Source organism: Chinchilla lanigera, unplaced genomic scaffold, assembly GCF_000276665.1.
Source record: "Chinchilla lanigera isolate Chin_1 unplaced genomic scaffold, ChiLan1.0 scaffold00086, whole genome shotgun sequence".
Lineage (NCBI taxonomy): Eukaryota > Metazoa > Chordata > Mammalia > Rodentia > Chinchillidae > Chinchilla > Chinchilla lanigera.
In genome coordinates, this window is record NW_004955487.1 from 9523745 (window position 1) to 9667923 (window position 144179).

Genomic DNA, 144179 nt, shown 5'->3' on the forward strand with positions numbered 1-144179 from the left:
CAGGCAACTTACAAGAACTGTCTCAAAATTTTAGAAATTATTTTGTTTAATTTCTAGATATATATTTTATAAAACAGAGCACTTATTAGTTACTTTGTATTTATTAAGCTTATGTAGTCTTAACTCCATTTAAAATTAACTTTAAAGCTTAGACTCAGCATATCTTGTTTTTTATGTATCTCTAGTTCCAGATATGTAGGTTGAGCCATAAAGTACAATAATAGTTGTTCACTTAATCAATCATAAACTGATTATGAAAACAATTTACAAGCCGTAGGACACTCAGTATTCCTATGTCTCCTTAGATCACTCGGGACTAAACTTAAGATCCTTGGCTAGGCAGGGTCAGTGCCCCTCAGTCTGAAGCAGTTATGTGTAGGGCACCCTGCCTCCCCTTAAGAATTAGGGACTGAAGTCTCAGATGAGGTAGGATAGAAGAAATGGGAACTAGGTGAAAGGGGACAAGGAAATCAAGATTTTAAATGTCATACTTTGAAGAAAAACTGCAGCATCAGAACACAAGCCCAATTTATTTTTCCCCTCCCTTCTTTTCCACCAAACCAGAGTAAACCTGGGCAGCTTCCTTTCACTTACAAATGGGTTTGTCCCTTCACATTTTACTTGCAAATGGCCCTCTCTCCCTCTTGAATGGAGCACCCTCTTGGGACCTTCATCTCACCAGGAGTGGGCCAACCCCCCACCCCACTAGACAAGACTAAGACTACAGATCACTGAGTCCCAGACTCACATCACCCCACACATGAAAGAGCCCAGTTCCCCACTGTTTTATGTCTCATTTCTCTGAGCACCTGCTCTCTGCTCCTGAGTGCACCCTGTATCTACCGCTCATAAATCCCACTCATGTCTCTTTAAAAAGATTCTAAACGGGCTCGGAATGTAGTTCAGGGAGAAGGCCGCGGGGCTCAATCTGCAGTACTAAACAGGAAAGGAAAAGATTTGAAAATGTCACATCTGAACTGAACTGTTCAGACTTTTAAAATCATTTAAAACAATGTAGTATAACAAATATTCACATGGTATTTAAATTGTATTAGGTGTTATTTATAAGCTGGAGATGACTGAGAGTATGCAGGAGAATGTGGATAAGCTCTGTGCAAATCCCAGGCCACTTTTTTATGAGAAATTTGAGTACCAGTGGGGTTTTGGTATCTGTGAGGATACTGAAGTCAGTATCCCAAGCACAATGGAGAAGTACTCTACCTGACCCCATGCCTGTCACATAGTGGGTCTGAGGTAGATTAGGATGTGGCAAAGCTGGCTGGGGAAGTAATTAACAGTATGACTTGTTAATTACAAGATCCCAGAACACATGCACAGAATAGTTCCCAAAGCCCTGCATTGTGGGTTTCTCCTGAGAAGTTGGGCAGGTTCTCAGTAGGATACCCTAGACCTGACCTCATCTCAAGGTGTGGGATTTCAGTACTACCTAGCAGGACCTGGCCCGGTTTCTTGGAGATATGGACAGCATAAGAGGACACGGACCTCAAGCCGAGATTCTGTAGTGGCTTCCTCATGATAGCCTGCCCTGCTTTCCCCAGAGTGTTCATTTTTCTTTTTTCTTTTAAAAATAAAACGGGGAAAACATTAAAAGACAGACAACCTTTTACAAAACAGCAAAAGAACAATACAAACAATACAGAGTTACAAGCAAAGTGGTAGGAAATTAATAATGCTTGTTGTATTACATACTGATATCTTCAAAGTGTTTTCTCATTGAAACAAATAGAGACATGCAATATTGATCAATCAAGGACTCATTAACTGTTTCTTTCAGCAAAGAAATAGAAGACAGTAGGTCAATTATGTTAACTATCCTGTATATACATACATACAAAATTTCTCCTTCTTTCCCTTCTCTTTTCCCATATCCCAGTTGCCCTTTACCCTTGAGCATTTTCCTTTCATTTCACAATGTCCCCAGAGTGTTCTTTTATGTTGCTTTTTCCTGTGTTTCTCTGCCTAAGTTCACTCTGCAGAGCCAATTCCACCCTCACTTTTCACTTTTACTTTTTCAAATAAAACTTTGCCACTACGTTTTGCTCATTTCCTCCAGTTCTTTGAGATGAGAATAACCTGTAAACCAGCTCCAGAAGAAGACGTGACCACCACAAAACCAGGCAGTATTTAATTGATGAGCCATTTTTAGAAAGAGCTACCTGACAACAGGTCTTAAAATATATTGAACTACTAAAATAATCAATGAATTCTCCATTTCTTCTAGTCCTCCTGAGGAAAGGCAGGAAGTTCAGCAGGAAAAATTCATGTGGCACTCAAACATCTCATTTGAACTCCAGATCTGCTTAAGAGCGTTGGGACTGAACAAGTCAACTTTTTGAACCTTATCTCTACATGCTTTAAATGACCTTAGTAATTGGAGGGATTAAATAAGGCAATAAATAAACAGGTGATATAGCAAAAAGTAAAAACTATATAAAAGGTTGTTATAATTAGTACTACTGATAATAGCAATTTATCTCTCCTTAGTGGCAGGTCCTTTTCATACTACCTGCATGGTGGTAATGGAGCAGGATCTTGTAGACTGGTGTCCTTTGCCAGTTTGTGTAATCCCTCGCTCTCTCAGTAGGGGGTGCTGCAGGGGATGCTGGGAGGAAGGGCCTCTCCTCTTGATTCTTGATGCTTTGCTTCTTATTCCTGCCCTGAAACAGTCACCATCGCATCTTAGAGGATGTCCGCAGGTGCTCACGCCTGATATTTGGTGGTCACCGTGAAAACAATGTCATCTGGATTTTCAATAGCACCTTTCAGTGGCCACCTTCCCAGCCTTAGCTGCATACTGGTGTGCTTACAGTTTGCCAGTCTTGGCCGCTGGCTTTGCCCACCAGCTGGTGGCAGTTCCAGCTCTAGTCTGGGCGAGAGGGCTCTGGGGGGCTCTTTCCTTTATCCCACTTCAGCCACAGTTTTCTGCAGATCAGCCTCAGCGTGGTGAGTGTGGCCCAGCTCTGCCTTGAGGAGACCCAGTGAGCTTTCCTGGCATCCAGCAGAGTCCATAGCCTACCTTCTCCAATGCAATGAATCATCTGTGGAGAGGAACCTCTGCCTACTCAAAGTCTGGCTCTTCTTTAGATGCTTTCTGTCAATCTTAGGGGAGTCTTTAGAGTACTTTTTACTCCGTCATAGGTTAGCCATAACTGTTGTAGCTCTTAATACCATCTATGAAATTTTCTCTGTTCAAATAACTGTGTGGTTTTGTCTCCTGATTGGGCCTTGACCTGTGCAGCTCTCAGGAGATGCGTCACACTGGTGTGGTGTGGCATTGGTTCAGCTATGTTTCTGATGCTCAGTTTAATGCCATGCTATTGATGTGATAGGAAGCGAGAGTCTATGGTATATGACAGCACGCGGTATGGTCAAATGTGACAAAATGACAACTGAACATACACAGTGGGAGCTGCTGTGTCCACTGTGCTTGGTCACTCTGAAAGTAATGATGACTGTGGGGACTTGGGACAGTACAGATCCTTCTTAACACACCTGAGCAATTGCAAAGTGAGAATGGCAAGTTTTGGTCCTTTTCCTGTCAGCATGTCATAGATTGGGGATCAGAGAGCCTCCAAAGCAGCCCCCAAAGTGTTCCTACTTCCTGTAGCCACAAGGCCGGTATTGCTAAAAAGCAACACAAAATTTATTGTGCAATTGGCTGACTTACAATGGTGATTGAGCTTAAAATCTTTCCAAGTCTCTCACATGAACATTAGGGCATTTAATGAGAAAGATGAGGGTACGAGAACTTGGAATGAAAGCATCTGGTCAGACCAGACAGAACTGACCATCTTGAATTTCCATGTTCTTCCGAGTTTCCCTTGCCACTGAATTTAGTTTGTCCTTCAGTGCCTTTGAGTAGCCTCCCTTTACCTGACAACTCTCTAGTACCCTTACCTGGGTTAGAGGCCTTCAGAGTGGATGGCAATCTCTTCAAACCCACCACAACCACCCCTTCTTGCCCTGAACCCAGCACTAGGGTTGTGTCTCTAGACATCCCTGAGATAGAGATCCACAGTAAGTTCCAGATAGAAGTGACTTACACGAAAAAAGACTGAAACTGTGCTAAAATACACAGGTAAAAGCCTGGCAAATGTGAGTGGCGGTAGATTTTATGGGTGTTTGATCAAGAAAAGTGTAATGTTAGCCTGGGCCAAATTCACTAATATTACTGAGTGTTCTAGGTAATGTGTCAGCCCATACATCTAAAGGTGGCTCTAATAGCCACCTTGGATAGTTGGCTGAAATTATGTCCAATAGTGGCTTATATTAGAGGCTGGCAAACTCCTGTCTGTGGATCAGTTTCGTGCATTTGTAAATAAAATTTTATTGGAAACAGCCATATTTCATCATTTAAATACTGTCTCTGACTGTTCATTACCCAGGACACCCAGTCATCTAACCTCCCACAAGTATCACACAGGTTCACTTACTGACTACTTTGCGTTGGTTAGATCTTAGGAGAAGAAAACAACAAGTGTTTTGGATGCCTTAGAAGAACATGTGTGAACTAGTGGGTAGAGATACCCCCCATTTTAGACTAAAAAAATTTTTTTAAACTATTATGGACTGTGTGAAAATATCCCCTCTAAGGTAAAAGAAAAGTCAGTGAAGTTTGTACTACCTAGGGAAAAAAGTGGTGAAAAATTTGGTGGACCATTTTGGAGGCCATACAAGACACACTGAAAGTGACCGACCTTCAGTCACCTCAAGCTACCAGATTTGAGAATGAAAAGTAAAGATGAAGACTTGTCAGCAAGTCCAAGGAAGAGTTGCTCTAATATGTGTCCCTCGTGATCCAACAGATGCAAGAATATTTGAAAAACTCATGGAAAACAGAAATTATATGCACCTCTGGAAAGTGCCTATAGCAGAATCAAACCTTAGACTTCTAGAGTTTGGGAGCAAATCTTTGCTGTCCTTTTGAATTACTGTCCTTTTGAAAAATAGCCTTTGGCTTGCTACTGGATGTGGCAGAGACTGAGCATACCCAACCATGGGACAGTTAGTTAGCATGAAACTAAAGCTTGCCAATGAGCTAAGCATACTCTGATATTTCTCCCCATAATGTTGGTCATGCATAGTGGAGACTTAACAACAACTGAAGTGGCATGTGCTGGAAAAGACTTGGATGGGTGCATGATCAGACTCTTCCAACCCTGACTCCTGCTGTCTTGTTTCCTTCTGGTTCCTAGTCTACAGCCATGGCTTCCTGGGGTGTTTTGTATGATTAATTGATCAAAGAAGAGACAATCAAGACTGGTTCAGAGATGTGCCAATTTGTTATTCTGGAACCACACAAAAGCAAGTTGAAGCACCGTGGCCTCTCTGAGGGGTGAGAAGGTGAAGGAAACCTTCCTGGTGGGTAGAGCTGACAGCAACCCATGTGGTTGTCCACCATGGCAGCAGTGAAAATGCCACTGGCTCATGAATAGCTGGGAAGGTTTGCCTGGAAAGGCATAGGATAGAAAGATATGTGGTGAGAAAGTTGGAGGAAGAGCTGTGTGATTGATCTATTTGGAAATGGTTTACTTCCCACCTGACCAATAAATGCCGTCAACAAGGCTGAATTTCCTCCTCTCACTTTGTTCCCCGGTGCCCACACATGGGTGTGTGCTAATCAGTGTGTAGATTGAAGAAAATTAAACTTCTATAGCTACAACTGTTAATTAAACTCTTCCTAATCCATTCTAGCTCTTCGCTGAGGACCTGACCCTTTGTCTGAGGGGACTAGAAGGGGACTTCTGTCCCTTCAAGAGAGATGCTGCTCCTGTCCATGAGGTGTGGACAACATGAACACTGATGGCTTCAGCACACTGTATTTTGACAAGATCTAATTGAGTCTTGACCATAGCTTGGCCCTTGGGCCATCCTTTTCTTGTGAGATCTGGTCCTTCCTGCCTATAGGATGAGGCAATTAAACTGGGCATCCAGCAGCAGCTTTCCAGCTCAGATTGCCTGGGATTCTAGCTGCCACAGCTCTCAGAGCCTGGTCCACACAGTGAGCTCTGGTCCCTGAGGGCCCATGGTGGACCTGTGTCTTGATGGGTACAGTGGCACTGGGCACAGTCTGGCTCTGGGTGTATCCAAGCAAAGCTCAGTACTCTGCAGCTGTGTCAGTAAAGCTCTTGTGGAGAGCAGCTAGGGGACAGATGGAGGACAGAGGGCCAGCTGACTTTCTCCATAAGGAGACTCACTCTTAATTGTTGCCTTGGAAGGTCCAACTTGTGTTTTTAGTAAGGTAGGGAGTTCCACATTGAGGTATGAGGTTTTGGAGACATCAGAATGCAGACAGGGACCCAGGGGCAGCAGTAGTTAAGTCACCATCACACAGTGAAAGAAAGGACTAGGATAACATGCAGCTGGACAGCCTATCACACGAGAGAGGGTAGAAACCACAGGGAACAGAAAAGAAATATGCAGAAGGCCCAGTCGCTGTTCCCAGATCTCTGAGTGCAGAGGTAACTTTTGCTTTGGTTTTGATTTATATCCATTCCAGTGCTTAGAATGTAACAGAGAGTGGGGAAACATTTGATTGGATGAATGAATGAATGTAGGGAGTGGTGAATGTTTGATTGGATGAATGAATGAGGGTAGAGAGCAGGTAGACATTTGATTGATGAATGAATGAGTACAGAGAGTAGGTGCATGTTTGATGAGTGAATGAGTGCAGGGAGCAAGTGAATGTTTGATTGGATGAATGAATGAGTACAGTTAGTAGGTGAATGTTTGATTGGATGAATGAAGGCAGGGAGCATGTGAACATTTGATTGGATGAATGAATAAAGGCAGGGAGTAGGTGAACGTTTGATTGGATGAATGAGTACAGAGAGTAGGTGACTGTTTGATTGATGAATGGATGAGTGCAGAGAGCAGAACATTTGATTGATAAATGAATGAATGAATCCAAAAGACAGATCTAGAATAAAAAACTGCAAGGTAAAAACAAGACATATTTTGGCTGATTACAAACTTATTAAAGATCAATCTCAGTTAATTAATCAGTGTCCCTTTAAAGAAATAGTCTTCCCTCTCTGGGGGTGAACAGAATGACTCCTCCTAGAAACACCACCACGGGCCACTTCTGCCCCGGGACATGTGCCAAGCTGCCACATGGATTGAAGCAGATTAAACTATGATACAAATGGGTGGCAGCCACTTGGGGCAGTGTCAGTCCACATATCAGAGCCGGGAGCTATGCAGTCCTCTGTGGGCAAGTTTCTGAATTCCATGGCTTTCCAACGCTATTCTATCACGTACCTCAAGTACAGATGGGTGGAAAGCAACAAACGAAGCCACAGAGAGCTTGGATGACTGCCGCAAGGCTAAGTGGAGTGTGTCATGGATGGTAAACCAAGAAGGAAACAGCCCTTAGTATTTGTAAGTTCTCTAAATCTATCAGAAGTACTTAATTATAGCTATAAAAGTTGTCATCAAAATGGCCTACCCTAATGTGAACATAAAAAGATGAAGAAAGCCTGTGAAGTTTTCATTAGTTAATTAAGATGTCTTGATTTAATGAAGAGAAGCATCACTCTGATAGATGAAGTAAATACCATATGCCCAGCAGTTTATAGATTAAACTCCTCAAATAAAAATGACTTACAAGAATAAAATGATTTCTTTATTTTGCTCATTCGTTCACCGCCCTCACTGCCGTTTAACAGATCACACACTGTTCGTGCATCGGCGACCAGCACTCCTGTGCATATGCATGGCACACCCAGAGAAGGACGGTTCCGGGCCCAAAGGTGCTTGCATTCTACTCTACCCAGGCATTGCCACAGCAGCGGTGCCAAGGTCTCATCTGACACATCCAGATGAACATTCTGGGAGCTGCCCATGGTTGTGTGCTGCCAGAGCCCGAGGTGTAAGAGTGTGGGGGATTTGCTGCTTTCTCCCCTACTTCTGTGAGGTCCTCATCTCTCACAGACTGCAAAGGAAGTTCAGCAAGGCTACTTCATTCACAATAGAAATCTGTGGAAGTGAGCAAGAAGCACTACTGTGACCCTGGGCAGTGTGCTGTGCTGACTAAACAGTGCATCTAGATGCCCTTGATGAAGGAGGCTTGCTCTCTGCTGTGTGCCAGCCCTGCAAACTCCTAAACTCACAACCTGTCTCCATCGGCTCGATCCACCTGTCCTTGGAGGGAATGAGACTCAGAACTGCTGTGAAGCCCCATGCTCTGGTACAGCCCTTGTCACAACGTGGAGTCCAGGACCTTTGTTTGCTCTTTGTGGTGATGGGGGTGGCGAGTTGGGCCCCCAACCCTATCATCCCACCATTTCACCTCGTTCTGATGCTTTTTTGCTTTAACCACTGGGATTCTAGGTAAAATTTTGTTTGAACAAAGGTGTTTTTAGACAAAACTGTTGAACACCAGAGGCCTAAACCAGCATTTTGCAAAATAATTCAGATGAGTGAATATTAAAAATGCAGATTCTGGGGCTGGGGATTTAGCTCAGCAGCACAGCACCTGCCTGGCAAGCACAAGGTCATGAGTTCGATTCCTGGTACCAGAAAAAAACCAAACCAAACCAAACCAAAACAAAACAAAACAAAAATGCAGATTCTTTTGCTTCCTGAAAAGAAATTGTGATTAGTGGGCCAGGAACAGGACCTAGAAACATGCTTTGTAGATCTGGGCTCTGACACAGGTGTTTCAAGGCCTGGTGACGTGGAGGCCCCTGCAATGGGAATTGATGTCTGTTGGCCACTGGAGCTGCTGTTTGTATAACTACTAGCATTTGAAATGCTACTAGTGTGGTTGGTAAACTAAATTTAAAATTTAATTTCACTTCAACTACCTTAAATTCCAATGACTTCACGTACTTTGTGACTACCGTTGTGGATGGGACAAGATCAATGTGCTCTGAGGGAAGGGGTCTACCCTGCAACACCTTAGCAGGCAGACATACTTCCTTTTCTTGTTCAAAGACCTGTCTGACCTGGCTGGGCTCTTCCCTGGCATGGGGGCATCAATTAAAATGCTTATCCCATGTGTACTATTGTTGGGAGCTGCCTTAGCCGCTCCCCTAAGATGGCGCCTGTTTCCTGCTTCCGGGTTCTTGTTGCCGCATAAACAACCTTGTAAAACGTGTGTCTGCCTGGATACTGATGATTCTGACCTATCAGCTTGTAACCCTTGCTTTGCATTGATTGGCTACTCAGACCTTATATAAGTGTGCGTCTCTGCCCCCAAAGGGAGAGAAGGGAAGGATAGATGAGGGTGGAGGATCTTGTCAGATCCAACAGCGCTGTACATAATAAACATTGAGAGCTGACTCATTTGCGACTAAGTTCTTACTAAAACGGCGCCGGACATACTATATATTTGGAAATATAAACAATTCAGGGGCTCTTTCTTCAAAAGCTCAGACCCTAGCAAGGAAAACTCTAGTCAATGACATTGCCAAGTCCAGTCCCATCAAAGAGAGAACAAAGACTCTGATCATAGCAGGCTTATTTTCATTCACTCTGAATCCTCCAGTCACTGGTCTCCACAGTGGCCAGATGTGAGGGAAGTGAGGAGCAGCAATTACAGCAGTGGACTTTTGACAGACGGTACGGCAAAATGATTCCAAGCACTGGCTCTGGAAAGGGACAGCGGGGCTCCAAATCCCTTATTAGCTGTGCTCCCTTGGGAACTGCATCCATCCCCTCTGTGCTCCCGTTTCCTATGCTGTGAGGTGGATGCTGTGCTATGACCTCCTGACAGCCACTGCAGTGAAGAGCAGCTGTGAGGTGTGTGACACAGGCTCACCGTGTGGTGACTGCCCACGACAGGCAGGCCCCTGGCACAGTGCAGAGAGCATAAACTTGGAGATGCTGCCTCTTTCAGAGTCCCAGGACTGCCTCTTCTAGCTCTGAGAACTTGGAAAACTCAGGCAATATTTTGCACTGTCAAAGACAAACTCAGTGGTGCTTGTTGAAGATGGTGAGTAGACCTCATTGTGGGATAAGGCACTACTGCAGTTGGTGTAAGGACCACTGCCAGAGGGGTTCTAAGTAGCGGAAGAGCTGAAGCTCAAATCTAGACATGGACGGTGTCTCTCATTCATCCCTCACCTTGCTCTGTCTTTGAGATCTGACACTCAGCTCACACTGTTTCTTCTGCTGCCCACACTTTCAATAGAGTTTTTACTCTTTTTTTTTTTTTTTCTTTTTGAGAGAGTATCTCCTTATGTAGTTCTGACTGGCCTGGACTCACTGTGTGGCCAAGGATGGCCTCAAAATCATGGTGATCCTCCTGCCTCAGCCTCCCAAGTTCTGGGATTACAAGTATGCATCATTACACCCAGATTAATAGAGTTTTTAATCTCCTGGAGTTCTACTTGGAATGTTTTATGAACTACAGTTCTTTTCTATGCTGAGCATTCATGGTTTGCTCTAGCTCCTCTAGTTTTGTTTTTTATCAGTGTCTTCTTTAGACTCACTAATCATTCATTTTAGTAGGATTACTATCTCTTTAATTATATCTCCTTTGAATTCACCAAGCATCTTATTGATCTGTTTTGTTGCCTCCGCTGTTACAATTCTTTTTGGCTGTGTGGAGGAGCAGGCAGGGGTGAGGGAGAGACAAAAGGAATGAAGATGTGTTGGGTACACATATAAACTCTTCACCAATAGGTTAATCTTCATGTACTACAAATAATGAAAATATGGGGAAAACCAAGACAATGGCATTCCTAGGAAAACTAAAGGAGTAACAGAAAGACAGAAGGAATTCATTTTTCAAAGAAAAGCAAACAAACTAATTCTATCTGAGGTTAAAAAAACCAGAAAGACCAGACAAGTGGGAGTTTATAGCTGAGGGCAGAATGGGAAGTGGCAGATGGAGAATGATCCAGAGGAATCATGGCAGGAGACTGGGGATTTAGCTCAGTGGCACAGCGCCTGCCCGACAAGCATGAGGTAGTGAGTTCAATTCCCGGTACGGAGAAAAAAAAAAAAAAAAAAAAGGAAACACGGAAAAGGGCAGGTGATGGGTGCACAGATCCAGCAAGTTTCCCTGGGAAGCTTGGAGGAAGAGGAGCCACATTAGAGATAGACGGCGGGCGATCAGACATGGAGGGAGGGCTTCTTGCTAAAATTGGACAACTCATTGACAGATACAACAGTCCAAATGCCAGGCTTGTCACTGAGAATTCCAGAGCCTTGGTTTGACCAGGTGAGAATCTGCCAGTACCTCAGTCTTCCCCTGTGTGAAATGAGATTTCTCAGACAGTGGAGATCACACACATAGGCTCATGTGCATGGTGCCTGTGAAGCCTAATTCCAAGAAAGTGCTAGGAAAGCTTTGTTCCTCCCTCTGCCCTCATCATTAATTGCTGGAATCCTCTCTTTGATCTGTATTTCCCAAGTCACCCAACTCAGCAGCCATAACAGTCACAGGAAGGGACACATTTGGGTGTATCCCTTTTTGTGTGGGAACCTTTCCATATCCTGCCACTCTCATATCCTTTTTCCTCACCATCTGGCAGTTTCTCACTGAGTTCCATTATCTTTTCTCTCATTCCTGAACAAAAATAAAAGAAATAAATAAAACTAAGTCCTCCAGCCACATGATGTCTGTGAGGGTCATGCCTTCCTTTCTGCGCATCTGGCTTCATCTACCTGGAACAGCCCCCCCATATCTGCCATCCCTATCAATAACCAGGGCAAATCCCTTGACTTTCCATAAACCTTGCCCCCACAAGGTTAGCTTTCCAACAGTGTTCATTACTTTCTTCATTGTTGGGACAAAATAGATACCTCACACTCACAATTTAAAGGCAGAGTGGTTTATTTTGGCACATAGTCTGTGGAGGTTTCAGTCCAAAGCAAAACAGCATGATGGAAGGGACTGGGTAGAAGGGTGCTGCTCACCTCATGGCATCCAGGAAGAAGAGAGTATCATGGGAAGAGCCTGGAGGGGAAATGAGCCCTTCCAGGTCACACCCATAGAGACCACCTCTTCCAGCCAGACCCCACCTCCTAATAGCAGTCAGCTCTAAGCCCTCATCATCCAGTCCCCTTCTAAAAGCCCAGCCTATGGGGATATGAGGCCCTTGGGGACATCCAGATTTAAACCATAACACCATCCTTCCTGCTGTGTGACTTCGTGTTTATCTCTATCATAATACTGTAAGACTGATTCTCTATCTTTATGCTCTCCCATGCTACCTGTGAATTCTCTGACTTTCCTAACCATATTCTTGGCCATCAACACATGAGTGTCTAAGATGAGTGAGTCAGTAACTGCCCAACTAACCCATAAGTGACATTGTGCAGGAGGAAACAGGAAAGACTTTTCCACCAAAACATTCCTGCCTTTACCCTGAGTCAGCTGTCACCACTTGCAACTGCAGGAATTCAGAGATGCTCTTTGATAGCCCTCTGCAAGTGTGTACAGAGAACTGTGGTCCCACAGGCAGCACCTCGCTATCTCATGGCTCAGGAATGCGTTAGACCCATGTTGGGTCAATGTGCCACGCATGGCTGCTACTCAAACAACTCAACTCTGTCTGAGGCTAGAATGGGAAATTTATTAAAAACACTGGCAAAGTCTGTCAAAGTGAGACTTTTCATATCCATAATTCCTACCACCTGTAACATCTTATGTTACATAAGATCCCCAATTACCAGTAGCCGTGCTAATCCATCATCTGTCTTAAATATTTTTAGATGTTCTTTATATACTCTGCTTAACTCCCCTTTCTGTTTTTCTAACAGTGTGTTCTCTGCTTGCCACAATTAATTTTGTGCTGGCCTCGTCCTATTATGGGACTATCCAAAAATCTCTGGAGAAGTAGAATAGTATACAACCCAGAGGAAAAAATTACAAGGCTGTTAATCAATGGGAGGCAGTCAAATTTTCTCCTCTCATTATACATTTCAAGTATAATTTTTACAAGGTGGTCATTTCTAGGTAAGAAGTTACTGTATCAGGTCCATGTTGTTATTTATAATACTGTAATGGGAAAAATATAATATATTTTCAGGAAGTTGCTAATGCAGCTGATTTCAAAATGAGTCTATTGCATCTAAATTGATTGTTAGTTATCAAGTTTTAATGCTTAAGGGTTATTTACTTGTCTTCAAGAGCCAGTTGGACGAAAGGAAACTCAGTCAATAGGAAGAGGATCTGGGGGTTGGGGGAGGCAGAAGGAGGAGAGAACAAGGGGGAGTGGTGCATGCCTGTAATCCAGCACTCAGGAGGCTGAGGCACGATTGCTGAGAGTCCAGGGCCAGCCAACCTGCTAGTGCAGGTGAGTTCAAAGCCAGACTGGATTACATAGTGAGACCAAAAGCAAAAACAAACAAACAAAAAACTTAGCATAATACAAGAGAGATTGCTCAACCTGACGTCTACATAACAGCGTCTACATACAACCTGCAGTGAAACCACTTTTAGCAGTGAGAAGCTGCCCGTTAGGGTTGGGAGCTAGGTGAGAAGACTTCTCTCTTCTCCTGAACTCCACACTGACAGTTTCAGTGTTTTGGGTTAAGGTAAATAGAAAGGGAATCACATTGGAATAAAAAGTAAAATTATCATTAGGCAGTGTCACAGATCATTTCTACTGAATTTTTATAAAAACAAAAACCTAAACGAGCACAGCAATTTACTATATTCATGAGTCAGGAGTCAACATTGCTAATATGTTGGCTCCTTATAAACTGATCTATCTATCTATCTATCTATATTTATCTATCTATCTATCTATCTATCTATCTATCTATATGTATAAAGTAATCTCAGTAGAAGTCTATCACGATAAGATAAGATTGTTTGGGTAGAATTGATTGGCTAATTGTAAAATTCATATCAGAACAGAAAGGATCTAAAATGTTAAAACTTTTAGAAGAAGACCTCAGAGAATAAGTGTATGACTTTGAGTTAGATAAAAATTCTTACATGTAATGCCAGCTGTATCATCCCTAGCAGAAAGGGAATCGATAAGTTGGTTGTTTTTTTTTTTTCCTTTTCTTTTTCTGGTACTGGGATTCGAACTTATGACCTTGCTCTTGCCAGGCAGGTGCTGTGCCACTGAGTTAAATCCCCAGCCCTGGAATTGATAAATTGGACTTAATCAAGTTCTATTTTTCTAAAGATGCTGTAAAGGGAAGAAATGACCAACATAAACTAGGAGCAAATGTTTGAATGTCATGTAATTGGTGTCCTAGTCATTGCCTCGTTGCTGAATTAACTACCTAACACTCACAGTTTAAGGAAGGAGAGGTTTATTTTGGCTCACACTTTACATTTATTTATTTAGGATTTTCTGAGATAGGGTCTTGCTTTGTAATTCAAACTGGCCTTAAACTCACTACATTGCCCAGGCTGAGCTCAAACTCCTGGCAATCTGCCTGCCTCAGCCTCCCTAATGCTGGTATTACAGGTGTGCCCTACCATGTCTGGCTTGATTCACATTTTAAAAGTTTTAGTCCTTGTATGGTTGGTACCATGGTGGAAGGGCCTGGGAAGAGGGCATGGGTGCATGCTTACTTCATGGAAGACAGGAGGCAGAGAGATCAAGGAAGGAGTCTGGAGGGAGATGAATCCTTCTGGATCACCAGCCCAATGGCCCATCTCTTTAGACCAGGTTGCCTCCTAACAGGGAGTCAAATATAAGCCCCTAAAACCCAGCCGCCTCCCAATGGGCCTGCCTATGACTGCATGAGGCTTTAAGGAGCCATCTAGATATTAACAATGATGACCAATAAAAGGCTCATATCTGTAACACACAAATATCAAAACTCAATAATAAGAAAATATGAAAGGAAAAGAATGCTGAAGGTCTGAACTCAAGAAATATGGGTAGGAAATAAAAATACTTTAACATACAAATATTTTAACACAATTAGATTTTATAGAAATACAAAATAAAAGCACAGTGAGATGCCTACCATTCTAATCTGTTGGAATGCTTAGGTTTTAAAAAGCTGCTCACACCATTTGTTGGTAAGGATTTTCAGGCATCTGGAGAAATCACACACTGCTGATATAAATTTAAAATGGTACAGTCACTTTGGAAAACAGTTTGATGACTTCTTAGAATGTTAAAATATATAATTCACTCACATTACTCATAGATAAAGTGTAACAGAAAATCCCCCCTCACCAGCATACTTTAGTTTCTTAGTTGTCCAGATAATAGTTCCTGCTCCAGATCTGGTTGCTCCTGCCTTTTAGAAATGGTTGGTTACTCTGATGCATAGCTGGTCACTACGATGCACATCATATAAACCAATTCCCAATTGACAAAACATTCTGCCTCTGTACTTCCTGCTTGCTTATCCCATATAAACCCTAGACCACCAAAGATCAGGGCCTGATATTTTGGGAATGATTCCAATCAGTGACCTTTGGTGTAAATAAATCTGCCTCCAAAACCTGGGTGTTGTTTCGGTGTTTCTGATTGTTGTAGCAAAAGGAAGATTTATGTCCACGCAAAAATTTGCAAATGGATGCTCATGACAGCTTTATTCGTGATAGCAAGGAAAATTATAAGTTCAAAGATCAGATTAACAGACTTGTATAAACAAACAAACAAATATCAAGGTATTTATGGTGAACAAACCAAGTCAATAATAAAAAGAATACACATTATATTATTCTATTTACAGAAATTCTAGGCAACATAACTGAATCTGCAGGCAGACTTTTGTCTGATGGCTAACGGGAGGAGGGGCTTGGGGGGTTATAAAGAGCCTGCAATGGACTTGTCCAACACACTGTGTCTTGGTTACTTTTTTCTTGCTACTGGGACAAAATACCTGACGCCCAAAATTAAGGAAGGAAAGGTTTATTTCGCGTACAGTTTGTGGAAGTTTTAATCCGTACTTGGCATGATTATAAGGCAGAGTGGCACGTGGCAGAGGGCTGCATCTCAGGGCGGCAGCACAGCAAAGCAGCAACTCACTTACACCGGGGCGGAATGGGGGAGGAATGCCCCAAGCACTTCTTCCTCTCCCTTACGTATGCAAACTATCTACTCCCAGGCGGGTGCAGCTCTCACACCCATATTCAAACTCTAATAGCCTGCCCCAGGGCCGCAGGAGGCTTTGGGGGGACACACAGACATAAACCATAACACACTGGCTATGGTGGTGGTTACACAATATGTAACCACTGGCATGTGTGTGTGAATGTCAAACCTAAAAAAAATACTTTAAATAGGTACAGTCTATTGTAAATCAACAAACCTCAATAGAGATGTTTAAAAATTCAACTGAAATAAGCTGGTTAATTACACTGAAAAGTTAATTTTTTGCATTGTGTATGTATGTGTGTAAATACATTCCCTTCCATACACCCTACATCCATGTGCATACACACATCAGCCTAGAAAGACATTCATCATACACTTTGTATGAAAAAAGAGGTGGAATGTATTTATAATATGATCTTATAGTATTTTCACAAAATAAAACCTTATTCTATGGAGACAACAAAAATAACAAATGAAAAGATGCCAAAATATTAAAGGTAATTTTAAGAAAAGTGATACATAATAAGAAATAGCTATCTTTTAGAAAGATGTCTTCCATAGGTCACTTACATCAAGACAAAAGATAGATTTTCCAGGGCAGTGGAGTGGGACCACCTTGAAGCTATCTTTAGCAGTATCTCCCACTGGCCCAGTGACTAACTCTCCATCATCTCATTTTGGGCACTAGTTATTCGTCATTGTTGACTCAGGAACTCTGAAGATGTTTGGGTTTCACAAACTAACAATGAGAACTGTTCTCCAAAGAGGGCTCTTTCCCTCTTTGGGGAAAGCACAGGTCCTTATGCACTGGCCTGTTTCTATTTTTCCCCCTCTTTAGGACCACTTCTTCCACCTTGGGCCGCCATTCCAAATGCCACTACACCTCTGATTTGTCCTTGCCACACAATAATGACTGCACTGGACTGGAACTCTGTGACACACAGTTTATGCAGCACACCAGTCCTGAGAGTCTTAGTGTAACCCAGGTAGCTATCAGCATTTAAGGGTACTCACATTGCCTCCACTTTCCCACCCCTGTACTTCTGTGGGAACAAGGAATTTGGTGATAAACATGTGATTCAGTATCCTTATTCTTTACCCACAAGCATCAATGAGTAAACACCATATCTGAAGCCTGTTTTAGCCTGAACATCATGGAGAATTTCAAGTAGAAGTAGCATTATCCACATACAAATGTGAAAAAATGATTTTATGTTAGAGAACTGAGAACAACTTCTGTAACTGTTAAAATGATAAGAGATGCAGAATTATGCAGGCTTTATCTTGTAGAAGGTCTTTTATCCCAAGCTATTGAGTTTGACTTCATAGTGTTACTATAAAGTGCTAATGCCCATGAGAAATTATAGGTGCTCTGTGAAATATAGAAGAATTTCATAATTTGAGAATTGCAAACTATTATACAGTTAACTGGTGGCAAGCCTATGCCACGTGTGTTGCAGCGGGCACACAGAGACTTCTCTGTTAGCACTTGAGCTAAGTTACCCCAGCTGCTGAGCAATAGATAACAACTGTTTTTTATAGGAGCCCTTCCTGGTCCTCATTGTAGTCTGAGAAGTTTGTATTTGTAATTATTATTGGAATTGTTATTGGAATTCTAGTGAGTTAATTCCAATCTACCACTTCCAGTGCAACCCATGGTGAGAATAAAGACAGTAAGTCATATTTGCAATTGTGGGGAGCCAACGGAGTCCTAAATTCAGCTAGGATGATGGCTAACCAGAACAAAGGCATTATCCCAGGGCTGAAATCGGGTTTTATTAATTCATGAAGAGGGGGGTGGCTCAGGGATGAGTGACTGGGATAATGGCAGGAAGTATGTGAGTGCTATGAGCTGGGCTAAGTAGGTGGTCTGAAATCACCTCTGCAATATGCAGAGAGGGGGATATGCAGAAGGAGTAACCTGCATAACACCATTCAGGGTAGTAGCTCATGTTTTGGAGTCGGTACTTCAGCTCTGATGTGTAATCTTTTATGCCCTGGGAAGTCATAGCCTCTTATCTCAATACTTGATCCAAGCTGACAGCATGGAGAATGGCTCTCCACCCCACCCGGCTCACACATGGTTTTTGGGAACTAGGGGGCAGGGTAACACGGACCTATCACCTTGCTTCAACGACTACATGTTGGCCCCTCAGCTGGACCAATTTGCATTGCTTAAAGCCAATTGAAAGGATAAGGAAAAGTCCTAGCTGACTCTGTACATATCAATACATGAAAATAGGGCCAGGTTTAGCCAAAATGTAGATAACTGCTCTTCTTTCAAGGAGAGTTATCCAGATAGTTGTCCATAGTGTTTTTCTAAACTAAAACCTCAGTGTTCAGGTTTAATTGCAGTGTTGGCATTTTGTATTAAGTGAGTTTGGGTTGCAGGGTGGGCACTCGGTCTCTAAAACATTTGCAATCAATGCAGTTAACTCATCCAAAGAGATTCACAAAGTATTAAGAAAACTATTATAAACAGAATACATAAATGAAACAAGCTTTTACATTTTGTCTCACAAATATTTGAAATTGACAACTCTCCCTCATGGAACAGAATTAACATCTTTGAGAACACATTTTGCCAATCTTTTTAAACGTACAAATACAGTCCAAAGCATGTCACAGAAAAGTGTGTGTGGCTGTGTGGTGAATGGATTGAAGGAGGGGCAAGAAAGGCTGGTGATTTGGGGAAAAGATGAGGGATGCTGGAGTTAATGAAGCAAAATAGGCTGGGGACAAGTTGGTATATTTGAGAGCTCTTTATAAAGCATGTATGTTAAGATTTAATAATCAACTGGAGGTCCGGTGCTTCAAAATGAAGAGACTTTCCTATGAGTTTGGTTTGAGTCTACAAACATGATACTTAAATATAAATACTTAACATGTTTCCCAGGCCTTTCTAAAGCTACTTCCTGCCCTTGTGTGATGTTCAGAAATCCCATAACAAAGAAAAATGCTCTTCCAGTGACTTTATTTTTAGAAGGAACGTATTATCTTTGACAACTAGAGTTCTGGAGACAAAGTTGAACCAACTAATAAAGACTGTGGATTCCAGAATAAATGGCCCTGCACTGGTAGCTCAAGGTTTGCAGGCTGCTATCCAGGGTGCTGAATCAATTTGTCTCATTACTGAAACATTGCTTCTGTTGCCCTTCTGCCTTTGACTGTGTCAAACTCGTCATTCGTGCTATACCTAGCAAGACCTCCTCTGATTAACATGCTGCTGACTGCCCTTTTCAGGACTAGCTGACTCCAAGTTTTGATCGAGAAAAGTCTGATTTCTCATTTGAACTTCTGGTGGATCAGCCACAAACTTGAATCACTCTATATCCACAGAGATTAAAAGCATCCTGACAGGTAAGCAAATATTTCTCCCAGAAATGCAATTAACCATCCAGGGGAGCAGATAATTTGTTCCTGTGGATGGCTGCTGAGCTGGAGAAATTATTTCAGCACAACCAGGTCTCAGGAATGGAAAGTTTCACCTTTTCAGAAAGCTTCTACTGGCCCTCAGCCTAGACTGAGACCAGATCTCTGGCCCTAGGAATTGAAAATCTGGTGGAGAAAGAAAATGTACTTCCAAGGCCAGTACAGTGGCCTATATTTAGTGGAAAATAAATTAAATACATTAGAGACCCAGAAGAGAAAGTTTTACATGTATTAGAGATAGTTAGGGAAATATCTATGGAGAGAATGAGGGAATATTGATCTTGATGAACAGGTAGATTTTAAGTACAGAAGGTGGTGTCCATTGAAGACAGCATTATGGGAGCAGAAATGCCTGTAGTACATTTGGGAGATGGCAAATGTCTGGCTCAGCCTACAGCTACCTGACCTTTCCATGCATGGTCTATCTCATCTCTCCACCCACATTCCCATACAACATCACCCTGTGCATTTCCCATGGTGACTGCTTTATTTCTCTTATACAAAAGAAAGAAATATCTTGTCAAATGTACAGAAACCTCAAAGATAATACTTCACTAGCATCCTTCAAGTCCTTGTGACATTTTCTGGAGACATTCTTCAAGGTAAGGGATGCTCTAAAACTTTTAGTTCTCACATCATAGCGCTGACATCCTTGGCTTTGTTTAGTTTAGAAGTGGTTAATAAAATACAGCCCCAACTCAAAACAAACTTGTTTTGAGAAAACTTTAAAAATAAGCAGAAAGCACAAGCAGAGGGGAGAAGGTACCTGGAACTGTGAGGTTCGATGGGGAAAACTATATGATTTCACAGAGAGCAGGCTTTAAGAAGCTACAAGAACCATCCACACATGAGACCCCCATTTCAGAGGGCATTCTATGGAGGCATTTTGTAGAACACATTTTCAGAACATGAATTTCCACCAGCTATATGATTTTCAAAGTTTGTATAAGACAAACAAGCAGAAGACATACACATCAAGGATTTGTTAAGACAGGGCCAACAAAGCCCTCTCCCCTGGGGGATGACATTTGAGCTGAGACAGGAGCAGTAAGGTCTCCCTCTGTTCACTTAGTAAGGGTTACTGGGTGGGTCACATCAGTGAGGTACTAGACCAGTTCCCACCAGAATTTGGATAGATTAATGTATTTCACTAATATGAACAGTTTAAAGAAACTGATCAAAATTACTTATATTGTGGTAGCCAAATATAACATGGAGGATTCAAAAAGCAAACCCTTAGACATTTTATTTACTCATTGTTAAAGCGAAGACAAAGTTAGGTGTGACTCGAGATTGAAAATACCTACCAGGTTTTATGAGTGTGGCCAGATGATCTTCTTATCCCCATTTTTTCAAGATAATCCTTAATTATAACCATCTCTCCCGCTAGCATGAAAGGTATTTGGACCCACACTCTTCAGTTCTACACATTCTGTTCATTTTGCACGGCTCTTGGCTTGACACCCTTTAATGAGGTGCGCGCGCACACGCGCGCACACACACACACACACACACACACACACACACACTCTTTTCCTCCTCACTCCTTTTAGCTTTTGTCTACTTGTCACCTTACAGGAACTTTCCCACCCCTTCATGCCTCCAAATCATGCTAAGGACTGTGTCTGTCTTTCTACAGGGCACTAGGAAAGACTGCTCTTCGGAACAATCAGTTTCAAGGGATGAGCATTGGAAGTACATGAGTTTAAAATGCTCCAGGAAAGATTTAGGATTGAAGAGTTAATTGTTTTTGTGCTTACACTCTCTGGAAAATGTACTTCAGTGAAATAGGACTTTTGGAGATCTTGCCAAGTCCACAAGGTGCTACTGCCCTCAAAAGAAAGGACAAAAGAGTATTTAGTAGGTCTTGTGTTACTCTAGATATCAATCATGTCTCTGTTTATTTTTTTTTATATATATAATGAAGAATCTATGCTGAAATGAGTAAGAGACAGATGGTAGCAGAGGAACACGTTTTGGAAATTCCATGCGGTATTTGGAGAGAATGAGATGCAGAAAAGTGAAGAGCAGCTGGCGTGATTTCTTGAAGGCAGGTCTAGAAAATATCTAAGAGGGCGAACCACCATGTGCCATTAGCCACTTACCCTTGAACGGCCTATCAAAATACGGGGGTATCTTGAATATGTGCATAAACCAAACTTTAATTCTTCACTTCACACTCAAGAAGTCTGTATAAAAAGCAAGGCAAATCAGGCCAAAGAAATGACCATGACTTCTGAAAAAAACACATGATAGCTTTAAAACAACTTTGGGTGTGCGATAGCCTTTACCTATGCAGGGAGATTGTGTTCTATAGGTTGAGGCTTTTGGAGATAAAACCCCAATGTTAATTATTAACATCCAGAAAAGTCTGTAGGTGTGTAAGATGAGATATTGAATGAGAAGTCCCCGAACCCTACTGTGCAGCTGGAGCCCAAGATTGAGCAGGCTTTATTTTGCTTTTGAGGAAGCATGAAATTATTTTTATTTACCTGGAACAATGTATCAAACATCTGTGTTTACCATTGTCTTGACACACCCATTAGGACTAAGAACAAATGTCAGTGAAGCACGGTATTAACCACAACTAGATAATACCCAAGATCTTTTTGGTTGTTGGTTACTATTCCAGCCCTAATGGGCCAGCACAATTCAAAGCACCCATTTCCACCTGAGTTTTTACCTTTAATGCCTAGTGGCACTGAAAGGCTTCTGAGCAGTGTTAGAGTACCAAAGTAGTTATGTATCTGAGAAACATAATTTTCACCTTGCTGCTTGCCCAAAAATAAATATCTGAGTCATGGAAAACAACTATTTATTTGAAAACTATGAGACATCAAATATGAAATACAGTTAACATCAACACTGACACTGTCGCGAGCACCTTCCCCTAAACCACCCATGACTCTCGGACCCGTGTGCAGGCAGCATGAAAAGCTGATTGTCCGAGGATCCTAGATGCCTGGAGGACAGTGTTAAGAGACAGTGTCTCCCACAGCTGGGAGCAGACGTCCGCCCATTCCCGGCTGGTGATCACAGACACACAACCTGCCCTACCAGGACTCACAGGCAACAGCAGAGACCCTGGGCTCATCAGAATGCACGTCTGGCTGAATCCCAGCTTGGGGACAAGGTAGCTGGCTAAATGGAAGCAGACCTAGCAGCCTCACACATATGTTTGGTCCCATTTGATAGAAAGTCTAATTAAAAATTATAAATGTGCTGAACTATTTATACATTTATATATATCATGTGACAGATAATCCCTAACACTTTCTCACTGAACCAGCTGAGAGGCAGCTGTGATATAGATACATGGCTTGAGTTAAAGTCCCTTGGGCTGTGTTCAAGAGCCCAGTGGTGACTGGCAAGTCCTTTCTTCCCTTTACACCTTTATCTCCTTTTGGAGAGAAAAGAAAATGGACCCAAAGGTGGTAAATAAACATTGTATATTCCATTCTCCCAGGCTGGGCAGTTGTTGGCCAGGCATGGTAAGTGGATGCCAACCAGAACAACTGTTAAGCTGAACACTGAATGAGTCTGCTAACACTGCATCGCCGTACATTCTGGTTTCCTCTACGGTTTCAGAATTCGCAGGTTTGAAAGTGTCCTGGCAGCCATCTAGCATTTTTCTGTTCTGAAGAGTGAACCTCCTTCTAAGCAGCTGTACTCATCCAGCTTTCAACCTCCAAGGAAAGGCCCTTTCCTCTCCCTGTTGGCTGATAATTTGCATCTAGACCAGTGCTCTTTCCTGTCACTTGACAGGAAAACAAAACCAAACAAAAAAGTATTTATTCCCTTCTCCTGGAGGACTCAAGGGAATGCTGGCTGGCAATCTTCCCGCTTACTCCTTGGAATGCCACAAACACGGCCAGACCCAGCCTCCGGAACCATGACAGCGGGGCAACTCTTCCTTTCCAACAGAAATGAGCAAGCAGTCATTAGGTCCATCTTAAGATTTCCCTACAGGGGCTCAGTTCCATCCCATAGTAGTACTTCCAGGCCATATGGTGAAGAAGGAAGCACGTGGATTCAGGAGGGAAGCATCTTGGGTTCTGGTCCCACCTCGTAGCCATCCCGTGTGACCACATCGTGGGGCCTCGTCCTCCCTTGTCAGACAAAACAGTTTCCAAGATCACATTCTAGCTGAACTCAGTCTACACACAGAAATAGCTGAAGGCATCTCGGCAGGTGGGCAGTGTTTCTTAGAATCTACTCACAAAGGCGAATGGGTAGAGTCAGCTTTATTGGCTACCAGCCTTATAGGGCTTTTAGAGATTGTCTGTTTTAGTCGCCCATTTTATAGATGGATAAGGTGCAATGTGGAGAGCCAAGGGGATTTCTCAAGATCACACTGTGAATTGTTATAGGGCAGGGACTACACCCAGATACTTAGATCCTGGCTTTCACACCGTGCCCACCAGCAGCTCTGCAGGGGTAGGGTAGAGTTGCATTTTCACAACAGGGAACCAGGAAATGTGGGTGTTGTTTCTCTAAGCCCAGTTTTCTGGTAACTAATGTATTGCCCTTGACCTTTGTTCCCACAGGCATGGCCCACAGAGGACAGGGACAATGCGGGGCGGGGCAGGTGTCCAGCATTTGCAGGTAGCTAGCTGGAGGTCAGGTCTCAAAGCCAAGCTCCATTCCTCACCTCTGTAGGTGGAGGGTGAAACTGGAAGATGCCTACACTGACACCCTCTCTCTCTCCCTCTCTCTCTCTCAAATGCTCTAAAAAATCCCTGTCCTCAAGTCAGTTCAGCTGCAAGAACCCATCCATCTATCCCTGCTTCTTTCACTAACTGACTAAAACACAGGCGCTTTTCCTCTTGCAGAAGTAAAAGGGTGCCTTGGAGGGACAGAAGAGACTCAGCCAGAAGGAGAGACATTGATTAGTACAACATGCACAGACGGAAAGGTCGCGCTCTCGGTCTGCAGGCGGAGGACAGTGGGGCGTGTGGAACTCGGAGCACTGGTATCCTCCACATGCATTTCCCTTTCTTGCCTTCTGTTTCTGTCAGTTGCATCTCTTGTAGTTGAGCTGACTCAGGAAATCGAGACACTTTGTGTTTCTATGAACTATGCTCCCGGAGGGATAATACGTACAGCCAGAATTAAAACACTACCACAAACTATTAGGGATTTCTGATTGTTACAGGTATCATTGAAGACTCCAGGACAAGGTCAAAGTCTCCAAATCTGGCTTGGGAGAGGGGTTTTCTTTCAGACATTGAAGGTAAAGCTCTCAAGTCAATTTATACTCTGCTGGGCTGAGTCAGTCAGGGTACAAATTAAGGTCCATATATTTCAGGGACGAGAAGGAAACGGTTGTGTAAATACACAAGTATGAACATCAATCTGTATTAAATTATGTAAACATATACATCTTCTGAGGTCAGCACACAGATCCTCTTCTCAAAGCAGGGCTCCTACTGTAGCATTGCTCGAATCTGTTTGGAAGTTGACTCATCATTCAAGTGCTTTGTAGTGAACCTGAATGGGGAGGGAGGGAGGGAGAGAAAGGGAGGTCAGTGGTTCAGCAGACCTGTGCAAAAGCATCCCAAGTGACTGCCACCCATCTGCAAACAAAACTTACAAACCAAACATGAGGGCTTGCTTTAGACAAAGAGCCACACTCAGTACCGGGGACTGAACCCGGGGCCTTCACATCCCCTGTTCTTATTTTTTTATTTTTATTTTGAGATAAGGTCTCATTAAGTCACTAAATTGTCCAGGTTGGGCTCAAGTTGGCAATTCCCCTGCCTTAGTCTTCCATAGTGCTGGACTTACAGGTGTGCACCACCATGCTCAGCTTGAGTGCATAATCTTACCATCAAGGCAAGCCATGCTGAGTCACAAATTTCAGTACATGGATTTCCCAAAACTCAAAAGTTTATGTTCTCTGCTTGTGTGGCAGTACTTATCCTCACTGCATACTTATCCTCACCACTAGTGGGCACAAATGCCGGTGAACAAACCAAAAAACAATGGTGTGATCCACAGGCTCCCATTAACTTGATGTAGAAATTGTGATCCCCTCCCCATCCCAGAAAGGGGGAGATGGTTGGAGGGGTCAGAAAGGGGAAGTAAAAAGGATCAAGATGTGCACCAATTCCCCACCATGAACATATTCATTACACATCACAAACACACACTCATAAGCTAAAAGTAGTCCTTGTGCAAAGGAAAGTGATGATGTAACATGTAATAAACCCATGACCATGCCTAGGCGCCCCCTGGAAGTTTCCACTTGAATCACGAAGGTGAAGTAACTGCCTTGGTTTCACAGGAGAGGAAACAGATTCAGAGAGGTCACATGACCACTCCAGATCCCAAAGCTGACTGACTGAGAAACAACTTGTGCCTTTAGACTTGAATGCAGGGCAACTGCCTGGAAAGCTCTTTCCTTTCATTGTGTGCCCAACACAGCACGGACCCTCAAGCAGGTTCTGCCTGATTGAATGAAACTTTTAGTTTGAGAAATTCAGAAGTCAGTCTTCTTACTGTGTGTGGAAATCCAACCTGATGTGAAAAAGGTTTTTTTTCTAGCAGGAAATACCTTGGATAACTTGTAGAATTTGAGGTGCTCTCAGCTGGCATAGCAGCATACTCTATAATCTCAGCACTCTGGGAGGCTGAGGCAGGAAAATTCTAACATCCAGCCCAGCCTGGGCAGTTCAGTGACTTAAGCATGACTTTGTCTCAAAATTTAAAAAAATGAAAAAGGCCTGGGGATGCAGTTGACTGCGAAGGCCCTGGGTTTAAACGATGATGCTGTCATGGTATTACATTTTGGCAGGATGAACGCTTGGCACCTCAGGCCCCCAGCGCCAACTGCAGTGTCTAGGATTGGAGACAGCTCATGCATCACTGAATGAGACAGGCTAGAACTGAGTGTCCTTATCTTCTGCGAAGACTCACTGGCTGCTTCCTACATGTTAGTGGTAAGGTGGAGGGAAATTTAGGAGTAAGACAGCAGGCACCCCAGCCCTTCCAGAATGCCACCCAGGGTTGGGATGATTTACCCAGAAGCATGAGTCAACAACTTCCTGGAGATGTGTTTACTGCTGAAAACCAAGAACCCTCCGCTCAGGGTGGGAAGAGCAAGCGCATCTGTGCAGGAGTGGAGGCGCTGGGCACCGCCTCCATGTCAGCCCGCCCTCGGCTCACGTGCCGTCTCTGCTCCCTGGTTCAGTGCTGCTCTGTGAGGCAGGTGAGGCCAGGACAGACTGATGGGGCTGGCGTTTTTTAGCTCTAGTTTTCCAGGCTGATTATTTTCCGCACAGGTTTTATTTTCAGGGCAAGAGGGCTGTTAGCAGTGAGGGGCTACAGAAAGCCATAGCCAGCCAGACTTAGATGGCCTGTGGTGCCCAGCAGGCTTCTACATTCTAGTGGCTGCACACAAGAACTACCCAGGAAGCTGGCAGTCAGGCTTGCAAACAAACACAAGCCACGCACCAGCAAACACAAACCAGATGTCTCACCCCGTGATGCACACGGTCTGGGGCGGAGATGAGCTCTAGTGCTTCCTGAAGCTGCCCACATCCTCCCTCTGTGTGTGCAGCTGGGTTTGGGGACCACGCTAGAAGGGTGGAAGAGGGGCTGGGGATTTAGCTCAGTGGCCAAAAGCGCCTGCCTGGCAAGCGCAAGGTTGTGAGTTCAGTTCCCAGTACCGGAGAAAAACCAAAAAAAAAAAAAAAAAAAAAGAGAAGGGTGGAAGAGAAACTTCCATGGAGCCTCAGGCCATGTGGCTGAGGGTCAGTCCTGCTGTAGGTCCTAGCTTGGCCCTCTCCTCTGCATTGTTTAGCTAGTTATTTGACTTCTTTCAACCTCAATTTCTCCCATCTGTAAACAGGGAATGGTAAAAGTGGTGCCGGCCTTGGAGGTCACTGGGAAATCTACAGATATGTTCAAATGTATAAGCAGTCAAGCATGGTGCTCTGGCTCTCGGTTCCTGCCACATGGACATTTGCAACAGATCTGAAGGGAGCCTCACCTGAGGGCGTTCAGCAGTCCCTCCACGCTGTCTGGGGCCTGCTCCTTCAGAACCTTTATGCAGCCCTTCATCTGGAAGAGAAAGAACAGTCTGAATACTGGGGTAGCTCTGTCCCCGTCACTGTCTCTGTCCTAACACCGTCCACAGTGGCACAGCATTTCTGCCCACAGAGATGAACCAGCCTCACCTTCCCTTCAGGCTGAGCAGCTGTAGCTCTGGCTGTGCACCATGACCACCCCGGACTTCCAGGCCATCCCATCATTGTACATGTTCCTTTTGGGGACGAACACTGGAAACTTGGATCTCCTTGTCACTTACTTCAAGCCAAGTGCAAGGATGCGAAGCCCTCTGCTCGGTGCTTAGTTAAGATTCACTAAATGTCTTACAAACCTGATAACTTTATGCTTCCCTCTGCCCACGATGCTTTCCTTCTCCAGATGTTTGGGAAATTCTTACCACTTCTGCTTAGGTCTCAGCTGAAGTCCACCTACTCCAGGGGCTTCTTCTGACCTCTCAGGTAGAGAGTAACCATCACCTCTCTGCTGTCCCAGTGTCACTCTGGTATTTATCAGACCCCTTGCAGAGTCATTGCCCAAATTAAGTTGTCTCCCTCACTAGCCCAGGAGCACTTGGAGGTGCAGATCTGTGCCTTTATCAGTTCCCACAAGACTGGGGAAGAACAGCTGCAAAGATCTGAACCTCACAGAGGCCGAACATCTAGATTTCATCTGTTGGCTTGATTAGTATTTGCATGAATTTAGACAAGTTTCTTAGCTTTCTGTGCCCTTGGAATAGTTGTAATTTGAGCAGTACATGAAAATTAAATTCATAGAGATCACATCACCTTATATATATGCTGTAGTGTTTTTTAGCAAAGCAAGAATCTTTCTTCAAAGAAGATAATCATTCAATTTAAGCTCAGATGTTCATACAGGGTATGTACCAGATTTGCTTAGGGCTAGGGACTCTTTTATAATGGTTGCTTGTAAAGTTTTTCGGTGGCTGTATTTCTGGGATGTCAAAAGTTTGATTATAAAGACCTAACACAATCTATAAATTGTGCAAGCAGTCAAGGCATTTGGTGGGCACTTATAGGCTCATTAAGAAAGAATGTCAAGGTCAGGCAGTACTGTCTGCTGTGTTCCAGGATGGGGGAGACTGAGCAAGCAGCTAGGCACCATTCCAGGCTAGAGATGATATCAGAGAGGCAGAGATGTGGTCCCCCTTCTATTAGAGCTTACAGAGCAGTGAGAGGAAGGAAACAGACAGCTCATTATCATGCTGTGCTAAGTGTGGCTGTAACGCACCCGCGAGGGACCGTAGACATGGATGTGGGAAGAGACTGAATGTCTAGTTCTATTTCAGGGTACTTAAAGCTGTGGGTATGAATATAAGACACTGTCAGAGACATGGTTGGTGCCAGACCCAGCATCAATTTAGAAACACATTAGGAAATTAGGGGCTTTTTCTTCTACAAAACACCCTTGACAGGTGTTAAACATTCCAGAAATGTGGCTGATATGAAAAGGACAGGAAGAAACAGAGGAGGAGGAGGACCAGTAAGACCAGCCAGGGTGAGGGACCTGCAGAATGGGGGTGGGGTAAGGCTCTGGCTGACTCATGACACAGGAGGGTGCAGAAGAGGGAGGACACAGCTCCTAGGACCAAGGATGAGAGCTCTAGGCTTCTGAGCCAGACTCTGTGGGAGAAACACCTGAGCTGGAACTCAGGAGGGGAAACAGGTTTGTTGGTGAAGGAAAACATTTGGTTTGTGGCTGGCCATGTTTCAGGTGTCCAGAGGAAGTAAGTGCTGAAATTATGGGTGAAGCACAAACTGGGACAAGTGTTAAAAATTGGTTCCACATGGGCTCGTTTCATAAAATGTTAAGGAACTCATTTGAAAACAGCACCTCACCTAAACTACCCACCTTTCCGCGCACCCAAGATCTGCTCTCTAGACAGCTGACCCCTGTGGGTGCTTTCTCCCTCTGGGGATTCCTTCTACTGCAGTACTATTCCTTCCCTCTGTCCATTTAGAAAAACCCTACACCTTCTTCAAGGACCTCGTCAAATTTCACACTGTCTCTGCCCTAAGCAGCCTGTCTCTCCCTCACCTGGGTGTGCAGAGCTTGCTGCACATCTATTCTGCAAATCAGGGCACCTCTCTCAGGGCCTCACAGACACATTTTCTTCTTTGCAGCTGATGTTGCAGCCCTTGGGACTTATAAACCCAGTGCCCGTAACTGTGGCTCACAAGCAGACCGTGCCTGGAGGATGCACGTCAAAGAAAATGGCCCATCATCAAAGAAAATGACCCATCTCACACATGCACTGTGCAGTGACCCTGACCCTTTCTTAGAGCCACATGCAAAGCTCAGAGGACAAGCCTTACTATGCACCTCTGCGAGCAGACAGACTTCATCAAGACTGCCTGTGAAGGTTAGCACTGTGCACCTCGATGGAAAGACTATAAATGATACAGAAAGCCAAGCTTTTCAAAAGTTAGGGTATGAGGCATAATCGCACCCAGTGAATTTTTAATTGCTGACTGTGTGAGAAATTAATAAATGGCAATGGAAGGTGAAGATCTCTCGAGTATCGATCTATTTATACTCCACCTATAGTATGGAAAAATTTTAAGCCTCACAAAAACACAGTCACATAAGTTTAGCATGTGAAAGGATGTCCAAAATATACTGCTGTAGAAATGAAATGCTTTTTAAGAGCATGTTGAGCTGGGGCTTAATTTGTGAAGCACACACATTCATACACATACACACACAGATGGGTGGACAGGTATATGCTCACGTGAATACCGGTCACATGGCAGGTGAGATTATTACAGATATATTTAATGTTCTACAATTTGATTTCCTACATTTCAAAAACTTATTACTGAGTATTCACTTTTGTGGCAAATGGATATAATTAAAATAAAAATCACAAAGATTTTATGAAGAATTATGCCAAACTCAGCAGTTTTCTTAGCATTTTGTGCTCAACACCCAGAACTTCAAGGAGTGTAATCCAAGTTACATTTTTCACTGATAAACTTCCTTGCACTCCTCTTTGCACTCTTCAGACCCTTGGCTTCTCTGGGCATGCAGACTTGCTCTTGACAGTACCAGTGCAGGCAGTGTGCTACCCAGCCTTAGCCACGTTAGAGTAAGTTAGGGTCAAGAGGTTCTATTCTGCCATTGCACCGCTTTAAAGTAATGCATGCTATGCACTATGAAGTTGGTGCTGCAGGCAAGTGCTGGGCTAATGGGAGATGTGCTTTATCCCATAGGTCGACAGGATAGCACCTGCACCCAAATCATGGGTTTGCCAATAGTTTCCATCCAGCCATCCATCCATCCATCCATCCATCCATCCATTCAGTAAAACACCACAGAACAACTATTGAGTGTCATGCACTAATTGCCAGATGCTGTGCTACACAGTGAAGGAGACAGCAGACATACAAATTATGTCCTTGTCATTGTCTAAAAAGTTTGACTTTGTTGGAAGGTCAGAAAATGCAAACTTGTGAGTGCTCTGAGGAGCAGAGGAAAAGGAAGTCTGTACCCATGCAGAGCACAGGAAATGCTTTTCTGGATGAGATAACATTGCAGAGTGGATGAAAGAAATCTGCCCATCAGACAGGAGGAGAAAGGGCCCTTTGAGCAGAGGGAAAGGATCACATGCACTTATTTACAGTCATGAGACTGGGTGGGGCAAAGACACGGAGTTATAAGAGAGGAAACTGAATGGTGATGTAACGTTTGCGTATGGTGCTTGTAATCCAGTACCTCCCAACTTTTTTCTTGTTAGGACACATGTGAGAGTGAAATCAGCACAGGACACTGGGTTAATAGAGGGACAGAGAGCTGCTAAGGGACTGGTGATCTGCTCGCTATACTAGGATGAGGGACACATGTTCCAGCTATGCCTTACTGCTGTGTGTTTGAGGCTGTACCTCTGTCCCAAGCACAGGACAAAGGGGGACTGCATCTTGGAGAGGCCACTCCCAGTGGGGGTATGGAGGCCAGAGGAAAAGGACAAGGTCTACAGGGCTCTTATCTAGAAAGGGCATTGCACAGCTGTTCTTACGTCGATCTTGGATGTCTTGCAGAAGGCTCCCACAGGGTGCACGTGGTCGTAGAGGATGATAACCCCCACCATCACCCTCATGCAGAACATGAGCGTCTCTTCACTCGTGAACCTGCTCCGGTACTCCCTGCAAGAGAGAAGACAGTGGCCGTGGCACCTCTTCAGCAGAGCAGCCGACGGGGGCTCTGCTGCTTGAAGGGGCTGCTCTCCGCATCCTCTCTGGAGAGCAACCCTGGGCTGCCAGAGCCGGGCTAATGCGCTCCTGAAGAGACCATGACAGAAATTCCTCTTGAATCTATCGAACCGGCAATTCAGTGTGAAAATGAGGGAAATCAGAGGACAGTAAATTCTTGCTTCTGCCCTTCAGTGCCCAGCTCATCATGCACATCACCCCCGCCCATCAATCTTGAGTATTTTATAGCAGGTCCCTCTGGCTGTCCAAGATTGTAGAGAATAATGGCTTCATCACAGAGACAAAGAATTGGACTTGTTCTTACAGAGAAGCTATAGGGTCTATAGTCAGAGTAACTTCCTTTGTTAAGACCCGAGTGCAGGCTTGATGGGATGGGTGAAGAAATGATATACCATTCACCGAGCAGAGAGCATGTGTAGAGCTTGCATTTTGTTCACTTACCTTATGGGTGTCCATCATGATTTAGATAATTTCAGACAATTCTAGAGATTTCCTTAGCATCTATTTTATGATGAATTTGCCCCATAATGAAGGTGGCTGCTATTTCTGACTTAGTATAGATCTTAACTTTGGTATAGATAAAATATTTGAAATTAATACCCTCTTATACATGAGTAGAAAATGTTTTATAAGATTTTGTGGCTTTCATAAACATTCTGAAAAACAGAAGATGTTTGGGAAACTTTATTAGACAAGGAGATCGAGGAAGGACCAGAGAGGCCAGGACACCTAGTCATTGGGACAGGAGAGGGTACAGATGTGTGCAGACCCCTGGTTTCGACAGGAGACTTCCCCATAATTATGCTGCTTCATCAGCAATAACTCAACCAATTTTTAACCCTAAGAACTAATAACTAGCTTCGGTACAAAGAAATAGTCTTAGGACAGAGAGACAGAGAGAGAGAGAGAGAGAGAGAGAGAGGCAGAGACAGAGACATGGAGAGAGACAGAGAGAGACGCAGAGACAGAGAGCCATTATTCTGCAGCAGTCATACCACTTTTACTCTCCTACTCTGATTCTGAATTTCTTAAATCTTCTCTATAATGTATCTATAGTAATAGTCATCTAACCTTCTCCATTTGGTCTTTGCCTATCTTCATGTGTATATATGTAGGCATGCACATATGTATGTATGTAGGTATGCATGTATATATGCATGTGCTTGCAGGCTTAGGATTGAACCAAGGGCCTTTATACTGAGGTACATTTCCAGTCTTTTTTGTTTGTTTTTGAAATAAGATCTCATTAAGTTCCTTCAACTTGAGATTCTCCTGCCTCAGCCCCCTAGAGTGGTAAGACTATGGACATGTGCCACTACATGTGGTCGTCCTTATATATCATTTAGTGGCATCTTTGCACCCTGGTTCTGCCATCTAACAAGCTCTGAGACCTTTGGGAGCTTAATCAGCCAATTTGAATCTCAGCTTCTTGGACTACAGAAAGAAAGGTAAAGATACCTGCTGCCCAGAGTTCCTTCTGAGCTTGAAGCAGGTAATATAATGGGAACTTTCTGTACTGACCCACTGGTACACAACTTGTCTTAACGGGTCGCAGCTGGGTGAAGTGCCAACTGAAAATGCGCCTTGGGTTCACTTACGGAGTTTCCAGCATGACTTTGCAGACACTGGTCATTGTACTGAGGCAGTCCGTGGTGTTTTCTATCGGCAGGGTTTTGTTCTACATTGGGGACACAAATGCATGTTAGTTCTGCGAGCAGCTTTTACTCACAAATAAGAAAGAAGCAGCTTGCTGCTCAACTCTGCTTACTTCAGAGACAAAGTGCATGGTGGCATTGCTCAGGGTTTTCAGCATTGGCGTGGCTTCTGCGTAGAAGAGGGACATTCGATTGGCCATCTCGTTATTAACTTCATTCTCAATGTCTAGCTGAGGAGAAAGGAAGAGAAAGTGCAATTAGAAACCTGAAGGGCTGGGGCTGGGGATATAGCTCAGTGGCACAAGCGCCTGCCTGGCAAGCACAAGGTTCTGAGTTCGATTCCCGGTACAAAAAAAAAAAAAAAAGAAAGAAACATAAAGGGCTGTCTTCTCCTCATGCTCTGCTTGACCCAGAAAACAAAAAAGCTGCAGGGATCGGGACCCCAGGATCCCAAGACTCACGTGCATGTTGTTGATACGATTGCGACTTATTGTTCTTCGGTAGTAGCTGAAGTCATTCTGAATTGCTGGATTCCTCATCTGAAGTTAGAAGACAGGAGAGAGAAGGTCATTTCCTGGCAGCAGTTGCAGAAATGTGCATTAAGAAGCCAGGTACTGGATTCTGTCAAAATGCCAGGACTTCTCCTGTTTCCCCCAAAATAAGACCTAACTAGAGATCAAAAGTGCCCACCGCAGTCATCCTATCCTTGCCTTACCTGTCATTAGAGTAGCCACCCCCTGAGAAAATAGTGCGGTATAATCTGCTGCAGGACACTGGCCATCACCATGATAACAACCAGTTATTAAGCTGAAGTTTATTTTCTGGTTAGGTCTTATCATTGGGGAAACACGGTCTTTGTTAACACAACAATCAAAGAAACTTCTAGTTAAAACTAAAGACCCATAACTTCACCATTCTAAATCATGCCCTGTGCTTGCTGTAGGCTAGATTTCAGTTAAGTCTATGGGTTCCCAGTGAGGAACAGACCCTTAAAGAAGTTTTCCTCTCATTTCATTTGGCAGATTCTAAATTTCCATACATAAATCATCATCTTACTAAATGCGAATCTCTTGAGCGGAATGGGGCTCTAAGGAAGGAGCTGCCTATGCTCCCACCCCAGCTCCAGTGGAAGGCTTGGGACAGGGCTGGACACCTTCACAGTGCACTGGCTCTGACCTTCAGCTCATCAAACCGAAGCGTAAAGTGCAAGATTTCCGCGAACTCCTTTGCCAGGGCTTGCTCGCGCTCCAGGTGCTGGGTTGGCGTGTAGGGCGGGCACGTCAGGGACTCCAGCAGACTCTGCAGGGCTGTCTCTGGAAGCCAAGGGTGAACACTGTCCTCAGCCCCGCTGACCACCTTAGGGGCCCCTCTGGGGTCCCTGGTCCCCACATGCTGCCCGGGCAGTGGCAGCTGCCATGCAAGCAGACGAGGCCTCCCCCAGCCTGGGCCAGCAGCTCCAGGGCGGGAGCCCTGCGGCTACAGCGTTTGGTCAGCACCCTCTACGCTCAGCCTGCAGGTCTGCCAGTCCCAATTCCTGCCCCAAGAAGAGGACACGAGTTCGCTGGGCTCTCCTAAGAGCCACTTATGGAGAAAGAAGAGGTCCGATTGTGTGTGTGGTCTTTTTTTTTTTTTGGTAACTGGAATTGAACTCATGACCTTGCACTTGCCAGGCAGGCACTCTGCCACTGAGCTACATCCCTGACCCTCTAAAGGGCCAGCTTTGAACACATGGCTTAGGTCTCTGGCTCCACACAGAGTGAGCGCTGCTCCCACTTCTCTTCCTCTATGCTCTGACCTAATCCCAGGAATGCTTTCCTCCAGAACCACCACCATATTACCCCTGCCTGCCGATCGTAACCAGGGCTAATTTTGGAGGTAAGGCTTATACTATGAGAACCCTGAGAAATCATGCTGTGGCTTAGTTCCTGGCTAGGTCTTATTTTGGGGAAAACGGGGTATGAGGACTTGGACTTCGGACACCCACTCCCACTGTGCCCACAGAGAACATGCCAGCAGAAGCACTCTCAGTGTGCCAGGGCCTGCGCGGCAGAAATGTGGGCGACTCAAGAAGGAGAACGGGATAGACGCTGCTGATGGCTGGCCTCCCAGGACACCAGTGGGCACAGGACGTGTCTCAGCGGCTCCTGCTGCCTTCTCAAATGATAAAGCAAAGCCTCCTGCGTGCGAGACAGGGAGACCAGAAGGAGACCCACCGAGCCGGATGGAGAACTCGTAGAAGCGCTTCAGCCTCACCACCAAGGGACACACCGCGTTCCAGGCCTTTTCTTGAAGCTGGATGTCATTGGGGTTTTGAATCGCCTGCAAGGATGCAGCAGAATTGCACGTGACTCCTGCCATTGTTCTTTCGACAACCTCACTCTTCCCTTGCTTGTCTCTAAAGAATCTACAGGTTTTATTTCCCTAGACTTCTAACAGCACAGAGTACCAGGGGTCCTAAGCCCCGGGCCATGGCCTGTGGAACCAGGCCTCACACTACGAGGCAAGAGGCAGACATCGAGCGCTGCTTCCCTGTGCTAGGTGCTCCCAGTACTGCACCACCAGCCCAAGCTCCACCTCGTCTGGATTGGGCCTCAGATGCCCAAATGAACGCAAACCTTACTGTAAATTGTGCATTGTGGGATCTAGAATGTGAGCCCCTCAAATCATCCCTAAACCACTCTCTCATCCAACCTTCCCCACAGGGCAGTGGAAAGCTGCCTCCGTGGAGCTGGTCCTGGGCTGTGTGTGTGTGTGCGTGTGTGTGTGTCTGCATGCGTCTGTCTCTATGCATGTGGGCTGTGTGTGTGTATGTGTGTGTGTCTGCACGCGTCTGTCTCTATGCATGTGCCTCTCCCCTCTGCCCCAGCTCTGGAGCTCTGTGCTGTCTCGTACATCTCGGATCTCTGGCCCGGCGCCCTTGTAGGCCTGAAGATCGGCGAGGATACTCTCGGAGTCCTGCAGCACGGCGCTGATCTGGTTCCAGATCTCCCTCTCCCCTTCTGTGGGCTGGGCATCTGAGCGGGGGAAACCAAACACACAGAGGCAGGTGTCACAAACTGTGGAGGACACTGGCAACAGTCCTGCCCGCCCAACTGCCAGCTCACTCCTGCAGACTGCAAGGCCGCTCTTTCCCTAAAAGCTGCTGGAAAGGAAAAGTACGCAGCACCCCAGGCCTCAGCTGAGGACACCCAGGACTTTGCCGCACACTTGAACCTGGTGTGTTGGGACCACTCGTGCATTTGTTGATGTGAAGTACATTTTTTCACATACCTGTTCTATGTACCAGGTGACTAAAGGCATCAATACTCTCTTTTGGGGTCAACTCTTCCTTCTTGCCCAGGACTTCTTAAATTCAAAGCCTATTTTTAACTGCGGTAAAGCACATGTACTGTAAATGCATCACCTTAACCTTTTTTACATGCAGAGTTCAATGGATTTTTACTGCCATAGCCATGACCACCACCCAGCTGGTCTCAGGGAGCACCCATTTTCCTACAAATGATTCAAGGTTACCCTTTTTATAGTATAGTAGTACTCTGCTGTGTGCAAAATCCACATTTTCTTTCTCTATTCATCTACCGATGGGCACAGAAGCCGCTTCCAAGGTTTGGCTGTTACGAGTTGTGCTGCTATAAACATAGGTAAGTATAGGTTACGTAATGCAAGGTCTTTAACTCTTTTGGGACAAAACCTAGAAGGGGAACAGCTAAGTCAAATGTAATTTCTAGTTGCAGTTTTTTGGAGGAATTCCTGCACTGACTTCCATAGTGGTTGTACTACTTTACATTCCCACCATGACTGGAAGGCGGCTCCTTTCCCCTTCCGCCTCGCCAGCGTTCGGTACTATTTGCTCTCTCCAGGGTGGCCGTGCACGGGCCTCTTCACCTATCTCCTCATCAGGCCTACCCACCACCCAAAATCGCAGTTGCACTTCCTGGGAAGTGAAGGGAGCCGTGAGCCACGCATAGTAATTCTCTCTTAATGCAAAATCCACAGGCTTCCAGAGGGGGGGCGGACACTTTGCAAACTCCTAGCAATGAGATGAGTTCCGTCAGGGGAAGGAAGCCTTCCAGTTTGCACAGGCAGGGGTCAGAGAAGGAGAAGATGAGTGTGGCTGCAGGTCTGGCCTCCTGCAGGGCCGGCGAGGAAGGCCCGGCGAGGAGGGCGCTGGGAGCAGCCAGTGCTGGGTTTGGCAGAGCTGGTGGGGAGGGGCGAGAGACCCGTCTGGCTGTACAAGAGCCGGGAGGAGCTGTGTACACCTTCACCTCTGCGCCCCTCCCGGTACCTGCAAACTCTGGCCGTGTTTGCTTAGATATGATGCTGCTCATAACACAGAACATGTTATACAAACTTTTCTCAAAGTGCTCTCAATCCTTCAACACAAACCTCAAAACCCAGAAGCCAAGAAGCTCATAACAAGAAAGCAGATTCAGAGAAGTGCAGACAGCTTCCAAGTGGGAACAGAGAAAAGTGCCAAGCAGAGAACCTGGAAAACAAATAAGAATGGAACACCCACGCATGCAGATTCTTTTCCCTTTTGATGAGTGTATCAAACAAAATCACATCCTAAACATGACAATCTCCTAAAGAGAAATTTATTTGGATAAGAGCGAGGTATGGTGGTGCACATCTGTAATCTTAGCATTCTGGAGGCTGAGGCAGGAGGATTCCCGTGAGTTATAGGCCAGCCTGGGTGCATACTGAGTGCAAGGTCAGCTTGGACTACACAGCAAGATCCTGTCTAAAAAAGAGGAAAAGCAAAATAGAGCCCTAGGACCAAGATCCTAAGAACTCAGAAAGCTGAATATAATTATAAAACAGTCTGTGAAAGAGGATGGCACCTGGCCGCTAGGAAGGAAAGCTTCCATGCTCGGCTGCCACACAACTCCCTTTCAGAAAGTCACCACTCTAAAGGTTTAGGTGGAACACCACTCTAAAGGTTTAGTGGGATGGAAGAGGAATTCAGAAAGAACCCAATCACATCCTGATGATGGTTACACTTAGATCCAAAAAGACAAATGTTGCACAGCAGTTTTTCCAAATAGAAGATTTTCCTAGGTGCTTTAAGAATAAATGTTTCAAGCCAGAGGAGGTGGTGCACATTTGTAATCTCATTACTGGGTAGGCTGAGGCAAGAGGACTCCAAGTTCAAACTTAGCCTGGGCAATTTAGCAACTCTGTCTCAAAAAATAAATAAAAAAGCAGCTCAGTGTGAAGGCCCTGGGTTCAATCCCCAGTGTTGGAAAAACAAAAGCAGAAAGAAATTTTTCAGTAGACCAGTATAATCCCTCTCACAACTGCAGGGAGTGGCATTTCCTGATGCAGACCGGCAGGGGCGATCTGGATGGGACCGCAGAGCTGGGGGGCGGCTTAGGGATGGAGCTGTGGATCTGGAGGTGGTGTGAACCTTCTTGCAGCCAGCAGTGGCATATGGTTAGCGTCCACCGGGCAGCGGTGAGCTGCGAACAGCAGCCTCCACCCAGCCTGCTCTCCGAAGTGCTTCTCCCTGCGACGTCCCGTACCCTTGGAAATACTCATGTGCGGCCCCTTGTGGAGGTGGGGCTAAGGTGGGAGAAACCTGGCCACCCTCTGCCTTCTTGCCTGCAGGCGCTCTCTCCCACCATGTGTTGGTCTTGTTGGACACATGGTTTCTTCCTCCTCTCCCTCGTGTCACCCCCTCTTTCAGCCAGTATTAAAGCTTCTGTGCCTGCAACACAGCCAGAATGCAGAAAATCCTGTGGGCACTCAGCTCACCAATGGTAGCAGCTCTCCAGGTGTGTGTGTCCCACTGGGACAAGCACTATGCAGCCCTTGGTGACATCTACCCTTGGCCCAGTTCCCCGCAGGGACAAGATTCGTCCCGCTTCACCCCTAGCTAAAGGGTCAGGTCTTTGGAACTGACTCTGGGTGATCTCAGCAGCCAGATGTAGGACTGCAGGCTTCCACTCACATTGTGATTCCAGAGCAGGGCAAGGCACCTGATTCCAGAAACATTTGTTAAGTAAAGAACTGAATGAATGATTCCAATTTTCTTTGCACATTGCGTTCAGTGGCTGTTTCCCTGCTTGTCTCTGAATTGCAGGCTTGCTACCCCCAGGCCCATCTGATGACCCAGCAGCTGGAGGCACTAGGGCGACAGGTGACAGGTGGGTGACTCGAGGGGTGGCTCAGCCAGGTGGCAGAGTGGCAGGCTCTGGGAAGCAGGAGATAAATAAAGGTCCTGTGGTTTCCAGTCCTCTCCCCTCTCTCCTCTTCCCAGGTGACGTTCATGAGATGCAGCGCCCACAGCTGTCACTGATGTATGAGAACCTAACAGCCAAATTTACTGCCCTCCCTTCGGTAGTACTTGTGTTTAGGCATGTGTTACTCATCTGCAGCTGCAGTCCCCTCTGAGTGGCCAACAATACTCACCATCTGTGAAAAGTTGCTCTTGTTTTCATTGCCCAGCCCTGAAACAACCACCACGCTGCCTGCTGGAAAATCTCTGCCAGAGTCTACACTCCTGCCAGTCTCCTTTCTCACCTTCACCTTTTTAAGCTGTGCTATCTCCAGTGTCAAGGGTGGCCGGGTTGAAGGACTCTGAGGGTCAGTAGAGGAAATTGCTGCGTCTAGCCCCCCAGCAGACCCTGAAAGCATTTGCTGAGTGAACTGTGGTCTTTGCTTTTCTATTTTCAACACCAAGATTGACCTTCCATCAAAGAAAGGTATTCACACGCGCCTCACTCACGTGGCCACACACAACGCCCTGCTCTTATGCTAGAAACCAGCCTTAGTTCCAACTGCAGCTGGTGGACTCTCGGGCCATACTCCTCTGAGAACCACATCCCAGCCTGCCAGTGGCTGTCAATTATTCCATCGACTCGGAGGAGAATGGTTACGTGCAGCTGCGGCTTCTCCTGTCTCACACTGGAGCTGTTAAAACCCTTGTGATTTACACAGGCAATTTCAGAAACCGATACCTCCAGGAGCTCCAGAACAAGTGTGCCCGGGCCACTCCCTGGCTAATGAGATAGAGACTTGCTGTCGTGAGAAGCATGAGCATGTAGGGTACACACTGTGACCTTGCATACATACACGTGCAGCCAAGATCTCACCAAATTCCAAGTGCCCAGAGCTTTTGCCAGAAAAAATACCTTCTTATCAATTAAGATAAACAGTATTCAGGATGTTTGCAGTGGAAATTTGGTCCTCATTTGGCTTGATTTGCTGTCAACACTTTGGGGTCACCGCAGAGCTCTGGCATCCACTCCACTGCAACAGAGGAGGGAGGGCGGCTGTGTGTTTGGTCTGTCTGGAAGGTCTCTGACAACCCTACTGCTGCGAACACAGCCAGCCTAAGCTGAGCTGGGCCCTCTGGGGAGTCGGTTAAGGGCTGGACAGGGAAAGACACGCACATCGTCTCCCAACAGCCGCTTTAGGACCCTACAGAGAGTCAGAGAAAAGCGAACTAACCTAAAACAATCTGTGCTGAAGACGAAGAGGCGGAGGAGAAAAAGGCAGAGGGATCCCTCACTTCAAATGAGATTAGGGAGAAATGTAAAATGTGGGCAACAGTGCAAAATTCCATAGAGGATCACCAGCCGAACATGGCTGTGACAGTGCTAGAGATAAATCTGGTTAATGACAGCGCAAGGTCACACTTCTGTGTGCCTGCCTGCTGCTCATGCTGGGCACCTATGGAGGGTTTGATCCCGAGCACGGTCCCTCCAACCATCACTCATGAAACGAGGATGCAACTGCATTCGTCTTTTCCTCCTCCTGTCTCCCAGCCTTTAAACAGGAAGTGGAAACAGTGAGGAGGCAGACGAAAGAAAGACTTAGTAGAGGAATGAAAAAAACAAACAGCTGGGTGTGGTGGAGTATGCCTGTAATCTCAGCACTTGGGAGGCTGAGGCAGGAGGATCACTGGAAGTTTGAGACCAGCCTGGGCTACAATGTGAGCTCAAGGCCAGCCTGAGTTGCATAGTAAGATCCTGTCTAAAATAAATAAATAAATAAATAAATAAATGAAAAAAGATGCTAAATGACTGTGGAAAAATGCAAGCATGAAGTACAGAGCTCACTGAGAAGGTCAACAGCAATTGCAATCCTGTTGTGACTGGGAAACCTAAGGCCAGATGTGTCTAATTTTGTACTATGTTTTGACCCAGCTTAATTATATCTATTTGACCCAGTTCAATTATGTTCCATCACCAACTTCAAAAAGAATATTCAGCACTCAAAGGAGAGGTGCCAAGTTCATTTAAGCTGTTACTACACACTGTGCAGCCTCCCGTCCTCCCTCCAACCCCCGTCCTTAACTCTTTATCATCCAACCTATGTCTGTCTGAAGTAAACTGTGCCACTGAAACGGGGCTTGACAGGTGGAGGGGCCGGGAAAAGGGCACACATCTTCCTGAACAGAGCAGTCTGGGCTCTCCTTTGCGCCTGGGGTTTCAGCTCTAGTCTTTGCAGATGAGCCGGATAGTGGACCCCAGCCCTGAGCTAAGCAACTGTTCCCGCCACCGTCTGACCCAAGCCATCCTTCCACTGCAGCTTCCATTTCTTTTCAAAAGGCATTGGTTACTCTGTCTCAACTGGAATTCTTGCTGTTCTTCAAACATCCACTTTTCCAGTTTCTACACCTATAGTCAGACCGTTTCTGAGTGTTGGAAACTCCCCACCCCATCTGTGTCTATTCATTTGTAAAAGGCGAAAGATTTATATGATCTGAAGAGAAACCAGAGTATAAAGCTATTCATTTGTAAAAGCCCATCCCAAACGCCAGCTCGTGTACGAAGACTTCTCCCATCCTTCTGCAGCTGCTGTGTTTCCAGAAACTGAACTGGATGTTCATTCCTTTGCCTTCTGTACTCCCGAGCCACGCTGTGCCTGTCTGCAGTCCCTTGGTTTCCCTCATCTTCAGCCATCTCCCTACTTGTTCTGCACCAGCCCGAGGCCTTGTCAGCAATACAGGCCCTCATTTCCTCTGCACCGGATGCAGCATGGCTTCCTGAGAGTCCGAACTGTCCTCAACACACCCTTGCTGGAGCTGAAATGTAGACTCACGGTCAAATCTTACCTGCAGCTCACCTTTCCCACCTCTCCAGCTCGTCATCATTCTTAAAAATCTCCTTTAGAAATAGGACTTTTAGGACAAAAGCCTAAAAATTATTTCTTCCCATGAAATGGCCTAGTTTATAGGTGACCAATGGAGAGGATGGCTGTGTCCTTCTAGGAAGCCCCTCGTGATGAGCATTCAGGGCAGCAAAGAAGGGGCAGGAGGGGAGCTGCAGACCCAGGTCCCCCTTAGCAGCCCTCCCTTCCCCTGGGTGACTGCAGCCCACAGCATGTCCTCTGCACAGTATCAGTGGCCTGGGCTCATCTCTGGGGGCTGGGTGGGGAAATGCACACAACTGTACGTATTTTTCTAAATGCACAGCTTTACATTGTCCCTAAATCTTTTAACTCTGGTCCTAGCAATGGGCCACCAGGCAAAGGAATCCACTCCACATTTCCTTGCTTTGAAGAAATTATAGACTCCAAAAATGGAGCTTTGGGGCCAAGAACATTATCAAACTTCAAGATTCTAAATGCTCTATTCGGTCACCATAAGCTTTCCTGAAATGGAAAGTTAGAAAATATCCAGATTCTGAGACAAAGCGGAGCAGAGGACTCCAGTATAGGAGTAGGGAGGAGAGGCCTCCCCCAGTGCTCCTGCCTGCTCTGGGATGGGCGGGGTCCTCAGGGCTGAGGCTCTGAAGCCAGCTGCCGCAGAGAACCCCAGAAACAAGCATCAGATCTTACAGGTTTCCCTTTTATGGCTGGGAAAGCTTTGAGGATTAGTCTCAATGAAGACCTCTTCACTGGCCTGAGTGGAAGTATGGAAAGCCAGCATCTGAGGAGAGTTAAGCAGGTAAGCAGGGTCACGGATCGTGGTGGTACAGGGGGCCTGGGTGGGTGTGTGAGGAAGTCCTGGCTTCCAGAAAAGAACAGATGGATAACTGCCAGGAGCGCCTGTGTCTCAGGACTGGAAATGATCAGGGCTTTTGATCACCATTCAGCCCTTTACATGCTGAATGAAGCAAAGTAAAATGCATGTGATAAGAAATGGAAGAGGATAATTAAAAACGTAAATAGTAAAAAAAAAATACATATATATCCCAAACTAAACCAAACCCAACAACAACATGCCAAGTGCAGTCAGAAATGAGATATCTTTCACTGAATTTAATCTAGAGTACAGGAAAACCTTGGATTGTGAGTAACTTGTTCTATGAACGTTCCACAAGATAAGCAAACATTTCTAATAAATTTTAACTTGTTAAATGAATGGTATTGGCCGGGCGTGGTGGTGCATATCTATAATTCCAGCACTCCGGAGGCTGAGGCAGGAGGATTGTTGCGAGTTTGAGACCAGCCTGGGCTATGAAGTGAGCTCAGCCTGAACTGCATAGTGAGACCCCATCTCAAAAAAAATAAAACAAAGATAAAAATAAATAAATAAATAAATAGTATCTTGCAATAGGAGTAGTATGTGACAACAAATGTCACATGACACAGTTGAGCCAATGGTTCTTCTGTCTCTGTCTCCGTTTCTGTCTCCATGTCTCTCTCTCCCTCTCCCTCTCTCTCCCCTCCCTCTCTCCCTCCCTCTCTCACTGCAGGACTGTGGGTGATCATTTCCCAACAGGAAGAGGTTATAGAGGAGATCTTGTCTGAAGAGGAGGAGGAGAAAAAGGCAGAGGAATCCCTCACTTCAAATGAGATTAAGGTGAAGTGTAAAATGTGGGAAACTGCAAAATTTCACAGAAAATCACCACCTGAATAAGGCTGTAGGGGTGTGAGATGAATCTGTTTAATGACAATGTCATGTCACATTTCTGTGAAATCCTCAAAAGGTGGCAAAAGCAAGCATCACTGGACCAGTTCCCTGTTAAAGCTGCACAAGAAGAAAAGGATTCCATGGAGCCGGTGGACAGTAGTGATTCCAGCATGAAAGTTGTCATCCTCCTCTCTCTTGTCTCCCTCTCACCAACCATGAAGGTTTTCAAAGGGAAGTGCAGGTTAATTTGTTTATTCTCCTGCACATTTTGAATGTTCTTTTTATTTTGTATTACGGTATTGTCATCATTTTATATGAATATTTTTGGGTTGTAGAATGAATCATATGAGTTTCCACGATTTCGTATGGGGAAATTCCCTTCCATATACTGTGCAAGTGCTGTGGATCACAAGCATGTTTCCAGAACAAATTACGCTTGCAAACAAGGTTTTACTGTATTTTTTGCAGAATATCTGAGCTTTGTGGATGCATTTCCTTTTCGGATCGCTATTTTAAACTCTCTGAAGTTACTGAATCAACACACCTAAGAGGCTTTCCCCTTTTGCATTACTGCACCTTGGAAAAATCTTAATCTAGATGTAAGGAAGTCCCAACTATTTTCTTTCCCATAGATAAAATACTTAAAAAGTTAAAGCTTGAAGCAGATTAAAGTGTGCAAGGGATGGGAATTCTGAAAAAAGACATCAAATTGCCCTTGTGGGCTTGGAATTTAAAATGGGAGAGAACAAAAGAGTACAGTTGTAAGCCTAAGCTCAGTCAGAATAAACATGAATGTGCTGTCCATGCTTACATATATATAAAGATAAAGCAAAATCAGAAGGAATCTCTATGCTTATTCAGTCATGACCCTTAAGCTATTTTTACCTGAGGAAAAAATACAATGTAATTGGTAGAAGTGACAAATTTTTTGGATAAATGGGAATTATCTCAAAATCCTGGAATGGTACTATACAGTCAAATAATAAATAAAGAATAGATGGAGATGATTAAAAAATAACTTGTACATCTCACTTATGCTATTTATAACTTTTCTTTAACTTCTAGTGATATATATTGTATGTTAATCTGTGTAAATTAATATGCTTACTATTTTTCTTTGGAGTATGATGTGGTAACTCATACAATTTTTTAGGAAAAATGCATGATACTTTATGTTAAGCCTGTAATAGCTGATCACTTCAAAAATCAAAGAAAATCATGAATACATTAAAAGATTTTCCATTAAGTTTCTGAAAAAAATAGGAAAAGAGTAAAGGAAAATGACGTTAGAAACGATCTCAGAAGTAGATTTGGTTTAAGTACCACCTAAAATCTTTATAACTTCCGTAACAACAAGCTATAAAAAGTGAAAACTTTTTTATTATCATATTCTGATTTGGGGGACTTACTCTCGAAATCCAGGAAAAAGTGTGGATAGTTTTCAATTTCCCTGGTCAGGACTTTGAGCAGGTTTCCCATCCCAGCAAACCTAGGAAAGGCAACACAAAAAATAAACAAATACCATTAGAAATAGAGACACCAGGCTCTTCAGGAATGTCCTGGACCTTCTCTGCTACTGTGAAGGCCAGAAAGATGGCATCTCTTTCTCTCAGAGATGAGCTGTCACCTAGTACCCTCATTCCTGAACTGGTGGCCCATAAATATCTTGGAGGTGATGGGTGCCTAAAACTTAGGGGCATCTGGTGTAAACCACACCAAGTAGGGCAGTGGTGAAAGCATTATGAGAAGTCTCTGGAGAATACACTCTCATGCAGTGTCTCACTCATGATTAGAAGCATTAATCAATGACCATTATACTAAAATAATCAGGTATTTTAGTTTAGGAAACAGACTTTTAGTATACTGTACAAAGTGAATATATATTCTACAAAGTGAAGGACCCCTTCACTAATCCTTGGAATTCCTGCAGTTAATATCTCAATTTTGCTTTGTTTCCTGTCCATCAAAGAAGGCACTACTGAATATCTGTTCAGAAAAGTAACTTTCTTAAAGTTCACGAGAAGCAGAGTTTAGTAAGCATGGGTTTAGGGTCCTAGGTTCTCTTCGAGTTATGTGTAGGAGACAAGATTCCTCAGGACGTGATTCTTGGGCAAGCTGAAGGCTCTCATTGTTCGACATTTCAATGGTAAGCAGGTGGGCAACTTTTTAAGTGTAAAAATTAAAAGGCATAATATCCAAGAAGTCATTTTCTATGAAACAACAGGCTAAGACATTAATAAAGTCAAATCAAGAGAAATACAAATTTGTTACACATCTGCGGTCCTCTCCTAAAAAAAAAAAAAAAAAACCAAATAGGTAAACTATAGTTACTTTTAAATAAAAAGAACGATTTCTACTGCTCTGAGAACTAGACACTGCACTGCCTGCTGGGCTGGCCATGTCCCGCACCCCTCATGCCTCCAACACTTGCTCACAGGACAGTGGATGGCAGCCGTGCTGTTGGGAAGGCCTGCCTCTACCTGTCCCTGCTGTGCATGAACTCAGATGCCTGTCTGTAAAGAGTCACTTTCTAAGTCATGGGACCAGGACTGAGCTGAGCCACAGTTTTCTATGCCTGTAGCTTCTGACATGATAATGTTGAAATAAGGAAGGTTTGAAGGCACCCTACAAGGAGGACACAGTGAGAGACGAATACACTGAAGTAATAGGCTGCAAATGGTGTGATGGAGAAAGCCCTCACACACTTGCAGACATGCTCATGGCAGAACACCCCCAATCAGGGTAGAAAGAGCCAACTTTATCCACATCACAGTGCAGGAGCCCAACCTGGGCTCTGCTTCCTGCTGCTTACAGGGCACTGCCTATCTCATCTCCAAGAGTCTGTCTGTCTCCAGGAGTGTCTCCTCACCGTTATATGAATTCTCCACAGGTACACTGAGAACAGCACTTACAGCAAGTGCTGAAGAAGTGGAACCTGCTCCTACTATGGACCACAAAGGTTACCATTATTTAGGGTGTTCCTATAGAAGGTAGATTTGATAGCTTGTATGTTGCTCCAGGGAAGTGTGGTAAGACCATTGGGAAATTAATGAGAAAGATCTTTGTCCTATGTTACAAAGAAATTTCTAACCATTACAGTTGCTAAAGTTGAGTAATTTCCTGATAAGGTAGAAATGACTTATGTGTTAGGTAGAAAGGTGGACCAGATTTCTTATACTTCTCCTGCCTTGCAGCAAATGAATACATGAGCACGAACATAGTGCGCGCACACACACACATGCATACACAAGGCAAATACTCTTTCTCTTCCAAAACAATTTTCCCTCTCCTTCCTGTCATTCCTCTCTTTGTCCTCTGCCCTTATGCACATTTCTTTTTAAGATATTTTTCAGCAAACCCCTGTATGAGGCAGGTTTTGCCAAATTTAAAGCTTGGAACTGGTATCACCCAGCCCTCCCTCCAAGAGGCAGCATTTGTAAACTCTCCTGCCTGTTTTGGGAAGAGTGTTCACAGTTTTATGAGCAATTCCATCCCAGACCTGAAGGTATTTTTTGTAGGATGATGACCCAATGTTTAGAAGACGACCTGGTTTTTACATGTAATGCCTTAATGGAAGACAAACAGTCTTAATTTCTCTATTTTTGTGCCATGTCCATCACAAGAGATGTGTATGGACTTCACTTTCTCCTAAAATTCTGTCTTGTGTGTGATTTTACTGGGAGAGTATCTGGGTGGGAAATATGTAAAGACTCTAAAATCTCTAACAGACTGGAAAACATGTAGAAATATATGCAAACGTTAGAAGCATTCTATCTCTTCCCTGGGTATGACTTGGTTGATGGACATCTCAAGTATCTTGGAAGATGATTCTAACACTAACCATGGTCAGTTAGTTGGAACTTCCAGAATTACAGACATGTTACCTCTAAAATGGATGTTATGTCTGCCCAATAACGGGGGCATTACGGACTATGAGAGGTCAAGTCTAGTTTTATTGGACCTAAAAACGTGTTTCAAACCTGATACAAGGGCTGGGGATATAGCTCAGTGGCACAGCACCTGCCTGACAAGTGTGAGGTTCTGAGTTCAATTCTTGACTCCAAAAAAACTCAAAAAACAATATAAAAAAAGTAAAGCTGATACAAGATCTCTGCATTGACGTAGAAATACATCATCTCATCTCCTCCATGGGAAATAAGACCTAATGCTTATTCTCTTCTCCCATCTTGATGAGAAATCCTGGGAGTATCTGGTGAGTATTTAGAGTATTTAGTGAGGTCTGAAGTTAAATAGGTGCATCACAGAAAGTGTTGGTAGATGGAGACCACTCTTATTTTTAGCTGGACCCAGGGATCCATCTGGAAAGGTTGCTTGCCTATGTTCTCTGTGCTGGAGACTCTTCAACTTATCCAAGTGCTCCAAGTAAATACAAAACACACTGCTCTGCATCATGGTACTAGTGAGATGGCTTAGTTAATGACAGAGGTTATTTTAAAAGATATTTTATCTTTCTACAAATGATTTGAGTTTATCTTTCTTTACAGCAGAGTAGTACTCCATCATGTGTAAATAGCACAGTTCCTCTATCTCTGAATCTGTTGATGGACAGATAGGCTGCTTGAGAGCATAATGTTAGGTGAAATAAAGCAGACACATAAGCTCAAACACCACATGGTTTATCTCATATGAGAAACTGAAATTATAAATAATGAGCAAAGTAAAAGATAATAGGAATTAAGGAAATGGATATTTACAGCAGGGAAGGAGAACAATAGATGGGGCAGAGGGAAGGAGGGTCAGGGCTGAGAAAAGGAACTAAGATGCCCTGCACCCATGGCCCAGCTCTACAAGGACTGTAGACATGTACTGCACAAACACAAACTTTTAAAATGGTATTTTATCTTACTAAATAAAACAATTTGGGATAATTAATACACTCTTAGAGAATGTAAACACTGGTGTAATAAAAGTGGGGAAGACAATAATAAAGCAAAGGAGAAAAAATGCTCCCTGTTAGATTGAGCATTCGGAAAATTTAAAAAAAACAACCCACAGGGTCCAGTAGGGAAGCGCCATGACCACGGCCCCAGGCAGAGCAGAAAGCTGCATGAGGGGAGCGGCCCCCAGCTCCACGGGCACAGCTGTATCCCAGCCAGGGTGGCAGAGCAGCCAGGAGCTCTGGTTTCCACATCCAGCTGGGGGCTTCATGGTCAGCACCTCCTGTGGCCTGCTGTGTGTTCCTTGGGGTGGCCCTACTGTCATCCTTCTCTGTGCTGCCAGGGCTTCTTTCAGAGGGAACACAGCAGACAGCAAGAACTGGAGCCCCCGAGGAGGGCCTTAACCCCAGGATCTTAAAATGCCTGGTAGTTTTTATAGGTAGAGAAGCCGCTAATGAACTGGGCACAGTGACACACACCCGTGGCCCCAGCATTCTGGGAGGCTAGGCAGGAGAATTCAAAGCTGGAGCCCAGCCTGGGCAATTTAGAGACACAGTGAGACCAAAAAAGAGAAAAGTTTAAAAGGGCTGGGGACATAATTTGGTGTGAAGACCCTAGGTTCAGTCGCCAGTACCTCATAAAAAAAGGTACCTATGTAATTTTAGGGATGGAAATGCTCTCCCAGAATAAAAGGAGCAGAATGACCATTTGAAGAAGGACAGAAGTATGACAAAAATGTAGATGCAAACATACAAGAGATACAACATTAGAGATATTTCAGATATGCTTTGCTTTATATTGTAGATAATTTTTATATTTATACATTTTATATATTAGAGGTAAACATTAGATGGCAAGAGGCTTTCTAGGCATAAAATAATTCAAGCAGTAACCGGCAGAGCTTGCATATCGTACAATGTTATGGCTGGGCATCATGGTCCACGCCTGAAATCCCAGCACTCTGGCACAGGGCAGTCAATTTAGGAATCTTCAAAACCCTGTGCCAAAATAAAATAAAAATAGGCTGGGATGTAGCTCAGTGTGAAGGTCCTGGGTTCAATCCCCAGTACTGCAAAATTAAAAAAAATAAAATAAAAGGTATATGCTACTTGCACATTACTGAATATATATGCTCATTTTTCTGCAGGAAGACTTAGTTACTTTTTTTGTTGCTGAGATAAAACACCTGACACTCAAGGTTGAAGGGGGAGAGTCTTATTTAGCTCACGGTCTGTAGAGGTTTCAGTCTATCATCAGCTGGCTCCAACGCAGAGTGGCACAGGCACTGCAGAGGAGAAACAGTCCATAGCAGGAAAAAAGGTAAATGCTACTTGCAACCAGGGCTGACCATAGCTCTTTCTGTCCCTTGTGTCTTATCCAGGATACTCAGGGCGAGCAGCACTCACACCTTAATCTTAGCACCCTTGATTCCAGCAGTGCCCACAAATCCATCACAGTGTCACACAGTCTGGATCCAGCTACCTCTGAAGAAGCCGCTTCTTGACCAAGTGAGGCTTTGGGGGGCATCGAGACACAGCCATGACAGAGACAACACAGCTCCCCTTAAGAGTTCAGAGGAGTCTGTCTGCACAGATGGCTCCATGGCCAGCCAGGACACGTGTGAGTTTCCTCTGCATGTGGAGGAAGGGAGTTGCCACCAGATGGGAAGGGTGCCAGATGTGACTGGCCAGCGGCCCTGCAGCTAGCTGGGCGGGGTCAGGGTGAAGTCAAATGATGACACCAAGGCCCAGTTCCACTGAAACAGAAGCTCTCCTCCAAAGATTCGCTTCCCATACTATTATTCTGAAACAGGACCTTTAACTTGTTTGTTTTTCTAGTAGTCTAGACGTGGAATGTCTCTTGTCCCTTTATGACAGTGCCTGTGAGGCACACTTCAGCCTCAAGGGTGCACATTGAGATGTAAACATGGGATTTTCTCCTAGCAAGTTCTTGACTCACAGCTCAAAACTACCTCTACTGCTGACTCTACCACTACTCTGGAAAACAATGAGTCTCTTAAAGAAATCATTCTCTGTTAACATTTTCAGTTTCAAAAAAAAGAGGTTGGGCATGGTGGTGTGTGTCTGTAATCCCAGCACTCTGGAGGCTGAGACAGGAGGATCCCTGCAAGTTTGAGGGTAGCCTGAGTTACACAGCAAGACCCTGTCTCAAAAAAAAGGGAGCAAATTCACACACACACACACACTCACACTTTTTCCTCCCTATTTGGAATTCTTGCACATTTTCATTTTCACAATGTAGAAATGGTCATTTTTCCCATTTTAGTGATAAAGGAACTGCAGCAGAGGCTTAGGAACTTGCTGGGGCTCATAAATGATATGGCAGGGTCTGGCCTCTAAGCAGCAGCTCTTGGCAAACTCCTTCCCTGTTCCCTTTCAAGAGTGAGTATTTGGATCCACACTCTGGGAAAGGACCCTGCTCCATTCCAACCAAAACAAATGCTACTCCCTGAGCTGCTGCTCCCAGCTCACCCCTCACTGTGTCCTGCGCAACCATGGCCAGTGGAGCTTTCTCCTGAGCCTGCGTGTAAGTGTTCTGGGCAGGCTGCTGTTGCAGACCTGTAGCACCCCTCCCACGTGCAGCAGGACCTGGCTCTGTGTGCCATGGAGAAAAAAAATATCAAGACTGCTGTCTGATGGACCCAGGCTCCAGTCCCACCAAGTGAGTAGGAAGAACAAAAGCTACACGCCAAGCCTTGCAGAAAGCTAAAGTTACCCAGGCACATCTACACAACAGCACCTTTGTTTCTCTTACAAAGTAAGGGGGGCAGTTGTAGCCCAAATCCTCAAAGTTTATTTTGAAGTGTTACTGGATTATGAAATTGTGAAGTTGAGGAACCTCCCATAAACTCAGTGACTTGCCCAAACTTGGAGGCAGAAATGCAATGGGACCTGGTGTCCACTCTGTCCAGCCAATGCAGCTGCCCCTGCTACCTGCTCACCTAAAGGCTGATCTCTCCATAGTGGGCCCCCAGACAACACTGTCCTCAAGTATGCCAGCTTGGGCACTCTGGGTGCTTTGAGCTAAAGGAGAATCACAGTCCCTCTGGTCTTCTCTCCCAGTATCTCATGTGTCCTTCCCTCCAGAATCACAGGAAGGGCTTTCTCTGAATTCCCCTCTCCAGCAAAGGCCAGGATCTAGAGAATTAACCTGCAGGAAGAACTGCAAGAGCTGGCATCACACAGAGTCTAGGTCAACCCTGTCCCAGGCTGCTCTATTCTTCAGGTCCATTCATCCTCACTCAAAATAACTACCTCTTCTTCCAAAATGCCTTAGACTAAACACCCGCTCCTCTAGAGAGAGGCCTTTCCTTGAGCTTCCTGCTCTGTGGGACTCCAGTGCCTTTGCATGTCAGGAACTGTCTTGGTTTCTTTTTTCTCATTGCTGAGACAAAATACCTGATGCTCAAAGTGAAAGGTTTATTTAGCTCACAGTTTGTGGAGCTTTCAGTCCATACTCGGCCGGCTCCAAGGCAGAGCAGCACATGGCACAGAGCAACTGTTCATGATGTTGGAAAGCAGCAAAAGCAAAAAGAGTAAAAAGGAGGAGCAGCAGAGAGCAACTCTCTTTCTCTCCCTTATATTGTATGCAAACTACTGCCTCAGGGCAGGTGTAGCACTCATACCCAAAACCCTAGCACTGATCATGAATTATTCATGAACTCTAGAAGCCTGCCCACGACTGCATGAGGCTTTAGGGGGACATCCAGACACAAACCATGACAGGGAGTTTGCACATCTTTTCTGTGTCCATTGCCTTTTGCTTTAGCAAGCTCAGTTACAGAGACGTTGGGGCCTGGAAAAGGAAACTCCCCTTCACTCTGTGACTTCCGCAGCAGAATGAACTAAGCAGCCCCACTTCCACTTAGCAGCCATTTCTGCGGACTGCATGTGATTTTAGGGAAGTGAGGAAGATGAAGGACTTTTCAAGTCCACTGACAAAGTTTAGAGCTGGAGTAATTGTGGAGGACCCAGGACAGCAGCCATTGTCAGGGCCACTGGAAGGAAGCTCAGGGAAACCCCCTCAGCATCCTGTGAGGCCAGGGACATGTGTGACTTCATTCAAGCGACTCAGACACACGCTCTCTGTATGGAGCATGTACACCACCTGACTGTTCTCAATCACAAACAACAATCCTGCCAGCTTCCACTCAGCATCAGCCTGTGTAGAACACGAAGTAGGTGGCCTAAAAACACATCCAGCGCACTACAGGAAAGGTCCCTTCCCCAAGTGAGCTGAGCGGGGCTGCTTTTTGGGGTGGGGAGTGCACAGGGGGCCAGCACAGCTCAGCTTGTGAACCTCAGGGGAACAGACTCCCTGCTGAGCCCAGCAGATGAGTGATGCCCTCGGGTGGGGCTGTGAGTCCCCGCCCATCCACCACGAGTTTTCTGTTCTGTTGTAGAACACATCACACATTGCCAAAAATCTAACATGTGATTTCATTCCAGGATGAAGGAGGAAAACTGAGATGGATGAGTCTATTAGGCACTTTCATCTGACAATAAAAATGAGTTAATGGCTAAAATGTGTTTTCAGAACATTTTAACACTACAAGTAATGGCACTCAAATGGAAAAATGCCTTGAATATTGTCATCGATCATTAATACAGTGGTGTCCTGCAGAAGGGATTGGCGTTCTCTGTCGGATACGAGCTGCTGGAGCCCAGTTGTAAAGCAATCCATGTGAATTTGCAACAACAACAACAACAACAACAACAGCAGCAGCAAAAACCCTATTATGGGATTGAACAATTAAGTGCAGGTTTAAAATAGCCCTTTCAATATTTGAGTTGGGTTTTCTAACATAGACTATTACTTCATCATAGCTAATTTTCTCATAAACAGCAACGTTAGAACAGCAAAAAGAGTCCAAGATGTGAGGGCAAAATTAAGATTTTTTTTTAAGGGAATGAGTCAGTGTCTCCTCAAGTTCAAATGCAAGTATGCAAGTGGTTGCCCTGAGGCTCCACCAGCTCCCGACTGCCCCAACGCTGTAAAATCCTCAGTGAATTTGTCATCTTTCACTTGTGAAACCAAGAACACGGTTACAGGAAACCACTGGGAGGGTCTGCTCCCTATCTACAAACCCAGCCCCCAAGGTCAGTTCCCTGAACTGCAGCGGGAAAGGGACACCATCTCTGACTTCAGTTTCGGCCCTGCGCTGGTAACTGCTCCCCCTGTCCACAGTGCAGGCCTGATGTCTGCTGTGGCCAAAACACCCCCACTTCCCACTCTTTCCAAGTCCTCCTCCTCCCCAGTGGAGCGAGAGGCAATATCAGCCATGACAATGCACAAACCAGAGACCTAGGCGTCCCCTGCCTCTCCACCTACTCCTGCTCTTGGATGACTCTCTCGGACCTCTGCACAGCCGGCGCTTGCTCGCCCTGGATCCTTTTCCCTGATGCGAAGTTCCTCAGCATCTCCAGTTAGTAGCCCACCTGCTGTGCCCCCACTCCCACATGGATATTTCACCAGCCTATGACCCAGTGACAGGATGGTCATGTGTAACACGAGTAGTGGTGAATTACAGCTTTTCCATTTCTGTTATACTAGCTATAATCAGGAAGAAAAATCCCAGAGGCGTCTCCTTCTCCCTGCTGGTTTTCACGATCAGCAGCTGCATTACACATCTGTTCCTGGAGTTTCTCAACCTCCATAGCATGAAATATGACTGATCTGGTCAAGGTCCAGGAGGCAAGTACTAAGGAAAGAGTCCTTCTGAGAAGTAACACTCCCCACGCTTGTCAGAGACAACCACAAAGTGGCTCTGAGCAGGATCTAAATTAACTAATTGACTTTCCATGTTTACTTGAAAGTCTGTTCAAGGCCTAGGCCCCTTGTCTGGAGATGGGCAGTGGACCCATAGTAAGTGAACCTCTGTGAGTCACTGGTCCCAGCTAAGGCCTGTAATGGCAGGTGAAGCCATGATGCCTCAGAGGACAGGACAAGGCCACAGCTAAGGACACCCGACTCCAACCTCAATTAACTAGATAAAGACTATAGCGGTAGACATCTCACTCCTGGGTGGAGACCTTCCTGGAGAAAACACAGTTCTAAATTAACATAACTATTACTTGGAGAAGTCCTTGAAGGGACTCCCAAGGTCCTGCCCAGATTCCTCTGTTTTCTTCGGGAGGTATTCCCTTCCTTTGTTTGATAACTAAATAAATATGGGCCACCCAGAGAAGTTCTTTGTCTTAGTCCCCAAAGAATCTCGGATTCTGTTAGAGGGTTTTGAACCTCCTGTCATCCTAAAATCATACCACTTGTCTCTTTTATTTACGCCTTCACCATACACTTGTTTGGGAGATTGTGGGCCTGATCAGTCCACCATAACTAAAGGATATTAGTAACTTGATACACAATGAAGAATTCATCAGCCCCAGGCCATAGACTGACTCAATTGTAAGCCAAGGCTTTGAGAACGTGGGTTTTCTTAAATTGGGGCCCACCTGGGTACCAAAGACCACGTTGGAATTGACATGCCCAAACATTAGGGAAATCATTTCCTAGATCAGATTTATCTTGGAAAATGGGGAGGGGAGTCTAAAACTTATACAAGTCTAAAAAATTAATCAAAGGTTGCATCACATACTAAAGCCCCAAAGAGCTGGAGGCCCAGGAAGGCAGCAGTCAGGTGTGGCTCTGCCTTTGTTTCCAGCTTTGAAAGGAACAACTACAATGATTTCACTGCAAACAAAACTAACTAAAGTAAAAGCCTTGGCTTGACCCCCAAGGGAGCTGTGAAGCCATAAGCTTGAGCCTGGGCAGGAAAGGCAGAGAGGGGAAGACCTGCAAAGCAACCCACGTGTGCATCCGGCCACTTCTGAGCCCTAGAGCTCAAGGGCAGAAGCGGGCATTGTCAGCAGAAACGCCAGGATGCCGCACGTGGTGGTCAAGTGCGCAAAGCCTGGCGGGAAGCTCCCTTACAAGTTGCAGCCCCACAGCAGCACAGAGACCTGCACAGGGCTCAGCATTCTTCTTGCTTTGTTTGTTTTCCACCTCTGACGTTTCTTGTGCCTGGAGCTCACTCTCCCTCTCTGCCTGTGGATGTTATTTTTTTCAGACAAATCAAACAGCGTTTCCTCCGATCCCCCACCACCAGCACCACCACTCCAGGCAGTGCGGCCAAGCATTCTTCTTGTGCATTCTGTGGAGCGCTATCGTACTGCCACTCACTCCTCTGAGAGACAGAGCACTCTTCCTTGATAATCCCAGAAATGGGTGATAGTCACCACGTAGCAAAACCCACAAAGATGTCAACTACAGAAACACGAAGCAGACAAACATTCATCTTTAAAAATAGGGGGGGAGCTGGGTGTGGTGGCAGCACTCAGGAGGCTGAGGCAGGAGGATCACTGTTAGTTCGAGGCCAGCCTGGCAACACAGCGAAACCCTGTCTCAATCCCCCTACAAACCCCTCGACCAGCCAAGCAAAAAACAGGTGGAGAAATAAGCAGACCCCAAGATATAAGCACTTTGCGATCCTTTGCTTTCGGGATCCCCAAGTGCTTTGAGAATCCGATGCAGCCCAGCCTTCTAATAAAGCACACGGGCGCGGAACGACACAGTCCCAGCAGGTGCAATGAATACTCGGATGTCGGGAACAGAAACCGCCCAGCCATTCTCTTGCTTCAGTCTGCAGAGCGCCCAACAGCTCCGGAGCGCGTTTCCACGTGTGTGGGCGGGGCTGCACGGGGCGCTCAGCGCGGATGCAGGAGCGCCGGGCCCTGTGCCAGCGAAGCCTCTCCCTGGCAGAAGCGGACCGAGCTCCTGGGCAGCCTCGCTCAGCCCGGGTGGCGCGGCCGGGCGCTCGCTGCGCCCCCTGCAGGGCCCTCGGAGAACCGCAGCCCGGGCCGACGCCGTTTCCTCCCTGCAGCCTCAGTTTGCTCCGCAGCCAGGGAAGGAAACCGCGGCAGCCCACGGCCTCCGGGGGGCGGGGGGCGGTGCTGCGCGGCTCTTGGGGCCCTGCGCGGAGCTGCGCTTGCTCTGCATCTCCGAGCCCCAGTGTCCAGCACACGCACCGTGGACACCGTGAGCCGCCGCGTCCTTGCCCGGCAGAGCCCGCTCCCGCGCTGGATGTGCGGCGCCCTCTGCCGGTCACGCCCGGGACTGCTTGGGGACGCGGTTGCTTCCACTCTGCCTGGTGTCCCAGTGAGGGCAGTGGGTAGGCTCGGGATGGGGGCTGAGACCCTGAATAAAGGAAGTCCCCACTGCAGCGTGCATTCGCTCACACAGACCCTCTGGAACCAGGAAAGGAAGTCAGCAACCGCCTACTGCCAAGTCTTCACCTAAGCTTCAGCCAGTGCCCGGACGGGGGGACCCTCCTGACGCTGCCTCTGGGGTTCAAACTGACCTCTCTGCCTGAGGTACGACCACCACTGGAGCTGGGCACGGTAGCGGGCACCGCCGCTGCCCTACAAGCTCCGCTTCACCTGGATCTCAGTGCCTCCTCTCGATGCTGTAAGCGACCTAGCAGAATTCTCCGCTCGCCTGTGCTCTTCTACACGAGGGTCGCTCGGCTGAACCCTCGAGGTGAGCTGTGCGCGGGCTTTCCTGGTGAGCAGAGTAACAAGAACGCGAAATCTGGCATCGGGAAGACCTGGATGGGGCCAGCCACTTGTCAGCTAGGCAGCCTTACTCTATGCACTGAACTAGGTCAACTTAACTTTCCTGTGTCTGAGTTTCATTGCAAAGGGGACAGGGGTCACTTCAGTCTCTGCAAAGGTGGCTCCTGTGTGGACTCTGTAACTAACAGGACGGCCACTGCCGTTTAGATAGCCAGGGGTACAAGCGAGCTGCCGCGGCCTGTCACTCTTGTTTGTATCGCTCCGCCCGCTGGTCTCAGCTCTGGCCTAGCCATAAAGGAAAGTCCCTCTTCCCCACACAGCTATTACTACCTGAGGGCTCTGAATACGACCTCAAAGTGCATGTGCTGGTGACTCCGGGCTCCTAACCCTCACTGTGTCCCGTCCCCTGAAGTCCACACTCAGCTTGTAACAGACACCTACAACAACACGGCCCGCATGAAAGGTGCAGACTCCTGGCCCCAAATCCACCCCTTGCCCAGTCTTCCCCATCTCAGTGAGAGGCAGATCTGTGCTCCAGGAGCTCAGACTGACAGTGCTCGTGTTACCTTTCTATCTGCCGTCTTATGTCCCTTATCCAAGCCACCAGTCCCACTGGCCCAAATTTAGGGTCTGTCTTGGATTCCGCCATTTCCCTCGCCCTTTGCCAGCAGTGCCCCAGGCCAAGCTGTCACTTTCGCCCTCTCTCACCTGGATCTCCGCCAGGGCCTCCCCGACCTCCGACCTCCCTATCTTTGTCCCTCTGGTAGCTACAGCACAGCCTCAAGCTGGCCCAGTTGCCTCCCTGCTTAATACTGTCAGGGACCGGCCATCCCCCGCCCACCGACGTGCAGGCCTCTGCCCCAGCCAGCATGGCCCTGTGTGGCGTTCCCTCCAGTCAGTCCTCTCCACGGTGCCCTGCTCCTTCACCCACTTGAGCCACCTGGTCTGAACCCATGAGTGAAGAGAGTTAGAATGGATTTAGGAAACTAGTTCCCACCACAGGTGTCTGTAGCTCATCCCTTGAAGACCTCTGGATTGCAGGCTCCTTGGAAAGGAGCAACAGGAGAGTCACAGCGCTTCCCTTCAAAGCCACCACACTACCTCAGAATCAGCCACCTAAGGGCAGGGAGTTCACAGAGTTTATTTCTGTGCAGGGGCAATGATTGAGAAATCAAGTGGAAAGGGTAAACCACTAAAGAAAAATTGCTCCCAAGCCTTTTACTGTATACTTAAAACATCAAATGTCATAAAAGTCACCGATATGCCAACTATAAATTATTTTCATACATTCAAGAAAGCAGGTCCTCATGCCTGAGCAGACTGATTTAATCTATTGCTGAAAGGTATATATATATGCACACATGTGTATACAGAGTATTGGAATCTTTTTTGACACAGGATCTCACTGTGTAGTTAAGGCTGTTCTCAAACTCACTATGTCGTCCAGGCTGGCCTCAAATTTGCAGTGATCCTCCTGCCCGGCCTCCCGAGTGCTGGAATTACGGGTGAGCACTACCACGCCTGGCTGCCCAAAGGTGTAAATATGATATTTATCTCACTGAGGCCATTTCTCTTTGGAATTCTAGCAGTGATTGAAGATCTGCCCTGTCTAGCCCTAGAGCTCAAATTAAGCCTCACTAAAATCATAGTAATCAGTTTAGTGCCTTAATATTAAAATTTTGCTGTTACTATGATTTTAGTGAGGCTTTTCAGAAGTGGTGCTGAGTGCCTTCCACCCCAGAGCGGTGGGCAGTGGTCGGTCTTGTTCCAGGCAAGGACTCAACTCTTTGCCCTGTTCTTAAATACCCATCAGAGCTGGCAAGCAGGGCTTGGCACCAACATCCCAAAGACGCCAGCTCTCCCTGCAAGCCTTCCCCAACCTCTAGCCGGGCCCCCAGCTAAGCCCAGAAGCCTGAGGCCAGCCTGCACCCTCACCCTAAGCACAGGCAAATCATTTAGCTTGTCTGTACTCAGCTACATCTGAGCTACATCCTGAGCCCCTTTTTATTTGAGACGGGATCTCAAGAAATTCCTCAGGCTGGGCTCAAACTTGCTAACCTCCTGCCTCAGCCTCCCTGAGTGCTAGGAATACAGGCATATGGCACCACACCCTGTTGAAATAGTTTAAAGAGTTACTAAATGCTATGGATTTCTAGAAGCGTATTTATATGTAAAAGCTTACTTTAGCCACTAGAGGGCGTTATGCTCTCATATGAAAAATGTCGGACCTAGTCAGGTAGGTTCTTGGCACCAAAGCTGAAGTTTGCAAAAAGGGAGAAACCATTTCAACAGCCTGAATATCTTCTAAACGACATTCCACTCAGAGTAAAAAGCAGTGGAACCCACAGTTGTAGTAAGTAACACTGAGACCCTCAGTTCCCGCTTCTAGGTCATTTCAGAAACAAGCCTTGACCCATGTGTCAGAAATGGTGCCAGAGCATTTGGGAAGGGAGCATGGTCAGACGCAGCCGTTTGGCTCAGCAGTCACCCTCTCCGGCATTTTTGACTAAGTTCTTCAGTCGCATTCTCCAAAGAGGAAGACATCTGTCTGGAGGCTGAATCAACCTGACTCTGCTACAACCAAAGAGAAAAAAAGTCAAAACTCTTACTGCAAGTTTATTAAACTGAGTTTCTCCAACTCTCTTCGGTGAGACTGCCGTTGGACATCTTACTCTGGGTCTGGGGAAATACTCTAAATGCCCGTGAGCAGAAGCAGAGGCCCCCGCTTGTGGTCTGCACTCCCTGCCCTGCACTTGTGACAGACACGACAGAGGTACATGCTGCTTCTCTCCATGAGGAAGCAAGCCACACATGAGAAGGCAGCCAAGTCCGTGGAACTTCCCTGTTTGCATGAATAAGCCAAGGCCACACTCAGACCAGACAAACAAGCACACCAAGTTTACCTTCCAACTTCTGTTTGGGCCCGCCTTGCTGCGGATGACACAGCCATGGTCCTGGCCTCAGCTTTCCCTGCAGCTGGGCTTCCTGGCTGTGTCTGTGGCACGGGACTCAGTTGAAAGCTCTGTCCTGCGTGCCCTGCAGGGCTGGTGGGTGCACAGACAGTTCAGTGCTGTTGGGCTCTTTCTTCCTTCCACTTGAGATAGCAAGTTGTTATCCAAACTCCGGGGCCAGAACTGCCCCACACTCATTCCATGGAGAGCCCTGCCCAGCGGAGCCACCCCAGGTCACCTGGTGCTCAGTGGGCCTGAGGGCGAGAGGGGTTACCTGCTGCCCACCTGCCCGCCCTGGGCCAGTGCTACATCCCTCCGGACGCTGCCTCTTCCTGAAAGCCGAAGGGGTGCCAAAGGGGTAGAAAGAGTACCAGTTGCTCTCTGCCAGCTCTTTCTAATCCCCATGGTCTTTGCTGAGTCATTTTTCAAGTAAGGACCTGAGGCACGGTGGATTCTGGAACCCATCAAGACCAGCGCTCTGTCTCAGGACAGTCTGCACCACGCCCTCCATGGGCCGGCATTCTTACCCATGGAGCAGCTGTAGCAGTCAATTTCCCATTGTTTCTTTATTCCAATCATGAAAAAGAAAAGTTATTTCTGTGACCTTCCTAGGCTCTTGGCATGCTCATCATGGTCAGAGCCAGTAGCACCACGTGGGCGCTTGTCAGAGAGGTAGCGTTGCGGCTCTGCCACCCCAAGACCTGCAGAAGGGTTCTGCTTTGCCCGTTCACGGTGCCCGGGGGCTGCGTGTTTGAGAACCACGCCTCTGGATCCAAAAGGCCAGAGTCACCCCCTCACGCCTTCACTGCACTGATTCAGCAGCCCCCACGCTAGCGTAGTGCGCATGCGTTATATAAATGGGCTCCTGTGTTGATCTACCGGCAGGAATGGAAATGTAGCCAGGAGGAGCTGTCAGTTTCCAGCGTGGCGCTGTCTTTGCCTGAGTCCTTGAGCTCTGGACCACCTGCCCCATCGTCGACATCACTTCCTTTATTTGCTAGAATAAAGGATCAGTCAGAAGCCACACCAGACATCCCTCAGATCCTCTAAACAGTAACATTTATGACATTTTCAAGGCAAAGCCTCCATATGAATAGAAAAACCAGGTGTTCCGGTGCAATATTTGCTTCATTTTTTAAACAGGCAGAAAACAGTCGACCCACTGTATACAGCTGCAGATTTAGCCCGACCCTGGTATTTGGTTGCTCACTGACCAGGCTGCCTGCATCTCTAAACTGCTGCCAGCAGCAGCCCAGCTCTGCAGCCTGCCCTGCCCGGCGTGAGCTGGTCCAGGGTCCCAGCGGCGCTGGCCAGTGGTTGGCATGGTGATGCCGGAGACACTCTTGGCTGGAGCCATCCCTTTCCTCTGGCTTATTGTCACTGTGTGAGATCTTGGCCCGGAAGGACAGAGAAATCCTGAGGGTGAGGTCTGATGTCAGGGGGAGAACAAGAAAGCCTTTGTTGGCCTCTTCCCGGGACCAGGCCAGGCGGGCTCGGGCTGTGCACAGAAGAGTTCTGTGCTCACCCAGCCTGTGCACAGCCCCTGTGGCGGGGACCCTCCTTTGCACATCCTGCGCCGTCTTCCTCCACCAACACTGAGGAGCGGGGTGACGCCAGGCCCTTCTGCTCCACCCTGAGAGGGCTTAGGACAGAACTCCCTGCCCTGGCATCACCGACGGCCACAAGCTGCTGCTCCTCCTTCTCCTGGCTGCTCTCCTCTGCCTTCTCCCTACTCAGCCCTGAGGCGCCCTTGGCCAGCTCCACCAAGGCCCTCCCTGCCCTTCCCTGGTGCAGGCGTGTCGCAGGCACGCTGTCTGTGCCCATCCCTGTTTCCGACTTGAGCTTTGTAAACCCATCTGAACCCAGGGGGTTGCTGAGGCATTGAATGATGGGACTACAACTTAGCCCGGAAATTTACTTCTAAAATTCAGTAGATGATGTAGGTCAACACAGAAACAGCTGACATTAGCTGAGCACTTACTGCACACCAGGCAACATGCTAAGTGCCTACGTGTGCTAACTCATGACCATGGCAGTACCGTTTCTTTTTTATTCTGTAGAAGAGGAAGCTGTCAGAATGAGAGGCTGGAAAACACGCCTAAGCAAGCGTACCAGTGCACAAGAGGAAACCAGTGCAAACCCGGAATCTGCTCCCAATAGTGACAGCACACACAGCTGTGTGATGGCCGCTGTGTCGACCATTTCACTGGGTCCACTGAGCCCCACAGCCCATGTCCCAAGGGGGCCCCAGGAACGAGACACACATGCTTCTGCAAATGCCATCAAATCCTCCCGCAGCTTCCACCCAAGGAAAATCCAGAGGTGGCAGATTGCTACTACCGTCATTTTCTCCTCAGCTAGCAGCACAGTCAAGGCCCCAACCCCGGAAAGGGAGTCCTGTGCACAGTCCCAGCGGCCCAGTGGTCCTTGAGGAAACACTGGCCAAACGGCTTCCGGCTGTGACATCTGCACACAACTCCTCTGCGGTTCCACCTAGCCCCAGGGGGAGCACCCTTCCCCCACAGCTGGGCAAAGGCAGGCTCACCCTCAGGGCTCTGCAACAGCAGCTGCTTCACCCCAGGCAAAGAGAAAGGCAGACAGCTCCTCCATGAACACAGAGGCCTGGAAGGAAGGCCCTGAGGAGGGAGTGCAGCACCCGGGGCGCCCTGCAGACTGTCATTTCCACTCATTTTTTTCTGCCTTCCTCTTCCTTCCTTTCTCCCTCCGTCCCTTCCTTCCTGTCTTCCCTCTTTCTCCTGTTACACTGAGAAATATCTCAGACAGGCAGTGCTGTGGGGCTCTGGGGAGAAAGCAACTCTTTCCTTTGCACCAGAAAGACACACTTCCCTGGGGAGGAGGCACCTGGCCCAGGCTCCTGCGTCTGAAGGACTGGCCAGTCAGAGTAGGACAACAAAGCATGCATGTGGAACGGTCAGCGAGCTGGCTTTCTCCGCCAGGCCTTCCTCCCAGCTTCCCATTTCCTTCTTAGATCTTTTAAGCTGCACTGTCTGTGAAAGATGTTGGCTCTTCCTGGCGACAGGGAGGTTCTGGCGGGAGATGCGCAGAGGGAGAAGAGAAGAAACCCAGGACACCTGTCTTTCCTTTTCAACAGCAGGACGGACAACAGTCTCCTGAGAGCAAGTGACCAGGTGGGGTGAAAGAGGAGGGGACATCCTGGGGTCACCCAGGCCCAGAGAAGCCCCACCCAAACAGCAGGCACCTGTCCATTGGCCCCTCGCTCCCATAGTCCTAACTGGAGCTGGGGCAGGACGGACTCCACTATCAGGAGCAAGGGCGGAGCAGTGTCAGGAGGAGAAGCGACTTCTCGGGAGCGTGTGCACAGGCACCTGTGGGACAAGATGCTGCATTCGCGCAACTGCAGGCTCAGCCTCCGGCCTCAGGCAGAGTGCCACCTTCTCCGCCCAGGTCTGTGATGGTCAGCTCTGGGTGAGCAGCTCATCCAAAGGCAATTCTAGTAGAAGATTTCCTCAATCTACCCCACGTTTCCTATTCAGCAGCAGGGTGATACTGACCTCCTGATGCAACCCTGTGTGGCTCACATCCAGATTTCTCCTAAAGCCTCACACAGTCATAGTGGGGGCTTAGAATTGCTACTGTCAGGAGGTGGGGCTTCCTGAAGGGGCAGTCCTGGGGGCAGGTCTGGAAGGGTTCCTCTCCCTCCCAACTCATCCTCTCTCCACTTCCTGTGCCCCACACTGTGAGCAGCTCTCCTCTGCCAGACCCCTTTTCCCTGCACCCTGCCTTGGAGCAGCCAACCATGGACTGAAACCTCGGCAAAGTGAGCCCAAAAAAGCCCCTCCTCCTTTAGCTGGTGGGTGTCGAGTACTGTGCCCCAGAGGTGAGAACAGTAACTGAGACCTCTCCTAATAACCATGGGTCTTGGGCAAACATCTTCCTCCTTCTGGCTTCACCTTCTGTCCGCACCCCAGTGCTCCCTCCCGGGGGCTTTGTGAGCGGCAGCTCTGTGATGTGCACAGCCCCCACACATCCTAATGGACGGTTCCACCATCGACTCATCTTCCTGCCAGTAAGGGAGATGGAGGGCAACCGCACTAGGCTGTGTGCTAGATTCCAGAATAAATTTGCTATAATATGCACACACTCAGACATGTTCATGTGTCCATGTGTACACATATACATGCATACATACATCTGTGTGTGTGTGTGTGTGTGTGCCCCCAAGAAAGGCAGAAGACAGATGCACACTGCGCAGAAAAGCAGCAGTCCTGGCTATCTCTGAAGCTGCATTTCCCCTAAGAAGTCACTTAGTTAAAAGCTATGCTAGGAACCTCTTCTTTCTTCTTTTCTTGGGCCTTTTATTTTATTCTGCTCACTGACATGGTAGTGGTCAAAGAAGAGATGAACTCAAATTAGTCAATTTGCTTCTTTTCAGTCACTGTTTGGAGCAAGGTGGGTGGATGAGGAGGTGGTTACCAATGAGTCTGTAACAAGCAGAGTTGAGGCACTACCTGTGTGTGACAAACTCTCCACTACTTCCTCCCTATCACCATCACAAGGAACTGAGGGTTGGCCCCTATTTATAGAGTATGGATCTGTAGTAGGAGTATCTCTTTTCCAGATCCCAACTCCTACTCATCCTTCAAAGCCCCACTCATATGATCTCTTTTGGAGCCCCCTCTTCTATGTGCACACGTCACTCTTTCCCACTATCTGCTTCTCCTGCTGTGGGCTGTTGTGCTTCTGTCACATAATTATAGGTTCCTTGATAGTCTGACTGGGCCTCAACCATCCTCATGTTCAGCCCAGAGTCTAGTACATAGTAGCTGTCTTGAAATTATCTGTTAAATGAATGCTGCTTCCTTGAGAGAAAACTCCTGTCATATTTAATGGAGAGAGAAGGGAGCTCCTTCCAGCTGGGCTAGCAAGGCTGGAAGAAAACGTTAGGGACCAAAATTGCAACATCCCTACCAGATATTAGAAGCTCTTGCCAGTCATTCTGTTCCAACAGAAAGCAGGTTCACATTTGAACATTCCCAGAAACCTGTGTGCCAAAATGGGCATGGAATCTTGTCAGCATTTCCCACTCCCTGGGACACTCGAGGATGGACAGGGCTGTGGAGTCACCCATAATCAACAACCCTGCCACTGAGCTAATCTGTGTGATCTTATGATACAAGGAGGAAAAATGAGCATTGAAAGGAACTGGGAATCAAATAAAACCCAGCTCCTTGTCTTCAACAGCTTCATCCTCACTGGGGCATCCATTTTTGCTTAACAAACTGTTAACAAAGCTGATCCTGGTGTTGCACACCCATCATCCCAGCACTCTGGGAGGCTGAGGCAGAAGGATCACAAGTTCAAGCCCAGCCTTGGCAATTTAGTGACTTAGCAACATCCTATCCCGAGAAGGAAAAGGACGAAGAGGAGGAGGAGAAAGAGAGGGAGAAGGAGAAGGAGAAGGAGAGGGCTAGGGGTGTAGCTCAGTGTGAAGGCCCTGGGTTCAATCCTGAGTATTGAAAAAAAAAAAAAAAACTGTTAACGACCCTATGCTGCCCTCAGAACAGACTCAGCCCGAGGCTTCCTCCCTGGGAACCCTCTGGCCTCTCAGCTCAGCCTTGCCCTCCTTTCCACAGCCACCCAGACTGACCCAGCAGCTGGCTCCTACGAGAAGCAGCTCCTGGTCCTGCTTCTCCCGTTTGGAAACTCCTAGTGCCCTTCCCTGCGGATCCCCATACCCTGTCTGTAGGATGGAGAGGGGACAGCATGGCTCCAGGGGCTTCCCATCCCATGTCTCAGCTTGGCCAGAGACCCATTCTTACCACAACACCGGAAGTGTGTGTTGCCCGGCCCTGGCCCCTCGCCATGGGCAGATGCCAAGCCTAGTTATCAGGTATCCGGGGATCAGTACAGGCACTGACATGTAAGAGGCACCCATACCCTGAAGGCAAGACTCAGAAGGAGTCCATTATGTAAGTGAGTTCCTAAAACTGGTAGACATTACCTGTGGGAGGTTCCAGTGGGCAATTTCTGCTCTAGCACATTGGCTCAGTGATGATTAGATTAGGGCGATTGCTTACTCTGGCCTGATTTACTGATGAACTTCTCCAAGGATACTTCCATAGGCACCAGGCCAACTCCTAAGGGCGGGGCTGGGCTTCAGTCATCTCTAGAAGTTTCTGGGGGAGTAATGCTGTAGCTGGTAAGAACATCCATCCTTATTTTTACTGGAGGATGCCTCAGGATCGGGGCCCTTGAGATGCACTAGGGAGACGAGAACAGGGTAGAAGAATCTCTGCAAAAGCCATGTTCTCTACAAAAGGACATAAACACCTACGTCCTCACTAAAGTGACCTTCAAGGCCCTCACTGTGTGCCCTCACTGCCTTCCACTACTCTTGGCTCCTTCTACTCCAAGCCTCCTGGTTGTGTTCAGTTCCAAAGGCCAAACGCTTTGCTCCTCCAGAGGCTTTGTTCCAGTGATACCTTCCAGCCTCTTTCCTTTGCTTTCTTCAGACCTTGCTCAGATCACGGCATGCTGGGAGGCCTCCCCCAAGCCCCCACGTCCCAGGGCTCAGCCCCACACTCCACTCCCCGCTCTCTGCTTGGCTCCGTGACTCTACTTCTGTGTGCTGTGCTTTCCTCACAGCACTCAGTGCTGCCTGTTGTAACAAACGCCTGTATCATCCAACATGCGAGAAGACTGTTTTCTCCTGTGCTGTGTCCCCAGCTCCCAGCAGCACCTGCTACCCCACCTGTTTGCTGGACTAGTGCATGGCGGGTGCACAGGCCCCAACATGGCCAACATACAGGAAGCCCCAGGTGAGGACATGCTTGACACAGAGCTGTCTGTGGAGGCCCTAACTAGGGCACTGGCCCCAGATCAGCCCATTAGAGCGAAGCAGATGATGGGAAGGTGTCAGTTTTCAGAAAACATCTCATGGTACACAATGGCTCCAAGGGGCAGGAGGCTGCAGGGCATGAAGCTGTCTGTGACAGAGCAAGCCTTCAGGCTGGCCTGGCTGTGAGGGTCCCCTGGCCTAGGCCCCTGCAGGGAAGCTGCCGCTGTAGAGGACCTTGAGTCCAGAGCCTGATAATCGCTTCTCCTTTAGCCACTTGAGAGTTGGTGGTGCTGTAGCCAAGGCCTGCATCTAGATGCCTGGCACAAGACTCAGATGGAATCAAGGAGGGGGGCTACAGCTGTAGCTAAGTAGCTCTACAAAAGCCAGATGGGGAGAGGCACTAACACTGGCTGTGGTCTGCTAAGAACAAGAAACTACGCTGACACAGTGTGTCCTTTAACTTTCATTGTCAGCCTCCAGCATGGAGTGGTTTCCCATCTTACTGGTGGGGAAACGGAGGCTCTGGAGTTCAAACTGATCTAAGCAAAATTGCTGAGGCGATAAACAGCATAGCTGCAGTGGGATTCTCATTTTAAGAAGCTGTTTCTAAAAGCTCACTTCCTTCTTCCGAAAGATGGCATAGCCCAGGGGTCACTCTAGAGAAAGAGATCATGAAAGGAAGAAAGTGGGGTGCATGAGGTCAACCTCTTCAGCAGAGAGTGAGAGTCTGTGGAAGAAGCAGGTCTGGGCCTAATGACTGAGCCTGGACTCCGCCTGGGCAAAGGCACCAGCAGTTACCTGATCTTACTTTTGTCCAGTCCTCAGTTCAGCTTCATGAAATGCTCATGTTTTCATTTTCAATAAAACTCAAGATCATGTCATTTAGAAAGAGCTTCTGGATTGTTCTGCTGGAACAGTGGCAGGACAGTCCAGAGAAACAGGATAGATGCGTGGCCATCTTGGTGCATCCTCTTGCTCCGTGATATCGGATTGCTGTGGGTACCGAGGGCCTGCCTAGGCAGACACGTTAATATGCCAGGCTCTGGGGCGAATCCTCAGGGTCTCTATAGGCAGCTGAGGGATGTCAGCCCCATCAGGTACAACTGCAAGGTGGAAGTTCCAGCAGATGTGGCCATGCCCTTGCTCATAAGAAGTGTTCAGAACTCTTTGGAAGAAGGTGAGGAGAAGGAGAATGCTAAAGAGAGAACCACTGTGCCATGGGTAGCAAGGCAGTGGTCAGCTGCTGCTTGTCCAGCACAAATGTTCTTGGATGATAACTTCAGGAGCTGAATTTGTCTCTAAACATAGGATGCAAATCAAGTCTCTAACAGGAGACCTAAGTCCCATCTGAGGCTGGCTACCAAAGAACTTCCCTTCGCTTCTCAAAATTTGGTCAAAATAGGGGAAAAGAAGCTTGACTGCATGAAAGATGGGATGAGACAAAGAACAAGCAGCTAAAGCTGTGGTTTTAATCTGCTCATCCCTTGCATGTCATTGTAACTTACTCTATTCCTTGCCTAAACACCCAAAGACTCAAAATAGCACAGATCCCACTGAGAACACAACCAAAGAACCCAGAGGCCTTGGACTACCTCAGAATTACAGCTTCCTGGAAATGCTTGCCAATTATTACTTATGTCCTGTTCATTTGCTTTCCTTTAGAACTATGGGGTGTTGTGAGCCATGGCTTCTAATCAAAGCAACCAAATCTGGTGAAATCACCATCTTTTGTACTTTTGAGTATTCTGTAAACATGCATATTACACATTCTCTACACTAAAATGTTGGTTATCACTGTGCTATAACTATGGTCAGCTATGATTTACCTGGAGATACTGCTTGTGATTCTCTGTGAGGGAATAACAGGCCATGTTATTGAGAGCAATCTGCCCTCCTCTGTTCTCCTCTGCATTCTTTAAGGATGGAAGAGTTTCACAGGACCAGGGATTACCAGGGCTGGAAGACATCTAGGAGATAATCTTGTCTCCTTAATTCATTTTATAGTTGGAGAAACTGAGGCTCAGAGAAAAAAGAACCTCACTCAAGGATCAGCAGTTTGGGAGTAGAATCTGGATTGGAACCCGTCTCTGACGCTCTGGCCTTTACATTTTTTTAAAAACCAAACAAATGGTCAAGTTGATTTGTCACACAAGTGGTCACTTTCTCTAAATGAGATGTCTTTTAAAACAAAACAACAACAACAACAAAAAACCCCCAAAAACAGATTTTCAAAAGGGAAGGTGGCACATTTTTTAGATTGCTGGTTTTGTAGTTTTACCACAGGAAACAAAATTGGTAAAACAGGCTGGTGTGGTTTTCATTGTTTTTCATTATAAAAAATAAAAAGACTGCTTTGAAACTCTGCAACCCATGGACACTGTGCGTGTGCTCTGTTTTTAGTGACAGCTAGTACGTCTCTCCCTCTCTTTCTTTCTCCATGTTTCAGAAAAACAGTTCAGATATGAACTGTTCTCCAATGACTGTCACTTCTTAAGGGATTTTTCTGAAAGTCATATATTTCAACAGTTGCTTCTCTATGCAGAAAACCAAATCATGGGATAGTGAGAAGCAGCTTACTGTTATTAAGCAAATTGTATCTGCCAAGTATATCGCATGCATTTTATATTTTTCTAATTTGTACTCGTAAGATTCTTGCGAGGTTCCATTAACCCCATTTTTCTGAACAGCTGGAACACTGAGATTGGAATGGCCAGAATTGAAAGGGAATACAGTACAGAACCAGGAAAAAAATAAAAGCCCACATTTAACACCTAAACCTTTTTGTCTGTCTGAACTGGACTATTTTTATTAGGCCTAAGCACCTGGAGTGGTCTATTCATTCCAATGTTTTAGTGCAAAATACACGAGAAAGCCTTTTGGGAGCAGTCACTGTCCAGCTAAAATTCCATTTTAGACAAGGAGTTCTGAGGGCCTCCGCTTCCGGCCAGGCTCCCAGAGGGATCGGGTGCCCCAGAGCTGGCTGGGCCTAGCACTGAGCAGGGAGGGACAAGGCACCACAGGAAATCATAATTATCAACGCTCCGGGCTTTGTTCCAGTCCCAGACAGCAGGGACAGGGTAGGAGAGATGGGTGGGGGTGGAGAAAGAGGAAGAAAAAACAGGAAGTGTGGGGGGGAGTGGAGGGGGAAGGAAATGATAGAGAAAACACAGCAACTTTGAAATGTCCTTGGCCTGGTGAGAAAGTGATTTCTGAGCAGACTTACAGAGCTGAGGTTAAGACAGAAATGGGGAGCGAGTCTGGTAGAACTGGTTGGTGCTAGAATTAGGGTGGTGCCTATGACTCCGTCTCCCTCGCAGTGCACAGCCTGACACAGGGCTATGCCCCACACATGCACACGGGTGTAGATACTGAAGGTGGAGAAGGTCCAGAGAAAGGTTTGGGGTGAGGTCAAGCATGTCCCCAAGGGTTTGGAACCAGGAGTGACACTCTAGATGTGATCAGGTATCAGGGGGAACAGCCCCAGGCCCATCACTTTCTCTCTCAAATGTCTGCAAAATTAGAACCTGTTTTTGGAAGATTCAAAGGTTTGAGCTCAGCCTGAGCAACTGAGTGACTCAGTGAGATCCTGTTTCAAAATAAGAGAGATAGGAGAGCTGGGGATGTAGCTCGGTGTAAAGGCACTTAGTTCAACCTCCAGCACTAGCCGCTGGTTGCTGAGTCCACTCCACACTGTGACCTTAGACCCTGCCCTTCTGCCCACCCCTTTTATTTAACTCCAAATGCAGGTCATGGAAGATGGCAGTCACTGGTACCTTGAAGCACACAAACAGATAAGCCACAAGGGCAAGATAAGAACACTTTATTCCTAATCCTACTTTACAACTAGCACCAGGAGGAGAGGGAAGACAAAGCCCCAAACAGACAAGTCCTTGAGTCTTACAACTCCTACAACCCCCAAAATGGCCATGCTTCTATGACATTCATGAAAAGTGCAGAATCCGCCTGGAAAAGCGATCAGGAAATGTGTGTGGCTCAAAATCCTCAGGGAGAGCCCTGCTATCCCCCACTGGTGACTTTCACTCACAGATGCAGTCTCAAGGTCCCACAGTAAGCAGCCTCCAGGGACTACCTGGATTCTGTAATTACTTCTCCCCCATTCAACAAACCATCCAACAAGTCAGGGTGTCCTTGAGAGGGGTCCCAAATTCTCCAAAGTGACTGCTGGTGGGTCACTGTGTGGGCCACCCCTGGGCCAAATGTCCATGAGGAAGAACAGAGATGAGGTAGGTAAAGAGATGTCAGGTCAGGTCTTGGTCTCCATAACTGCACAACTTCGTGTCCTGCCAGCACGAGGTTGCTTCTGTCACCATGAACACCAGGGCTGTGTCCCCATCCCTTGCCTCTGTACCTGGACATGAGCACCACTGGGGGCAAGGATATAGCAAACTCCTGTAACCCCTGGTGGTCCGCAAAGTGCTTTTCAACATCAAATCTTTGCTTAGCTCCGGACAGGCCCAAAGTCTAGGGGTAAGATTCCCTTTTTAAAACAGGAAGTTGGTTTCAGACACATGAAGTGCCTTATCCAGGGCCACGACAGAGAGCGAGACCAGAACAGGCTTCTCCTATGACTTGCAGTCCAGGGAGCTCCTTACTACCTTAAGCCCCCGTGCCTCCTGCATGGAGGGGCTGAGGGACAGCTCAGGGCAGCTGTGTGTCTTCTGTTTGCCGAGGACTTGGGAGGCGCACACTGGAGAGAAGGTGAGACAGACAAGAGAGGACAGCAGCAAAAGCCCTGAAAGACCACTTTCCCACGATTTGACTGGCAGATGAAGCATCCCAGGCCCAGTGTGGGAACCAGCTTGTCTGAAGTCCCCAGGGCCCCAGAACTAGGAGCTACACAGAAAGGATGGGGCGCAGACTTCAGCTAACATAGCTGACGAGTTCCAGGGGCTTACAGCACATCATTCCCACTGGACATTATTCTTGCCCCCTTTACCCATGAGGAAACTGAAGACACAATGGCTAAATCACTTGTCCGGAGGAGTTACTGTTTTGTTTGTTTTTGCATACTGGGGACTAAACCCAAGGCCTTTATGCTGAGCTACCTCCCCAGATCTTTTTAATTTTTGTCTTTTAATTTTTATTTTGAGACAAGGTCTCGCTAAATTATCCAGGCTGAGATGGAATTTGCGATCCTCCTGCCTCACCCTCCCAGACTGCTGAGATTACAGGTTTGCCCAGCTGAGATGCAGTGTTGAAATGCTACTATTACAGACAGCTAAGTTAGGTAGAAATTTATAGGCCCTCAGACAGGGCTAGACCTCAAAGAAGCCAGTGCACAAGATAAGAACACATTACAGCTATGGGGGCCAGGCCTCAAAACAAAGATAGAATGAGTACACCTACATACCTCCCTGAGAGATAACAACAGTGCTCAATATCTGAACAGGCATTCTTCACCTGCGTGGGGAACCAGGGTCTCCTGACCCACCCCTTCCAGGAAAGGTCCTTGTTCCTTCCATGCACGCTTGTTACGTGACTTGTTTCCCTGCTGGATCAGTATTACCTAAGCAACTGTAGTTGTAATCTTATTGGTTGCCCATAGTTTTGTCCCACCTTATACACGCTTTGCACTTGATCTTAGCCAAAAGGCCGAGAAGCGATATATACACGCTTTGTGATTTTGTGCCCACCTCATGATTTTGCTCTATAAAACTTCCTTTGAGAAGTGGGCTTGTGGACAACTTTCTGGGGTTTACAAAATTCTTCAATTTTATAAACACGAACTTAGTGTATTGTACATCTAGCAGGTTCCCTTATATCATTTGCAGGTTCCTGATATCATTCCTGTAACACTACAGTCAAGATGTGAACCTAGGCCATCTGGCTCAAACTGATCTTAACTAGTATGCAAAACTCCCTCTCAAAGCAGTTGCATTAGTAAGTAAAATGGTGGAAATAATACGGATTAAGGAGGTTCCAGGAATAGAGGATGCTTGTTCGTGAGGAACAGGGAGATGCTCCACATGCAGGACTGGGAATTTGGTCCCTGGGGCCCCTTGGGTCACAGAAGGCCCATGTCAGCAGCACCAGCAAATGACAGTCTGGTCCCAGCTCTGCGCAGCCTGGCTCATGGGAGGAGGAAGCGTGTGGGCCTGGGAGAGGCTGACCCGGGTGGGTCACGTGGGGTGATATGAGGGTGAAGCCTTGGGAACCCAGTTTCCACGCCCCGAAGGATGGAGCAACTGGGCTGACAGGGCTAACAGAGCACACCTCCCTGGAATGCGAGGCTTCTGGGGAGGCTGCCTTGTCTCAGCCTCACGAAGCCTGGAGTCGGAGGGTAGGTAGGACAGTGGTGAGACTAAAAGCCCACACAGCAACAGTGCTGGAATAATGAACACTGCTGGTGAGAAGGATGGTAGATGTTGCTGCTGGTCTACTACTACCTGGCAGGAATCCCTGAACTCGGTGAGGCCCATATGATTATCCCCAATTTATAGACAAGACCAGCTGAACAATTTCATAAAGGTCAAAGGCTACAAGACAGGCTCTTTGCCACCAGGTACATGACATTTTGGCCCCTGATCTCACCTCTCAGCCACACTGCTGTGAACCAATGAAGTGACTTGCCTGTGACTGGTGCCAAACCACAGGAACTCTGAGCAGTCAATGCACCCAGGCAGTGTTTTCATCTAAACCCATTCTGCACTTTTCTTGTCTATGTTGAGTGCTGTCAACCACTCCCATGAATGCAGTCATGGAGAGTTCGGTGACCTCAGGGTTTGTCATCCAAACCTGCACTCTTGTGAGGGAAAAGAGACCTTACCCATTCAAAACAGGGCTGGGATAAGAGGCAGAAACTGAGACGGACCCAGGCACACATGGTCCCTGGATGTAATCTGGGGTCCCAGGGAGCCAGCTCCTCTTACATCCAGAGGATGTGACTCCACTGAAGTTTCCTACCTTCCACCATGACTCCTTTACCACTGCCTCTCCTTCCTCCTCTAAATCCCCTGAGCCTCTAGACCTCACGGGCTGCGCCTTGAGTGTGAGGCAGGCGCATGGGAGAAGCAGGGTGGGGATTGTTTCAGCAAGAAACCTGAGAAGGCTGGGGAGACCCTTGAGCTCTGGTAGCCCAGAAACTGGACTCAGCTTTTCTGACGATCAGTTAACCCCTCAAAGTGAGAGCTCTGGGGCTATTCTCCTAGGGCAACCTGAAGCCAACAGGCTGGCTACCAGGGAAGGGCAAGGGGTAGCAGCTGCTCCTGCTGCCCAGCCCCACCAGAGATCATGTGGCCCCCTGCAGGGATGCAAGTCCCTGTGGCCTGGCCATGTCCTTTCCAGGAGCATGAGCCCTGCTTTGAGGGGGTGCAGCTGCAGTGGCCTCTGTGGCTTCACTAGTCCTGGGAGGAAAGAGGTGGCACATAAAGGCCCCTTTTATGTTACTTCTTCTGTAAGAATCCACCTTCTTAAGAGTCACAGGCCAACAGAAGAAAGAATCTGTTGTTCTTTGGAAGCCAGGAAATCAGTCTCCAATCCAACTTGCACACAATGCAGGTAAAGTAGAACACTAACAAGAAAGCAGTGGGCACCCATGTATGCTTGGAAGGCACTGTCTTGAGCAGTTGCTCCATCGTGCGGCATCACAAGGCTTGCAGGCCGGGGTTCTTGAGGCACAAGAAAGGCTGAGTCGTGAACAGCCCTAACTCTGTGCCCGCTGTTGGTGGCACCAACTATCAGGGCTCTGAGGCCTCGCCTGAGGCCGCACAGTGAGCTTTTTATCTCTTGCAGAGAAGCTTTTGCTAATGACAGTTTTGCAAGAACTTTCCCGAGATTAGGCACATGCACTGGGCTCAGGAGTGAGGCACAGACTTCCCTTCCCAAGGGCTGCCACTCAACCCACTACAGCTCTTACTATTATCACTATTATTACTTTTGTTTTTTAAAATTGCTGTAAGTCTGTGATACATAGTAATTATAGTCGTCTTGAGGACCTGGTACATGTGCACACTGCATCTTTGCTTTTACCTCCTCTGCCCTCCTGGTCCTCCCCTCCTCCCCATTCCAGTCATCCTCTTCCCAGCTCCACAGGCTACCTCCTTGCTTCCTATTATTTTATTTTTATTTTTCCTCTTTAAATTATTTATATTTTGGGTTTCTCATGTAATAGAAACCATGCAATATTTAATCTTCTGTATCTACTTTACTATGGTCTCAATGCATCCTTTTTCCTACAAGTGACTCAACCCTATGCTTCTTTATGGCAGAGGAGTTCTCCATTGTGTGGAGACACCACATTTTCTTTAACCATTCATCTGTTGTGCATCTAGGCTGATTCCAGCATCTAGCTCTTATGACTTCTGCTGCTACAAACATGGGTGTGCATTATTGGTGTTGTTACTGAGATGGTACCTGAGATTAAGAAAAGGGAATTGCCACCTAGAAAATAGTGAAAGAGCAGGGACTAGAAGGGCTTGCAGCTATCGTGCTGGGAGCTTGTGGTGGGAGCCAGCACAGGAGCATCCTGGAGATCTGTGAGTGGCCCTGGCTCAGGTCACCCTGACAGGGATGGTGGTGATGCTGAGGGGCTGAAGAACGCTGAGCTCTGACAGTGTGCCAAGCAAGGAGCTGAGCAGCATGTGGCTGATGCTCTCCACCCTGACAGTGACCATCCTGGCAATGGCAGAGCCACAATTACCCACATCTTACAGATAGGAGACAGGGATGGCTCAGAGAGACTGGTTAATGATGTAGCAGGTGCTTCCCAGGAGGCTGAGGAGCCTGGGTCACCCTGACCCTGGTATTGACTGGGCTGTGAGACCCTTCATGGCTCACTGTTCTCTGCCTTTCACAAGAAATGTCAGCCAAACGCAGGGCTTGGAGATACACACCAGCCATTTTCCTTTGGGCTTTCTCTTCCAAGTACCATAACTATCTGTGCTCCTTTTCCATGTCTACCAATGGATAAAAAAATTTTAGCAGGGGGAGCCATACATTGCTCATCTTATAGACAATGCTAACTAGGCCACACAGATGAGAAGTGCTGGTGTTTAATTTGTAAAATTTGGCTTCTTTGAGGGCGGTGATCAGATCAGCATGACTGGGGAAGGAGGACAGGGTTGAAGACAGCAGGTAGAAAGAGGCTGGTGTCGGGCTGTGCAGCGGCTCAGGCAGTGGGCAAGAAGCCACATGTCCCTCACGGCAAACACCACCTAAATGCCACCTGCTGCCTCACTGTGGGACTGCTGGGCCCCCTCAGCACCATCTATGCTGCACACCATTTACACTTTTGGTTTCTCATAGGTGAGAAACCGTGTACTGTTTAACCTTTTGTGTCTAATCTATTTCACTCAGCTCAAAGACCTAGGTATAAAAACAGAAACACTGCCTCTGCGGGAAGATACACCAGGTAAAATCCTTGAAGACACAGGCACAAGCAAGGACTTTCTGAACAGAACCCCAGTTGTACAAGAAATAATACCAAGAACCAACAAATGGAACTCTCTCAAATTAAAAGTCTTCTGCACACCAAAGGAAAGAACCAACAGAGTGAAGAGGCGACCTACACAATGGGAAAACATTTTGCCAGCTTCTCCTCAGAGAAAAGCATCTTCTTATGAAGCTGACCTCTGCTGAAAATACCACAAGATGGATCCCTCCTAAGAACACCCAGCCCAAAACCCACAGGAGGATGAGGAAGTTGGGTTTCTAGTTCTTGCTGGTCAGCTCCTGCCTGTTACCCAAAGGAGTTGCTCTGCACTTCCTTTTTATTTTGTTTTGTTTTATTTTCTGAGACAGGGTCTAGCTATGTGGTTCAGGCTGGCCTTGAACTCAACTTAGTCCATATTGGCCTTGAACTCAAGGCAGTTCTCCTGCCTCAACCTCCACAGTGCTGGGCTGACCTTGTGTGCCACCACACCTGGTTTTGCACTCCTAACTCTCTGATTCCTCCTGTGAGCTTCAGTCACTCACAAATCAGGTATGGGGGGAATGGAACCTACCCATCACTCTAAGTGACTGGGACAGAGTCAACGACAACAGCTTACCTGTGACAGCTGGGCGCTGGCTTATCCCTGGTGCTGAGAGGTGGAGCTGTTCTCCTAGACAAGTACAGCGTGGAGCTCCAGATGTACACAGCTCCGCTGCGCTCCTCCTTGGCTCCCTGCTGCACTGCAAGGCAAGTCAGAGTCATACGGTTAGCACATAGGCTCAGTGGTCCCCTGTCTGCCTGCCGGTGGCACAGGGCTGTGGCAAGACCCCGGGCACCTCACCCCTTGTCAGAGGATAAAGGGGAGCAGGAACAGTGGTCAGAAGAAGGCGCACGGATCCGATTCCTGAGGCTGACAACAAGAAGACACACTTCGACTGAGACCCAGAGCCTTCCAGCAAAACCTACATTTTTGAGCCAGGCACCCGCATGCCTCCCCAATGAGTCTTTACTAATTAAGATCTGTCTTCCATGTGAACCCTCAGCTTGCATTGTAAGGTGGCTCACTGTGGCTTCTTGTCCTGTCATCCTGTTCTGCAGCCTTGACCTCCACCTTCTCTACCATTCTTCCAGGCTAGCAGTGGTCACTTCCTCCACAAGCCTTCTCTGATAACCTGGGCATCACATGCACACTGACCTCTACCCTTCTAAACTCACACAGCATTTGCTGTCTGCACTACTCAGCATTTGGGCCAGGAGCTGGCCTGGACTGTCAGGGCAACCACTGGGCTTCTTGTGCCCTGTCTGGTTTTTGCACTTTCACACACCTGATGGTCTCTTCTCCATGCACAGGCCTCTTCAGGACCACCCACCACCTTCAGGATAAATCCACATGCACCACGCACCACTTTCCCACTGTCCCCTGGACTCCTCACACTGCAGTCACACCACGCTGCTTCCCGACTGTGCATGGTGAGGCCGCACAAAGGGTAACTTCTCTGTAGTAACAGTTGCAGAGTCTTCCCTTGGGCAAGCCCCAGCCCTTCCAGGGGTAATCACAGAGGAGGAGACCAGGAGCCCAGGCACTGTGGTGGCAAAGCTGAGGACAGCCAAAGTCCTGGGTCCGAAGCTCACTCTACCACAGGAGCAGCCAGCCCACGAAGCCACAGTGTCAAAGCAGGCATGTGAGGCTCAGGTATAAGATAGCTCCTTCGCTCTTTTCCTCCACACTGGAGCCAGATTGTTACTACTTTCCACAGATGCAGGAAGCGAGGCTTACAGCAGTCACAGCTCCTGTCTGGACTTGCACTCCAGCTTTGATCCTTCTCTATGGTCCAGAGTGGTAGATCTACCAGTTCACTGTCCCCCCCCATGGCTCACACTTCCTGCCTCACATCCTGAGTAACAGCACCCAGTTCCTGCCCCAGAACTCAGTCTTTCTGTCAGGTCCTGCACCACAGTGGACATCTTCAGGTTCCTGCTCCTAGACCAGACCAAGATGCCTTAAATGGAAAGACTGTGAAAAGAAACTTGTCGCTTAACAGACGCAACAGACAATGCCACCCTCACTTCTCTGTGCATCGTTAAGCGGTGATCAAAAACCCTCACCAGGCTGCTGTCTCCCCGACAGTACACTGAGATAGCAAGTGTTTCGTTTGCGGTAGAGACCAGGGTCCAGAAGACAGGGAGCTTACATGTCAACAACACCACACTAGAACCCAGGTCTGTGGGGAATATATCAGTACCAGCTCACCAGGCCAAACACCCAAATCTCTTGAGGTCCCTTGAGCAGGCTGACACCAGTCATGACCACAGAAATGGGCACATGCCCTGGCCAGTGTTGTCAGGTTTTTGTTCATCCCAGAAAATCCATTATTAAACATATGGCAGCATACCATCGAATGGACCCGAGAGAACCCAGAAGATTTACAGTGCTATCCCCAACTTGCAAATCCAGTGAGTTGCTTTCTAGAATAACCCAGGTCTTCTCCTCCAGAAAGGACAGAGGGGCATTTTGGTAAATGTAAAGCTGTGATGAGACTTGGGCCGCTGTCTAAAAGCATCCTGTGTCGTTATATCTGAAAGCGCTGCCAAGGTGCTGTTAAATGTCCTACTATGTACAGGAGAGTTCCACACAAATGCCACAGTGCTCCAAATGACAGTGGTGCCAAGGATGAGATGCCCTGGTATAAGGGCAGCCAAACACAGTAACTCAGTCAAGTTTCTTGAGCATATCATTATCTAGAAGGTAAAGAATAAGGAACTGGGAGCCAGAAGCAGTGGTGCCCGCCTGTAATCCTAGCAAATCCTGCAAAGAAGGCGGAGGAAAAGAGGATCACAAGTTTGAGGCCAGCCAAGGCTACACAGTGAATTCAAAGCTACCTTTTACTACATAGCAAGACCCTGTTTCGAAAAGCATGCCCCTCCAAGGAGCTGGGATCCTTGGCACACACTAGAGGATCCTTGGAGCAGGACATTGTAATACATGCTACAGTGGGTGTGTGTGCTTGAGCTCTTGCCCTAGCATGGCACTGGGCACACTGTGGGTGCTCAACAGTGGGTAGGGGAGAACAGGTCTAGGTGACACCCCATGGCACACCCCAGTGTATTCTCACCCTGTCTGCCATACCAGGCCAAGTGCAACTTCGCCTCCTCTGGAAGGGAGCACCAGGAAGGAATGGTGTGAAATTCCAGCCCTACAGACTCAGGTTAAACAATCAGCGGCCTGACAACCCCAGAGCAATGGTCAGAAGAGCCAAGTTATTTAGGTCCCTTTCTAGCAGGAGCTGAAATACCTTGAAAGGCGAGGTTCCCTATGTTGCCCTCTCTGGGGACCCAACTGTTAAAGATACACAGCCGGTAGCTTTGCTTTTGACACATTCAAGATCACTTTTAAAAGACAATCGTTATATTCCCATACCACTGGGAACAGAAAATATATTTAGTACAAACCACCCAAAGTGGAGAGAGGATTAGACAAAAAACTACAGCAAGCTCAGGGAGCTGGCGGAAATCAAGGAGGCCAGACAAGAGGAGGGTTCCAGGGACACCTACTGTGCAGAGCATTGGAGCCACAGGCCTTTCCTAGACCTTGCGGGGGCGGGGGGACCATGCCCTCAGAGGCAGCCAATGCCTGAAGGACTGGAGGACAGAAGGGGGACCTCCCTTTGTGTCTTCCTGAAGATCGGACAGGACCATAAACTCTCTTACTCACAAAGCCCTTTAATTAAAAGCCTGAGGGCTCAGAGCTAATTCCAGAATGGCAGAGCTCAGTGGCTTCGCAGGCACCAGAACTTCTGAGCAGAGTAATGAGGATAATTTTGCCTTTCCTTCCTGAGCTATGAATGACAATGTGCTCAAGTATAAATTAGCAGCCCTAATGCCAGGTGGGGAGAAGCTTGAGCAAATGCCTTGCTTTGTGATGAGGCCTTGTGGCCCAGGGGAGTTGGGCTGCCCCAGACCTGGTCAGCTCACCAGCTTGCATCTGATGCAGCATTTTTGGTGTCCAGCAGAGTCTCTTATCTTGTTGCAGAGAATGTTTCTTATGTTCCCATGTGCTTACGTGGAACTCAGAAAAAGCCAGTTATGATCCACCTAGGATCTGGGGCCACAGAAAGGAATCAGGATAGCTTCAGAGAAGAAAATTCCAAAAGCAACCACACACTAATCCAGCTCAGCCCACTGTGGTGGTGCACACAACATTTGGGAAGCTGAGTCAGGTGGATCGCCATGAGTTCAAGCCCAGCCTGGAGTACATATTGAGACCCTGTCTCAAAAAGCCAAATAAACAAAACAAAACAGAACACTGCTCTATCATGGCTGAGCATGGCACCTTCCATCCTTTAACCCAAACACCCATCTGAGCAAACAGCAAATGGATTTCTTTGATTTTAATGTTCATGCCTTAAACAAACTTCTTCCATTTTCTTTAAAACTTTAAACTATAAAAAGTAACAATATGGTGACGCCTAGGTACTATCTGTACTCCTCAGGCCCTAGTGAAGCCTAAACCCCCAGGGTTATGGCATTCTGAGGTGAGCCCTTCTGGAGGGTTTAGGCTCAGAGGACAGAGCTCCTTGAGTGAGATCAGTGGCCTCCTGCGAGATGAGAGAAGTGATCACCTTCCCCACCGTGTGGTATACTAGGCCACCTGGAAGTAGCCCTCAGCAGACACTAGACCTGCCAGTGCCAGACCCTGGACTTTCACCCCCACTGTTTAAGCAGTCTGTCTCCTATGACTGCACCCTAAGCCACTAGTTCATGAGTAATGGCAAAGCCATCTTGCTCTGCTACCGATAATCCCTCGATTTAGTGGCTCATAAGCATGATTTTGTCCATGCTAATGATGGCCAATATTCATGCATATCCTTTATGCACAAAGCACTTTAGGAAATAATGCATCCTCATCCAAATAGCTTCAATAACATCTATATATTCAATAACATCAATAGCTTCAATAACCTGTCCTTTTCCTGGTACACACAGTGAGGCCCAGAGTATTGTGGTGAACTTTCTGAGGTAACACAGCCAGTCAATGGCAGAGAATCTTGAATGTGATGCTGTGTTCTCTCTCCCATAATGACTGCTTTCTCACTAAACACTGCACTGACACAGAGAAAAACCAGGTGACACAGAGCCTGGAAGTCACCTCCTTCTTCAGCATGTCACTAAGCATGGCGCTGGGGGCCACCAGGGCCCTGGGAGTAGTGACCGGGGCGGTGATTGTGACCTGATCTTGGGGTCTAGATAGAACTGCACACTGACATCACATAGGACAGTCACTAACCCCAACCAAGTTCTTGTGGGGGACGTTCAGACAGAAGGACAATGACCAGGAAGAAAAATCTCTGAGGTTTGCACTGCCAATTTTCATTAGCTTCCTGTATCTCCTCTACCTCCCGCCACGAAGATGCTGAGAACCAAGAGCAGTGCCCAGGTTGTGTACTAACAGCCAAGAGCTATGGGAAGATAACGATGAGACAGTGTGGCGGCTCTAGAATGGGCAGCAGAGGCTGAAGTGGGAGCCCCAGGGGCCCTGCAGACGGGGGCTGGTGAGGACAAGGATGAGAGAAGGGGAAGCTCAGACAGAAGGTCCAGAAAAATACACCCAGAGCACTCTCAGTCCCAGACAAAAGGAGGATTTTCAAACACAGCCCTTTTGGAATCCTAGTAAAGAAATAGATGGGTAAAGAGTAATTGGCCTTCATGAAGCAATAGTAGAGTCTGCCATAAAGGACGGGCACAGGATGGTCAGTGGATTTCAGCTTCCCTTGTTCAACCAGCACTTGCCTGCCTCCAGAACAAGAGAGGCTGGCTCCCAAAACCGCAGTCCTGAGTACCTGGAGTGCAGCTATGTGGGGGAAAAGCCCTCTTCCAGAAAGGGATGGCTCCAACCATGGCACAGCCACCTCTACTGGCACAGGGTCTCATTGTGTGCTTGGCAAAGCACTCCTCGTCCATTTCAGGTGCAACACAGCAGGGGCACCCATGGCAGAAACTGCAGCCCTGGGAGGGAGGGGAGGTGGGACAGTGTCTGTTCAGGTCTCCTGCATAATGACATCCCTTGATAGATAATTCATAACAGCCGTAAACCCTGGCCTACTTCTGATGCAGAGATCATATATTTTGGAGAACTCAGAAAGAGGGAGGGAGAAAAAGCACTTTGCAGTGGTTCAGCTGCTCTTCACCTCCTGTGTAAAGCCTGACGAGATTTTTTGGACCGCTCTTCTCTACCATAAGGGCTTCCCTTGAAGAGCCTTGTTAATTTATTTTTTCTGCCTCTTGAATGGAGAAGGCAGCATGTCACCCAGTTTCAATTTTATCTTCTGTAACACCGGATAAAAGATGAGGCTGACTCCATCTGTCAGCACATACAGGCTGCAGGCTGTGTGAAAGTAGACACACATACGTACATGCACACAGACACACATCCTTGCAAAAAGGGCAGAAAAATCCACACTTCCACGAGATGTATTATCAGCTCTCCTGCCCGGCTCAACCAGAGAACAGCACTTCTGTCCTTTTATGGGCATGTTCAGGAGGAAGCCAGCCTCACCTCTCCCCCTGCTTCCTCTGAACATGGGGGATGCCGGCTGGCTGTGGACCAGGCCCTTCCCCCAGGGTCCTGGGGTCCCCGCTTCCAGGCATCACCGATACAAGCACTCCCCAGGGACACTGCCTGCCCTGCCTGAGTGGCAGTGCACTGAAATGTTCCTGTCCTCTGGCACAATGGCCTCCTCCTGGGGTTTGTCTTGTGGGGAAAATGAGTGGGCAGCTGCCTGGGTAGCACTTTGTGGAGGAGCAGTAGAGGCTGTATCGGTACCGTGGTGGTACCAGGTGCCTGGTAGTACCGTGGATGGCCCTCTCTGGGCCTTGAGAGCAGATTTTGCTCAACAATTCCTGACAACGCTGCAAATACCTGATGACCGCAGATGAGGTCACAGCGTGATGGCAGTGCCAGGTGACTGGATAGGCTTGCTCCTAGCTGCACAGTTGCCTCGATAGAGCCGGCATGGTGTAGGTGGGAAGTCCTGGAACATACAGGGCCCTTCTGTTTCTTTCATGTAGAAAGTGCTAATCACAGGGTTCCCAAAATAAGTAGGTTGTGTCATGGAGTGAAGCGTGAGCACTCACAGCTCAGAGAGTGGGGTGGGGCCAGGGTGACAAGTTGGTGGGATGGCAGAGGCCAAGCCATCACACTCTGAAGGGCCCTGTGATTTCGAGGGGGGACCTGGGTCTCAACTCCAAGGCCCAGCACTTCCCATCTGCCCTGCTCACCTCCACTGCCACCAATGCAATTTTGGTCCTGGTGGCCTTCTTGCTGAATGACTCCACGAACTCAGCCCCAGGACTCTTCCTGAAGCTGCACAGCACTACAGGGCCCAAACTTCAGTGAGTCTGCCTTTGACTACGAGGTAAAGCAGCAGTCCCTACACTTTTGGGCAGTTTTGAGAACAATGTTCCCACAAACGTCGTGTGCGCGGGCGGTTTTAAAGTGATCTAAGCACATTGCATTTATTGTGCACTTTATTCTGATATTATTACATCAGCTCCTCATGCAGCGCTTGGCTCAATCCCTTGCATGCACAGTTCCCAGCAGCGTTTAAGCTCCTATGTGAATTTAATACTGCTGTGAACCCGACAGGATGCAGGGCTGGGGAGCAGGTCTACACACAAATGAAGCTTCCTTCGCCTCCTTCTGTGCAGCCCTGCTCCCAACAGGTCAAGGTCTGCTACTAATGCTCTCATTCCTAGGTTCTCTTTGTCAGGTCCCTGACCAAAACCCTGGCTTCAACTTGCATACCTCTCTCTCCTCTCAGACAGTACCCCCCCAGCCCAACGCGCCCTTCCTGCCTTCCCACCTGCATACCCACACATTCCTTCTGTCTAAATATTCTCCTGTCTCCTCCACCTCCTTAATTCCAAATCCTATTCATCTTTCAAGACCAAACTCAAAGGTCACATCAGCCACATTCAAATCTGGAGCCTACAGAAAATTTTTCTGTTCTCTGAACTCTCATAATTTTACTATACCTCGATAAATTTATTATGCTAGAACATATTCTGTTTACCTTGTTTTTCTCTATAGAAGATATCCCAGACCAGGAAATGTCCAGTTTATCTTTCAGAGCTTATTCTATCTGGGAATAGTTCCTGATGCAGGATGTAACTGAAACATGCGGTGAGTGGTTAAAAATTTTTAAAAGTTTATAAAACATGCTTTGCCAAAAGAAAAATTCCCCCTCAAAATACCCACCCTTGCTCTGAACACACTCATCCCATCATCTGTGCCACTTTCTGTAGCAGCTCTGGGGTCCTCTTTCCTGAGGGTCTTTGGCTGTGCTGTCTTGGCTGCCTCAATGACCTGAATGGATTCAAAATGTCTCCTTTCATAGTCATTGCGACTTTGAGGAAGATCTAGAAGTTGCACGGTGCCAGACCCAGTGACTAAGGTGGATGAGGACACAGCGTCATGTTTTTACGAGCTGCCTTTCTTGGGTGGTGCTCAGCAGTGGCATTCACTGTGGTTTTTATCACACTTCAAATAGACACTCAGGAAAGAGGACTCCAGATCTCCTTAAGAAGTGGCAAGAACAATGAGATAAGTGTGCTGTAAGCAAGGGGGAAGAAATTTCAGGGGAATTTTATGGAAATCAATTTTTTAACTTAAACACATACCATATTTTTGATCATCCCTTACACAGAGGCGCTCACCAGTGATAAGAAGCCCACGAGTGGCTCCTGCTGCAGCATCGTGGGTAATTAGCCACATACAGAGATCACACTGGTTGGAGAGGCAGAGGAGGATGATAGAGGCCAAGACAACCTCTATGACACCAAGGCCCACAGCCCACTTTGCCTTCACTTTACTAAACCCATAGTAACCCAATACTTGACATATGACCATCATCCCTTGTGGAATCTTTATTTTCTTGACCTCTGGGGATTACAGGCTCTTACTGCCCCCCAGCGAATTGCTGTTTTGCCTCAGTCTCCTTGGTTGCTGCCCTCCTTTTCCCAAACTCACCTCCTTCACTTCATAAGAAATAACACTAATTCTATCCTTTCCAGTGCTAAGGACAGAAATACCCAATCTTCTTAGCCACCTCTTTATTTCATACCCCACATCCAGTCATTTGGGTTATTCTGTCTTTGCTTTTCAGATCCCCTGTCCCTCCACACCTTTGTTCTCTAGTCTGACTGAACTACCCTTCTGCCCGGCCTCTGAGTCCACTTTTTCACAGCTGATCTGTTTCTCCTATAAAAGCTAAAATGATGCTACTAACTACTAACACGCGATGCAGTCAGGACCATTCAGTCAGGGTGCAATAGGGACATAGTAGCTACTGACACATGATGCGGTCAGGATGCCCTGTGGCCCAGCTCTCCTTAGCTTGCTTTCACTCACAAAGGGTCCCAGTCTTTCCCTCCCATGATCTTCCTGCTGTCACCTACTACTGATCCTTTCCCTTTGTCCTCTGGGTTCCACCGTGCTTCCCATCATCCGGGACACATTTCCCCCAGACAGGAATGCGGCTTCTGCCCACACTGTAAGTAGTTTGGAATACTCCAACTCCACCTCTTAGGTAACAAACACCCAGTCCTTAAAGGGCATCTCCCACCACTCCTTATTCTGTTCTGCTTTTACCTATTGCTCTTTTGACCTTTTAATATACTAGAAGGCAACAAATATTACTTAGTTACTTTTACCTTAAAGAATTTTATTATATACTTTTATTTATACAGTGGTACCTCTGTTTACAAACTTAATTCTTTCCACAATTCTAGTCATAAATTGAACTGGACGAGAACTGAATCAAATTTCCCCATAACGTCAACACTGAACCTAACCACTGAATTTGATTTGGTTCTCATTCAACTTGGTATGCAACCAGAACTATGCAAAGAATTGAATTCATGAATCGAGGCACCACTGTGTATAATATCAATTATTTCTAAATAATATGAGTTCATACATTACTTCACCGCATCCATCTAAATTATTGTTACTGTCTTAATAATATTTGTTATAGCTTGTATCTAGACGTCTCCCCGAAAGCCTTACATGGTCATAGGTGGGCTTTTTGGAGGTGGCTGGATCGAGGATGTGTGATGCTTGGATTAGGGGTATATGATTACTAAATTAGTCCCCAGATTGGTCTGGTACACATAGTTCTGGGTGTGGATCATGGGAAGGGCCACCCTGGGTGTGGATGGCACCAACCAAAGGGCAGGTGGCCTGGAGGGGATAGAGGGGAGAAGCTTCTGCCTTTCTGTGGCTGCTTCCTCTGTACTTTGCTGTTTTGTGGCCTTCTGCCTGCCATGGACTGTTTCTCCTCTGTGATGGCCTTCTGCCATGCTGCTTTGGAGCCAGTCAACTATAAACTGAAGCCTCTGTGACCTGTGAGCTGTAACAAGCCTTTCCTCCTTTAATTTTAGGTGTCAGGTATTTTGCCCCAGTTACCAGAAAAGTAACTAAGACAATGTTATTTTTATCTTATTGGTTATTGCTTTTATCTGCTTTTTAAAATGATGGGTCATACTTTCAATGCCTAGATTTGTGCCTGGCCTAAAGTAGGCATCCAATAAACATTTGTCAAGCATATGCATGAATAACTTAAGTTTATGATCCAGAATTCAGGATCTGTAGCTTAATGTATAGCATTCAGGACGTCTGTAGTCAGAAGATCTTGAGAAACAAGGGCTCAGGTACATAATCTGCCTCATCATCTGAAGATGTAACAGCTTGCAGAAGCCCATCTGTATTATGTGATTCCTCTAAGGTGCCCACTGGGCAGTTTCACATCTTCCCAGACCAGCCACACAAGGCTTCAAAGGGCTTCCACATACAGCTATGCTTTTAAAACATGCAGTAAAAATGTATGTGGAACATACTGAGGTTGATAAATACTTGCACATAAACATTCCTGCTACAATTCTGTTTACGTTACATGTGTTTTCACACATTTTCTAAAATATTACAAAAATAATATCCTTGGTTCTATCCCATATCTCCCACTTTTAGAGCCCTATCTGCATGTTCTCAAGGCCTGGCCAGCATCAGTCTTGCTCATTGCCATGCCCTCTGAGCCCATCTAAACACAGGGTTCTTAGAAGTGTCTGCTTGATGGGTGAAGAGGTGGATGAAAGCCTTCTGAGCATCTCCTTCCAGTTCCACAAATCCCAATATATTCTCAGAAGCAGTTCTCCAGACTGATTCTTGAGGCAAAAAGAATGTTGGCCATGGCTTTGTCCCATGTCTGGTTGCTGGATACATCCAACCAGAGGCTGGCGACTGAAGTCAAGTCTAGCCTTCTGCAGGCTGCATGTTGTCAAGAGCACTTCTCCACTCATGGAGCTGACATCTGAGGAGTTTCTGCTCTGCTGCTGTGGTCTGACTTGGGCTAGAGCTCTGACCTGGGGCAGGTCAAGCAACCCACTTATTGCATGGGCCACCATGTCCCACACACAGGCTCCAGCAGGAATTGAAAGACCTTACTCTAAAGTCTGAGCTTTTAGTGAGAAGATGGACTACACAGTATTGTCACAGACAGAAGGATAACATCACGACAGCTTGTACCTGGCTATGTGAGACTGAGAAGCCTGTGCTCAGCAAGCCCAGCCTTGGGTAATAACTGCTCCCGTGGACACTCCCTGCACATCCTTCTGTGAGATGGAGTCTATCATGTTGTCCCAAAAGCATCTGTCAAAGGACTGCTGGACTTAACTACTGTTATCCACAAAAGCTTTTCCTAACCGTGTTTTCTTCCCAGATGTTTGTGAAAGGGCTAGCCACTATCAAGTTCAGAAGCATGATTAGGGTCTTTCAGACTCTGATTAAACTCAGGAATTAACTGGACTCCAGAAGTAACTTCCTTGGAAGCCACATATAAATAATCACATGGAAGATGATTCTAGCATCATTATGCACATTTTATTCTACCCTTAGGGGAGTCCTTAATATGGAATTGGGTCAACTATCACTATGAGACATAAGAAGAAAGTAGAGCAGAAAAATAAAGTGGCTGATGTACAGTCCACACTTACAGCCCTGTGACCCAACCATACAAACACATACAGGGACACACATGCACACACATATAACCACAACTACTCAGCATCCCAGAGATCCACAGATGATTGAATATATCTCAAAAGTACAAGATTTTTCAGGGAAACGGACCAACATCAAAATGAAGAGGTATAAATTCCTGTTTTCACGATGGTAGAAATCAGGGAGAGCAACTTGGATACTGACAGCATTTTCTCATCTGAAAGTCATACTTCAGTTAAACTTGCAGATGTTTCATGGGATAAATACAGGTGAGCACTGTCAATTCTTGAGAGCCAACATTCTTCACATCTTTTCCAATAATTTCATAACCACAAACAAAAATTACAAATGACTTAGCCTTGGCATGGGTGAGCTTCTAAATGAATTAACTCACCTATGCTTGGCCTGCATATGTATCCCATAAAGATCGGCCACAAATTTGCTGGAAAGTCTCCTGGGCTTGTGAGGGGGTGGCATTTGGAACCAGAGGCCTTGGCTTCAGCTTTAATGTTGTCTTGAAAGTGGACAGGGCTTGAACAGACTGGAAGAAGAATGCCAGCAATCCAGAGAAGCTGGAAGAGCTCAGTTAAAGAGTCACAGGGCTACTGTGGGGGGGCGGGGGTAGTAGACTTCATTTCCTTTTGAACCAAAGCAGCAGTGGGACATGTTAGTGTCCGTATGGTAACCTTTTGTTTTCTCTAACATTAGTCACATCTACATCTCCTCTTGGTTTTAATTCTCTGAAGAAGCCAGACTAATACATGGTAGGTAAAAGGGGATGTGTTAATTTGTTCATGCCATGAAGCCACATGTGGTACAGTTTTCCTTCCAAAAAGATGTTTCATAGCCATTAAAGGACAGGTTAATGCAAATGAATAAGTAGAAATTTCACCTCCCTGGACCGTTTCAGTTGATACAAAGCAGTTAAATGAACAAATATATTCCAGACTCAATAATGAACAAATATGTACATCAGCAGCAGGTCTGGGGTATGCTCTGAAATCTGAAGGCCTTGCATTGGCGAGTGATCTGGTCACAGGAAGGACGCAACTGTCTCATTCTGGCAAAGCCTAGAGCGTTAGCCAGGCAGAGTTCAGCACCTGTAGGTGTGGTGGATGTGGTGGTTGTGGGAGCCCCTTCTAGCCTTCAGAGCACCCAAGAGTCCAGTCTGCCCGGCCTCCCTGTCCTGTCCACTGCCAGCTGCTGCCCAGGCCCCCTCCACTCCTGCATCCTCTTCCTCACCTGCCCAGATGGCCCTCCTTCCCGTGGCTCATGCTCCCTGATCTGCCCTCCCTGGTCACCAGCATTCCAGTGAACCCCTATCCTCCTGCCCCGTCCCAGCTTCCTGTCTCCTCACAGTCATCGCTGCCTCCACAACACGTATGTGATATGTACATGTATGTACAAGGACACAGCTGGTTAGCTAGGTAGGTGTGTACACACACATGCTCACACATGCATGATGGGAAATAATCAGGGACTGTGCTTTGCTCATTGCCAGGATCATAGCAGGCACATAGTAAGTGTTTGTTGACTGTATGAGAGAGGGTGGGAATAAACAAATCAATCTCAGTCATTGCAGCCGATTCTGCAGCCAATGCTCCACCTGTTAAGCTTTGTCCCAGCTGAGGACAGGGTGAGAAGAACTCCCTGCTAGCCTAGGATGCAGAGTCTGGCTGACCCAGCTGTCCACAGCACTGTGTAGCTGCCAGAGGGAAACGAGTCTGTACAAGCAACGTCTCCTGACCACAAGCAGCCCTGCCAGTCTGAGCCATATTACAGAGTTTTGCAGAAATGCAAATCTTCCCCCAATTTTGGCCTGGCACTGGGGATATGACATGCTCTTGAGAAGCATCATGCCTCTGACCGCTGCTTCACCACCTGAGAACATGCACTGTGAGGGTGATGCTGGGCACTCGGGTCCAATCCTGAGACCCCCATCCACTTGCTCCTTCCCTGGCCAATACCTGTGAGCCCTTCTTACACAGAGCCGTGTGAACAGCAAGATGTCCCTCCCAGGGCTGTGAGGAGCACAGGGGGACCTGTGGGCAGACAGCAAACCTGAGAATCCTCCCTGTGCCCTCGAATGATATGGTATCCCCAGCTGGGTACAGAGGTCTCCCACCTCTGCGCCATCCAAAGAGAAAACAGCTAGCGTGTGAACAGGACTGTATTTCCCCCTTACTACTGAACACACTATTTAATTTTTTTAAAAATTGAAACACATCATTTTAAATGTGTGTTTTATTTAATCTTGCTGAAATCTATTAAATCCCAGGGACAAAAGGATTAGATATTGAAATGGATTTTGAAATGTGCCTGGAAGCACAGGATGAAGTTACTGCAGTCACAGGTGCTGAAATCTTGATTAGTGCACAAAAGTCGGAGTGCTGGCTCACTGCTTTCAAGTTCAGGGTGCAGTTCCCAGTAGGCTCTTAGGACACGGCCTAATGAGATCTTGAGGGAAACAGACCAAGATCAAGGAAACAGATCTTAAGGGACACAGCCCTCAGGATGGGCAAAGACGGCGCCTCCTGCCCCTGGACCACAGCTCACTACACTGCCAGCCTTCCCTGGGATCCCATGAGCCATGGGCCCAATACATGCTCCTGGGTGCAACAGCGCACTCTGACAGGATGCTGGCCTTGCCTGGCCCAGGCCATCTCACTAACACAACCAGAGGCCGGGAACAAGAAGACAGTGACCCATGGATGACTCTCATACTTCAAAGCTCATGGGAACTTTGCCCCCAGAAGCTCCTGGCCAAGCCACCAGGGCAGACTGAGGCTTGCCTCCAGAACTGACTAAAAGAAGCCCTGCCCAAACAGCCCAGACCCCTGACTGCCTGGGCTCCAACCCTTGCATGTGTCACTGCATTAGATCCTCACAACTTCCCAGGAGGAAATGCTGTTAATATCATCCCATTTCACAGATGTGAATATTGAAGTGCAGACAACTCAGCAGTGTGGCCAAGGTCAAGCTGCTGGAGAGGGAGATGTGGTGGCCTCATGTGTCAGGGAGAAACACCAGTGAGGGCTAGCTCTGTCACACCTCTCTGTGGACTTTGTGCTCACTCTTGTCTGTGTCTTTGCCTTGGTTTTTTCTTTTAAAGTAAGATCCACCAAAATAAAACAGAAAAATGAAGAATAACAAGTGTTTTGCAGAGCCCCCAAAAGGTATCAGCAGTGATCAAATGCACTGTGTCCTGCCACGCTGCTCCTCTTGATGCTGAGGAGCTTGAGATCTCTGATAAGATGACACGAGTTCCAGAAACAGGGGAAGAAAGGCTTCTGAGACCTGATCAGACTGGTCTTAGGAAACACATTCAGAAACCTGTTTATCTCTCGAGTGCACCACTGAAGCAATGCTTTGCCAGATTCTTGAGTCTTAAGTAGACCGTGGGGACTTTAATTAGTCACCCTCATTACCCAAGAGGAGGTTTAGGAACCCCTCTCCCTAGTGGATGCCCAAACCTACAATCGCTCAAATCCCTCCTGCCTGCCTCCTCCCTATTAATTTAAGTCACCTCTAGAGTCCTGGTAACACCTACTGTGGTGTAAATGCCATGCAGACGGGTGCTGTAATATATTGTTTTAGAAAAACAACAAAAGAAATATGCTGATACAGATGCAGCCGTCATAGGCCTATTTGCAGTACTGACATAGTACATGCAGGCAGCAGCGGAACTTCTCATTTTCCTGATATTTTCCTCTGTAGTACATTGGACCTGTGGGTGTAGAACCCACAGATATGGGGGCTGACTGTATTTGACTTTCCGGGATTCCCGAAGTACTAGAGCCACTAGGACCTCATGCGTTAATACAGAACAACTAATACTGAATACCCACTATTTGCCCTCCACAGTGTGAGGTTTTACCCCAAATGTCTAAGCAGAAATGACATAAAATTTCTTCCACCATGGAGCTGCTTTATTCTACGATGATATTTCCTACTAAATTATTAAGACCAGAGATGAGCTCAATTACTAGCATGCCACCAAATATTACTTTACTAAGAACACAGCATTCACATCTTGTTTAGCAGGTTTACAGTGTGAGAGAAACGGCGTTCCTCTCCGGTTGTAAAAAATGACATAGCCTTGCAAGAAGTCATGTGGCTCGCCTGTCCTACTCCTCCTCTTCCATACAGCTGATAGAAGCCTTGGACATCTTGGACATTCCATTTAGCAAATGGAATCTCAGAAGAAGAAAGTGCCACAGTGCAGCTGAAGTTCCAAGAGGAGTCTCAGATTTCTTTCACTCTGCTCACTCTCTCACTACCACACACAAGACACATTCCAAGAAGCAGCTGCCCCTTCCACGCAGGTCCCTAAATAAGAAGAAATGTAGGGCAGGACCAGAGGTCCATCTGCAGCTCCAGACAAGTGCAAGACACTTCTTACTTTCAATCACAGAGACTCGGGGGTGGGGTGGGGTATTTTTTGCTGCAGCAAAGCTGATACCCTAGTTTCTCAGATTAAATAATTTTGCATTTACAAGTGCAATGTTGAGGTATTGTGTATGAGAAGGAATTATGTCCGTTTTATGGATTTGTCCCTAAGACCTAAGAGTGGGTAAGCAATGGCCCAGAATCAAACCACAAAGATCAAAAGCAATACGAATAAAACTATTTTTTCATAGACAAATGCAATGTAAAACAAAAGCAACTCACCTTTTCATGTAAAAATCTCTGTGCAAACTGCAAATCAGTCAAAACTCTAGCAAAATGTACAGGTTTGATTGGTTTCTGGGCCACATCCTAATATCAGGAAAGAGCTAGACAGTGTCAGAAATGCAGAACCAAAGGCCAGGGCTTTTATCCCCTCAGTCCACAGCTGGCACCCATATGGTCACAGTGAAATGTCACAGAGAGGCCCCTGAGCTCAACAGAGAAGCTCTCTTCTACTCTGTGACAAACATTCCTGGAATGCCTGTCACATGCCTGGAACCAGCGGGAGGAATGGCAATAATGAGAAAGTGTGTGATTTCACCAGGAAGCACACACAGAGAGCCGCTGGCCTTCCTACCCGGTCCACGGGGTCGTCCTCAGGAACAGGAGCTCCCAGAGGCCGTAACTAATCCCAGTTTCTTGTTCTTACTGTTCTCAATTTAACACCCATTGTTCTTTTTCTTTGTTCTATTCTCCTTTCCCTTTTACTTTCACTTTTTAAATAAAACCGCTAAATGGGTGTGAGTGTGTCACCTTGATCCTTCATTTAGACGCACTTCAGACCTGGGCCACACCCCTGCAACAGCCTGTTGGCAGCCAGGAAGGCACTTTGCAGCAGCTAAGCCTCTGGCCAGGAAGTGCAATGCTCAGCAGCTTTTTCTGGGGGCCTTGGGAGACTTGGCACCCAGCATGTGGCTTCCCATAACAATTCACACCACTGGTGTCCTAGCTGACCCAAGCCAGGCAGCCACTGACACCTCCCTCCCCCTCTGCCCACACAGCCTGCACCAGGCCTGAAGCATGAGCCACAGCCCTGGCTTTGCCCTGCATTACTGTAACTGCAACTGAATAAAATGATCATTGCCTCTTAATCCGGTAAACATATGCATGTCTGCTGTTAAAGACTGTACTGAGTGACAGGAACAAAAAACTAATATGAAGCAGCATACGTGATTCTGAAAGCCAGAAGAAAGCCCAAATGGGCAATAGGGACAAACCGGGAATAGCACAGTTGACAAAAATTGTATTGTGAACAAATGCCAAACTTATCCCAAAACACACCAGGAAGCAGACTGTGAGCAGAGGCCCCCAGAGGCAGGCTATTCACAGCCTGCAATTTGGGCAGAGCTTTGAACCTGTTGCAAAGCTTGTTATTTCCAAATATCACAAGAGGGATGAGGGAGGCAAGATAGAAGACCGACTCCACCACAGGATAAGGAGAGGAAGGCCTGGGGCCCAAGCAACTAAGTCACTGGCAGACATGGAATTAACTCACCCTTATTTTAATAGCAGATTCCTGAGGTTTGTGTGGTGTTTTTGTTTGTTTGTGCTGTTGTTTTGTACTGGGGATTGAACCAAGGGCCCTCACACTGAGCTACGTCCTCAGCCCTTTTTATTTTCTATTTTGAGACAGGTTCTCTGTAAATTATTCAGTTGCTTAGGCTGGGCTTGAACCTGCAATCTTCCTGACTCTGCCCCGTAGAGTACTGGAATTACAAATGTGCATCGCCGTGCTGGTCGTTGGTGTTTGGGGTTTGTTTGTGCTTTTGTTAAATATTCCCAGTTTTAAAAACTTACAACATGTGTTTGAATCCAAAAATTCAAGTGATCTTATCGCAAGTGAGTCAGTCCCATAAAGATGTAGACGACACAAGGTCAGGGCTCCCCAGCCAACGGAAGCACCAGCATGGCCAGTGCACGGTCACTTCTCGAAACACTTTGAATTCTTGTTCAACAAGAGGCAAATCTCTGCTTTCTCCCTTTGTACAGTGTTTAAGCAAAGCTACCACCTGGTCCACCTGATAAAAAAGAATTCACCCTTGTGAATGAACACTTCCTGATTTCATAACTGGCACCCACACCTACACACACACACTCACACTCTCTCTCTCTCTCTCTCTCTCTCTCTCTCTCTCAGACACACACACACACACACCAATTTTCTGGTTGAAAATTTAAGCTCAACACTCCACTGACCTCAGGGTGTCCTCGAGCTTCTGTTTTCACTAATCACTTCACTTCCAACTGCTCTGAGTTGCTTCTGCAAGCCTACCTTTGCCCAAAGGGTAGAGGACTGGGACAGAAAGGGATGAGAAGGTTGGAACAGGCAGCAGGAGAGGTTCCTGACCCTGGGGTCTCCAGAGTTCACGTGCTCTCCTGAGCTCTCCTCTCTCTCCTTCTTTAACCCATCTCATCCTAGTACTGCTTCCCCTGAGCAGAGATCCAAGCCTGTCAGAGAGCACTGTTCTACTCCAGAAGGAAAGGCCCTGAGGGGAGGGATTGCCAGGGCAGGAAGCAAAGGTCTCCAAGTTGGCCCTGTAGGTCCTGAGCTCTCCGAACCCCTCTGAGTCAGCAGCATGGGGAGTGGGAAGTCCTGACTGAAATCCTGATGCGATGCAGGGCTTCTGCAGAGCCTCCTTGTTCCAGCCTGTGGTCACCCTGTATAAACACGAGTCCCCAGCAGCCGTGAATCCCCAGGGGTTCTGGAACTGCCCTCTTTCTCCTCCTTGGGATTCCATCACCAGTGTCCTCTCCATTACCTTGACTTCTGGCTTTCTTCTCCTATGCTGTGTTGACTCCAGAACAATCTCCCCTCTCTACTGCTGTCCAGCAAGGAACTGGCTGAGGAGCACTCATAGCCAGAGTTCCTTCTAAATCCCCACATCCCAGTAATCTTTAACCAGGACTCTTAGCCTTAACAAAAGGAAGGAGAGGAGAAGGGTATGTGTAAAAGCAGAGCTGCACCCTTCCCAGGTTCAGGCCCTGGAATGTGAAGAGGAAGGACAAGCTAGGGCTGCCCTTCTCACAGTGCAGGCCAGCAGTGTGATGAGCTGCTCAAGGGGGAGATGGGAAGCCCCCACTGATGTCTTCTGTACCTCGCTGGTCATTTGTCCTTTCTACTATAGCCCTGGCCTCCTTGCTGTCCCTTCAACAATCCCGGATTGCTGCACCCCTGGTCGGGCACTTGTTGCAACTCGGCCTGGACTCTCATCGTTCATTCTGTCACTTCCTTCCAATCTTCACTTGATTCCCCCATTGTGGTGAGCTCTTCCCTGAATATCCTGCTTGACACAGAAATTCTTTCCCTGCCCTTCCCACCATCCCTTGCTCTCTGCCCATCTCTGCTTCACTGTTCCTCATAGAGCTCACCCCCACCCTACATGACATTCAATCTACCTGTGTGTGTTCACGTTGTCCATCATTTCCCAGTACCCAAAAATAAGACCTAACTGGAAAAAAAGCCTAGCATTATTTTTTAAGATGCTCAAAATACTGTATACAGCCTGGGGATATAGCTCAGGAGCACAGTGCCTGCCTGGCAAGTGCAAGGTCCTGAGTTTAATTCCTGGTACCAAAAAAACAAAACAAAACAAAAAAAACCCTGTAAAAACCGTACTCAAAAAATAAGCCCCAGTTAAGACTGTCAGCTAGATGGATGCATTTAGTACAACTGTTGCAACACAACAGATGCATTTAATTATGAAATAAGATTACTATATAAATATAAATAAATATTATTGAGATAATGCTAAAAACAAATGAGAATATAAATTATAATTAGGTATTTATAATTTAGCCAAACCAGCATCTTTGGATGAGATGTAAACCCCTACTTAAACAGATGAACTTGAGACTTACTGCCAAAAGACCAACTGAAGTACAGACAATGCATGAATAATGTGCACATCTGACAACAAATGGACATGGTCGTGTCTAATGTGAATCTTCATAATTCAATACATTGTGTGTTGCAAATGAAAAAATAAATCCCCTGAAAATTAGCCCTATCATGTCTTTTAGAGCAAAGATGAACATATAAAATCAGGTCTTATTTTGGGGGAAACAGTGGTATACAAGCGCCACTGAGGTTCTCCCTGTTTGATTTACTCTTGACTTCTCAGTAACTGACCTAGAGAAGAGCCTGCCTCTTGTTAATACTCAGTAAAGATTTGTTGCTTAAGTGGATGGATGGACAGATGGATAGACAGATGGATAGACAGATCTGGTGAATACCCAGGGAAGGGTTCCAGGAGATTGAATCACCAGAAAGGAATCTTAAAGGATCTTCTCAAGTAAAGAAAGAGCATTTTGAAAAGAGGATACAGCTTGCGTGGGATTCTGGGTCAATCACATTCATGTTTCTCTTCCTTAATATGAAGCCAATGTGTAATATGTATTTGCAAGTCTGTAGATGAGCCATGAAACTTAAAAAAGAATTTGGGCCAGGAAAAATGAGCCAACGAGGGCGCAGGCTAAAGTGACATGGGAGAAGACTAGAGGAGACAGGCCATTCTCCATGGCCATAGGCTTGAACTATGACCAGCAGGCAAGTGCTGGAAGAAGAGGCAGTCAGCAGGACTTGACCTCATGGCTCAGGAAGGTGCCTTTCAGCTCCTGGCCTGGACAAAGCCCAAGCACCCCATAAGCTGCGCCCACTGAACTGTTCAATCACAAGGCAAAGTACAGGGGTTCTCATGCTGTCAGTCTTCAGTTAAACAACTGCTTTGCTCTGGACCTTAGTCTTACTTTCTGTATAGAAGACTGCAGCAAGTTCTCCCATTAAATGACACATGTGCAAGCTTGCAGAGCAATGCCTGCCACTTTGGGATCACACAGCAAAAGTGTGTTTGACAGAAACGTACAATTCTGTGTGCATGAACTCTGCATGAAGGTAGGGACAGCAATGTAGCCACAATCTGGGGAAAGGTACAGATGTGAAGCAGGGGCTCTACTTTCTCAGGCATAAGGGGAATCCAGTCACAGCAGGTAAAAATTTTATTTTCCTAAGAAAAAAATAAAACTGGCCTAGAAGCAGCATGAGCAATGTGGTGTGGGAACATAGAGAATTCCAGAGCCAGGCAAGACTTCATTTAGATCTTGGTGCCCCATTTTCAGGGTGTTATGGTTTGTGTCTGGATATCCCCCCAAAGCCACATGCAGTCATGGGGCAGGCTTCTAGAGTTATGATTGATTCATGGCCCAATGTTGGAATTATAGATGTGAGTGCTACACCTCCCCTGGGGCAGGTAGTTTGCATACAATGTAAGGCAGCTAAAGAGGCTTGCTCTTCTAGCTGCTGCTCCTCCCTTTTGCTCTTGTTGCCTTTGCTTTACTATCTTCAGCTGCTATGAATGGTTGCCCTCTGCCATGTGCCACTCTGCCTTGGAACCAGTCGAGTATGCACTGAAACCTCCACAAACTTTAAGCTAAATAAACCTTTCCTTCCTTAATTTTGGGCATCAAGTATTTTGTCTCAGCAATGAGAGAAAAGTAACCAAGACAGAATTTGGTAGAAGTGGGGTTGTTGCTGTGGTTCAAGAGCTTTTACAAATGGCTTGTGGGAAGTGTTTGGAAAGGTTGGGAGAAGTCACCTGAAAGAGTAGAGCCTGAATGCCTTTGCCTGTTCTGTATGGGAGATTCTGGTAAGAGCTCAGAAGCCCAGAAGGCTGATAGAAATCCTGCCAGTAAAGACCAGGTTTGGGAGGTTTCTGCTGCAAAGGACTGCATTGCTTGTTGGACTCCAGACGCTGTATGTTATGGCTTGGCAGAAAGTTTGTTTGCATTTTGCTCGTGTCCACAGACTTTGCCGGAGACTGAGATTAAGGGCAGCGGACAGATTAATCTGGCAAAAGAAATTTCCAGGCAGTTGAATGTTGGGGCAATGGCACAGCTATTGTTGGGGGCTTTTAGCCAGATTTATGTTGAGAATCAAGAGCAAAGAGCCCAGCAGGATGATTTAAAATGTTGTGAGTTTGGCCAAAAGGAAAATTCCATACAGCTGTGGACTGCAAGATAGAGCTGTGGAGATCTTGATTGCTGAGGAACAAGAGAATAGAACAGATGGCCTGAAGGCATCACAAGAAGCAAGTCTCCACTCTTTACAGCCTGAAAACTGCAAAGGTGAAAGACCTTGTCTTAACGAGAAAGCTGCAGATCTCCATGTTCCAGAATGGCAGCAGCAGCCACACCAGGTTCCAGAATGTCAGTGGCATAGAGAATTTGCTCCTCAGAATTGGATTCAGAGTGCCCAGTGATCCAGGCACTTCACCCCTATGGCCAAGAGAGGGTAAAGCTTGGGTATTGCTCCAGGTGGCAGCACACCTTGGCATCATCCATGTGGCACTGGTTTTAGGCACATGCAGAATGCAAGAGTTCTGAGGTCAAAAAGTCTTCCACCTCAATTTCAGAAGGCCTGGGAGGCCAGGCAGTGTGCTCCTGAGAGGGCAGTGTGTGAAGCTGTGAGTGTGAAGCAAAAGGTGCACTGGAGACCTCAGAAGTTTGGAAAAGCCAGGAACGTGGATTGTCTAAGGAAAGCTGAAAGGTGGGAGCAAATTGGGCCTAAGAGAGAAGCTGTGGGAGCTATAACCACCAGAAATGCCATAGCAGTGGAGTCATGTAAGCCCTTTGGAGCTCACAATGTGCCATAGATTGCTTCAGGCGTTCCACATGGAACATCAGGACATAATTTTAGCCCTACTGGATGTTGGACTTGCATTGGTCCCAATGCTTTGTATCCCTGTTTGTACCTTTTGGAATGGTAATGTTTTTCTTGTACCATTGAATGTTGGAAGTGTTTAACTTTTCATTTGTATAGGGGATCACGGCTAAGAGTTTGCCTTGTATCTCAGAGGAGACTTGGGACTTGGACTTTTCAGCAATGCCAAAACTGTTAGGACTTTGGCAACACTTAGAGATGGACTAAAATGCCTTTTGCATAAAGGGATGTGCATGAGTTTTTAGGGGGCCAGGGATGGAATGTTATGGCTTGTGTCTGGGTGTTCCCCCAAAGCCACATCCGGTCATCGGGCAGGCTTCTAGAATTATGATTGATTCATGGTCCAGTTGGAATTATGGATGTGAGTGCTACACTTACCCTGCGGCAGGTAGTTTGCGTACAATGTAAGGCAGGGAAAGAGGCTTGCTCTTCTAGCTGCTGCTCCTCCCTTTTGCTCTTGCTGCCTTTGCTATCTTCAGCTGCCATGAATGGTTGCTCTCTGCCACATGCCACTCTGCCTTGGAGCCAGCCGAGTATGCACTGAAACCTCCACAAACTGCAAGCTAAATAAACCTTTCTTTCCTTAATTTTGGGCATCAGGTATTTTGTCTCAGCAGTGAGAGAAAAGTAACCAAGACACAGGGATATGTCCTAAGTCAGATTTAAACACCCATCTTAGTTTCAGTGTGTTTATCTTCAGAAAAGGAATAAAAATACCTGCCCTGCAGGACGGTCCATGGGGTGAGAAGTGTATACAAAAGGATTGGCAAAACAGAATTAATGGGTGCTGAAGAATATAACTCATTTATATTAATATAATTGAAAGTTTAGGAAATCTTTGAAAAATTAAGAGTCACATAGAGTCTGGCTGACTTGTAAATCCCTGGCTAGAAAAGAAATAACTCACATGTATATACCACAAAATGGCAAGCATACTGCAGCTTTTTAGTTTATATGACTGATTGTTTAAACTGTTTCCTTAATCTGAGGCTTAGCAGATCAATGTACACAAGCCACTGCCTCAGGAGTGGGGTACTGAGTGTTCAGCCAGGGAGGGAGCAGGAGTGATGGGGTCTGGCACACAGGTGTCTAAGGAAGGAAACAAGTGTGTTGCACACCTGCAGTGCTGCATCTGCATGGCTGTGCTGGCCCCCAACTGTGTGGGGGAAGCCCCAGTTTGTACCTGTGGGGAAAGGGCTTTTGGCTGCAGTAACAAGACAGAGGCAAATCCATCTTCCTCACCCCAAGACTACTCCTGGGGCTGACATGCAAGCCAGGCCTGCCTCACCACCCCTCCTGCCAGGCCACTCACTGGAGAGGGCAGAGAGTGAAGTGGGCTTCAAAAGCTTGACCTGGTGCCCCTGGGTCTCCTTGGACAGTGCTGTCCCCTACTCATGGGGTCTGCCTGACTCTGGACAGCTCAGAGAGTGAGACTGTGCAAGTGTGAGAACCCCGACTTTTCTGCCCCACCCTGAGGCGATGCACAGGCAATACTGACCTAAGCACATCACAATTCTGCAGGCTCAGGCCACTCAGCTGCTTCTCCTGTGGGTTTCTCTTCCTCTCCTCCTGCTTACTCTTCACTACCATTCCCCATAGGTCTACATTACACAGACCAGATGAAACCTGCATCTGATCTTGAATTTATTTCTATGTTTAATGCAGCATACTAAAACAGTCTGAATTTGTTGAATATGTCTAGAATAAGATTTGACAGGGTTCTTTGTTTCTGAAACAGGAGCATTAGAAATGTCTCCCTAGTGAACATGGTTTAGTCACTTCCTGCTCTGAACTTCAGAACCCCTTGCTCCAGGGTCACTGTCCCTGAAAGGCAAAGGTCTCTGAGCCTCAATCTCAGCCCATAGGAGCACTGGAGAAGGTAGTTCAGTGTGAGCCCTGAACCACACATGGACCTGAAAGGACCCCACAAGCACATGCAGGCTCACACACACACCAAGCACACTCACATTCAACTTACACACACAAGGCACACCCATACACACACACCAAGCACACTCATATACACACACAATTCATACCCACCCACAGAGCACACCCATATGCACAGACACCAAGCACATTCAAATACACACACACTCACACACCTACAAGGCACATCTGTACACTCACAAAGACACACTAAGCATATTCACACACAAATCATACACACCCATGGGCACATCTGTACACACACCCACACACACCCACACCCACACACCAACTACACCATACACATGTAACTCACACATCCATGGGGCACATCGATACACCTATGTACACCAAGCACACGAACACATGCCACTCACATACACCCATAGAGCACATCCATACACACATACACCAAGCACATACATACATGTGACTCACACACAAGGCACATCCATACACTTACAAACACACACAAGGCACATCTGCATACTCACATTTACACACATTCACACACCCACTAACAAACCATGGGCATTCATGCACACCCACACTGTACCCCCAGCACATCTGTACAACTCACACATACTCACAAACCACCCACCACACATACATCACACATATAGCATGCACCATACCAGCTCACACAGACATACAGACACAGGAGTCCAGGCCACACTAACTGAACGGGGCCAACTTCTCAGAGGTGCCCTGTCTCACTGTGCCCTGATGAGAGCCACATTCATGGCTCCCCAGTGACACAGATCTCAAAGGCCGCGGACTCTGCTGTCACTTCCCTCTGCGGGAAGCCCCTGCTCTGTCAGTCCCTGGGCTTCCCCGGGTTAACTGCAGGGGAAATCACCAGATGGGCAGAGCCGGTCCTCAGAGAGAGGTGGAGCAACCAGCTTGTCCAACCTTGTTGCATTCTGGAATAAGGTTAAAGTTTCAACAGGGCAAAACTCTGAACTACGATACAGTAAAGCATAAACTCAAAAGACAGAGGAGTATGGAAAGAATGTGAGAAACAGAAGGAGGGAGAGAAGGGGTTGGTTGGTCATTTGTTCCCACAATCCTTTTGCCTAAATGCTGCATGTTCTAGTGCCTGATCCACACTGCCAGACCAGACTAATGGCCTCCCACTTCTCTGGACAGTCCTTGTACCGATCCTGCATTCTTGGGGTAGGGGGAGCATATCGCCCTTTGGATCCTCAGCAATGCTTAGCAATGACCTTAATTACAGCTCCACGTGGCATAGCAACCATGGATCCAGACCCCTACTATCAGGGCTGCAGTTGACTGCCCATGTGGTCCAGCGGCCAAGGAGCCCTGGAGACTGGCAACTCAGTGTGAATGGCAGCAGAGGCAGACAAGCAAATGCACCAGACATGCACCTGCCAGGGCACTGGAAGACAGGACCTGCAGGGACCCCGGCAGAGCAGGGAACCCTCTCCTGTCTCTGAAGGAGGTGCTGGGGCTCATGAGGCTGCAAGGGCACAGTGCACCCCTCTCACTCTCATCTCGCTCCTTTGGGGCCCTGGCTTCTACTCCTAGACTCTGAGAGAAGGAAGAGGTCATTTACTTAGAAATTCAGGTCCTAGGGGACAGGGAAGGGAAGTGACAAGCCCGAGATCACTCAACAAGTCAAGTGCAGACCCAAGCTAAGAGCCAAGACCTTCTCACGCTCCTCTTGGGGCCTCTCACTTCCTGCAGGCTTGCTCTTCAAGCCCTGGTTCCTTTTCAAAGGGTGAAATGAAGAATCAGCCTGAAAAACTCCCCTGTACCTTCCCTCAAGGCCTGTGGTAAAACCTGATTATAAGCCACACTCGATCAAAACTGCAGGTTATTTTTACACAGGAGGATACTTTGTTTAGTAAATTACTTTGTCCCAATAAAAGTTGGGAAGCCAGGTTTCAACAAAATTTTGTTGATGCTTTGTTTTCAGTATGCTGTCTGTACCAAGTATGGTCATTTAATTCATTTCTTGTTTTTTAAATTGATAAAATACAAACCTAGCCATTAATGCTTTCAATCAGCACAAAAGGCATCACATCACCATTCTTCTCTCCAAAAGTGTGGACTCTCACCTATGCTTTTCCAGTCCTGGAGACACTGTAGCCACCATGAGGCATTTTGCATTTGAGGTCTATAAACCCTTCTTTGAAACTCAATGTTCAGATTGCTTCTAAATTCGGAACTGTCTGTACTATAGACAGAAAACAGTGCACAAACCATATATCATGTACATCCCTGAGAGGACATGGGGCACTCATCTCTGCCAAAATACTCATCATCCTGTGAAGGATCATCCTGAGAGCTATATATAGTCTCCTGTAAGATTGGGCCAGCTTTTGCTTCCAAATGAGTGCTGAAAAGATTTCCATTTCAGAGCCTTTTGGATTTTGGCTATAACAAAACGGAATATATATGTGTCATAAAATAGATTGTGACCCTATTCATTACTTTTGAAAGTATTCAAGGATCCAGAATTGAAACCTCAATGCTACAGGGAAAAAAATATGTTTAAGAAATAAGAAAAAGAGGGAGAATATAGACAACATTGTATATGCAGTGCTTGGTTTTGGTTATGCTTGCTACAATCCAGTAAATACCACAGCTAAATTGATCTTGGGTATGAAATGAAGGCTCAGTGGTAGGGATATGAGTCCAGAGGAACAGACTGTCAAGAACATTGTTCAGGGTGATGGGAATCAGCTGTCAGAGGAAGAAGGAAAAGGTGCATGTCACTTCCTCCAGGACAATAAGTAAAGAGGAACCTAAAGCACATGGCCAAATCTTTACACACAAATTCCATTCAAAGTTCAGGAAAAATAGGGGGCTGGTAAATCTCTAATTTATTTCTCCCTTGCAATATCCATGAGATACGAACATTAGTACCTTCACTTTACAATTTTGAAAACTTAAGAAGCCTAAGGTAATTTGCCCAAGGAAGAGCCAAGATTCCACCCCAGGTCTGTCTGCTTCAAAATACATGCTTACTGGCTTCTAGACACAAGTGTCCCCTTCTCAGGGTTTCTGAGTTGGAGTGACTGAGTCCTTGTCTCAGCCATGGAAAAGCCACTGGGTGTGTCTCTGTCTCCCTCTCCTTTATCTTTCCCTCCTTTCCACTCCATCCCCCCATCTATCCATCCACCCACTAACCTCCCTCAATTCCTGCAGACAGGAGTTATGCCAGAGGTGCTCACCCACATGTGACCCTGACCTTGTGCTGAGACGTAACTCTGGCGCTTTTCCCAGATCACAATTTGTCCTAGACAAGGGTCTAAAAAATAAGTTCTATAGCAGCTGGCTCAACTAGGAGTCATCTATACTCAGCATGGCCATGTGCTGCACGCACTGCAGGCTTGGCTGAGGACTCCTGGGTGGCATCCTCTACACATGGGTTGAGCAAAGGGCATGCTGAAGGGTGCCCACCAATCACAGGAAGCACTTGAGATGCAAGCTGTATTTTTTTTTTTTTTTTTCAGTTTTAAGGTATGGAGCACCTCTGGTAGGCCCGAACTTACTGTGTCTTTGAGATGTCGTTTTACCAAGACATGTGATATTTGTTCCTGGCTGCTCATATACATGTGGCTCTTCTTCATAGTGTGGGTGGCACAGGGAAACCAGGCTGCGCAGGCGCACATCACATTCACGCTTTACCGTCCCAGCTCAGTCACCTTCCTAACGAGGAGCATTATGCAAGTCTCTTTCTACGTCTGGACTTGTTTCCCCTTCCAAAGAGTGAGCACATCAAAAGATTGTGAAAAGGGCAATAAAGGGTCATCATGATCCTCCTGAGAAGACCCTGTGCTGCTCCATAGCTGCTGCTGCCTACATTTTACTGAAGGGAATGCAGGACTCAAATGGGACAGCTTGAGTGGGTGGCATGGAGAAGATCTACATCCTCTCTGACTCCATTTGTGCCCTGACACAGCCTGACTGCTACCTGTCTGCAAGGCATGCCTGGCATCCAGTCTCCTCTCAGGGTGGCATCTGCTAACCAACGTAGAATGGCAGAACCCAAAGTGTCCTGGCTGGGAATGTTGGTCATTGCTCCTCATGACCAGAAAATGTCTGTGCATTTTAATTTATTTTAAAACCTGAGAATCACCAAGCTTTCTTGAAGGACATTAACTTAGAAGTAAAGACCACATTGCAGGTAGTAAGGTGCCGGCGAGGTTGATACCTTTCTTATCCACGTTAATGGAGGTTCTAGGCCACAGGTCTACTCTGCCCCACATGCCTTCCTGACCTTTTTGCTGTCATCAGCCTTGACTTACCTGCACTTACTGGAACGTTCAATTGGAAAGTGGTTTCCTTTCCAGGAGCAAGAGGAGGGTTTCTTTGTCCTTTGAAAGGTTTTGTGAAAACGTGCTGGCTTTTGCCATCCCTAGTTCTCTCTGGACATCTTATGCTGACTACAGCTGTCAGATTTCTCATTGCCTATCACTTGGGGAAAAGAGTTCAGGATGTTGGAATCACCAAGCTGGATAGAGAGAAGCCTTTGTACCTATGGAAGCCAACCTGCTCATTTGATCCGGAGAAGCCCAGGAGCCCATGCCTCCTTCATGTGGAATACGCAGGGCCTGCTAAGGACTGGGAGATGATCCAGATGTTCCACACTACACCATGTGGAGAAAAATGGCTCTGCTGTAATGACAGTTGACACAATGACGTTTCGGTCTTGCAGTGGCACTGCACTCACTCTGTATGGCCATGCAGGTGGCCATGCTCCACATGGACACGTACTTCCTTCCTCCTTCCCTTGGACTCATGGCCACGCAAGGGTAGGGACAACAGGCCCCAAGTGGATCCCTGCAAGATCACTTCTAGTGCAGCAGCCCATTCTGTCCATGTTTGTTATATGGATGAATGAGCCCATTTTCATGCTTGATCCAACCTAAAACTGCAGTTAAATTCTTTGCAGCACTCTTCCCCCAGTTTCATTTAAAAGATCTAATTATCTGTGCCATACGGAATTTTTATTAGAAAGTGAAATCATTAAATAAGCAGATATGAGACTCAGGTCCGGAGCTACCTGCAAAAAGGAAAGCATCTGTCTGCAGTGCTGGGAAATATGGTGCCTATATTCAGCACTTGGGTTGGTTGGGGCAAAGGTTCTTAAGTCAGGCCAACGAGGTTTCTAAATTACCTGACAGAGGCTGGGAATGGACCCAATAATGGTTTCCAATACAGTGAAACCTTGGATTACAAGTTACTTGCTCTGCGAGTGTTCTGCAAGACAAACATTTCTACTACATTTTCACTTGGTAAGCAAGCTATGTCTTGCAATATGAATAGTATGTGACACCAAACGTGATATGATCACAACTGAACCAACAGCTTTTTCCTCTTCCTTACTCTCTTTCTCTGTCTCTTTCTGTCTCTATCTCTTTCTTTGCCTCTCTTTCTCTGCCTTCCTCTCTTTTTCTCTCTCTCTCCCTTTAGAATTGTAGGTGATCATCTCCCAACAGCAAGAGACTGAGAGGAGATCTCCTCTCCAGAGGTGGAAGAGAAAAGGCAGAGAAATCCTTCACTTCAAATGAGATTAGGGAGATGTATAAAACGTAGGAAACTGCACAAAATTTGGTAGAAAATCACTGCTCAAATACGGGTGGAGCAGTGCAAGTGATGAATCTGTTTAACAATAATGCAATGTCACATTTACATGAAATCCTTAACAAGAGGCAAAAGCAACTGTCACTGGATTGGTTCCTTGCTAAAGTTGCAGGAACAGAAAAAGATTCCATAGAGCCAACAGCAGTACTTCTGTGATAGTGAAAGTCTCCTGCATAATCACCCTCCTCTCTCATTTCCCCTGAGCCAGCCACAAAGGTTTTCAAAGGCAAGGACAGGTTAATTCGTTCATTTTTTCTTAACATTTTGCAAGTTATTTATTGCTTTGCATTATATCACAATATTGTAATCATTTTATATGAACATTTTGAGTTGTAGAATGAATCATCCCAGTTTCCAAGTTCTTCAGATTACAAGCCTGTTTCCGGAACGAGTTATGCTCACAAACCAAGGCTGACTGTACTTCCATCTTCCCAGACACGAGCTGTCTTGAGAGACTCACTCCATACCACCCTTGCATTTGAGGAGCTACCCAGCCACGTGTGGTCATCTCACTACCTCTCCCATCGCCATGTCCCAGGGAAGCACCTGACACGGCTTTCCACAAGATCAAATACGAAATCTTAGCCTGTCCAAAGGCTCAGGTCACCTTAGTGATAAACTCACCACCCACTCTTATGCTCAGGAAACTACTCCTATCATCACCAAATATTTTCTCTTAACTCCCACTTGTCAAACGCTTCTACTCATCACTGACAAAAACAAATCCTCAGCCAGATGCAGAGAACCTCGTTAATGCTGTGCTGAGAGCAAAGCCCTAATAAAGTTTCTAAATATTTACTGTGAGTCTGAATTACAGCACTGACCAATTCCGCCCCTATTAAACTCTGCTCGCATTTAGGTCACTGCCTGCCAGCCAAGGAAATGACAAGATCTGTCTACCATGGCACAAAGAGCAAGCGGGATCCACTTTTAGATTCTGGCCTTGTCACTCAGGAGCTACCAAACACTATGCAAGTGACATCACCTTGTTCCAGCTTCCTAAAGCATAAAATGAAGACAATAATACCAATCTCACAGAGCTCCAGTGATAAGTAGGATGTTTGCTGCAATTTCAACTATATTCTTCTTTGAGCAAACAAGTGTTGGAGATTCACACATTGTCATGGTGGCTCAGAAAACAGCTTATCTGGTGAGAGATAACTTGAAGGTTAACTAGCAGTAATCTTTAGCAATAACTAGGAACCTGAGCAACTTTTAACCTCGCTAGGTAATGAATAGATCTCTGAAGGCCAGAATTCATCTCAAGAGCTCTCTACCACAGTCCTAAGAGGACCCAGAGGCCTAGTAACTTTGAAGTCTTTCCTAATCAATATAACTAAACAATAGCAAGTCTACTGTGGGGTGGGCACCATGCCATACCCTCTACATGTATATGCTGATTTGATTCTCAGCAGACAAGATTTACAGATATACAACTGAGCCTCAGAGAGGTCAGCTATGCCATCAGGATGCAGCAGTGATGAAGTCTGAACTCATTCATTTCTGTTTCCACGGCCCTCTTTCTTCCCAATCACCATGTCATCTTGTCGGGCAATGCACTCAGCTCCAGAGAAAGGATGGGAACCAACCAACAAAGCAGGAACAGAGGCTACCACGAGGGACAAGCGGAACTCAGCAAAGGGGGCTGGGGAGGGATGCAAGGAAGAGAAGGGGAGTGACATGGATCAGGATGGTGCATGTACATGTGTCAGTGCCCCACGAGGTATGCATTCATTATGTATCACAAACACATAATAAACTTATGTTTAAAATTCAGCAAAGCAGGTGGGACTGCCCGATAGTACTTTATGCCAGTGGTACTTTAGCCACCAAGCAGAAGCCTCCTAACTCCACACTAAGGGGTGACCAGGTCAAGTGTCAATCTCTGGCCCCAGGTCCCCCTCCTCCACTTCACCACCTCTCTGACTGAGTCACAAAGATCTCTGTCCAGGTTTACCTTTTACACCAGACTATGGTTTTTGAAATCAGGAAGAGCATTCATTTCCTACCACTAGTTTCCCAAGCCACATTTGGCACTTGCAGAGGAGAAGCCCCACAAATGACAGGTACAGAAATGAAAGCCTGGATTCACACCAGGGCTGGACAAGACAGTTTTAGAGAATGGCTCTACATCCTGAGACTCCATGGAGATTATTCTACATCAGTTCTCACTTGCTGCATAGGGGGTCTCTGAAACACTGATCTCTCTTTTTTTTGTCTTTTTGAGACAGGGTCTCACTGTGCAGTTCAGGCCAGCTGTGAGCTCCCTTTGTAGTCCAGGCTGGTCTCGAACTTGCAACGATCCTCCTGCCTCAGCCTCCCAAGTGCTGGGATTACAGGTGCGTGCCCCCATGCCTGGCTAACATTGATCTCTTCCAACAGCCCTGGAACACAGTGTCCTTCACCTTTCAATGCTGAAAAGCTCTCCCTTTGGGCAGTCCCACAGGGTCCTAATAGAACCAGCAAGTGAAGCCTACAGGTCAGATGCTGTCAACTCCACTGTAAAGATGCAGAAACCTGTCAAGTGAGTGAACTCACTGACCCCCTCATGGCGGGCACGTGCAACAAGGTGCTGATTTGCTTGTCTTTTCAGGCTGCCATTGCACACTTTAAGCTCACGGTCAACAAGCCCGGAGCAAATCAGTGTGATGAGGAGAAGGGAAAGCGGTGGGGAAGTCAACAATTCCATGGAGACAGAAATGACAGTAAGGCAGCTCAACTGGTTATGGCACCAGCAGGGACACCGAGGGGCCCTCTGACCCTGGAGAGCGCAGAACTCCTTGCCCTGGGTTGGCTGCACCCTCGTCTCATCTGGTTGCACCTAGGCCTGGGGAGAACAGGCAAGCTGAATTCTTGGTTGCTGAGTAAAACAGGAAGTCACAGGTGGCTTCACTCTGTTCTCCACTTGGGTCCCCAAAGCTGAGATCAAGGGGAGAAGAAGGACATGGCAAGCAGCCATCTTACTCCGGCAGTGCCCTTGAAGGGTGGGAAAACTGAGGACATTTCCAATAAGCCTCCTAAAACATGCATGTATGGGGTTGAGGTCACTCTGGGAAGAGGACCACATAACCAATAGGGTAGGAGCCGGGAGAGCCACACCCCAGCTGTGTCAGTTTCCCTTCTTTCAGTGCAGCTCAGGCTGAATGTGTGCTAACACCAGTGTGACCACAGAGGAAAAGCACCCTTACTAGAAGCTAAATTTCTTCATATGTAAAGTGGGGACAGTCCCTCCCCATGATGCTAGGGAGAAAAAGAAAGGAAGGCACATCAATAAGCTCCTGCTGGCAACTGGTTTCTATTCTTAGCACCAAGAAGTGTGCTTCTTACTGTGTCTCCCACAGGGATGCTGCTGCCCCTGTCCCAGAGCTGAGAGCAGGAGGGAGTGTGGGCAGATCTGACCCTCTGTTCTCTCTCCTCAGAGCAGCCCAGAGACAGCAGGAGGTGAAGTCCTGCCAGCCCCCAGCCTTGGCCCAGCCCCCACGTTTATGACTGTTTATTTCAGAGCAAGTAGAAGGAGAAATTAGAGTCATAAAAGACAGGACAACAGACCAATAAAAACCAGCTCCCAGAAGAAGCAGAGGAAGAGAGGCAAAACTGTCACCATAGCAACACTAGGCAGAAACATGCAGGAAAAACAGCTCTGCTCTGCCTCCTCTCTACTGCAAAAAAGCCTTGGAACCCCTCTCAGAGCTCCTAACATGACTGACCCTACGATCGCAGCCTCCAAGCCCAGACCTGCTGGTGGCACCCTCCTCTTGCTGTCTTGCAGGGCACCGCACCAGCTTTCTGTGCCCTGGGGACTCCTGGAGATGGAGGTAACTCAGGCCTGTTCAGGGGAGAGGGTGACTGGTGATAGCAGGTGAAGTTTCTAACAGGGAAAGGAGGGAGGCCACAGAGCTGTAGGGGCTTCCAAAACCCTAAACCCCAGCCAATTATCCTCCCCTGAGTTCCCTGGGGAGCAGGAGGGAAACAAGAGCAAGGGGAAGAGGCCAGGTCCAGACCCTAGAAGAGCCAGCCCTCAGTACTAGGCCTGGAATCCCCAGCAGTGGCTGTGGAAATTCTGGGGAGCTAGGTGGGCACATGGCTTTGGAGGCCTTAAATGCCCAAACCCCTGGCCCTGGTCTCTGGGACAGCGGCCAGCAAGTCTGAGCAGCCCGGAAGGAGCCAGCGACCTGCTGGCCCATTCTGACAGAGGTGTCCTCAGTCCTTCCAGTGGCAGCAAGCCAGGTGTCTCCACCAGAAAGCACGGCTGGCTTGGGACCAGCCTCCTAGGAAGTGGGTCAAATTATCCCTCAGGCCAGGATCATCGCATCGGCCGTTTGTGGCCAGACTGGGGCTGCTTTCGGGCCCGGAGCAGGGAGGGCGGCAGGAGTGGGGTCCTGGGCAGGTGGCAGCGCAGGCCACGGGGGAGGAAGGGAGGGCGCTGGCGCTGCCTCTGGGCTGCAGGGAGCTGGGAAGGGAGCGGCCCGGCGAGGAGGGAGGGGCACGGAATAGGGTCTTGGGTAAGAAAGGCTCCGCAGCCGGCCGCGCACGGTCGAGGTGGGAGTGGCAGAGGGTGGTCTGGAGCCGGAAGCCCCTCTGGAGCCGGGGCCGCGGATCGCGCTCGGGGTCGGGTCCTCGGCGCTCGCCCGCTGCCTCCCGGGCCCTGCAAGTCGCCGCGAGCAGTGGGGATGACTGGGCCTAGGGCACCTCTGATTTCCCCGGGGCCTGGAGCCTTCGCAGCTCGCCCCGACCCAGCCCCCGCGCCTCAGCCGCGTCCCGGCTGCCCGCCCCACTCACCAGTCACCGCCGCCGTGCCGCGCCGGGCCACCGCTCAGCGCCGCCTGAAGGACGCCTCTCCCGGCGCTGCAGCCCGGAGACAGGGGAGCCCGCCAGGGCGCCTCCAGCCCCGCCCGACCACGCCCCAGAGCCCGGCCCCGCCCCCAGCCACACAGGCCACGCCCCTAGGGTGCAGTCCCGCCTCCAGCCCCGCCTGAAGCCCCGCCCCGGCCTGCCTGAGAGCACTTCACCGGCAGACCGAGCCGCGGGACCCGCCCAGCGGCGACCGCGACCCTCACCGCCCGCTCCCACTTGGCTCTGCTCGCTGCGCCTCTGCAGACCATCGCTGCCCCGCGGTTAGCCTTGGCCACTTGGCCTGCCCCGGACGAGGGTTTCCTCAGCCCCGCGTTTCCTCATCCACGCTCACTGTCCCTCTCGGGCCGCGGAGCAGGCAGGACAGCCACCCTCCAGCTAGAGCCCTACGCCCGGCCACCCCAAGCCCCAGCCCCGCTGTCCCACAACTGGACTCTGAACTCAGCCCCGCTGCGGGCCTCCCCGAAGGGATTCCCCGCCTTCGAGGTCGCTGTTCCTGGTGGGATCCCTGAGAGGTCTTCCTAAACTCTCAGTCCAGAAAGCGTAATTACTAAAAGACGGAGTCTACAGACACACTGATAGTCTAGCATGCAAGGAGAAAGTTGCAGATAACAACAAGGCTGTGGCGACCATTGCTTTCAAACATCTATCGTGAGGCTTTTGCTTTAGACAGAGGAGATTAGGGAAACCAGAGTGGCCCAAGCAATGTCAAACAGGGTGTGAGTCAGAGCTCCGTGCGAGTGTGCGCATGTGTAGGAGGCGGCCTTGCAGACCCCAGCGTGCTGCTGCCTGTACCAGTCACTCGGGGCAGCAGGCAGCTTAGATGCAATCTTCCCAGGGTGCTCAGGTCTGTGCAGAGAGGCCGAAGGTCACTGAGTGCTTGGACCGGGCGCTTAGAGAGCAGAGGCCAGGTCCCAGAGCGCTGGGAGGACAAGGTCAGCCATGTCCCTTCCTGAGCACCTGTGTGTGTCCCCCGAGGACTTGGCCTGCTCAGGCCTCCTTGGGCTCTTGCAATCTGTGGGTCTGAAGCCTCACGCGAACCAAAGCATCAAGCCTCTGGCTGGGTTTGGCAAGAACTCACAGACGGTAGGACCGCATAGTCCAGACAGTACAACATGGTCTCTCTGTTGGAAAGGGGCCTTGGGATGCCCATGAAAACTTTCCCCTGCTTCATGTGAGTGGCTCTGGGGCCGCTGGCCCAGGCCCAACCTCTGTTGTCAAGTCCTGCAAAGACAACTTCTCTGTGCGTGGCTGTATCAGAAACTTCCGGTGCCGGAGTTTATCCGCCCTCACTGCCATAGTGATGCTGCGACTCCACCCCAGCAGAACTTTTTACTTGCTGCTCACCTTGAACTTGGCCAGACTTTGGGAAGTACAAACACGAACCAGCCAGAGGTGACACTTACCACCATAAAACTATCATTTTGGAGCAGTACAGGACATTTTACTGTACACTGTCTATTGCTAATCATGTGCTTATATGGGTGAGTGCACCATTTGATGTATGAGCCCTTACCACTACACACTTTGAGATAGCTTCTGTTTCGGTAATTGAGGGATACTTGCATGGTGTTTTCTAGACCATTATGAAATAATAGGGTTTTCTAATTATTAGTGTGGAATTTAATAATTAAGTGTTCCCTAAGACACAATAATCAGATGAAACAGTCTTCCAACTTCATCAGTAATGCTAATAACTAGTTTAGAAGTTATTATAATAAAGATTACAGTGAAATTAAACTGTCATTTAGGGGGCAGGTCAGTTGAGATTAAATTTCAGATGGTTTACATTTGTAATATAAGTTTGCTAAAGTGAGCCTTACTATCTTAAGTTAAACTGAAACCAAACTGTTCTGGTTTCAAGGACATCCTCTTCCTGTATTTATTTGTAGAGATTGAACATCACCAAGTGGCAGGCACTTTGCTGAAGGATGGAATGAGGACACCTTCCAAGGCCTTGAGGACACAGGCGGCCAGCCCCAGCTATGACAAGGCAAAATAAGACACAGGTTGAATGGAGATATCTGTTGTGTGGTCCTCGGAGCAGCAGACGCTGGGAGCAGGTTCTGAAGAGGACAGTGTTTGAACTGCATTCTGAGGGCTGAGCCAAACTTCAACAGGCAGGAAATGAAACAAGGGCACTGATGGTAGATGGACAAAGTAGAGGTCACCATAACAGCATCGTGCTAGGGAGGTGGACAGTGGAAACCAGGTCAGTCTGAGGAGGCTGCACTCGATCCTAGGAGGCCTCAGGAAACTAATGATAGGCTAAGGGCCTTTCTTTCATCAGAGGAGGTAGAGGAAGAGGAGGAGGCAAAAATGCAAGGGTATTCAGAGGACTTCCCTCCTTGCCAGGGGCTCTGGCCAGCCCTCCATGGACTGGGTCTTCCCCCTCATCTTTGAAACACATCATCTCCCAGAGTTGAGAAAAATGCTTGGCACAGACTAGGGCAGAGACTTTTTATCTTGGAAAGCACCCCCCAAATTCCTCAACAAATTAGATTTATCTTCCCAGCATGGGGCCCTTGTCTGTTGAGGGATCTTGCCTGCTCCTGGACTTCCTTCTGGATGCGGATCTGGGGTGGTTTCTTCCTCCATCTCCAGGTATCAAGGATCATGATTTTGGGGACAGTGTGGCATATGAACTCAGACTTCTGTCCTCTGAATGCTGCTATAAAACTGACAGTCTGAGCCACAGTCTCCTCTAACCCACCACGTTTCATGATCTATGCTGGTGTCAGGAATATTTCATATATGCAAGTTTCCTGAGATCAGAGACATTTTCTGTGACCTCACCTAGACTTAGGATCAAAGTTGAATATGAATCCTGCTTCTACCAGTCACGAGCTACATGAGCTTCAAAAAGTCACTTAATTATCGGGAGTTTGGTTTTTCCCTTCCATAAAATGGGAATAATAAAACCTACTTCAGAAGGCTGATGTGAGGGCTGATCTACATGTAAAGTGCTTGGCAGCTGGGAAAAAGAAGCTGTGTAAAATGTTACCTGTCCTTTCATGTGTGTCACTTGCATTGCTTTGAATTACACTGGTCACACAGTAAGTGCTAATTTAAAACTTGCTGGTTAAAAATATAAAAAAATAGAAAACTAAAATCCTTCATAGATGTGGATATGGTAGGGAGTTCTCAGGGTCCTAGGTCCTAGAACATTATAGTGCTTGTTCTTTGCGTACTATGTTATAAGAAAAAAAAATCTTAATATTTACCCTTCCATATCCCTGACCTTCAACAAGAATTATTGTCTGAGTCACTTTCTCATCACTGGGACACTATACCTAACACCCACAACCTAAAGGAGGAGAGGTTTATTTTGGTTCAGTTTGTAGAGGTTTCAGTCCATGGCTGGCAGGCTCCAAGCAAGAGGGCCTAGCAGAGTGGCATAGAGGAGAAGCTGCTCACAGCTTGATGACAGACACCCAGAGGGTGTCAAGGGAGGAGCCAGAAGTGAAATATAAACTTCCAGGTCAAGCCCCCGGGTACCTGCCTCTTCTGACCAGGCCCCTCTTCCTAACAGCAAATCAACTATATGCCTCATAATATAATCATCCTCCACGAGCCCCACAGGCAGCTTTCAAGGGCATTTTAGCTGTAAACCATAACAATTACATGGTATTTTCCTGCTGATGTTTCCCACAGTGGCCTCCAGAGGTGATGGGCTTTCTTGCCAGGTGTTGGCCAAGGTCCTTTATGTAAGTAGGGGATTCTGCTAAAACACAGGCTATGCTTCAGAAGGATGGATAATAGCTTTGATTACAAATATAGCACCAATTTTCTCAGCTGACATACTGCATACTTCCTTGTTGCAAAAACCACTGCCCAAACCATGTAGGGAAACTGTAGGGGCTGAAAATCCTTGCCTGAGGCTGAGATACTCATGTGATTTAAGGGTTCTGATTTGATTGCTCTTTTAATCCCTGGGTTCAATGTGGCAGGGTCTTTCAGAACACCTCTCTTTTGCATGCAGTTCCCCTCTGTCTCAACTGACCCTTTATTTTGGTGCATTCAGTTTCTCCCCATGATTTTAGAACCTGGCTCACAGTAGATCCTCCACGATGACTGCTTCAACTGTCCAAACCATGGCAAGTGTCCTTTCCCGTGTGTTCCCGAAACATTGCATTCCTATACATTGGGAACCTTACCTAACACTTTCAACTGTAAAGTCACCATGAATACTGAAGTAGTGAATACTGAGACATAGCTTGTCAAGAGAATACAGGGTTAGGTTCCCATAAGTGTCTGGTCACATTTCATCAACTAATCGATGCAAAACCTTCTTTGACTCTGTTGAGAGACACCTTTTTTGACTCTGTTGAGAGACATATATTGTTGATCATTAACACTGAACTCACTTTCAGCAACACCTTTAATTTGGCCTGAATGAAACTTTTCTGTTTAAAGAGCAGCACTGTCTTGTGTTTAGGAACCCTTGGTGACATTTCAGCACTGTGCTCCAATGCCTCGCCATCAAAAAGAGCAAAAATAAGCTGGAGGGGAGAGGGTAGTGGCACTATGGGAAGGTGAGGTAGAAGAATCATGAGTTTGAGCCCAGCCTGGTTAATTTAGCCACTTAGCATGATCTTGTTTAAAAATCAGTGTTTAATAAAAAGAAAAGTGTTGGGGATGTAGCTTAACATAAAAGCCCTCGTTTCCATCCCCAGTTGAAAATAAAACCCACAAAAATGAAAAAGACATGGTAACGTGCATTATGGTGACTCAAGACTTAAGTCTTTCATGATTGGCACACAGAAGTAGAAGAACACAGAGGCTCTTAGCATATTGAGTTGGGGGTTACAGATAAATCTGAGAAAGATGAATCCACAAATATGGAACCCTTAAGTAATGAACATTAACTGCAGTGGTCTTCAAATCCACTAGCCCCTCAGAAAGCACTGGTTGTGCAAAACCTTTACATTCAATAAGTGCCAGTTGAATGAGTGAGACACTTAGTCCAGACCTGCTTTCTTTAGATGTTTACCAAGAATGTAAAACTTACATTAATAAAGCAGGAAGAGAGTTGTTGGTTCTCCTACAGGAGCATCAAAGTTCTGACTTTGTTCTATCAGTTATTTGACAACAGCCTCCAACTCCAGTGTAAGGACCCTTCATGTGACACATCTGGAAAGTATGCCTATTAGGTTCTAAGACAGGCAAGAAATTACAAACAGCACCACTCCCCCATCTTCTCCAAAAAGGGAAGAGGGAACAACAGACTTATAGGAAAAATAGAGCCAAATGATGGCCAAAGATGAAGAAAATGACAAAGCGGAAGAACCAATAGGGACACTGGTGACAGTGTAGTAAGGGAAGGAGAATGGAATCCAGAGGCAGGGATAACAAGGGGATCCTGCTTTTCAGTGACCAAGACTGAGCCCCTTAGAGGCTGGAGATTAGGGCATAGCCAACCGCTTGGGGAGTGGAGTAACCTGTCAATCAGAGTTCCAAGAAACACATGCAGAACAGTTCTGAAAGCACTGCACCTGGAACCAATCAGAGAGTGCTATTTTCAGTTCTTCTGGAGAAGACTGGAGCGGGATTTTGAGTAGAACAGCCTAGATCTGATGTCATCCTGAGGAGTACCATCTAACCAGCTGTCACTGTTAACTTTTTCAATGTCCCACCCTGTTTTCTTGCAGGGTATATTTCTTTTACCTTAATTGTCCCAAAATCGGTCTGCAGAGCATATTTCTTTCATTTTCATATCTTTAGTAAGTATAAAGCTCCTCTGTGTTTTGCACTTTTCTTGACCAATTCTTTGTTCAAGATAGAAAGAACCTAGAAAGCACCTCTGGAAGGGGTCCCTAGAACCCTCATTTAGGGGTAATACCACTCATTGAGTAATACCACTCATTTCAGTGGAAGGACTTTGGGCTGTTTTCTGCACTTCTTGTGGCTTGTTCTTTATCTGTACAAAATGGTGACTATGGAGCTTGCCATAAGTAAATGCCACTGGCATTTACTGAATGCCTACTGGTGCCAAACAGAAGAATAAATTACAGATAACTAACGGACCAAGTGAAGCTTCTGTTGTACTCCAACTCCCAAATTTAAAATCATTATAACTTTTTTCACTCATCTGTCTATTTCTATTCTCATTCTCCAATTTGCAAGGTTTCAATGTATGACTTTTCTAAATTGAGATACTCTCACACTTTTTCATAGGATAGTAGCTCACCAGGTACCTCCAAAAATTGCTTATTCCATCAGTTTTCAATGCCTTTGACACATGATTCATCCCCTCCGGAGAGTCAGTCTCACCATCCTCAAGCTCTCAGTTTCCAAAATCACTACCACCAGCACAGTGATGATATTTGAACTGGAGTCTTTGAGCAAAAGCTTAGTCTGTCTTACAGCCATATGCTAGTCATCTAAGCAGCATCACAAACAAGTAACAAGGGGCCACTTATGACAATTCCTATTTTATAGACAGGGAAATTAAGGTCTGATATAACTTGTTTAAGTCGTCTACTGAATCACAGCTACAGATGAGAGAATAAGATAAAAATGCCACAATTCACAATTGAGGAGACTGTGAGTCCCTTGGACTTGGAGAACCACATCTTCTTTGTTTTCTTTGCAAATGGATTTTTGTTTTGTTTTGTTTTGTTTTGAGCAAATCTATTAGTAAGCAAGTATGCGGATTTGATTCAGATGTAGGCCAGGATTTCTCTCTTATTATCAGAGATTTTGTCAAATTTATGCTTATAAAAAGTACAATTTCATTATGAAGACAATGCTAATGTTTTCATGAAAGCAAATGGTTGACGCTATAGAGCTTCATGGTGGGCCATGCTGCTAACAGACACATAGATACATGTTTCATGTTTTTACTTCTGTAAGTATATGTGACAGCTACATAAATCAGTATTTGAAAAATTTTCAACCCATTCTGTTTGCCTTTTGTCTTAGGTACTTTTCTCATTGTTGGGACAAAATGCCTGACACCCAAAGTTAAAGAAGGGAAGGTTTATATCAGCTAATAGTTTGTAGAGGTTTCAGTCCATGGTCAGCTGATTCCAAGGCAGGGCAACATGGCAGAAGGGAAACAGGCTATGGTGTAGCACACAGGAATCACTCAGCAGCAATTTTTTTTCCCTTTTTATTCTGTTGAGATACAAGCCTATTGGTTGGTGCCACCTACACCCAGGGTGGGCCTTCCATTATCCACACCAAGAATTATGCTAAACCAATTTCATTATCACACACCCTTAATCTTAGTGTCACACACTGATGATCTAGCCACCCCTGAAAAGCCAAACTTATGAGCTCATGAGGCTTTGGGGGCATATTTAAATATAAGCCATAGGACCCTTTAACCCTTTAGCCACTTGAGAAAGGCCTTAGCATAGTGGTATTGAAGGGGAATTTGATAAAATTAAAAATTCACACTGATTATATTCATATATATAGATATAGATATATAGATATCCTCCCTTCATGCAATAGGATGCATTCTTTTTGTGAATAAAATAATCCTCCCACAACATGTGTGACCTTGCAATAAAATGCACATTAGTGATAATCAAACCCAACAAGGAACTCTGTTTCCTCCCACTGCCCAAGTCAAACTTCTTATCAGCTGTTAAGTTACTGCAACAGCTTCCTGATCAATCACCCAAATCAGCCTATCCAGGTCACTGTTCACCCTGCAAATGCCTGGAAGGCATATGTGACTGTGGAGGTGCTCGCATTCAAACCCTTCGGTGACTCTCTTGTCACACTAGGACTGCATCTCACACACTCTAAATAGTCACATGAACTCTGCAGAGTTCATATGACCATTTATAATCTGCCCTAGCTTATGATTTCTGCTGCATCTCTGTCCAATCTTAATGTTAAACCATGATATCACTTCTGCCTGGCTTTGTACCTTGTAGTTCCTCTTCTTGAAATGTCTTCCTTTCCATTACAAAATGGATAAATCCAAGGTATCCATCAGGAAGCTTAAATAGCACCTGGTAACAAAGTCTTTCTTGAACTCTAATCCCCAGTCTACCCCACAGGCATTTTAATTCTACCCATCACTTCCTGAGCTTCTGGAAAACACATACACACACAGGTGTAATGTCTGTGTTCTCAGTGCTCAACATCAACAGTATACTTACTGCATATTTAGAATTCACCTGGGCGGTACCACGTTCCTCAAGAGCAAGAAATTAAGAAATTTTCTTTTTCAATTTTTTCTGGAAAAGTAACATATAAGCAAACGTTGAAGAATAATGCAGGAATTTGTTAGCAGAAGGGGCATATTGGGATGCATTCTTTCTGTGAATAAAATAATCCTCCCACAATGTTATGTGATCTTGTAATAAAATGCACATTAGTGTTAATCAAACCCAACACAGAATTCTGTTTCTGATGTTAAAGCATTTTCTTTTCTCATATGTCAAGAGGTCTACATTTTCTTTGTTTTAATTATACTGAGCATCCTTTTGTTCTTCTTGGGATATTTGCCTGGGAGGCTTCGGCAAGCTATAAATCATAATTATCATCATTAAAAGAAATATCACTTACACAATCTATTTTTAGAGTGGATGACTAACCTGTAAACACACCCATTGTGACGCTGGCATTATGGCAGTGGTTCTTGAGGAGTCTCGGGCTCTCAAATATTTCATCTGTCTCATTAGTGTCACTCCTGTGGGGTGACTGCTAAGACGGCAGCTGCTTCCTCTGATCATCTCGGTCAAACTGCATCCCATCTGTTAATGGGGGAAAAGAGACGGGTGATTGTAGAAAGTATGGTGATTTTCACATCTTTATACATAAATTCAGTTTTCTGATTTACATTTCAGCTATATCCAGGTTTCAGTGAATCTATTTAGTGTATTTTCTAGGAGGGAGAGTGACATTACCTTTTATTGCACAGATTTAAGCATTTCAAGGCCTTAAAAGAATCTCAGAGCAGAAGGAACATTTGAAATATTCTAATTCAATTTAAAAAGATGGGGCCCAGGGGGAAGATGATTTCCCCAAATCGTAAGGCAAGTAAATAGCAGAGCTGGGATATAAAACATGGTATTCTGGTTTCTGTCTACTGTTTTTTGCTTTTTCTAATGCTGAGCAAATATTCACCCCTCCTCTGATTTGAAGGTTCCCAGCTTCAAATACATCTAGCATGCTAGTTTTCTGTTCTGTATATGTACAGCTACATGTACATCTAGTATGCTAGTTTTCTGTTCAGAAGTTCTCAAATTTCTTCCCTGTTCTCTTGTGTATCCCCAAATTATACAAGGACCTACAATGAGTCTGGTTGCCCAAAGGGCTAAGTGTGTGGTGCAAGAAGCAGGCCACTTCGGGGGTTAGAAAACTGAAACTGCAATTCTACACAGGCCTTGTGGGAAGGTGCATCTTCCTGCAAGCTGGATCCTCACTATGGCTCTGCTTCTAGTTTGTCACACAATTTTGTGCCAGTCAGCAAACTACTCCTGACTCAATGTCTTCAGTTGTGCACCATGGATTGTAAATACCTGCTCTGTCTACCTTCCAGGAAGGTTGAGAGAATCAACTGAAGTGACAGTCATGAAAAGCCTGAAAAGCTACATGAAAAATTGTTATACTGCGTAACAGCAGAAACACAGCAAAATGCATTCCCTTTGTTTACTGTTAATGTGTCATGCATAATTATGTTAATTTTCTATAGGTGATGAGGCATATTTTAGCCTCTATTTTTTCTTATCAAAATATCACTAGTGTTTGAAACAAAGGATTGATTCAGGGGGGAAATGGGGCGGAAGTTAGGATAACCAACAAATGTACTAAGATCTTGATTTACTGAGGACATTAATACTTTCTTTTTTTTTTTTTTTTTTTTTTTTGTTTTGGTTTTTCTCCGGTACCGGGAACCGAACTCACGACCTTGCACTTGCCAGGCAGGCGCTTTTGCCGCTGAGCTAAATCCACAGCCCCTTAATACTTTCATTTAATTGAAATGATGGGAGATGAGACCTGGAATTTAAACAGTGGTCATTACAGAGAAATTTTGTTTGTTTTTTGTTTTGGGGGTGTTTTTTTTTTTTTTTTTTTTTTTTTGAGACAGGGTTTTGCTGTGTAGCCCAGGCTGGCCTCAAATTTGCAGTGATCTTGCCTTGGCTTCCTGAGTGTGGGAATTACAGGCATACACCACCACGCCCAGCCCACAGGGAAGCTTTCTGCTCTCCTCTAAGGAGCTATTCTAGTTGTTGAATTCAGTACCTAAGGTTTTATTTTAGCCTGCATCCTTTTCATCTTTTCTAATTTTGGTTCTAATATGACCAACTGATAGTCTAATTCATACTAAAGAGTAATGACTGAGGGCTGCTTACCACATCCTAAAGAATGTGTGGGCACAGATGAATAGAAAAAACATTCATGTGGCTATCATCCAGAATATTATCATTTTGTAACTTGTGTTTTAATTTTTTCTATTAAATAATAGAATATTAATGGTCAACTGAAAATTCTAATGTCTCAGCCTAGTTCTAGAAACTTATAATGCGAAAGCTCTTCTTGTTTTCTTGTTTCAGGTGCTGGAAGGACTACATTTCCCTGCCTCCTGTGCAGGATCATGTGACTGATTCTGGCCAATGGTCTTGTGATTTGGAAAATTAATTTCCAACAACTCCCGTCCTTTCTATTGCAGTATGGAGTTGTTGTCACAGCATAACTTTAGGTAACTCAGCTGACACAACTACTAGCTTGATTCGTATTTCTCCCTATCTAGAGACAACTACGATCACGAGGTTGTTAGCCATCTTTCAATGCCATTGTGCATATAAGTTCTCTAAACATTTCTTACATATGTACACTTGATGTATGGTATTATATGGTGTGGGTTTAAAGTTTACATTAATGCTGTCATATAGTATTCTCTTTGTTTCTTTATTCAGCAGTGTAGAATTTTAGAACTATCCATTATGATAACTATATAATTCTATAGACTGTGTGCATGTGCTGTTTTGCCAGTTATGGATAAAAGTCCTCTTCAAAATGGCTACATTGCTTTAGTGTGCACAATTACAACATATCAGTGTGCTGACATTTGCACATATTTTCCAACATTTCTATTGTCAAACTTCCTGGTATTCTTTTACTTGTGAAATGTAATTTTATTGTTTTTTGTTGACAGTTTCTTGATCACTGATGAGACTGTTTTGAACCATTTTCTGCTGCTATAATAATACTCCATGACCAAGTAATTTGTAAAGAAATGAAGTTTATTTGGCATGGTTCTTGAAGCTGGGAAATCCAAGAGCATAGCTCTGGCATCTGGCAAAGGCTTTTGTGCCACATTATCTTATGATCAATACAGAAAAGGCAAACTCTTTTTTTGTAATAATCCGTTCTCATGATAATGACTCCACACCTGAAATAAGGACATTAATCCATTCTGGAGGGCAGATGTCTTTGACCTAATAATCCCTTATTATTGTTGGCATTTCCTATTTTTTGTGTTGGGGGTTAACTTTCCAACATGTGAAGTTTGGAGGACACATTCTAATCCTGGCATAGTTTGAACATCTTTTTATGTTTATTTACTTTTTAGATTTCTCATCTGTGGAATATCTATTTATCCTTTACAATCAGATCTATTTTGATACTTAATTTATAATCCCATAGTGTACTATAATTTGTAAAGGGTTAGAAAATTATATTCTGAATATTAATCCATTGCTGTCTATGTATGTTGCTAACTGTCTTTAATCTCTGGGTTGTCTTTTAACTTTATTTTCTGAATCTTTTGTCATATATATAAGGGAATTTTGATGATATTAATTCATATTCTTTTATAATTTTTACCTTTTAAATTTCTTTTTTAAGAAAGTTTTTTAATCCCAAAATTTAAAAAACATTTTTCAATATTTTCTTCTAATAGTGTTAATTTTTATTTTTCACTTTACATTTGCAATATACCTAGGGAAGTGGTGGAAGACAAGGATTTAGTTATCTTCTTCTAGGAAAAGCCACTATTCCCAGCACCTTTCTTCCCACCTTGTCTTCTCAAAAAACACACAGATCAAGCTCACTCTCTATCTGTTGTTTCCACTCCTGGGAAACTGCGATTATCTGCATCTGCCTATGTCTTCAGTTTTGGGGACCTGTGACCTCCATTCTCTGATGGATCTACAAAACATTAGTGATTTTCACTTTGTTCAGCTTTTTCTTATTGTAAAGAGGAGAGAGAAGACTTTTAATATCTTACATGTTGAACTAGAAATAAAATGCTCTGGCTTTAAAAATTGTTCAAATATTTTTAATTTTAATTTGCCTTTAATTTTCTTTGAGGAATACATTCTTGTTTGTTTCCTGACACAGAAATGGTCTTTATGTACTTGAATAGCCTCCATGTTTGGAGTGTTGTGAGGTTTTTTTTAAGTTTGTATTTGCAGAATTTATTTTCCTTTTTGCGTATGAGGCTTCTTTCTTTGGGATTTCTACTTACGCCTCTATTTCTGCAAATATTTTGAAATACTTATTTTATAGCCTTAAAAACTCATGCTATTATCCTCAGGATTATCTACTGTTCCTCCTGATTGTGATCCCTGGCTGTTCATTTCTGTATATCATTTATAGTCGTGGCCATGTGCTTTTTGTTACTGGGGACATTTTCATTACACACCCATGTGATTTGCTTTGGGTAACATTTTCTCTTCTGGGCCTGCTGGGACTTTATGAGTTTAAGTGTACTGGGAAAATTTGTGTTAATTCATTTCTCTGGAGTCCTGAGCTACTCAAATGCCTTAACTCTGTGTCCCTTTCTGCTTTCTAATTTCTTACAGGTGTCTGTCTTTATTTACTGGCCTGGAGGGAATAGGAGGCTTCTTTGCAGCTTTCTTGGGTTTTGATGGCAGTGATTTTTATACATGTGGTAAATGCTAGTGGATGCAGAATCAACTCAGGCCATTGGATTGTAGCTGCTCACCCCGTTGGGGCTGCTGGGTAGATTTCTTTCTGTGCGTGGCATCAATCCCTAGTCCCAGTTGTTAAACTCTATAAAAGGTTCCAATTTCCCCAAACACTTTTCAGTTTTCAGTCTCACTTCCTAGTTTTGTGATTCCCCCACCCAATGTGGAGTTTTTTTTTCCTAATCTAAAGTTTGGCTATGAATTTACAGTTGCTCCTTGATTTTCCATTTTTCAGCGTTTCTGTGGTAAGGTGAGTTTCTCCAACAGGAGCTCAGCTTGCCTTGGTTGGTAGAAGACACAAGGGGGGACACATATTCTGAAAGGAACACACAGGAAGGTTCTCCTGGGTCACACTAGGCGCTCTGTACGTACGCAGGAAAGCACCAGGCTGAAGCTGGCTTGTTTTTGATTCTCAGATCATCCAAACTAATGAAGAATTAGCCCTGTTCATTACACAAATAACCCTCCCATGACATCTTCCTTTTACCTGCTGAAGTCACTGAAGGCTGTGCCTGCCTCTCTGTGTAGCTCATGTCTGGTCTGTGCAGCCTGTGGTGTGCGCTCAGCTCCTTTGGAGGTCCTTTGTTCACCCCTGCAGGAGAATGTCATGCTCAGGGGGTTGTGAGCATAGTCATTAGCCTGAATCTTCATGCCTTTAGAATTGATATCCTCTTTTTTTCCAATCTGAGTTAGTTCCTGGGTTCAATAAATCTAGCTAGAATCTGTAATTGAAGTGAAAGATAGCTAAACATATAAAAGATTGTTTTTCTTTTTCAAAATTTTTAAACTTGAAAATAGTTACCACTATGGTTTGATGACTTCAGGCTTCTAAGGATATATGTCACATAATCCACATTTTAAAAATTTGTTTAAAAGAAATTCTTGTCATTAAGGTTCCTATGTAATGAATATAGCACTATACATGTTCATTAGTCTCTAATATAATTTTTCTTATTTTATTTTCCAAAAAGGGAGCTTTTTCAAATGATGTGTTTTAGAGGTTGAAGAGAAGGAATCATGATTGGCTTCTTTGTAGCTATTACCATCCATAAGAGAAAATTTTCATAGATGTGGAATAATTACTAACGCCCATTCAATTTGTTTTCTATTTGGGGCACTGAAAATTCAAGTGTGGTTGCATAAAAATAACTGGAAAAGGCTTAAATTGCAATATAGCAGGATTGCTCCATCTGAAGAATTTCTTTGAATTTGCTAGCAGTGAATGTGGAATGTAAGAACTATAGCTTTTTCCCCTAAATCTGCACACTTATCCTAAATGAGGCTTGAAATAAAAGTCATCACTATCTTAAAAAATATATTAAGAGATCATCTATGTGTAGGTGCTTGAAAAGGAGAAAATTAACCTTAACTAGAGATGACATATACATTTGTTGATGTTATTAAAGGAGACACCAGGTAATCACATTACTCAGAAGGTACAGACACCTGAACTACTCAATATTTGACAGAAAGAACTAGTGTATTCAAGTTCTATATAGGGTAAAGGATGGCTTGGATGAAAGTACTTGGAATGGAAATCCAAAGACCTAGGTTTCTTTCTGGCTGTGATAGTACCCAGATGAAGGAACTTGGAAATCACCCAATCTCTCTAGGCTTCACAGTTCTCATGGAAAGTTGGATACAACTGGGAAGTTAGAAGTAGAAGTTGGTAAAGATGGGTTGTCAGATATGGCTTTCAGGAGGATGTACCAGAACATGTATTGGAAAGAAAGGCTGTATATGAACCAATAGAAAGAGTATCCAGGTTGGAGGAAGGCATGCAGGACACCTGTGAGGGACTGTTGCCAAGTTATGGACAGGGCACTGTGCTAGAGGAAGGGAAAGAAAGTTTCTGGAATACCATGAAAGCAGCTATGCAAATTGCCTTGTGGCCACAGAGAACAGCCATAAGACCAGAGGTGGACATTACAGGAGTTCAGCTAGACCTGATGGAGCCTGTGTTTATGGCATACTCATTTGCAGGGGGACAGCAGAGCTCCTCTGGGTTTAAAGTTGCCCTTCTTCACTGTGTCACTTACAGAAAGTTCATTGTAGTTTTCTGGCCTCTTGTTGTCCATCTACTGTGATATCTTCAGGAACTTTATGAAGCTTTTTTTTAGTTATCTTTGATGTTTCCTATTCCAGGAACTTTATGAAGCTTTTTTTTAGTTATCTTTGATGTTGAAGAAGAACTTCTCGTTGGAGTTGCAAAAATTAGAGAGGAATACTTGGTGTGACAGGGAGTGTGGACACATTGAAACCTTACCAGGTTGCTGTATGGGGTGATTTCTGCCCTGGGTCAATTCTTTTCACTGGCTTGGAGAGTGAGGGAGGGAGGGGGAGAGAGTAGGGCAAGGTTGAGGAGAACTGGCACAAGGAGGAGTTGAGCCATGGGAAATGTAGTCTGGAAATTCAAAGTTGGTATCTGTGTGGATATCAAAGTCATCAAATATATGTAGGGAGAGGCTACAGCTTCCTGGGCTAGTTCAAAATGAGGGACGGAGGACAAGGTTCTGGAATGCTGTAATGGGAAAGCAGAAACAACTGGCCAAGTGAGCACTCACAAGTAGAGGGAAGGAAAAGACGAGTGCACCATCCCAGAGATAAGCAGAGAGCTCGAAGTGGGAAAACTCAACACAGAGAAAGTGAGCACTCTGTCTTCCCAGTTCACTGAGTGATAGGACAGAGCTTCCAGTGTATGACACCTTTCCTAATGTCTTTGGAGAGGTTTTAAAAACTGCTCATAATGGCACAGACACAGCCCACCTGGTTCTGGCAATAGGAGCGATGGTCCACACACTCAGAGTCAGAACACAAGACTGTCAGGATCGACGTGAGGGATGATCAATCTTTTGGCTTGCCTGGGCTGCGCTGGTGAAGAGGCTCTGTCTTGTGGCACATATAAAATACATAACACAGCTTATATATAAGCAACAAAGCTTCCTTTTTATGTTTTAACTTATTGAATTATTTTACAAAATAAGCCCCAGTTTAATAATTAAATAAGGAATTCACATGTCTGCCTGATAACAATAAATGCTATCTCCATGACACATACATATGCATGGAGCTTGAAATGCTATTATTGGTAATAACTGTGTTTTACATGCTGAAGTCCACAAGGGCATGCCATGTCTGATACACATGGGTTTCCATTTGATTGATTGTGTATGGTGGGCACAGAAAGCAGAGTCAGTACTGTGTTGTGCCCTCCCCCACACAGCGTTCCAGCATTGCCTACATTGTCTGTGCTTGCATTGCACAATCTAGTCATGAAAAATATTGCTAAAAACCATGTAATAATGTTAAAAGTTTACTATCTTCTGGTGCCACATTACAAGCTGTCCAGTACCATGTGCGGCCCTTGGTCATGGGTTGGATACAACTTGCCTAGACCCACACTGAAGGTTGTAGTAGTATATTTTGATGCAGTCACTTTCATATGTTGCTTAGGTCTACAGGCATAAAAATCTGTGCCTTGATTCTGACACTAAACTTCCAACTTTTCCTATAGGCTTGGGAAAGGATAGTTATTACGGAGAAATGAATTTGAAGGCTAGACTGGAAATGTTTGTTCTGCCATTACTTGGGAAGGAAAACAACTTAAATTTTAATGGTTATCAAAATAGCAGTTAAGGCAACCACACTGATATTCTCAAAAATCTCAAGCCTCATAATCCTCATGATGATATATCATAAACCCTGTGGAGGAATGAGCAGTTTTATAGGGGCACAGAGCAGGATAGGACTGGGAGTAGAAGGATTTGAACAATTGCATGCACAGTGTGGTCATTAATTGTGAGGTGTCAACTTGACTTGAGTAAGTACTGCCTAGCAAATTAGAAAACTCTGATTATGACTCTGGATGATTGACATGTAGGCCAGCAAACTGAAAGGGAGGATCTGTCCCAGATGTAGGTGGCACAAACCAACAGGCTTACAGCCTGGACAGAATAAAACTGGAGGAAAGCAGCATATGTTCCCCTTTTCTTGGTAGAGTTCCAGTCTTCTCTACAATGAGGTTCCAAGACTTTGAATTCTCTGTGACTAGATGCATTAGTTCTCCAGTATGCAGACCTCCATTTTGGATTCTCTGATCTCACAGGCAGTCATTTTATCTCTTCTAATTCTGATTCTGTAAACCTACCTAGTAAATCCCTTTGTATAATTATACATGGATTTTATATTGATTCTGATCCTCTAGAGAACCCTAACTAATACTCACAGTGTTAGCCCAGGCCTATTTATTTTAATATTTATTCCATGGAAGTTTCAAGGAAGCTCATAACGAGGTAGGCATTTGTGACACCCACAACGGCACCCTTGTTATTGCCAGTTGATTCCAATTTGTGCACATAATTGCTTCCCCTTGAACCACTGCTCATGTGCACACTGGTATAGCAGTTTTTAATGAAGTTGCCTTCTGTTGGACTCCTATTATAGTGCTAGGCACACTACAGCCAGCAAACAATGGAAATTTCTTGGGTTGTTGATAATACTTGCTCAGTAGCCAGATTTCTCCTTCACAGACCCTTGTTGCTGAAACCCTAGTCCATGCCAGCCTGAAGCTTGATACCTGGGAAGAGAAGGCTGAGAGGAAAACAAGGCTGGAGGCTTCTGATCGCATGTTCTGGAACTCATGAAAATGGCCCCAATGAGGCTACTTCCTCAATTCCCAGCGTTGATGATTCTGCACAAAGACCAGTTTTGTGTCTCTTGAAGAGAGTTCCTTCTTTTGTTTCTGCTCCCTGGTTTTTATCTGATCCCATGTCCCTGCCAGATTGGTGCTCCAATTTCTCTTCATCTCCACTTTCAGATCTCATTCTTTGTGCCCAGTGAGGCTCAGAACCCATAAACTCAGAGCAATGAAGGGAAGAAGGGCAAGTTTCAGAAAGACATTAAGACAGGTGGGAGGAGGGGAGGCTCTTGCTTCAAGAAAAGGAATAATTTTCTACTGTGAAGCAGTAGCAGATTTTCAGAGAGAGATTCTAAATTTAGAGAAAATTATCACTGGGAAGAGATTGGGTACATTAAAGGAGTAAGTGAGAAACAATATTTGAAGGGAAGTGGGGACAGATCATAAAGTCAGTTAAATGTCAGGTGAAGTCATTTCTTGGAATAGTATCCCAGTTTCCTTTCTTCCTACTCATCTTTCCTCTCGATACAACTTATTGAGAAGCCACTGTGGGAGGAGGCCCTAGAGTTAACTCATACAACTTGTGTTTTCAGAGAAAATAGTAATTATGTTTAAAGATCTGTGTGCAGTTCAGTGGGCCTATTTCCAAATCTCTATTTGCTGGTCACCCAGGATACAACAGAACATGTGCAACATACATACCAAACACACACACACACAGAGACACACACACACACACACACACACACAGAGTATACCACCAAATATATGTTCACACATACCTTTATATACTTACCATGTTAAATAAAAGCCACCAAAATCTAAATCTCAACCTGGTTTAAAGCTGACTCTGATCTTAAAACTTAATAGTTTGTGGAATTATTCAGTGTCTCAATGACAATCACTGCTCCATCACTCGGGAAGTCCATATGACCCTTCCTTCTGCCAAATGTAGGATGGAGAACCAACATTGCTTTGTGGTCTTGCAGGGCCAAGGCCTCTGCATTATTCTGGTTCTTAGTGTTCCACCAGGCTGTCTTTTTTGGTATCAGAACCATGTCTGTTTTCTATGGGGCTGTCAGCAACTCTCATGATCTCCCTGCAGGAGCTGTCACCAATGGACTATGCATACTTAGGCTTTAGCAATGCTCCATCTCTCTTTGGAGAACTGGCCTTGACTCTCAGTGGACTTGCAAACCTCTGCCTTCCTCTCACAAGGCTCTGCCTGCTTGCCCTCTTCCAGCTCCTCTTAAAATGTGATTTTTCCTACCCTAATGTGTCCTGTATGTGGCTCCATCCTTTCCTGCCCCAGGAACAGGCAGCAGCCTAAGGGTCTTCAACTGGGTGAGGTCTTCTCCTCCTCTGTGTCATAGGCTTTGTAATTTTTTTCTGACTGCAGGAAATCTTAGGCATGGAAAAGAGTGCTTCCTCTGCACTATGGAGAAAATCTATGAATATATTTATGCAAATGTGGTTCTCAGTATGCCAACTTGAAAGAGAAACACATTCACAAGATTTCTCTGAAGACAACAGTCTATGTTGGGGATATTATCTACCTTTATACTTGTGTTCTCTTTGCATTTCTTCTGTCACAAAACTTTACTGCCATCCTGGTCCTCCTCTCTGTCTCTGTCTCTCCCTCACACATACACATTCACGCTCAAAAAACCAGGGTCAGGTCCCACACTCCCAGGGTGTGCACCATACCAGAGACTGAAAGCCCAGTCCCTCTCCAGCTGTGTGTGAAAGCTGTGACTTCTAACTAGGTTGCATTAATGTAAGGAAAATAATAACTCTCCAAGTGCCACAATAAAATATTTTCTTTGTAGAAAGTTTGTGAGTTTGAGGTCAGCCTGGGCTACATAGTGAGACCCTCTCTTAAGAAATAAATTTATTAATTAAATAAATTACAAAACAAATAAATTTGAAAAGCAGAAAATATGAATTCTTTAAAATGTCTGAAAAAAATCAAGACAGAACCATAACAAACAAGACCACCCACACAAATCCCAACAACTTTATGGTCAACAAGATTATTTTTGCATACTTAAAAATATTTTAGCACCAATCTAGATTTTAATAGGGAAGAAGGCCAGTCACAGAGAAGGGGAGAAAATAAACTTTACAGAGGATTTTTATCTTGTTTAAATAAAGAATATGAATACTGGCTGTCTCTATAGATTGATGCTTAGTGCAGTGGCTTAAGAGTTTTTACCAGAAAAATTTAAATAGGGCATAGAAGCATTAAAATATTAGAGCAATACCTAGTAACTTGGGAGGCTGAGGCAGGAGGATCAAAAGTTTGAGGCCTAGTCTGGGAAACTACTGGTGCTCAGTATTTGAGCACCCTTGGGATTGATCCTCAGTATTACAAAAATTAAAAAATATGAATAAAAAACTCAAAACAAAAACAGGCAAGGACATAAAAATAAACACAAAGAATTTTTATCAAATATAAAATATGAGCACAAAAATAAGTCAAAGGCTATCATTACAATGAATATGAGAGAAACAGATCTGTAAACTGGATAATGATCTGTACTGTGTACTAGTGGTGCAACTGAAATTGAATGAAATACAAAGGACAAAATTTAAATTAACTTTTATCCATACCAGGCACATCATTACAACTCAAAAGCTGTAATTTGCGAAAATAGCAAAATTACCTTTAGGCAAGAGAGGTTTGAAGTGATTATTTCTAGTCAAGCCAAAGGAGTGATAGAATGTTAAGAAATGTTATAATCTTTAAGCATAATGGAATCTGTGTGAGTCATGTGTTGGTAGAACTTTAACAATATTGCTTCAAAATATGTAAAGGAAAAGCTGACAAATTATAAGAAAAATAGGCAAATCCACTTTTTTTCTGAAGTTAGCAGATTAGGTAGATAATTAAAAAGGACTGAGGTTTGCATTTCCTCACACTCCACAGAGTAGTGCACCATACATGGGTCACAGAAGTGCTGTGTCATTGATCCAGGTGGTTGTGGTGGGCCTGCAGGGCCTGGGACAGCCATGGCCAAGGACAATTATCTTAGGCTCCCAGCAGTGATGTTCATGTCCTAGGAGTGCCAATCTGCCAAATTTTTAGGTGAGCTGTGTTCTAACATAAAAAGTTTTGGACTCAGGGTAATTAATTGATTTCACATAAGACATGATGGATGTATATGTATCATATCGTATATATCAAATATACATTTGCATCATATATATTTATATACATTTCTATGAAGCTTTGTATCAATAAAAAGGAAGAACACAGTTTTGATTTTTATTTTAAAGAGAATAAAAAACAATAACAAAATAACAACATAGACAAAAATAAAACAACACAAAAACAATAAAAATGATACAGAGTTTCAAAAGAAAATGATAGGAATTAACAGTGGTTGTTATACTATATGTTGTTATCTTCAGTGAAGTTGCTCAGATTACTAGATGTAAGAATGGAAGATTGATCAAACCATTAAAGAGAATAAAAAATAATAAAAAAAACCTTAGAAATGATACATAGCTTCACCAAACAAGATGGTAGGAATTCACCAATGGTTGTTATATTGCATATTGTTGCCTTCAAATTAGTTGTTCAGATTACCAGATATAAGCACACAAAATTGGCCAAAAAATTTAAGCATTAACTGTTCCTTTCAATAAACCAATAGACATCAGCCGTACAATTATCCCTGTATATATACTTTCCCCTTCCTTTGTTCTTTTTCTCTTTTCCCTCAAGTCAGCTGTTCCTTCCCTTTGAGCAATTTCTTTCCCTTTCATAAAATCTATTGTACCTTTTGGCTTTTATTTAGTCTTTCAGGTTCTTACACTAGGGAGACAGTATGATGCTTACATGTATGGGTCCAATTTATTTCACTTATGAGTATGGTCTCTAGTTGCATCCATTTACCTATAAAAGCCTTGAGTTTATCTTTTTTATAGCTGAGCAATACTCCATTGCATAAAAAAACACACCTTTTTTACACATTCCTCAGTTGATGGGCATTTGGGTTGTTTTGAAGATTTAGCTATGAGAAATTATACTATTATAAACATGGGTGCAAATATATTGCTGTGGTATAGTGTTTTTAATTCTTCTGGGAAAATACCCAGAAGGGGAATAGCTGGGTTAAGTGGGACCTCTAATCCTAGCTTTGTGAGGAATCTCCAAAATGATTTCCACAGTGGTTTCACCAGTCTACACTCTCACCAGCAGTAGAGGAGAACACAGTTTTAGAAACAAATGTTCAAATGCTGATAATCTTAAAATCTTAAAATGCACAAAAAATGAAACACCATGTAGATTTAATTCTTTGGCTATAAGGTAAAGAAATCAGAAAATACACCAAAAGATAGCTTACACAAAGTGTATAAAAAGATTTTAAATGGGTATTTCATTTAAGAGAATACTAAAATATATTTAGCAGTAAATCACAGTGAATACCTACATTTTAAAGTCTGTAAGAAGTTTGCTTAATATTATTAGGTAGTTTCATCTAAGAGAAAAAAGGTTAAGATGAAAAGAACTAGCATAGAATTTAAAAAGGTAAAGGGGAAACCATGAACACACATAAAAATAACATTTTGACAATGGTAATAGCAAAAATTATGGAAATTTTTTAAAGTAACCAAAATGCTTAAACAATGAAATGATGAGTTTCTTTGTAGAAAAAAATCAATAAAATGGTAGGCTATAACTAATCATTTTCCAAATAAAAAAGTAGAAAAATGAAAAAGAACCAATACAGGCATTAGAAAATGATAATAAAAAATGATAGGGAATAATAAAGGAATGTCACATTCTTTTTTGGTAAAAGCTGAAAATCTATAATACATGGGTGGTATATCTAGTAGCATATAATTTACCTAAATCAAAGTGATAAAAGGTAACACAGCTATTGATGTGGGAGAAATGGAAAAAATATAGCCAAGATCGTTCTATACAAGACTCCTACCTAGGTTGCTTTTTAAAATAAGGTAATTCCTGTATTATATTAACTATCCTAGAACACACAAAAGAGCATTTCACAACCATTTAGTGGTATCCTGATACTAAAACTTGACAGGGCTCAAACACACAGACACACACACATACATACACTCACCAGTTTGGCTAATCTCACAAACATAAAACATGCATATTCAGAAAATCAAATTTTGCATTGAATTAAAAGCATAATGCATCATGAATATCTATCTCCCTTTGTATGCTTGCTATGAAATAGTGGTTCCTTATCAGAAAACCAATTAATGAAATTCACTATTTAGTGTATAGAAGGATGTGGGTCTGCAAGTATGATGTCACAAGACAGTCCTGCTCACACACAGACACATGCACACTCTTCTTTAGTAGCTTAATGTAAGGTAATATTCTCATTCCACAAAGTGAAATTATGTAGTTCAGTATAAATCATTAACTCAAACAGTAAGAAACACAGTTACAAAAGAAAAAATATTATTTCCAGACCACGGAGTTATAATTATTAGTTACCAAATTAACATAAGAATAAGAAATTTTGTTACTTGGCTTGATTCAAAACTAGCAAAAAGCCTTAATAAATTCCAAATAAGCTAACTATTGCTTGGAAATTTTAAGGAAAAACACACATTCCTATTGCTACAAAAGTGAATTAAAAATACCTAGGAAAATCCTACCAGGACAGGTAGAGCCTGAGAGAAGTGAGTCAAAATCCTGTTGAAGGAGAAAAATAAAATTCATAAATTAAAGGCAGCCCTATTTGGAATCCCACAGGATTTGAAAAGCTTTATTAATTTTATGTTTACTTTCTTGTACTACTATTTAGCAGTTCTTCATTGGTAGCTTACTTATTTTGAATTTTCCTGGTTTTCTATTTAATTCATTTGGTCTCATGTTTTCTTTTCTTTTTTTTTTTTTTTTTTTTTTTTTTTTCAGACAGGGTTTTGCTATGCAATTCTGGTCAGCCTGAACTAACTCATTTTGTAGCCCAGGCAGGCCTCATACTTAGAGCAATCCTCCTGCCTTAGCCTTCAGAGTACTGGGATCATATTATTCAAGTTCTGCTTTAACTACATCTCACAAGTTTACTTTTCAAGTGAGCCATTTGTAAATATTAAGCAATTGCAATTTTAAATTTTCCCATTGGCCCATGAATTATTTAGAAATGAGTTGATAATGTCCAACTCCATATGCTTTTTTACATTTATTTTGTTTTACTACTTACAATCAAGACTTCTTAAAATAGTTCACCAGTTTTTTTCAGTTCACCAGACTCTTTTTTCAGACTCTTTGCCCAAGGAATATAATAATCATCAATATTTATTGGCTCCAATTGGGTGCCTGGCTCCTGGCATCTCACACAGGTTAGTTCACTGAACCTCCCTCCCTATGAGATGGGCTCTTACTGTCACCATGTTAGACACAGAGGGGGAGAGGAAAGTAACAGAGATCCTGCTGCAGTAAGCGGCAGGGCAGTGACTTGAACTTTGTACAAATGGATTCTTTTTTCTGGAATTCCCTTGCCTCAGAGCCTACCTCATTGGCCTCCTAATGCACTTCTCCCATTAGAGCTCAAAGGAAACTCCCTTGAACTGACAGTTAAGAGAAACTTTGGCTCTGGATGTTTAAAGTCCATGCTCTGAGAAAAGTGCCTTATGCTGAAGAAGTGAAGGGAGCTTTTCTTCACTCCCTAGCTCCTCCTTCTTTTTTTTTTAGCTCCTCCTTGTGAGGTACAGCTTGCACCTGTGCTAGTTAGAATGTGCTGCCCCCCAGGTCTCTTCTGCATGGCAAAGTTCTGTGCCTTCTACGTTACTGAAGGGTTAGGAAAGCCTCACTCACAATGACAGGGTAGGACCTGTGTCTGGGGACCCACCAGATGGACTACAGCCTTGGAGCCCTGTTAGAGTCAAGAAAAGAGGAGCTAAGAGCCTGGGCTCTGGGCAGGTTAGTTCACAAATGAGAGGTGGTCACCCAGGCAAGTCTTCTGCTATCTCTAAGGATGAGATGGCTTGGGAGAGGTGGTCTCATTCCAGTTAATAAGGCCTCAGACACTAAAGGGTTAAGAATGCTTAAAGTAAGGAAATCTATGCACTACATCAACTCTGCTCTGCTGGCTCTGCCCACTCTAACCCTCCTGCAACTTTCCTGCCCCACTCCAGTGCTTCCCGTTTTGGTCACAAGCAAAGTGCTGTGTCTTTGGCTTTTGCTCCAGCTGCTGGGGCAATATCCTCTAGAATGCCCTTTAAACTTTCCTCCTGGCCCTTCTCTCCTGGCCCCTGTCCTGACAGAGAAGGCTGTAGAGTGTGGAGACAGGAGGAAGGACTGGGGAAATCTTAGGTGAAAAAAGTATGCTGGGGACTCTGAGCCACTTCTTAGCTGCACTTTGGCACAGGAGGGTGGTGGAGTGAGAGACTCAGGCCACCTCCAGTGTACAGACAGGAAAGGATGTGGGGAATGCAGGAGAGGGGAGAGCAAGGGGAAGAAAAAGATCAAGATGAGCTATGTATTCAAATCAGCTCCCAAGATTTTTCTCATCTGCTTCCTGGGGGCAGAGCAGGTGACCCACAACCCCGCTGCCATTATAGTCTGTGTCTTTGCCCTCCATGCACCCAGTGCAGACAGGAGATTCTGACTCAGAAGGCCCATGAACTGCTAACACTAGGGTTCATGTTTGGGCCTTCTCTGCACATGCCCTGTGCCACCTGAGGTACTAGAGCAGGCGGTCCATGAACTGTTGGCACTGAGGTTCATGTCTGGGCTTTATGTGCCCCCTGACCTCCTGTCACAGAAACAGGCAATCACAGAAACAGGTGGTCCATGATTATTGCCAGTGCAGCCCATGTCTGGCTTCCATGCATACCTTGAGCTGCCTGGAGACACGGAATCAGGTGATACACAAACTGTTGACCCTGTGATTCATGTGTGGGCTCTGCCTGCGCCTTGAATTGCCTGAGGACACAGGACCACTGGTCCGTGATTGCACCACCAGTGCAGCCCACTTCTGGGTCATACACATGCCATGAGCTATGAGGGGACACTGGACCAGATGGTCTGCCATTGGCTGACATCACAGTTTGCATCTGAGACCTAGGAGAACTAGTTATACTTTACCATCTGCCGGAAGACCCCAGACTAAGCAGCACACCTCAGTGGACACTGAGGGGCAAGCCTGACCAGGAAAACCAAGGACACTAGAGACCTTTGCTGAGCTGCCAGGGAAGAGGGAGATGGAGCGTTCAGCCTCTGGCATCAAACATGACAAGATGAAGGACTAAAATGCAATACCAGAACTCCACTCCATTCAGAACAAGTCCAAGAGACACTGAGAGAACTTGGTAAACACATACCTGAATTTGCTGAAATGATTGCAATGGAAGTAAAGAAACAATTCCATCAGGCCATAGAAGATATCAGATAGGAAATAATCTCTCAGGCAAAAAATGAAATGACAACAGTAATGAAAGAATTTCTCAACACATCTAAAGAAGAAATATATAAAAAAAATAGATGAGCATAGGCAACTGATGGAAACATTAAATGAATAATATAAGAATGAACTAGAACGCATGAAACAGATTCAAAGAGATATCCAGGAAATCAAAACTTCCATTGAAAGCTGGCAAAACCACTTGAATGAAGCCAAACATAGAATTTCAGATCTTGAAGACAGCATGGCAGCTAGTGATCGTAAACGAAAGGATCTCTTCAAATCAACAAGGACCTGGGAAAAATCAATTCAACAGCTGAAGACAAAGAAAATAGAAATAATGTAAGACTAATAGGTGTCAATAAAACAGCAGGAGGCAACACAAATGACATAAAAAGAATATTTGCAGAAATAATAGCAGAAAATTTCCCAAGCATGGAAACAGAATCTGATATAGAGGTAAATAAGGCATATAGAAATCCAACTAGTCATAACCAAAATAAAACTACACCCAGACATATAATAATCAAGATCCCAGATCTCCAGCAAAAGAACAAAATATTAAAAGCTGCTAAAGAAAAGAAACAGATTGCTTATAAATGAAAGCTCATCAGAATCATGGCAGACTTCTCAACTTAGACAGTCCAACCAAGAAGATCTTGGAGCAAAGTAGTACAGGTCCTGAGGCAAAACTACTCCCAACCAAGATTGATGTATCCTACCAAACTACTCTTCAAATTTAATGGAGAAATAAAATATTTCCATGACAAAGAACAACTGAAGAACATGAGTGCCAAACCATTACAAAGAGTACTAAAAGATATTCTAGACCACAGTTTCAAGAACAGCAAATAGAAATGCTCAAGCAGAGCAAGCAATTAAACAGGTAGAAAAAGTAGGAAACCAATGCAAGTAAATTACATGACAATGATAAGCCAACACATATCTGTTATAACAATTAATGTAAATGGCTTCAATTCATCAGTCAAAACAAACAGACTGGCAGAGTAGATTAAGCAACAAAATCCAATGACATGCTGTATACAGGAAACACATTTTACTCAAAAGGAAATCCATAGACTGAAAGACAAAGGATGGAAAACAATTCTTCATGCAACAGGAACCCAGAAAAAAGCAGGGGTAGCTGTTATGTTTAAGGACAATGTAAACTTCAAACTGAAAACAATCAAAAGAGGTAAAGAAGGTCACTACATACTTGTTAGGGGAAAACTGCCAGAGGAGGAGACAATAACCAAAAACATGTGTGGACCAAATATCGGAGCACCAAACTATATAAGGCAAATCTTAACAGATATGAAACGCCAAATAAATAATAACACTATTGTAATAGGGGACCTCAACACCCCTTTGACACAAGGAGATAGGTTAACTAGACAAAAAATTAGCAAAGAAATAACAGATCTGAACCAAAGCTGCAAACAAATGGACTTAGAAGATGTACACAGGGTGTTCCAACCCACAACATCAGGATACACATTTTTCTCAGCTGCACATGGGACTTCCTCTAAAATAGACCACAATCTAGCCCACAGAGCATACCTACCTAAATGCGAAAGGATTGAAATTATCCTATGCATATTATCTGACCACAGTGCAATGAAATTGGAAATTAATGACGAAAGGAACTCGAAAAACTCCATAAACACATGGAAATTAAATAACAACCTCCTGAACAACCAATGGGTCACAGAAGAAATTAAAGAAGAAATTTAAAAATCCCTACAAACAAATGAAAATGTAAACACAACTTACTGGAAAATGTGGGATGCAATGAAAGCAGTCCTTAGAGGGAAAGTTATAGTGATGAACTCACACATAAGGAAAACAGAAAGAGAACAAATAAATAGCCTAATGATTCACCTCAAACTTTCAGATAAAGAAGAAAAAGTCAAGCTCAAAGCCAAAAGAAAGGAGGAGATTACAAAGATCAGGGTAGAAATTAATGCAATTGAGATGAAAGAAAACTCTCCAAAAAATGAATGAATCAAAGAGTTGGTTCTTTGAAACAATAAGTAAATTTGATAAACTCCTATCCAACCTCATCAAAAAAAGAAGGGAAAAAAAACTCAAATTAATGCAATAAGGAAGGAAAATGATGAAATCACTGCAGATTCTACAGAAATTCAAAAAATCATTAAAACCTACTTTGAAAATCTTTACTCCTATAAGATAGAAAACTCAGAAGAAATGCACAGATTCCTAGATATGTATGAATCACCAAAGTTGAATGAAGAAGATATAAAAATCCTGAACAACCTAATATCAATTAATGAGACTGAAAATGTGATTAAAACTTACAAACAAAGAAAAGCCCAAGTCTTGATGGATTCACAGCAGAATTTCACAAGAAATTCAGAGAAGATTTAATACGAATATGCCTCAAATTCTTCAATGAAATTGAAAAGGAGATAATTCTCCCTAACTCATTTCTGGAAGCAAGTAGTCTACTGATATCAAAACATGAGAAAGACCCAACCAAGAAAGAGAACTACAGACCAATCTTCCTAATGAACATGAATGCAGAGATACTCAATAAAATACTAGCAAATAAAATGCAGCAAATCATCAAGAGAATCATACACCATGACCAAGTTAGATTCATTCCAGGAATGCAGGGATGGCTCAATATTCACAAATCAATAAATGTTATACACCATATCAATAGAGCCAAAGACAAAAACCACATGATCATCTCCATAGAGGCAGAAAAAGCTTGTGAAAAAGTTCAACATGAATTCATGATGAAAACCCTACAGAACATAGGAATAGAGGGTCTTTACCTCAATCTAATCAAAATCTTCTATGCAAACCAACAGCCAACATCATACTAAATGGACAGAAACTGAAAGGTTTTACTTTAAAATCAGGAACAAGCAAAGGATATCCACTGTCACCACTCCTATTCAACATAGTTCTGGAAGCATTAGCCAGAGCAATTAGATAAGAGAGAGATATAAAAGGAATAAGGATAGGAAAGGAAGAAGTAAAACTATCACTATTGGCAGATGACATGATACTTTACATGGAAGACCCCAAAAACCCCACAAGAAGACTCCTTCAATTAATCAACAAATTCAGCTGTGTAGCTGGATACAAAGTCAACACACAAAAATCAATAGCATTCCTATACACAAGCAACAAACAGACTAAGAGAGAAATTAAGGAAACCATACCTTTCACAATAGCATCCAAGAAATTGAAATGTTTAGGAATCAATCTAACAAAAGAAGTAAAAGATCTATTCAATGAAAACTACAGTGCTCTGAAAGAAGAGATCGAAGAGAATTTCAGTAAATGGAAAAATATTCCTTGCCCATGGATAGGAAAAGCCAACATTGTGAAAATGGCCATACTACCAAAATTGTTGTACAGATTCAATGGAATTCCCACTAAACTGCGATTAACATATCTCACAGATCTAGAGAAAACATTCCTTAAATTCATCTGGAACCAGAAGAGACCTAGAATAGCAAAAGCAATCCTGGGCAACAAAGACAAGTCAGGAGAAATCACAATCCCTGACCTGAAATTATACTGTAAAGCTAATGTCATAAAATGAACATTGTACTGGCTAAAAAACAGTCCTGAGGATCAATGGAACAAACTGGAAGAAACAGCCACAACCACAAATACTCTCAGCCACCTAATGTTTGATAAAGGGGCTAAACAAACTCATTGGAAGAATGATAGCCTCTTTAATAAATGGTCCTGGAAAAATTGATTTGCCACCTGCCAAAGACTGAAAATAGACCCAAGTCTATCACCATGCACCAAATTCAAGTCAAAATAGATCACAGCTCTCAATATTAAAACAGAAACACTAAATCTATTGGAAGAGAAAGTAGGTATAAATCTCAAAAACACAGGGGTAAGCAGAGAGTTCATGAACAAAAACCAAACTGCATGGGAAATACTTCAAAGAATCAACAACTGGGATCTCATGCTACTGAAAAGGTTTTGAACATTTAAAGAAATCACCAGTAGAGTAAAAAGAAAATCCACAAATTAGGAAAAAATTTTAGCTCACTGTCCCTTGGACAAACGTCTTTTATCTAGAACATATAAAGAATTAAAAAACATCAGCCCCCCCCAAATTCAAAGACCCAATCCAAAAATGGGCATCTGAGATGAATACACACTTCTCAGGTAAAGAAATACAAGTGGCAAATAAATGCATGAGAAAGTGTTCAATTTCATTAGTCATTCAAGAAATGCAAATTAAAACAACACTGAGATTTCATCTCACCCCAGTGAGAATGGCTATCATTAAAGAAATCAAGCAATAATATGTGCTCCTGAGGCTGTGGAGAAATAGGAATTCCTCTCCACTTCTGGTGGGAATGCAGAGTGGTGAAACCACTGTGGAAATCAGTTTGGAGATTTCTCAGAAAACTAGGTCTAGAGGTCCCATTCAACCCAGCTATTCCCCTTCTGAGTATTTTCCCAGAAGAACTGAAAACATCATACCACAGCGATATATGTGCACCCATGTTTATAGCAATGCAATTTGTAATTGCTAAATTGTGGAAGCAATCCAAATGTCCATCCATGGAGGAATGGATAAAAAATCAGTCTCCAAGCTGAATGTAGTCATTGTATGTTACACACATATGTGAATAATTTTTTAAAAAGAGGCAAAAAGTAGAGTAAGAGCGATAAACATCAGGGAAGATGGTGGGGCTGGGGTAGTTATTTTTGTTTCCTCTTGACATAAAGGAATACAGTGCTAAAGAAGTTCAGAATTTCCCCTGCAGAGTGAACTTTCCCAGTCTCAGCTCCACTTCTATAAAACTGCAAAAGTAGCACTGATAATACCACCTTTACATAGCTCTGTGGGCTCCACAGGATTTAGTGTATGCACATTGTGGCATGGTTTGGGGCAGAGAGGAGGTACTTGGTAGATTTTATTTTTCAATTTCAAAGAATTGAATTCTAAATACTACCCATCTCCTCCCTTTGTCTTGGGAGTCATCTAAAATTCTAGCCACTACAGCAGCCTCATAGCCCACATTCCCACGCAAAAGCACAGGGGTTTCCAACTTGAACGCTCTCAGTCCTGGTAAATCAGTTCACCGATGAAATTTCCTCCATTTTTCTGATGTCCTAGTGTTTTCACTCACACTAACACTTTCAGGGTGTACACAGTGTTTCTCCTCTGGCAGAGGATTACAGGGGTACTGGGTCAGGGTCACTGTGAGGCTTTGCAGCAATTTTGGCCTAGAACAAGTTCAGCATAGACGAACAGAAAATTAATATTATAATGGATTAAGATACATTGAGTTAAGGAATCAACTTTATTTTCACATTATTAGTACAGGCCACTATAGCCACTATACAAATTTCAACAAGATAGAAGTTTACAGGATAAAAGCAACACATGTATGTGTGTACAACCTACATTTATGTATTCAAGGTTGTACAGATATTGCTCATTTAAGGACCTGTTTAACGACTGTTCAGACTTATGTCCCACTGCTTGGATTTATGACCCATCTTTTGTTGTACAGCTCTGTATATCTTGTTTATAGAGCCTCAGGTTTTTTTTTTTTTTAACATGGTACAGTTTGTTTACACAGTACTGTGTGGGAGTCAGTGGTCTCTCCGTGGTCCCCAGGAGAAAACGGTGAGAGGATGTAGAAAATAAAGACAAGAAATGATAGCTGGGGTCAGGTGGAGTTACCTCTTGCCTGATGAGCAGGAGGACTGGCTCCAACAGTAGGGGTATTTATTTTATACACTTGCAAACTAGTATCCTCAGAGATAATGTTGCCTAACGACTAAGACAAAGACTAAGACTAAG

General features: G+C 45.4%; 1 protein-coding gene and 1 long non-coding RNA gene across 4 annotated transcripts; one reads left to right on the forward strand and one right to left on the reverse strand.

Moving 5' to 3' along the window:
- Positions 1-21894: 21894 nt before the first annotated feature.
- On the reverse strand, positions 21895-112439 carry Fam49a (family with sequence similarity 49, member A). 3 transcript variants are annotated; one of them, XM_013504374.1, is made up of 13 exons: positions 112356-112439; positions 77432-77555; positions 50224-50347; positions 45574-45653; positions 36253-36374; positions 35574-35679; positions 34537-34673; positions 33822-33899; positions 33474-33590; positions 33304-33383; positions 31513-31639; positions 27421-27491; positions 21895-24917 (listed from the first exon to the last, which is right to left on the reverse strand). In XM_013504374.1, the coding sequence occupies exons 4-13, from the start codon at positions 45641-45643 to the stop codon at positions 24854-24856; spliced, it is 972 nt and encodes a 323-aa protein (XP_013359828.1). In that variant the 5' UTR covers positions 45644-45653; positions 50224-50347; positions 77432-77555; positions 112356-112439; the 3' UTR covers positions 21895-24853. The 3 variants fall into 3 exon arrangements, with proteins under 3 accessions (XP_013359828.1, XP_005404504.1, XP_005404506.1); XM_005404447.2 differs by lacking the exon at positions 50224-50347; XM_005404449.2 differs by lacking the exons at positions 50224-50347; positions 77432-77555; positions 112356-112439 and adding an exon at positions 49978-49996.
- Positions 111027-119325, forward strand: LOC106146629. The gene is made up of 2 exons (XR_001231159.1): positions 111027-111391; positions 114320-119325. It is a non-coding gene; the product is annotated as an uncharacterized LOC106146629 (long non-coding RNA).
- Positions 119326-144179: the final 24854 nt, after the last annotated feature.

Coding starts and splice junctions, on each gene's coding strand:
- Fam49a (XM_005404447.2), bottom strand. CDS start 45,643: ATGGGAAACCTGCTCAAAGTCCTGACCAGGGAAATTGAAAACTATCCA. Junction 36,375..45,573: donor CTTTTTCCTGGATTTCGAGA/GTAAGTCCCCCA, acceptor TCCCCCGCTCAG/ATGCCCAGCCCACAGAAGGG. Junction 33,900..34,536: donor TTCGGTTTGATGAGCTGAAG/GTCAGAGCCAGT, acceptor TTCTAACTTCAG/ATGAGGAATCCAGCAATTCA.